This window comes from Cuculus canorus, chromosome 2 (genome assembly GCF_017976375.1).
Source record: "Cuculus canorus isolate bCucCan1 chromosome 2, bCucCan1.pri, whole genome shotgun sequence".
NCBI classification, from domain to species: domain Eukaryota; kingdom Metazoa; phylum Chordata; class Aves; order Cuculiformes; family Cuculidae; genus Cuculus; species Cuculus canorus.
The window spans coordinates 114,303,540-114,418,499 of record NC_071402.1 but is presented as its reverse complement, the minus strand read 5'-3'; the positions used below and the strand labels follow the sequence as shown (position 1 = coordinate 114,418,499).

Genomic DNA, 114,960 nt, shown 5'->3' with positions numbered 1-114,960 from the left:
GAAGAACAGGCCCGCATCCCAAAAAGTGAAGGATAGCCCCAGATCCCTGAGACAACACCAGCATCCCAACCCCTCCAAAACATCTATGAACCCTCCCCTTATCTGGCATCGTTGAGGTGATGAGTAACTGTAGCAAGACTGACTCTGGGGACATCTAGATCAAGAAAGAAGCAGATGGATGATGACATCAGTAAATCATGATTGCTTTGCACGACAGTGGTATGTGCACACTAAGCAGTGATTGGTCAAATCACATTGTACCTGAGCCCTTGAAAGGTATAAGAACCAGGTGTACAACCACATTCAGAGTATCCCAATGTGCAAGGGACACACTGTGCATGAATAAAGACTTACCCTTCTGACTCTATACTTTGCATCCTAGCTTCTCTCCTCTGTTGGTATGGAGGAAAGTTGCAAAACTTTCATGACAAAACCCAGCCGAGAGTGCCCAGAGGTCAGTAGGCTGCAATAGGATCTCTGCCGTGCTCGGGAGAGAGGCCGGTTTATAGGGAACCGTGGTGCCTCTGAGTAAATTGACTGATGCTGCCAATCCTGTGGGCCCGGGCATGTGTCCTGCGTTCCCAGGAGTTATTGTTTTATCCTCCCTTGGGCTGCAGGAGGTTGGGCCAGAGGTTAAGGAATGTGGAAATTCACTCCTTTTAATAACTGCAAATTGAGCTGTGGCAAAAATGTATCAGAAACCAAAAAAATCCTCTCCCCTTTTTGAGCAGTTCCCTTACAGAAAGCACTGCTGAGCAACTACTGAGGCCAGAGCTACAACAGCCTGACTCTTCCAACAAGTTTTGGCCCCCGGTGCATAAAAATCCTGGTACTGTGAAACCCTGAAAAAGGTACCTGTCCTCTGTCAAAGCAACTCCCAAATTGGTTTGGAGCTCCAAGCAGGACCAAATTGCTCATCCCTACAGCAACAGCCTTAGGCTTGAGCTGATAAACTGACAACTTTGGACTCGCAAAAGTTATTCCAGCCATAGCACAGGGTTAGATAAGGGGTTTTATGGTTTCTAGGGAAGTTAGGCGAGTAGGAATCCCAGCACAGGGAGAAGTGCAGCAGTGGAGCTCCCCCAGTCCCCAGGAGTTGGGGAAGGGGAACCCCAGCTTGTGATGCCACTAATCAGGGTCTGCTGAGTTTCTAAGGGATTAATAGTGCCGGATATTTTACACAGTATCAGAAAAACATCCCATCTATCAAGGAATACCATCTACCAAACCTTTATTAGCCATCCTCTGCCATATGAGCGAGGGAAAGAGGGATGTCATAGTCTCCTCAGGCTGAGCCCCACAAACCCTGTTTCACTCTGGGAGAAGCTGGGTGCCCGGGGACTAAACTCACAGAGTTTACACAAACCCCAGCAGTTCAGGAGGGTTTAACTTGCCTCCAAAGGTCCATCACACAAGCCACAGCAAGCCACTGCCTGTGCTGGAGCCATTTTAGCTGGAGCGGAAATGATTTGCATCCCATTTCATGGCCAGGAGAGGCCACGGTGGTGCCCAGCAGCTGCTTTGTGCCAGGCGGGTGTAGGTTCAGGCCACCAGTGAGTGACAGCGAGAGGGACTACCTCTTTTGAGGGACCACCTCTTTTGAGGGACCTGACGGAAACTATTGCATCTGAGCTTAAGCTCAGCTGGTGCAGTAAAAGCCAAACCAAAGTTTCAATATCCAAGGAGCATCCTCAGAAAGGGCTAGTGCAAGAAGGCTGGTTTTGACAATGTCCAGAATCAATGAGCAAAAGATTGCTTGAATCTATATTTGTGTGGCCCGAGAGAATGACAGAAAGAAAACAGAGCAGCAGGCAGGTAGGGATGGGAGTGTGAAACCCACCACTGCTTCACTCGCAGGAGAAATCTGATACTAGCAAAGAGCAATCACAAAGGAAATTATAGATGAGTCTCACACCTTCTTTCTTCCTCCTTGTCAAAGGATGTAAAGTTAATCAAGGGAAGGCGTGCATCTATCCAGCATATTAGAGACTCAGACAGTGTCTGTTGGGGTTTTTTTCTGCTAACACATTGAGATGATGCTCATCAGACGGGTGGGAAACAAACCCTTTAGCAGAACAGAAGTGTTTGGGGAATAGACGTGTATCTAAGGGGCCTATAAGAAAGCTGGTGAGGGACTCTTTATCAGGGAGAGTAGTGATAGGGTGAAGGGTAGCAGTTTTAAGGTGAAAGAAGGGAGATTTAGATTAGATATTAGGAAGAAATCTTTTCCTGTGAGGGTAGTGAGGCACTGGAACAGGTTGCCAGAGAATTCACGGATGCCCCATCCCTGGAGGTGTTCAAGGCCAGGTTAGATGTGGCCTTGGGCAACCTGATCTAGTGGGAGGTGTCCCTGCCCATGGCAGGAAGCTTGGAAGTGGAGGATCTTTAAGGTTCCTTGCAACCCAAACCATTCGATGATTCTATTATTCTATTTTCAGCTTTCAACAAACAAACCAAGGAAGAATCTGTAACTGCCCTCAAATCATGGCTTTTTTCTGACTTTCTTTTTTTTAAGGTTCGTGCATACATTTTCTGCCATTACTTTTTATCTAGAATTTGTAAGTCTTTTTACAGTTGGACACGCTCACTACCTCAGGAGAGGAGGACGGAACAGCCTTCTTGCCAAATGGCCTCTCTGGATGCTGCTGACCTTCACTAGCTATGTAAAGTACATTTCCTTCCTATGCCAAAGGATCAAATCAGCTGTCTGCAGAACAATGCTCACGCAGACAACATGGAAAAGGCTGCCTGAAGCCCTTCAGATAGAGAACCATCGTGCCGGGCTTGGCCTCCTTCCAGGCTCCGTACGCATGAGCAGACACTTTGATGCCGAGCGCCTTAGAAAGGGAATTGCAGCCAAGCAATTCAAAGGCATTTCAGTGTTTAATTCGCAACGCTTTCAGCAAATGTTAGGCAGCAAAATGCCTTTGAAGTTTCATGCTTGGATTTATTCTTTCTGTGAGACTTGGGCTAGGGGTATTCCCAAGCAAGCAGATGATTAACTTGAACTTTCTACCAGACTGGAGATGTAATACTACACTGACTGGCGGATCTTTATGCTGCAATTAGATATGGTGCCACAGTTTTATAGTTCCTGTCAGTTTTACAGCCCATGCCCGTTAAGGAGTGAAGGGATCTGTGGTTGCTGTAATAGCACAGGACCAAAATCTATGTGCCTGCCTGAATTAACTTATTCTAAACTCTGTCCCTTGAAGAAAAAAAAAAACAACATTGCTCATTGAATTTGTTTGTGTTTCTGTGGGCAAGGCTTAGACACTGCATTTACTCATGCAAAATAATGCCTTGTAACCCAGCCCTGCTCCACGTGGCAACTGCAGCTGCCTGTGGGGCAGAGGGAGGCAGCAATTAGGGAAGAAGTAGCCCTGAGCGGTGTTCCCCAGTTTTGGCCCCATCTCGGTGGGACTACCAGGCACATCACCGTGGCCTTGTGCCAGGGTGGCATAGACTTCCAGGGTCAGTGAGGTGCTACAGCTGCCGGCAAGATGGGGCAAAGCGCTGCCTGCCCTGGTAAACAGGGAAGTCGTGAACGAGAGCAGGGAGGGATCATCTGTCTTTAGTTTTTGCTGTGACGTTTGGCTCTGGGCTCACGTTGCAGGGAGCCGGAGAAAATGTGGAGAAAGTCACCCTCCCTCCCCCATCATTATTCTGCCTGGAAGAAAACACCCTCAGATTTTGTGAGACAACAACAGTGTGAGGCTGTATGCGGAAAAAAGTGATTAGGAGGTGTCCAGGTGACACTTTATATCTACACCTCTCTCTAAAAGCAACTGTTGTATACTATTTGCAAGAAAACCTGCACAAGGAACCGGTAGCTGGCAGCACATCAGTTTCTCCGTAGACATTTCTAGGTCTAATCCCTGGTGCCTGTGCCTCCCTGGGGCTGTAGCTGTACCAGACCGGTCATTTACCGCAAGAGCCTGGACTACACACACCACTGAAATGCCTGAGATACGTGCTCTGGTGTCTTTTAGCAATAAAGGCTTCTGTGCTAGAATATAAACGGAGCAAACAATTTATAAAGCAGAAGTATTTCCAGGATGGAGCCTGGCTCGGTTCTTGCAGGAGCAAGCTAGCACAGGTACATTCCCAAAATCTTGACAGTGAATTACATTGGGAAATGATGAACACTCCCTTTGGTTTTGTAATAGAGGTTTTCAATAACTCCTAGATTCATAGGAAGGGACCTTAAGGATCATGAAGTTCCAACCCCCCCTGCCATGGGCAAGGACACCTCCCACTGCATCAGGTTGCTCAAAGCCTCATCCAGCCTGGCCTTAAACATCTCCAGGGATGGGGCAGCCACGACTTCTCTGGGCAATCTGTTCCAGTGCCTCACCATCCTCACAGGAAAAAAAAAATCTTCCTAATATGTAATCTAAATCTCTCCTCTTTCAGCTTAAAATGTGCAGATTCTCTGCACCAGTCGAGTGTTTTATACCACCAGGATAATGCACAGAGCAGCAGGGTAGCAAAGGGAAGGATGGAGGGAGCTGGGAGCAGGAAAGCCTGGCTCAAGCCAGGGACCAGGCTGCTGAAAGGGATGCTGCGGAGGTGAAGAGGACATAGCTCAGCCTCCGCCTTCAGAAAAATCTGCAGGAGCGTGGCAAGGCAGAGTTGGGAGCTGCTGATCCTCCCCACCGCTGCTGCCTCAGGCGCCTCTGCATTCCTCTAGGAGGCCTGCCCTGCTCCTTGCCTTCTCACTCCATGCCTCCATGCTTTAACCCCCAAGTTTCATGGCAGGCTGGGGACTGGGGGCTGCCCACTGCCCTCCTCTACAGCCCAGCTGCCCGCCACGCAGCCTGGATGCCTGTATCCCCTTCTCCCAGGGCCAGGGCAGAAATGGGCCTGGGCTTAGATGTTTTGCTTCTGTTGTGGTTTGATTGCCTGCTACGGGGCATGATCTCTACCATAAATTACACCAAGGGCAATTGAATTGACACTAATGGGACAGAAGTGCCAGGGCAGCACTGGGACAGCTTTCCAAACTGCCTTTCTGGAGTGGTATGGACACTTCACGGAAACACTTTAAGGGACAGTGTTGAGGGCAGAGAGGCCCTGCAGAAGGATTCAGACAAACTGGAGAGCTGGGCAATCACCAACTGCATGAAGATTAATAAGGACAAGTGTTGGATTTTGCACCTGGGACGCGGCAACCCTGGATGTACAGACTGGAGAGCGAGAGGCTGGAGAGCTGCCCTGTGGAAAGGGATCTGGAGTTCTGGTTGATGGCAAGGTGAACATAAGCTAGCAGTGAGTCCTGGCAGCCAAGAGGGCCAACCGTGTCCCGAGTTGGATCAAGCATGGCATTGCCAGCCAGTTGAGGGAAGTGATTGTCCTGCTCTACTTCACACTGGTGCGGCCCCACCTTGGGTACTGTGTGCAGTTGTGGGCACCATAGTATAAAAAGGATGTTAAATTCCTGGAGAGTGTCCAGAGGAGGGCCACAAAGTTGGTGAAGTGTTTAGACGGGAAGCCATATGAGGAGCGGCTGAAATCACCTGGTCTGTTCAACCTGGAGAAGGGGAGACTGAGAACTCATCACTGCCTACAGTTTCTTCACAAGGGGAGGAGGAAGAGCAAGCGCTGATCTCTTCTCTCTGTGACCTATGATAGGACCTGAGGGAATGGCAAGAAGCTGTGCCTGGGAGACTTAGGTTGGACATTAGGGAAAAGTTCTTCACTGAGAGGGTGATGGAGCACTGAAACAGGCTCCCCAGGGAACAGTGATGGCATCAAGCCTGACAGCAAACAAGGAGCATTTGGACAAGGCCCTCAGACGCATGGTGTGATTGTTGGGGTTGTCCTATGCAGGGAGAGGAGTTGGACTTGATGATCCTTGTGGGTCTCTTCCAACTCAGGACATTCTGTGATTCTGTGGTTCTGTGACCTGCACTATCAGTTCAGCGGGGATGCTGTGAGCCCTGCTCTCAGGTGGGTAAACTGAGGCAGGGAAGGGTTATCTGGCAGGGCACACCTTGGGGAAGGGAGAAGAGCCATGGGGAATCACTGAGATCCCAAACAGGAGCCCAGGAAGCAGCAAAAATTAAGAAGGCCGTGAATCCCTGAGCTGCAGTGGTTAGGTCTCCCCAAGGAAAGCCAGAGGCAGGTGCCAAGTGCTTTTCATTTCAACTTCCTCTCTTCAGTATCCCCAGGTGCAGTGGCAGAGACCTTGTTCTCCCTTTGCCCTCAGTCCACTGGGCCAAACGCTTGGTGGCTGCAGAGTTGCAGCTTTGGTGGTTTTCCTAGCTGTGCTCAAAAGAATATGGAAAAGTTTGTTTTCTCCATTTTCTACTAAAAAAGAGACTTTTATCAGGACAAGAACTTGCCTGCAGAATTTTCCAGCTCCGTTTCCCTGCCTCTTTATCAGCACACTAACACAAACAGCACCATGACCTGCTTAACCAACATACGTGGCCTTTAGCAATCCTCGGCTGGAGGCACTCCACGGGTCAGATGACATCCTGCCATCAGGAATCGGCCTCACATAGCTTGGTGGACTTGGAGTGGACTTGCCAGATGCAGTCAGTGCATCCACCCCATTCTTCTGTGCATGTCAGAGGAGCAGCTCTCTGACTAACAGATGTTTTTAAATGCTCTTTCACATGGGAAAATTGTGAAGTATATATTTTTATTGCACCCTTGATATTTTGTCCAGGCACGTGGATCTTCAGGGATGGAGACGTACTTAAGAAAAATATTCTTTTCTAAAAGCTTCTACAATTCTTTTTCACAGCACTTTCTTGTCTTAGCCAGCACTGCAACGCACGCTTGTATTTCTATTTTGCAGCAATTAATAAGATTTGCTAATTACACTGCTGTGTACTTAAAGACAATTGATTTCCTTTTGTAGCAGAAAACAATTTCCCGTTTTGCCAATTCTCTTAATCTTCATCAGAAACGAAGCCAGGCTGCCACTGCCAGCAATACGCTATGCTCCTTTATTAAATCACACTTTTCTGCCCTGTTATGAGCCCTGTGTTTGTTATTCCTGATCAGTGCACTGGATCATCTACAGCTGTTGGGACTGTATGTATTGCACTTCGCATACTGTCAGCACCACGCACAGTTATTGGAAAGCAACTCTCCTTGCTCGGCAGCTCATGAGCCTTTTCTGGCAGCGAGAGGTGCGTGTACTGGGAGAACCTTGGATCTTTGACCCTTGCTTTTGGCACGTTTAAAAAACTACTGGTAGATAAGGAAGTTCAGAGCCTTTGATGTGACTGTGAGCCTTCTCCTTGCAACCAGCCCAGACAGTGTGCTTGTATCTAAGAGAGCGAGCACAAAGACACACATTTCTGTTTATGTTTTCTCAGCCTTTGGGGGTGCTGGTTGATGAGATGCTTGATGTGAGCCGGCAATGTGTGCTCGCAGCCCAGAAACGAACTGTATCCTGGGCTGCATCAAAAGAAGCGTGGCCAGCAGGTCGAGGGAGGTGATTCTGCCCCTCTATTCCTCTCTTGTGAGACTCCACCTGGAGTATTGTGTCCAGTTCTGGAATTCTCAACATAAGAAGGATATGGAACTGTTTGAACGGGTCCAGAGGAGGGCTACAATGATGATCAGAGGGCTGAAGCACCTCCCGTATGAAGACAGGTTGAGAGAGTTGGGGTTGTTCAGCCTCTTTCTGGGGAGACCTTATAGTGACCTTCCAGTACCTGAAGGGGCTACAAGAAAGCTGGGGAGGGACTATTTACAAAGGCTTGTAGTGATAGGATGAAGGGCAATGGGTATAAACTGGAGAGGGGCAGATTTAGACTAGACATGAGGAAGAATTTCTTCACAATGAGAGTTGTGAGGCACTGGCACATATTGCCCAGGGAAGCTGTGGATGCCCCATCCCTGGAGGTGTTCAAGGCCAGGCTGGATGGGGCCTTGGACAGCCTAATCTAGTAAGAGATGTCCCTATCCATCACAGGGAGGTTGGAACTACACGCTGTTTAAGGTCCCTTCCAACCCAAACTATTCTATGATTCTGTGTGAATGTATGTGTTCTGCTTAGAGTTATATTAAAGATAAGGCTTTTCAAATAAAAGAACTTCTTACACCGCAAACACCCTGAGTGACACAAGTACAAGCAGAAAGAACGTGGATCTTCAGCTCATTATACTTAAGCCTTTCCTATTTACACATTCCTTTACTGAGCAGTTTGGCAGCTGTTTTAATTGGTGTGGCACAAGAAGATGAGCATCCAAGGAAATGTCCTGGATGTTCAGTTTCACAAGGTACTTTTTATGAGATTCCTGCAGTCAAAACATCTCACGAGTTTGGGTGATGTTCACTTGACAACAAATACAATTATCTGCTTGACCATGACTGAGCTTTGTCTCTCATGGCCAACGTAAAGGCTTGCAGACAGAACAAGAGCCAACGGGACTTCTTTCCGCAATGTCGCTACATCCAGGCAAAAATATTCCCACTCAAGAGATGCAAACAACTTCTAAATCCAAGAAAACCTATTCAAACTCTTGGACTATACATAAAACTAGAGTTAATTTTATATGGAAGACAAAGATGATTTGCAACTTGCCAGACCTGAACTTATCCAACCCAAGGCTCACTTGAGTGAGAGAAGTGCCGTGAGATACACAGCGCATGTGTGACTCGGAGACTCCTGGGACAGATGGGGTTATGGGGTTACTGAATTGCAGAATGCTTTGTGGTACCGGAAAGTCACTTTATTCAGGAAAGGGAAAAAAAAATTCCACCTTTCCTCCGCATATCAGGCAAGATTTTTTTTTCTTCTGGGCTGGAGATGAGAGCTCTGATCCTGTCCCCTCCCGCGCAGAGATAATGCTCCGTTTCAGCTTTCCTCCTGCTATGGCTGGGACATGCTAGAAACTCTCTGATCTACTGTGATCAGCCTCACGCTTCTTCTTTGAGACATAAACCTCCTTTCCACAAAAAAAAAAAATCTGGTTGTAGTTCCAGCGGCATTTTTTTAAAGTCAAAAGCAGATGGTAACCAGACTGATAGAAATCAGCGGGCTGATAAGTATATTCACCAGCCAGATTCACATTCAGCACTTCTCTTACAGTACAGTACTTTGATACAATATCAGCTCAGATCATAATAGGAGGGGACTGAAGAAATAAAGACACGAGAAAAAAACATCCAGCAAAACCAGTGTGTATATACTCTTTCAAGCTGGTAAATACACATCAAGCCAGTCCCCTCTCTGTAAATTGTAATAAATATTGCAAAAATAGAAAAAAAAAAAACCACTGTGATTTTTCTTTCTGCCCTCATTTATAGCCAAGTTTTTAGGAAAATCCTATATACTGCAAACCTCGCTAGGAAGGAACAACCAGCAAAGTGCTAATTAACATTCTTTCTAGTTCATGTTGACTGTAAAAAGTTTAGAGAATAGTTTTCTGTGAGGCTTTACACTGAAAAAAAGGAGAGACAAAGAAAAGAGATTGTATGACCTGCGCTACCTGTGGAATTTCTCCCTCCAAAGCAGGCATTTACAAAGTCAGATCAGAAAAATCTGTCATTAGCCAGATGTCAGTTCTGCAGCATTACTTTAATCCAGTAAGTCACCTACTCAGTGCACAGATTTGATTTTGTACGAAATCTCCATGTTTGGATTCCAGAGAAGGGTATGGAAAAATACACACTTGTTCAGCAACATCCTCGAATAGTTTTTTTTTCAAAGCATAGGTGGGACAGCTTGGTCAGAGATCTGCTTTAGCTCCTGGCTGAAGCTGTGTTGTTCCTTAATGTCACATACTGCCTTGCTGCAAAGCAGCACTGGCATGTCCATGTCATCTCAGTCACTGGAGAGGACTATGAAACACCCACACCTAAACCCATGTTTTTGTTCATGATGGTGTCTTCCAGCACATTTCAATGCCCTCATAACCCCAGCGTCTGAGATTCTTATGGCTTTGGAAAAGTACTTAGTGACCTTTCAGGACTTTGCCAATTTTTGTTTTTCCAGAATCAATGTTTGAAGGCCAGACTTTTTGGAAATTCAGTTCCATGAACAATTTTACAGTAAAAGGTGTGCCAATAATTATTTACAAGATTTTATATTACTTAAAATAGACATTTGATACAGACTGGATCAATGTCATGACCAGTGTTCTACCATCTTGAGTGACAGGATGCAGGAAATGTCCCTTCCATGTCATGGATCCCTTTCTTGGAGTAGTTTGTCCTGGGTCTGGTCCACTGGGCTTAGCAAATCTCCCACATCATTTTTGGCGTAATATCACTTCATGGCATAAGGACAGTGGCTCCATATCCATTTTAAAGCATGTGATGAATGCAGTGCAATTTGATTGATGGCCCACCATCACCTTTCTGTCTCACTTCTCAAGTATCCCCTCCCAGACTTAAAACTCCCATTCTATGTAGCCACTGAACTCTTCTGTGACAATGCTTTATACCACCTTCAGCCTAAAGGTGCATGTGTACCGCGACACAAGTAATAACTATTAAATAAATGAGAGGCATCCGTGATAAGACATTTTAAAAAGGCTTGGGAACAGGCTATGGCCTGTGTCTCAGTATCCATCCCATCTAGGCACAGACCAAACCTAGGACAAACAGTAGGATAAATGGCAATCATGCTTCAGAGCAGGTCAACCTTATGAGAAGTGTCAGCAGCAGTCAGGACAACTGCACAACTCCAGAGCTGGCACCTCTGCCGTCTCTCAAACTCACCAGGGGATCAGGCTCCGTCAGACTTTCTGCATCATCTCTCTCACTCACTTTTTCACCACCCATTTTGTATCCTCCAGACCACACTGAATTTCAACATACTGTAAACATGCTGCTGTGCCTTCTGACCATGCACTTTTTGTGCAACTGCTGTTCACTGTCTTTTTTTTTTTTAGCTTGTAGAAGTCCATTCCTTATTTTGATTTTTGCCTGAATCACCAAATGACATCCACAATTCACTTCCTCCTGCAAGAGCAAATACCCACCAGTGCTAACAGCAATAAACACTGTGGGCTGCTGCTCAGCCCTGGAGTGACTGCAGCTTTTGTTTAAGGGCACCGTAGGGCTGCTGGGCTCACAGCATCTTTCTTCATCCTTGTAAATTTTAAAAGTTTTTATTTACACCAAACATGTCACCTTTCCCCCAAAGAAAAACTGTTAAAATGGTTCCACAGGGTGTGTTAAAACTGTTACACAGGGAAAAAAAAAGCAGGACTGTGCTGTGCTAGATTTTACTTTAAAGGATCTCTTTCACAGCCCCTTTAGGGGCTTCTGAACAGGAGTTTTATGAATTTATAACAACATATATGTCAGGCAGACACTGGAATTCAAATTATTTTAACTCCAACTAAAGGCCTGTGTTTGAATGTTTGAATGCATTCCTTTGTGGCTGAGATTTTTTGAGCCTTAAAACTGCAGAGACCGTATCTTCACTATAAATATTCCATTTCTTAGTCATTCTTGTGTCCAAGGACCGCCGAAGAGAAAATCTGCATAAGTGTGCTCCAGGAGGAAGCAGAAAACAGAGGAGTTTTATTGCAGAAGTAGGGATGTATGGAGCCAAATCTGCTTGTCGAGCCCGGCATCTCTGTAATGCAGCTAGGGATTTGGTAACAAAAACGCAGAAAACCAAAATTAATACTGGTCTTGCTTAGCTAGTACTCACACTGCAGTGTGATCTATCTTGATCCTAGTTGCTTAGTGTCTGTTGGACTTATTGCTAAGAGGGAGATGGTTGTTGGTTTCCTTGTACACAATCAAAGAGTCCGTATGACTGCTGGGCTGGAAAACTGATACAGACCTCTGTATTTGCCCTCCTGGTTCTTATTGCCAGCTTCTTTACTGTCAGAATGGTTCATAAATGGCTGTCTTATTGGACTACTTAGTTTAATGGCTGCTAAAGAAAAGACATTCTTAGACAATGAACCCTATAATTGTCTCTTTGGAAACGCTTTTTTAAGCATTTGCTAAATACAATAAACATTTCCATGTGGATATAACAGCAACGCAGTGTACAAATAAAATGGTTGAAATGAGGCATGAGAATGACTGTCTTTTATGAAAGTCTGATTGATTTTTTAGAAACAAGACAGCTATTTCCACTGAAAGAACCCCTCAGAAAACAAAGAAAGACTTTCAATTACAGTTTTACAATCTAGACACTACAGAACTAGGAGCAGAGGCAAAAAAAACCTGTCTGCCTTGCATCTCTAGCAGCTGACTCATCCCTTTCTTGAATCCCCCCAAAAGTCTCTGAGATGGCTCATGTTTAAGAAGTAAGCTCTGTTCTGTTCTGTGCAGAAAAACTGCAAGGACTTTGCTGAAGTTGAATCTCTCATGTATGAGCCAAAAAAAATATGCCAGTGAGGAAGGAGGATCCTAGCTAAGGCAGGGTTTGGCTAAATAATCTGACCTTTCTCTTGGCTTGGCTCTGGAAGGTATGTATATATGGAAGGTATGATATGGTAAAATGTATCAAACCGCCCCATTCTAGCTACCTGCTGTGCCCAAGGCCAACGCTAAACAAATACTTTTTAGAATCAACACTCTATAGTAGCATTTTCTCACAACTTAAAATGTTAATGAATGGTAGGATACCCAAACATGAGATATAGGAAACAAAGATTGACTGCAGTGCACTTAACATTTTGTGTAGCACGTAGGGCAGTTGTTTTAGTCCTGGAATCATATTTATGCCTTTGCATTTAGCCAAGCCAACTTTCCAATAGGATATATTCCTGAGGCTGACACTAAAACCTCTGCACTTTATATAACATACATTCTGTTATAATCATTTAATTCTTCTGCGCTTCCTTCTCATCCTCTCCGAGAATACAAACAGCATCTCATCCTGACCTGACAAGAAACTTTAATTCTCTGCATTTCTCCACGCTGAAATGAAGGTTTAACAGCAACATGACTGTAATAGCATTTCTTCTCCACCGTCACATGAGACTGAAATAACCATAACTCATATTTTTTAATTGGTTTCATCTTGAAAGATGCCAGTTCCCTTTTACAGCTCAGCAGAGCCTTTGCTATTCTTGCACTAAGAAGTTGATAAGGGCAGTTCTGGGAGACAGAAAGGCCTTTTTAATGATCCGTCCCTGGAGATGCTTGATTCCAAGTTCACTTTGAAGAACTAATTCATGGACTTCTTCATAATTACGGGCTGCTTGCTGAGGCACAAAAACTTTGCCACAAGCTTTGTTATTGATCTGAAAAAGAGAGACATGAAAACAAGGAAAACCAGAAGTTATTAGACTGATTTGTGCAATTTCAATCCATTTCATTAAACGTGGGGCAAGAATATTGATCAAACTCTCTTTTCTCCAACACGAAACTTTCTAAGTAGAAGATCAAATTCTCCATACCTCCTGTCCCTCTATCATAAAATAAGAAAATGAAACTCTAACTCATGATACTCAAGGAAAATGAAGAAATGGTCATAGGAAGCCTTAGTTTTGAAGACAGTGAGCAGCATGCGACTACGCAATGCAGAGATCTTTTAAGTTTAAAAAAGCAACTGTTAGACAAGCTGAATAATAAGAGTGAACATAATAGTTTGTCAGCTGGGAAATTTGGTTTGTACATACTTCTAGCCTGCAATATGGATTCTTTACAGCTAGGCAATTCCTTACAGAGATTCAAATGGAAGATTTGTTAAAATAAAACTGTTGGTGGCTGAAAAGATATCTGAAAGATTCATCATCACTCCGTTTTAGATTAATACTCTGTAACTCACTGCATGTTGCATTCGTACTAAACACGTGGCTCATTAAGACAACACTGACCACAAAGATGACAACCACTCACGAGGTAACCTTTCCTGTGCGTGGTTGGTTTTCAGGGCAGCTTCCATACTGGTTTTGCATCACCAGGGTAGAATCATGTAAGGTCTTCAGTGGGAATCACCTTAATTTATCAAATGGTCTTATAAATCTTTTCTGTCATTCAGTAAAAGCAAATAACTGACAGAGACTACAAAGCCTTACTGAGTACCTTTGGGAACTGACATAAAATTCATTGTTACAAAAGCCTTCAGAATTACATGGAGTATTTCCAGTGGATTAATGAAAATAATACCAATCCCACACTTTAGGAAATGAAAAAAAAATACTTTTTAAATCCACTTCAATCAAATTATTTGCATAAAAATCTGCTGCAGGTATCGCAGATCTTTGACCTTTAGACATCACTGTAATGAGTTTTCAATCATCTAAAAGGAAAATATGTTGCTTCATACAGCTTAGACAGAAAAATGCACACAGCTTGGTTTTCACCTGGATTTTATTAAGCATACACTTATGCAACATACCACAAATGAGAGAGACCTACTTCACTTACTTAGTTTGTATTTTATTAAAAATAAAAAAAAAAATCTGTGCAAGTCTCAGAGAGAAGAAGTTGGGACAGATTTTTAAGGAGCAAGATCAAGTCTCAAATGCAGCTGAGATAGGAAATTTCTAGGGGGGTTTTGACTAGTGTTGACATCAATTTGCAGTAATAATAATATAAGCAGGCTTTTAAACTATTCCCACAAGCATCCAGAACGTGGCACCATTAAAGGCTGGCTGTGTTAAACTTTGCCTTTAGCACCTTGTACAAAGTAAATCCCTTGAAAAATATAAAAGAGTTAATTCTTAAAGCTTTGGCAAAAAATAAATACCAGCAGTTCTTTTTGACAGGGCACTTCAGAGAAGAAATGCATTCCACAGGAAAACAGTAAAATCCAAACAGATACCGTTTTAGTGAGACTATAAAGCGAGCCTGTGAGTTAGCTGCTAGGACACACTGCCTGCAGTTCAAAACTATGCCTGCTTAGTTAAAATGTCATTCACCGTCCTCCACGATGCAAACTAATATGTCCCAGTGGATGGATGTTGGCAGGGGGAACCTTGCCACAACTAACCTATTTGGTGCTGTTCTCAACAGAAAAGCCAAGCAGTCTAAATCAACTTAGTAAATAAATGACTGCAATGGTTGTGCTTTCCTAGAAAGGTTGAGAAGCCCGGACGACCTAACACCGTGTATCTTGCCACAGCATCTCCCCTGATCTTCCCACACTAAGTCCATAAATCCTATCAAACAACAGAGTGGTTATGATTTCAGCATGGGTTTGCAGCCTGGCTTTCATTATATCGTAGTTATCGTGATGCAAAGTCGAACATATTAAAGATTTAATCACACACTAATGTGTAACAAACATCCTATTCAAATATCCTTTTAGTTGAGGAGTTAGATTCTCAGTAGGACAAATATCTTCTGCTATCCTTTCATCTCTCTCTGTATCTCACTTAAATCAGCATAACCCTTGGCTGTTCCAGGTAAAAGTGCCAGCACAAGAAACGTAGGTGCTGGCAGCCTTCTTTCTCTGAAAAACCATGGCAAACTGCAAGAGGAGAAATAAATGAGGCTTGGGCCCTTACTTCCCCTGGGGAAGAAAGCTGTTGCTTTTACTTTTCTTCTTTTTTTTTTTTTTTTTTTAACTAGACTATTTTGGATTTAGAGGGAACTAGAGAGGTTAAGAAAGATGAAATGAAATCACCAAAGACTGAAAACTAAGCACTTGGAGGGTGTAGAGAGGAATTTTTAGTTCAACTCAAATATTTTTTTACCACTGATGTGCAATCCTTCTGAGAAGTAAAAAGGAGAATAAATACTGGTGCAGTTTTAGGCCTTTCATAGGCCAAAGCAAGAAAAATAACACCAACTTTTTTTTTTTTTTTAAATTTATGAAAACATCAGTTCTAAGGCTGCAGCTGCTTGCACCACCTAGCAAATGTGAGGAATGCAGTTGGAAGCGTGTTTTTAGGATGAAATGCACGCTACACTCAGGTCAGATTTTTCACAGCATTAACAATATATGGCACAATTAAAAATATTCAACTTTGCAATAACATTTAGAATAACAGATGCCATACATATCCAGTGAATTTAAATGTCTTTCTTGCAGGCAATCTGTATGATATTAGCCAAGGAGGCAGCGAGTTAGTTGTTTTTGCAGCTTTGTGTTAAATATGGAAAGACATAACTCCAGTACAGACAGGAAATAATGAACTATTTTGTGTCAAGAGAAATAAAACCATAATGTCTCAGCAGGCAAATCTCTGGCAGCCTGAGGCAGTTTGATGTCTTGAGAAGAATAGTGTTGTGGCCCAAAGACTCAGTGGGACTGTGCGGCCTTGTGAAGAGACACTGCCTCTTTGGAATTAACCAATTCCTCCATATGTCGAGTGTTTCTTGGTTTAATGAGGGCAATTTATTTTTATAGCCATACAAAAACCTACAGTGTCCACAAGACTTTAAAATGTTCACATTTATGAATTCTCCCTGCTCTTTTGTATTTCCCTTTTGCCTTATTCTTACATTTAGAAAGCCAGGCACATCCCCCAGTCATTATTTCTAAGAATTATTCCCAATTTGAAAAAGGAACGTGTCTCTCTGGTCTTCCAGTCACTTGCTCTCTTGTAGCTAAGGAAGGTGTTCATATACATCATATTCTTTCATGAATATCGAAGGGGAACGCAGGGGTTGCTTTTTCTCTGTTACAAGATTTCCACACAAGGCAACGGCTTTGACAGCCAGGGAAGGAAACAAAAATAATTTTCATAATGGTCACTTAATGCAAAATCACTTTTTATTCTTCTGTTTTCATTTTTTAAGAAGGAAATTTTAACATCAGCAGAAAAGTATCAGTGAAGTGTTTAAATGTTTTTCTGTTCAGTTGTACAGTGTTAAAAAACATTGTGTCTAGAGCTTTCCCTGTATTGCTGAGGTTTTTATTTTAAAGATATATTTAATAACGTGTTTGCTTTAACCACAATCACAAAGAAGTTTCTATAATTGCACAATTCCTTATTCATGACTTCCTTATAAACTGAACACTGGAATTTAAGCTGTTTGCTAGCTGTACTTGAAGGTGAAGGTCTATATTAAGCCTGAGCAAAGTGATTATACCCAAGTGAAGATTTCTGTGGGTACATGACCTTTCTACTGCTATAAATAAATACTTATCACTTAAGAAAAAAAAAAACCAAAATGAAAAAAAAACCCACCCAATAAATCCACAATGAATATTAGGCTGTCTGTTATTAACTCCAGCTGGTACTTCAGTCCTTCTCCCCGGTTTAGGAAAATATGCCAATTGAAAACGTCCTCCAAAAAGACATACTCTGTGGCCTCTGCTAAGCATGTATATTAAAGGTTAGAAAACTTAGGCTTTTAGCATTTCTCATTCTGTTCAAGTGGGCTCTGACTGAGATGTGCCAAGATAGGAAATTATTTGCAAAAATACTTGCATTAAGGAAATCTACAGCAACACAAATTCCCCTAAATCCAACCAGTCTCCTCCCTCCTCAAAAAACCCAGGTGAACAAAAAAAATTGAGCTTACTCTTCCTACCCAAAGAAGCTAACATAACAAAATAGGGAACATACAGATAAAACACATTGCTTCTCTACCCCTTACACAAACATGTGCATGCACACACATAGCATGCAGTTTTATATGATCAAGTGGCATTTCTTTGAGAGGCTCCATCTCATTAAGTGTCCAGAAACACAAAAAGTGTTTAAATTGAAACATTTATTTTAAATTAGAATCATAGAATCATTAAGGTTGGAAAAGAGCTCTAAGACCATCCAGTTCAACCATCAGCCCAACACCGCCATGACTACTAACCCACGTCCCAAAGTGCCACATTTACATGCTTTTTGAACACCTCCAGGGAAGGAGACTCCACCACTTCCCTGGGCGGTCTGTTCCAGTGCTTTACCACTCTTTCAGCAAACAGATTTTTTTCTAATATTCAGTCTAAACCTCCCCTGGCACAATCTGAGGCCATTTCCTCTTGTCCTATCGCTTGTTACTCAGGAGACCAGCGCCTACCTGATTACAACCTCTCTTCAGGTAATTTAACATTTAAGTTGAGAATGTCTGTGTGATATATTAAAGGTTATTCTTTGGCAAGCACTGAAAAAGGCAGGAGCCTGCAGATCTAATAGTATGCAACTACATAATTACAGACTACCATAATGCCTGAGCATGAAGCACTCAAACGCAAGTGGACCAGGGGTGAGTTGATGGAAGAGCTGAGACACTACTCATAGATCCCACCCCTGGGCTCAAAGTCCCATAGTCTCTCTATGTCCTGCAGTGGCACTTGCTGCACCTGTGCTCCATGTAATGATAAAAGTTCAACGATGCTGAATATGGACTAATTAATTAGAGATGCAAACTACACTGTGCATGTGCACATATGCATTTTGGAAAATTACAGGTTAATTAAATGGAGTTTTATGTCCACGTTCTACTGAATTGCCAGCTCTTTTCCTATATCACAAAGGTGTTAGAACCCAAAGAGAAATTGGAATGCAGTTCTAATGCTAGGAAAGATACCTGTTTTTCCTCAGACTCATTCCAGCAAATATACTCTGCTGAAATGTGCCAGTAGTTCAGCCTGAGGCAGATGGGAAACATCATTTGGCAAAAATCACAGCAACTTAACCCAGCTTATGATAAGTTGCATTAGGCAACCATAGCACTACAGGTATCACAAGAAATGTCACCTAATTATACATTTTTGTGCAAGGCCAAGATCATAAATGCACTGCCAGGAAAAAATTCTGGAGGGACCTGTATTTTGATCAAAGTTTTGACTGTACTGTCCCTGCTCATGGCTGTTCATTGGTCAAATCTATGCAGTCACTCAAAAAGATTTATATTTAAATGGTCTCCCTTCCAGACTTGCTACATTTTTTCATTTAGGAAACCATTTTAATTACTTGGCACAATCGTAATTGCAGCTTCTATTCTATCTGGCTTTTCACTGAGCCACCTGAGAAGGGAACTGACTTCCACAAGAGCAGAAATTTTATTATCCTCTGAGCTCATAATGCAGTAATTGACCACCACTGAAAATAAATAAAAACACTCTCACCAGAACAGACATCTCCACAACATCTGACGGCTGAAGGTACTCTGTGTCTACTTTGGGCCAGGACTGATGCAGCACATCAACATCCCAGTGATGATGAGTACAAAGTTTATTCTGCATATGTGCCAGACCTGAAAAATCAAACCAGTCAAACATTCAGCTATACTGTAACCAGAGCATTCCTTCTCTGGAATTTGTTTGATAAATAAGATCAGAATAAAGTTGACTTTAAAAGTAAATCCCTTTGGAGGAAATAACATTGTTTAGACTAGAATACAGCACATTATAAACAGAAAGATACACATCTTCGAAGCACTTGTTATATACCATGTGTAGGAATGCTAACATGAACATTGTGGGCACAATTTAGATTTGGACTAGCACTCCAAAACCTTGCGAAAAGCACAGAATATCACTATTTATTATTTTAAATTGTAATACTGCAACACAAATGGACCTCTAATTCTAGAAATCATTCATAATACTGTGGGTTTTTTTCTCAATAACACCACCAGTTTGATAAAAATTTTACTAACAACTCAAAAAGATACACAATTGTGGCTTAGTATTTTACCATCTGTAATACGCTGAGGAGGTTTCTAAATTTGCAACTTGCAAGATTTTCCCATATCCTGTGAAACATTTATTTTTTCATGAATTAAATGAGCTACATAAGAATAACTTGCACAGCTTGCTCTCCCTCTTCTCATATGTACATTCTGATATACTTTATCCCTTGATTTTATTTTTAAAAACTCCTAAAATGGCTATAAATTATGTCCTTTTATTAAATAGGCTTTGGTCTTCCCAAGACAATTCATTCTTGATTTGTTTAAGCAATAGGAGAGTAGGATGCAATTCATTCTGAGGTCGCATTCTTCAACTGAATTTAAAACTTCTCAGTCGGTTTTATGTTGCTGTTTACTCCAGCTGTACGACAAAATAAGAAGACTTCACTTAACAAGAGGCTGTCAAATATGATCAATATTGATGATGGTTGCTCTTGTGATTCTCGCCAAAGCCAAGGGATTTTGAAATTAAAAACATTCTCTGCATATGAATAAGAATACAGATTAAAACTTTTTTAAAGCATATGCTTCATTCAGAACTGCAAAATGCATTTGAAATCTTATCTGGTTTAGGGAAACTCCAGCAACAGCATGAAGAAAAAACATCAGCACAAGATTCAGTGTTGAGATAGAGGCACATGAAGCTGTTCAAAACACAGCACGACGGCAGACATAGGAGGAAATCCAAGTCATGCACAATACACACATATATTCACCTAGCTCTATTGTTTAGACCAATACAGCAAATAATTGCAAACAGAGACATAAAGGGAATGCAACTTCCTCCAGAAAAAACTGCCAGATTTTTGTCAGCACTTTTTCAGACAAAGCACTTTGGTAAAATGACACACAGCCTTGCTATTTGCTGAATGATTCAGAAAGGGGCAGTGAGGTGGACCGATGGGAGCTATTTCTAAAGGCAAGGAAGAACGTGCACATTTCTTAAGAATTACAACTAAGACAATCTTATAGAGTAAATAATTGATTAAAGCACTTTAATGGATCTGCATTTGTGTACTTTTTTTTTCCTCTTGTGACAGTAGCTCAGAAACTTTAAGAGCAAAAGATAGGAACTTGAGCAGAAAAATATCTTCACATTGGTGATTCATTATCACATTGACTTTAAAGCCAACAGCTGCTAAAGTCTTCCCTTTTTGGCTTTTGAACATCCAGATGAGCTCATTTCTTTCCAAATGATCACATGCGTTGTGGCAGAAGCATGTATACTGGCCACTCCTTATTCTCCTGTTGAAGTGGATTCCTTACACAATTTAAAACTCACTTTCTGATAGAAGTCAATAGGTTTTTCTTATGAAAGCAAAACTAGAGTCACTTCTAATCCCTGCAGAGGCTGTCAATCCTAATAAACTTACTAATTAAAAAAAAATTAAAATGTATTCTCAAGCAGATAAAGTGTATCTAAGCACAATGTTGATCCTCTGGTTCATTTTCTTGCTACAAAATAAGCTATGAGCTCATCCATATTGGAAAAAAAAAAAAAGGGCAAAAGTCAACAGAACTAGTTTCAGAAAACAGAATTTGACAGGAAACCAAAATGAAGGTTTTAGTTAATGTTGCCTGTTTGGCTTCCTGCCTTAATTCACGTTTTGTGAGCTGCAGAACACAGAAAATGCAATGATTTGGTTTGCATTTTCAAAATGCAACACACACAAACCCAGAAGCTTCACGACAGCCCACTTTCAGGAACCAGACAAAAGCCTCCTCCAGCCTTCCTACTTGATTCTGAGACATTACACAAAAACACTGTTTGAGAAGTTAAGAATGGACCATTTCACAGTCTTTCATTGTGAAAACATTAAAAATGTGTTTTACTCTCTTATTGTACTGCAAAACACCTAGGAAAGTGCATATTATGAAGCAACATGCATTTTCTTTATTTTTTTTACTTCTTTTGCTTTTATGGCTTTAAATACTCTTGCAGATGTAGGACAGAAAGACAACTGAGTACATCTTTATTTACAGTAAATCATATACGTATACCCATTTCTCAAGACAGATCATGGACAACGTTTCTGCTCAATCTGAAGGCCTGATCCTGCAAGTGGATGTGCTTCAATTTTACCGCCTAGCAAGCGAATACTGAAACAGGATTTCCCTAACCAGTAATTCACAGCACGGGAACACAAGTTAATACACTAAGTTAAATGCATACTGTAAATGAGTGAGTTGAGAGAATCATAGACCCACAGAACGGTTTTGATTAGAAGGGATCTTTACTGGTCGTCTAGTTCAACTCCCCTGCAGTGAGCAGGGACGTCTTCAACTAGATCAGGCTGCTCAGAGCCCTTTCCAACTTGAACTTGACTATTTCCAGCAATGGGTCTCCTACTACCTCTCTGGACAAAGGATGGGACAGGAAAAGCCTAAAAACGTTCCAGCTCAGGGCAATGTTTCATTAGCATTACCTGAGTAGTTCATAAACACAATACTTCCTGTAAGGTTCTATTTGTGGGGAAGAGTAAATTCTCATTTTAAAGAAATTTAAGAAGGAAGATGTGGAAGCAATTGTATATCAGCAAGGTTATTCTAGTCTGACAGAAAAAAAGCTCTAGAGAAATTAGCTCTAAAATTCCACAAAGTGGAAGTGTATCAACAAACTAATAAAGAAAAGTCAGTGGACTAAAAGTTAAGATTTCAAATGAACTCTGATGCAACTCCAATAGAGCAGGAAAACAGTATTACAATCAAAATTACTTATACCATTGATGCTAATCATTACTTAAAATGTCAAGCAAAGTGCAGCTACTTTAATGTAAAATTATATGGGCAAAAGACAAAGATGTGATTATGAGGTAAACTGAGTGAAAGCTGGCATGGGACAAGTGCTGGCACAGAGAGGTTAACAAGGCAGAAAAGGCAAGGAGGACGGAAGTCTTAATGGGCAATAAAAGGAAGTTAATGAAAACATCTGAAGCAATGCCAGTATCAGAGTTAAGGACTAGGGATTTTCGAACAGGAGATATAAGAAGATTAGAGGGAGTAGTATACAGTGACTATAAGAGTATGCTATCCAAATGTTGATAACTTTTGGATTTAGCAAAATCAAAACAACAGAAATCTGTTTTAAGTAAAAATCCACCAGACCAGTAGACAAGCAGATAAAGTTTTTAAAGAGTTCAGAGCAGGAATATGTAACAGTAAGCAGAAATGCATTGGTGGTCAGTACCTCACTGCCTGGGCAGCCCCTTCCAAAGACAGGACTGTTAGCATGTTACTTTGTTCTTGGTATGCTTTTTTACTGTTTAACAAACCTTCCTATTTGACAGATTCAGGCAAGTTGCATATCTGAAATACCTTTCTGCAGGCCAGGAGGAATAAATCTGTCAGTTGGATGTGAAATGGTCTGCAGTCTCAGAGAAATGAAAGCAATACAATAGCAGCTGTTTCCTGCTCTGAGAAAAAACTGTATTATACTACTGGTATAGTAGTATAGGACTGGGTAAAGTTAGGAAAAAGTACATTTACTCAATACAGGACTAGGGGATTGATTTTATATGTTCCCTCCTTACAGATGTGGACCACCAAGGAGGGCTGTGAAAAGCCCACGTTACTAAATGCTAATTCTAGGATATGTTTCCAATTCAGCAACTCTACAGGAATCCTTTTAACCTTCTGAACATGATCTGCCTTCTTCCCTTTGTACGGATTCGCTACCCTTCACTTTGGGTTATTATTGTTGGAGGAAAAAAAAATTTTTAAAAAATTCCAAACTGCGTTTCTTGGATTTGTGACACAGGACTTCTGCATTCAGATTTTCAATTAAAATATCAAACATTGATTAGTTTCTACCTCTAATAAAAATGTAACAACTCACAATAAGCAGTTTCATATCCTTGTCTGGACAGCAAAATACTGTACTACTACAAACAAACTAAAATAAAAAAAGAAAAAGTCTCAAATGGTGTCTGTATATTCCTCAGATACAAGGTTTCAGGAAGGAAAGAGATTTCCTCATCCTGTTAGCGTTCATAAACTGCCAAGAGATCAGCCAGACGAACTCTTCCCACACTGAGGGGCTACAGTCGCTTTTTTATGTGATTAAACGATAAACCAGTGTATTCACTGCACCATTAAGACCATTAGGTCAACACACCAAAATACTGAATACTGTTCCTCCTCTAAGCAGGAGAAAGAACTCCTCCACACATAAAATATCAAAGCAGGGCATTACTATTGTTCAGCTGCTGAAAGGTAAGGAACTTATGAAACACCATTCAAGCAGTTTTTCCCTTCATTCAAACTGGACATCTTTACTGCCAATACACACAATACGTGTGCTCTTCATCTATCTCACAAAAGGATCAAACTCTTCATTCCTTCCTGATGCATGAAAACAAAATGGTCACATATAAACTAAACACCATGGAAGAATAATTCTTCAGCTGCAGAACAACAAAAATTGCTGTATCTTGGACCTACCTAATTTAACTTTAATTATACTTAGAAGTCACATATTGCATCAGAAGCATCTTTGTGTTATCAAACTGAAGTTCTGAGTTTGCAAAGAGTATCAACAAACTAATAAAGAAAACCCAGTGGACTAAAAGCTAAGATTTCAAATGAACTCTGATGCAACTCCTATAGAGCAGGAAAACAGTATTACAATCAAAATTACTTATACCACTGATGCTAGTCATTACTTAAAATGTCAAGCAAAATATCTTTAATTAAAATGATCTCTATAATTTTCCTAATATTTTCATTACTTGGTGTTCACTAAGATGGACTGATTTGCATTTAAATCCAGCCGCAAAGAACTTTTTGCTAACCCAGATAACAGTTACATACGTAATTATATGTTAACCGAGTTTGAATTTTTACAAGCTATTGTATTATGAAACACTAATCTGCATTTTTTTACATTTCATTGTGTCAAATAGCTTTTAGATTGAGATGGAAATATATTAAAATACAAAAAAGGCATTTTCTGCTATTTAAATATAAATGCATTCATAATGCAAGCATTTAAGACAAATTGTTAGATATTTCAGATACACTGTAACATGTTTTGCAGTTAAACATTATTTTTGTTGAGCAAAGGAGAGTATTTTTATGTAATTACTGAATAAAACTAACAGTATTAGATATTTTTTTACATAAGACCACTTCAAGATTTTAATATTTACAGATGCTACTGTCTTTTGCCTAGCTTTTTATTCCAAGAGTAGAAAATGAAAAAAGATGATTGATTTTTTCCAATTTCCAACACTTTTATTTAAACTGGGAAAGAAATACTATTTGCACCAGTTGTCGAAAGTTCTTTTATTACCACCACAAAGCCTCATTCCACGTGCTTACTCCAAAAGCTCTACAGTTCTGTAGTTTAATTGTCTTCAAATCTTTGGCAGAATTAACTTAATACAATATGATACATTAAGTCAGAGTCTTATTTTAGGTTTTATTTCAGATTTAGTTTTAAATTCTATTGTAATTTCTTAAATATTTCTTGATCATAATCAGTGAACAGCAAAGTATGAAAGGAGAGATTACAAACCAACAGTAGAGGTATTATTCATCCTGTGAAGCACAATGGGAACATTCAAAATTAATGAGGATGCTCTTTTCTTCTCTCTATTTTAAGGCTGTAGCAAAGTTAATATTAGGCACATCTGACTATGTAGTAAACTTTCTAGTGAGAAACACTAATAAGAAAGCAATTAATTTTTCTTAAAAAAAAAGCTTAAATACACAAGGAAGAGTAGCGTGTTCAGAGTCAACACAAGTCACTCTCTTCCTATCAGCAATCCTACTCAAATGCCAAATTATCTGTTTGATATTACCTATAGGTAATAGGCCTTCAAATTTCCCATTTTAATTCTCCCCTGTAAAAGAAAAATGCTCCTTGATTTAATCAGTAAATCAAACAAGATGTTAAATCTGTGTACAAGTTATTTTAGAATGAAATGTCAGCATTTAATTATAAATACATTGCACATGTGTTGTTTATTATTGGCATTACAATAGGAGACAGAGGCTTCCATCAAAGTGTGGGAGTCCACTGCTATAGGTGCTATTTATAGAGATAATCATATACAAAGTCCTCTTCCTGACTAGTTTATGAGAAAGGAAGCCGCACCATCCCCACATTTAGATGCAATGTCAAGGTGCAAAAAGAGAGACTTACTCTGAGTGTGTATGGAGAACTAAAGCACAAAACCCCACTAAAGAGAGTATTTAGAAAGCCTGATTTTTACAATCAAATTCTTTAAAATAAGAAAGCATCATCACATATACATAATAAAGTTTAAGAAATTGGTTACTTCAGAAGAACCAGAGTGCAATTCGGAACATGGACTTGTGGAATCTGTTTCTAGAATATAGGATATTTTTCACCAGAAATCCCAATCCAGGACAGATGTTGCTAGATGCTAGATATTGGCTATTTAAAAAAAAAAATATAGTCTTCTTACTACAACACAGTAGTTAAATGTGTATATGTTCTCCTGACAAAACTGTTTTACAACTTTGATGTAATATAATGATGACCATACTAAAAGAGAGAGGTTTTTTTCATGTTCAGTCATCAGATTCTTCAGGTAATAATCACAACACAATGGTTTTTGTATGCTAGTTGCACTGAACTGCAACGCACAGTCTTCGGACCACACAATCGACATTTTATCTTTAAATGCAGAGAGATATAATGCAAGGATAATACACTCCCAATTTTTATTATGCTTCCTTTTCATTCTTACACCAGATCATTCTCATTCTCATTTTCATTCTCATTCTGTGGTGATTTTAGCAGCAAGAAAAGACCTCCCTCTTTAACATTCAACATTAGAGGCCTAAGTTTTACTTTTGGTGAGTCATGTTAATTAAGACATCCTTGTGTGCTTTGTTATATTATCAAACATATTTGATATTTCTGTATTCCCTAAAATTTATTTGAATTTTAAGTTCACAAGGCACTGCATGTATAAGTAATTAGTCTGAACCTCTTCTGCCTCCATCTCAACCAATGTGGAAACCAAAGTCATGGCAATTACTACCATTTAAGTATAAATTTTAATTAGAGGGTACTAAGAATATTGACCAGAAGGAGCTTTCTCCATATGGATCATGTCTGTTGCCACTCTTTATTCTAAACAATTAAGCTTTGATTAAGACATCCTAAAACCACTTGAAATGAAAAAACAGAAAACACCCTACTGTCCCTAATATATCTTGCTGTTTCCAGAGGCTCTGTCCCTATGTTATTGCTGTTAAAAAAAATCACCCTTTCATTGGCAATTAATATTATTACAAGACCATGCAAAGCTCTGAAGTGTAAGCAACTATGTAGCTCTGCCCTGTAAACACTTGAATGCACAGTTTTAGGAGGACTGTTGAAAATAAAACTGTTAAAACAGCATTCAAAAGCTAACATTAGGTCCAAAACCACATAGCAATTTGTGGTCAGCCTTAATGCAGAATATATTCCTATCTTCCCACATACATCTTGGGACTTCTCCCAATAAACCTTAAAAGCAACTGCTGGACTCTGGCATGCACATCCCTTATTTCACAGGCTTCAACTGCAGCCACATCATGCAACTTAACCCACTTGGGATTGAGAACTCCAGGTTTACAACCATTACAGATCTTAAAAAAGATTTCCTGTTTACCATTCCCACTCTCCGAGAGAGGTTAATTTGCAGCATAACGTCCCTCAGGCTCTGGAGAATTCTACAAGCGTATGATTTTTACTGAACACTCCTTTAGCCTTTTTAGTACACAGCCCTCTGACACGGTCATCTCTGTCTGAATTCCCGAAAGCAATTATTTGTAGTCCAAAACTCTGAAACAGTTGTTTGAAAAACAGCTCTTAATACTGCCGTCCATATACAGCCGCAGCTGACATATGAATTCCTCATGCAAGTCCTGTCTTGAATTTTTCTTCCTTCTCCCCTTCCCTGCCTAGTCTCAAGAATGCCACCTTTTCATGCAAGGGGAAAGAAACTAAAAGCTGAAAGATCTGGGAACACCAAAAATTTCAAGTTTGTTTAGGAATTATGACAGAAGATGACAGGATAGATGCAGAATTCAGGGATAAGTGACACTTGTACTACCTTAAAGACATTTTTGCAAACGTTTTTTGCCTTTGTTCATGGAACTTGAATAAAAAAAATATTTCTAGGAGTACCTTTCCACATCTCTGATGCAATGTGTGGAGCCATAGGTGCAACCATTATGCAGAGTGTAGCCAAAGCATCTTCAAATTCGGCACTGTGGAGAATAAGAGGCTGAGAAGCTTGCTAGTAAAAAACACAGAAAGGAAAGAAAAGAAAATCAGTTGTTAATACACATGTTCTGGGATGAGAGGGGAAGTAGTTTAATTAGTAAGATAATGCAGTAATAAAACCTAAAATCAATGTCTACGGTCTACAGGCTAATATGATAATAAGTTAAAACTTACAAAAAGTTCTGGAGATTTAAAGTTGCAACTTTTGGTCACAGAGTGCCCTCCAACACTTGGAAACTAATCCCAAAGAGGCTGATGCAGACCGATGGGGATCTGCCCTGATACAGGAGCCTGAACACAGATCTGTGTGGACTATTCTGGCCCTCAAACACATTTTGTGTGCTGACATTGCTAGAAGTATAATATTAGACAAAATCAGTGCTATCTGATAAGAGGTGAAATACTTGTAAAAAGGAGTCTAACTGTGATGAACACCACGTGGTTTTGTTGAGACAAGCTGAATTTAGCAATGAAGTGAGGTTTTAGAGCTGAAGGAAGCTTTGGGAATGAAAAGTGCAGCACAGCCTTTTAGAGTTTGATGTTCAGATTGCTTTAGTACAGTGTTCAGCTTCTCTAGTACAGAAAATTTTCAATTCCTTGCAAAAGGAGCTAGGCTGACAAAATTTGAATCTTCATTCCTCTAGGTAATGTATCTTAATAAAAAAGGTATAGCACTAAAAGTAACTGGATAAATTTTTTCTTTCTTTGCCTGTCCTGACTCAGAGAGATACATCCTGTGGTTAAGTTCAGATTCTGTGTTTATTTTGTAACTCACTCCCCTAATGAAATATCACAGAAGAATGTTAATACACGTCAGCTTATGAGAATTATTAGGTGGGTGTGATGAACATCCATTCCTGTCTACTAGAAAACTGTCCAAACCCATTCATTTGTTTGGCACAGACCACAAATGTCAGATGGCACCTTCTTATCATTGACACTAACAGCCTCAGTGCAAACTAGATTTGAGTGAGTTTTAGTAACTACTACCTGTTTTCTATGTTTAATCTTCACCCACCTCCCCACTTCCTCTTTTCAAATGGGACTGGAAGAGGAAGTGTCAGCATGCTATACGGAAACTTGTTCTTGAAAGATACTGCACTGACTTCTTTGGTCAAGGAATACGTTAGTGCTCAAACATCTGGCTGTCTGTAGGACACTGATTTTTATTCATATGCTTTTCAGCATTCACTTATCGCCATCCACCAGTCCAAAATGCATATGAATCACTGAGGTGGAGATAAAGAACCCTGTCACCTTCTCAACACCACACAGTATCCCAGATTTAAGTTATCTCAGTACAGACTTGTGCACACCCTACTTAACTTTTTGTTATGTTCCTTAGCTTTGCCAATAATCTCCTTGGGATCCATAAGGTATAAAATAACGGTAATCCAATAAAGAATATTTCAATAAAGAAGTTGAAAAATCCAAACTTTTCTGTGATTTCTGGTCTAGATCAGGTTACCATTATATGCCTGAAGGATTGCTCAACCAGATCTAAGAGTACTAACAAAAATAATGACGTGTCCCTGCCCACGCAGGGGGGTTGGAACTAGATGATCTTTAAGGTCCCTTCCAACCTGAACTATTCTATGATTCTATTATAATAGTTTATTGTGTTTGATCTGTTGTCAATGGCTGATAAACAACATAATCTAAATAAAAAAAATGCTAAAGTTAATTTTACATTTGTTTTAAAAGGAGAGTGTGAAAACTCTATTACTAGCAGACAGTTCAGTGGTGAAAGCTGTCTCTGAAGAATGTAAGAAAATGTGTGATTTTCCTTGCAAAGAATAACTGTTTTCTTTAAGTCAGAATGTTTGGTAATTTGATAATGTATTATTATATTATACATAGCTACCTACGCAACTTGGTTAAAAACAAAAGAAAACAAACAACAGAGCTGAACAAAATGTTTCCTCTTGAAATTATAAGGTGCAGACATAAACACCAGAACCTTTTGGCTCTAATACCATCAAGCTCTTCCCACAAAACTTGTATATTTCAAAGGTAGAGGGATACTAGAATGTGCTCCCTTTGAACAGAATAATCCAATGAGGCTCTTGATTTAGTAGCAATGTTTATGACAGTAAACGATTCATGCAAAGCCGGGTCTATAGCTGAGGCAGCTCCTGCTTTTTATAAAGATGTACTGGAACAGGGTCTGAGAGAAAAAATACCTTCATTAATATTGTGCACTTACATGGAGTACGTTAGTGAGGCTCATCAATCGGGAAATAGCTGCATTGAACAAATGATCCTTTGTGAAGTACTCTGTTACCTTGTATTAGAAGAAAAGGTCTATCAGTAATTACCTAAAATCGTCAAACATGGAATACTGGGTTTTTAAAAGAAAAAGAATAATTGATAATCAATTTCAATTTGTGAAATATGCCCATAGTACCTTACGTGAAAATTATGTGGCTTGCAAACATACCAGATACGCAATCACATGTGTGTATGGGAAAATAATAAACATATAAAAATTCAGTTGCCTAGCTTCCCTTTTATTTCAGGATGCTAGAAGCTTCAATCAATGCCAATAAGAACTGTGTATTAGTAATGACCCTTTATTTCTTTAATAAAATGTCTTCCCTTTGTCTCTACAAAAGACTTTCACACTTGTAAATCCAGTTATGCTGGTGAAAGCTTGTCCATAGATTGCAAGCTTACAATTCTAAAATATGTTAAAATATCTGGAACATCCCTCACCACACAGTTCAAATAAGGGAAGGGTTTTATGCGTAGAAGAATATTTCAAGTTAACTTTGCAGGTATTTATGTCTCCTCCTGAGTCTTGGATAATTGAATCGATGCTAATCAAAGCAGGAGACAACATATAAGAAGAGATGAATGAGTCATTCCAGTAGTTGGTTTTTTTAGGATACACTAAGATATTTTCACCAGTAACTTTTCTTCATTCCATATGAAACAGCAGACATGATAATGAGGTGTGAAGCAAACAGATCAAAAGCTTTTGTTAGAGATAATCTGCATAACTCACCTATAACTTTGCTAACTGTAAATGAAGCTACCCAAAACCCAGACTGCTAACATTTCAAAGCCGTAACATTTCATTCTTTAAGTGAGGCACAGAGCAGAGAAATGTTGCCAATCCAAATGTTACTAATTTGCAAAATATGTTCTGCGCTGTGGAATTTCTAGATTAATAAAATTACTTATACAGAGAATAATTAACTTAAAAATTATGAGCTACTCATCTGGGGAAAAAGCTTTTGGCTCTGTTAGTCAAGCATACAGTTTTAGCATATGCAGCAACTTATTTAGACATTTACAAACTATATAAGAGTTTCTTTTAACCTCAGAAATCACCAGATTCTTCTGCTCCCAGATCTTTCTGGCTTCAGCCTTCTCTTTCTTATTCAGAAGCTCAGGATTGGGCATGGTACCTGACGTTCTTGCTTCAATAAGTTTGGTTACAAGAGTCCAGAGGCGTGTCTGCCATCTCTGAACACCTGGCATAGCATCAGCTGACATTAAGGAAAGATTGCAGAAACAAATTTCAGTTACAAGGAATGAGTCCAAAACATTAAAGAGAAGCAGAAAGGAAACTGAATGCTAGAGTTAAAACCTTTTTTAAGAAACCTTGTCTTTCAAATTAAAAATGTCAATGCAATTAAAAGTGTCTTTACAAATAATGATGAGTTGCCTTAATGGAGAGAAATCAATAAGATAAAACAAAAGTACTTTTCTACAATGACTCTGAAATATAAATATAGCAAGAATATTTCGGGTATCTGTAAAACAACCCAACGGTATGTCAATGTTAGAATGCTCATCTCTTATTTTAATGCTTCAACAAAACAGTTCTACATGCCCTGATTTTTCAAACTCACGGAAGAATAGAAACATACACATACAAACACATTTTTTTTAAATTTGAGAGGTTTCTTCTAAACTTTGATTTTATACTTCTGTTTTTATACTTCTGTTGCTACAGAGCTGCTACTGCACTAATGAGTATAGGCTCTGATGCTTTGTACCATCTTTTGACACAGATTAGTCTGGGATGGGGAGATTAGAAAGCCATTCATCCTGACCTTGCAGGCATCAGTCCTGCTCCAAGCCTGCTCTAAGAATGTATTCTTAGGGACCACGCTACAGACTGGCCTCAAGCTACAGCTGTCCACAGCCACGTTCTCCATGAGCTGTGGTGCAGAGCCACTAGTGGAGCAATGGCTTGGGGTGTGGCACTGATATGGCTTTAGCTCTCTCTTCCAGATGTGCCATGTTTCTACTAGACTGCACAGCGCTACATCACACCGTACTGCAGAGTATCAACATATCCTAAGGCATCACAGCTGGCAACAGCTTCCAATCCTGCTCTGGCAACCACACTTGAAAAGACTGCCAGGGCTACTACTAAACTGGGAGAAGTAAAAGTCATGCGAGTGACTGTAAGACAGGTGAATTATCTGTCCAATTGCACTAGACAAAAGACTTCCTGCACATGTGGGAACAGTGAAATATAATCTGATTGACTATGTCTGCTTGATCCTCATGAACTCTTCTGGGTGAGACTGGGAGAATGATGCTATCCCAAACTTTCCATCTCGTGTTCATATCAGAAGCATGTAGATCATGTATACATGGTAGGCTTGACATTATCCAGACTGTAGTAACGATGTAATATGCTGTTGGGTAAGTTCAAAGACATCTGGTCCTGCATAGTCTGAAAGGCTGCTTGCCCACACCAGGGGAGATGGGGAGAGAATGACATGAGGCCCTGCCTTCATGCCCGTCACTCAAAAGACAAGTAATCAGGTCTGGAGGGCAATCCTCAAAAGGCTATCAAAACACATCCAGTGAAGAGAAGGATCATGGCAGCTGAGAACCAGTATTTAATATTCTCCAAATAAGACAATTTTCTATATTGGGTTTGCATGGCAAGGTTTTGGTAGCAGAGGTTTACAGAGGTGGCTTCTGTGAGAAGCTGCTAGCAGCTTCCCCTGTGTCTAATAGAGCTGATGCCAAGCTGGCTCCAAGACAGGCCTGCCACTGGCCAAGGCTGAGTCCATCAGCAACGGCGGTAGCGCCTCTGGGATAATGTATTTAAGAAGTTGGAGGTGGGGGGAAAGACTGTGCAAGAGAAAACTGCAGCTAGGAGACAGGAGTGAGAATATGTGAAACAACTCTACAGACAAAAAGATCAGTGGAGAAAAAGGAGGAGGAGGTGCTCCAGGTACCAGAGCACAGATTTCTCTGCAGCCTGTAGTGAGCACCATGGTCAGGCAGGCTGTCCCCTGGCAGCCCATGGAGGTGGAGCAGATATCCACGTGCAGCCTGTGAAGGACTCCATGCTGGAGCAGGTGGATATATCCGAAAGAGGATGTGAACCTTGTGGGAAGTCCACGCTGGAGGAAGCTCCTGAGGCGACCTGAGGACTCATGAAAAAAGAAGCCCATGCTGGAGTAGGTTTGCTGCCAGGAATTGTGACCCCAGCGAGTACCTACACTGGAGCAGTCTGCTCCTGAAGGACTGCACACCACAGAAAAGGGCCCACACTGGAGCAGTTCATTAAGAACTGTAGTCCATGGGAAGGACCCATATTGGAGAAATTTGTAGAGGACTGTCTGCTCTGGGAGGGACCCCATGTTGGAGCAGGAGAAAAGTGTGAGGAGGAAGGAGAGGCAGAGACAACGTGTGATGAACTGATCACAACTCCCATCCTCTACAGGGAGGGCTGGGGCAAAGGTGTTTTAAGATTTGTTTTTATTTCGTGTTACCCTACTCTGAGTTTGATTGGTCATAAATTAATTTCCCTGAGTCAAGTCTGTTTTGCCTATGATGGTAATCACTGACTGATCTCCCTGCCTTTATCTCAGCCCATGAGCATTTTGTCCTATTTGATTCCCCTTTTCCAGCTGAAGAATGAGGAGTGATAGAGCAGTTTGGTGGACACTTAGCATCCAGCCAAGGTCACACTCAGCCCAGCTTGCTTGATTTCTTCAATTTAAACATTCACTATTAAGAAATTCAGACAAAGCTTAAAGATTTAAGAGATACTTTTCACCTACTTCCCATTTCCCTCCCTTCCCCGGAAGTATCTTTAGGCTGCTGAAATATCCTTTTGTTTACATTTTTCAATACACTTTTAATATGACATGACTCCAAAATCTTTCTTTGTATTTCTCAAGGGTTAAACAGGTTGGTTGGAATGAATAAATGCATTTTTTGTTAGCATTATACTTGCATGTGCTTACTTTTCTTAAAAAATGTTTAACCACCAAGCTCTAGTATACTTTGCAACTACCATTTTGTACCCACAATTCTCACACTGATTTAATTATTCAATTTTCAAGATGGAAAAATACAGCAAAAAGATCGTGCATCACTGAATTTGCTGCTTCAGAGGGTATTATGCACCTGTGTGCTCTTGGGGATGCAGGAGTTAAAGTTTGGTTCCAAGTGGTTGGTTCTTTTAAGAGACTTTTTCATATCCTTAGGTTTGTACTGGTGTGATTAGATAGTGACAGAAAGCCAACTGAGAAAAGTCATTAAGCTCACTCCTCCAGTACATACAGTAGTGCAATAAAGTATAAATGAACATATACGAATCTAAAGGATTACAAACATCAACTGAAATAATGATTAGTGTAGGTTGAATTAAGTAGAAAGGAGCTGATACAAGAATAAAGAAGTACACCTTTTTAAACGAGGCGTGGAGTGTTTTATTAAAGCCTTATGCAACAGAACAGCTAGATTTAAATGCATGCATAAGACTACATTAAAATGTATGAACCCCAATAGATTAAAGAAATTAAGATCTGTCAGGATGACAACTCGCATGATGGCAGTAAATATGTGTGTAGGAGGGTAAATCTTAACTTATAAACTCATAAAAATGTCATGTGTGTACAAATATTAGTTACTAGGAACTCTGATTATCTTCTAATGAGATTCTTCCAAGAAGTATTTTACAGTCCAGCTTACAAAAGCCATTGCATACATATGGAAAGAATAAAATATTGCAAAGTTTTATCTGCAATCTGATATGATTTTAAAAAGCAGATTATAATGAAGAAAATAATCTTAAAATAATAATTTCCAATTAATCAATTAATCATAGGTAATAACAAAATAAGAGAACGAGGTCTAAGTTTGCAGAAGAAAATACCACTTAAGCAGCACTTTTCATACATGCTATTAACTTATAAGAGGTAAGCTGCTTGAAATAATCTTGCAAGCCTGCCTCTCAGTAACACCTTTGTGACTCCCTCTCTCTTAAAAGAATCAAACAATACAACCTTTTTTATTCAATTGTTCTGAAACTTAGGTATTAAGAACTGTATTAATTTTGTGTTTAAAATACAACACACTAGAAAGAAAACCAAATCAAGCAACAGAAACAATCTGACTTACTTTTAGCATCCCACAAAATATCTTGTTCTGGAGGAGCAGCAAACAGAATGTAAAGACGTAGGGTGTCAATGCCATAATCATTCACTAATTCTTCAGGGTCTATTCCATTGTGCTTAGATTTGCTCATTTTTTCCCAAGTAACCTGAAGCTTCTCACCAGTTTTTAGGTGAACTGGTTCAGTTCCTAAATATTAAGACATGCAAAATATTGAACCAAATTTTTCTCATTTGTAACAGCAATTAATTTTGTTCCCTAGGCACAAGAAGAAACAACTATACCTAGTGAGATTTTTCAGTTTCCAAACAGCTTAAAGAGGAAAAACACCCATTGTAAACAACCTCTTCCCTCCCAAGCTTTTCCTACTTTAATGTTTTAACACAAGTAATATCCCAATGCTTCCATTACATCATGACAGAGTCTCCTACCATTTGAAAGTTGTATCTGGCACTCATCCTATGTGCTACCTCGATAGCCCCCCTAAGATTTAAGCACTGCTATAACCATGACATTTAAAACCTCCCAGATAGGCATACTGGTTCAGTACAATTCTGGTCTGCACTTAGCTTTTACAAACACCAGATTTATAGGTTTCAATTGCAGTATGTTATTCTGACAAGAACATGACTTCTGTTGTATGAATTTAGAGATGGAAAGGGGCATTCACACTGATAAAGGTACAACCAAGTGGAACCATCTGCTACAGAAAAGCCCAGGCTTTTCTGGAAGAAAACAGGATAGCACACAGTGGTAAATGTAAGGGGGGTTGGTTTGTTTTTTTAATGGTTTACTAGGTTCATGCACAGAAGAACAGTGAAAACAAGGTCATGCAGAAGGAGAGCTTAAGGGAGGTAAATATGACCAAAATCACTTTTGCTGCTACAGGTCCCTAGGCCAGGACTTGCCGCTCCAGCTTATGGAGTGAAGACAGAACGTGAGAAACAGCACTTTTTCCTATACATTTACATTCCTAGTATCTACTGAATACACCAACATCTGTGTCAGCTCTGCCACGATGTTTTTGCAGGTCATCTGTTTGCTGGCACTACTAGCTCCACTCAACAAGCTGATGGGCAGTGTTTTAACAAAACTGGTTTCTGATCTTTTGGATCATATGGGAAACAAAATAATACCATAGCACTGTTTCTGTGCTTTGATGCAATTAGAAGTTGCCAGATTAGTAGGGTGCCTGTGCACTCAGCAGCACAAATGAATCCAAAACTCACAGTAGTTGCTCACCAGATTAAATGTTACAAGGATTCATTTTCTCTTCCAAATTTTCCCAGCACTGAGACTTCTACACCAAAGCAGTCTCTGACTTCCTGGATGCACCTGTGGTGATTTTACCATATAGTGTTTCTTACCAGTGAGATCAACCTCCTCTTTCTTCAAACACTGGCCTGTTGTTGTTAGTCTGAATGTCTGATTCTTGATAAGACCTTGAACCAAGAGCTTACGGAAAGGCTCCCTAAGGATGGAAGGAAAACAAACTTGTCTGTTGAAAAGAGCTGTCAAAAGCGTAGTTTATGATAAGCCGCAGGTATTGAGCCAATCAGGACCAATTATTTAATGAAACAATAATTTTAAGTTGACTACACATAAATGGTTGTTTTTTACCTTAGAAAGAGTACTATGTACATTTATTCATGGTGGCTGGCTGGTATGTATTTATTTGTATTCTGCACACATTCTTTCATCCTGATTTAGAACCCAGTTATTCTAATGTTATTTTCCAAACTAGTATATGGATACTATGCAAAAGTTTCCTGGATAGCATACAAAAGTTTCCTGGCCAGCAGTGCAATTTCATTAACTTCAAGCTAGATTTCCATGTATAAAAGCATTCAAAGTACCTGGCCTCCCAGTCTTACAAATATGTAGTTTTAGCCTCTTTCTGAGGAGCACGGTATATTGGACAAATTAAAATCTCACTGCACATTTCTCTCTATAAACAGAGGACATAATTCCTTTAATGTAAGCACTTGCCTGTCTTGTCCCTTTGCAGAACTATCCATCAACACCTAGCAGTAAGAAAAAAGTACACTAGAAAAATGGCAATGCTGGAAAATTCATAGGTAAGTGGATAAATTTTTAGCATCTTGGACTTTACTATTCTAGCAAAACTTACATCAGGACGAGTAAACACCCATCAAATGTGTGTATAATAAAGCAAAAAAGAGCCTTAAAAGCACCAAAGCTAAGGGCAATAGTGCACTCAGCAAGAAATACAAACTGGAGAGGGGCAAATTTAGACTAGACGTTAGAAAGAATTTCTTCACTGAGAGCGGTGAGGCACTGGCACAGGTTGCCCAGGGAAGTTGTGGATGCCCCATCCCTGGAGGTGTTCAAGGCCAGGTTGGATTGGGCCTTGGGCAGCCTGATCTAGTGGGAGGTGTCCCTGCCTATCACAGGGGGTTGGAACTGGATGATCTTTAAGGTCCCTTCCAACCCAAACTATTCTATGATTCTAAACAAAGTAAACACTGCTCTGATTGACACATCATTGTGGCCACCTCCTTTAATGATCTTGCATTTCTAATTCATCGAGTCAGATGTTTGTTGCTGTTTTCACTGAAAAAAAGACAAAAAAATTAATCTCTAGAGATTTTGATCCCCACTCAATAGGTCAGGTTCTAACAGCAACCCCAAGAACAGCTTGGGCTAGGCAAGAGGTATGGAGCCAGAGCCAGAAGTCATACACAGTCTGCAGAGCCTTCTCATGGGATCCCCCAAGATGGGCACGTTGGTGACCATCATTTTGGAGGACATGATAATCAGTGCTGGTTACTACTGACTTGCATCTCTTAATGCTCACATGTGTGCTCAAGAAGCAATCTGAATTCTCCCCATTTCCACTTAACAAAGTCTCACATATGCACCAGAAGCATTACTCCTCTTTACTTACTTTTCAAAAAGCTAGAATAGATCTATTTTAAGAAGAAACAGTAAAATCAGACTTCCACATTTCACTTCATATGTCCAAAAAAAAAGTCATAATCCAAAGCACTACTTACTTTTAAGTCATTAATTTAGTATTATTAGGAAATACAAATTATATTACAATTTATCCTTTGATTTAAAAAACATTAATATATTTAACAATAAAGTATTATTAAACTACATAACAATTATGCATCTTTTATCCATAATAAAGCAGATATCTTAGAAGTACTAGCCTTCAAACCCTTTTGATGACTCTGAAGTAAGGAGATACTTGAAAGAAAAGCCTTAAACGGGGAGAGAGAAAGTGATAGGCTTCATACTTCAACATACTCATGTTTGAACACGAGTTTCCTTCCTTGCATATTTTGCATACCTGTAAATATTGAGCAAGTACTGGCACATAGTGATGTATCACTCAGTTGTCAGGCAGCAATTGCGTTGTCTCTACTGTGCCACCTGGTTTTATCAACAATGTTAAGTAAGAGTAGCAATTCAGGCATCTCTAGAAATATTTTCTAGGCAATATTTCACAGGTTGCCCGAAAAATCCTGTTGTTTAGAAAGAAATCAACAGAGCTTAGGATATAAGAACTGCAGAAAAATTTATGCAGTATGAACAAGAAAAAGTATTTTAAAAGTAGGAGGTAATAATAATCCAAAATCTCAAACAATTATCTCAAATTATCCAAGGGAATAGAAGATGAATAATTGTAAAAAACTCCTTCTAATTCTATCATCAACAAATGGTGGAAAAATGCTTCAGGAGATAACTGTTCAGAATAAGTTTCTTCTACAAACTAAATACATTACACCAAGGAAAACAAAAAGAATTTTCCTCCCCGCCATTCAGTACTTCAGTCTGTTTAAGGTCTCAAGCAGTTATTAAAAGAGCTACACTTGCTGCTATCTAAAATAAAGCTAATGAGATAGCCAAAACATCCAAATCAGATAGGACTCTCCACTGGAAGTGATTTTTCAAGGAACACTTAGTTTTAATGACAAAGAGTGAGTTCAGATCACATGCCAAGTTATTATAAGCTGAATACAGGAATCAGCATTTCCTATTTTTGTTTACGCTGACAGAGGCTACAAAAATGCACACAAAATACATTACCAAGTATGGGGGAAAAAAACCCTCGTGTGTTACTAATAGGAGAAAGCAGGAGAGTGGAGACATGCCCAAAATGAGAAAACCAGACTTCATCTAATAAACACAGGGCTCAGAAATAGATTGAGCCCTGTACTGAATTACTCCCGATGCGCCGTGATTTTGCCAGTGATGTAGTGGCTCCATCTCATGGTCACATGTAAAGTTACACTTTTATTTATATTAATAAAACCACACACCTAAAACCTTCCCCTCTAAGAAAGTGATGTGTTTCTTGGCCACGGAAGGAAACTGCCAAGATACTGCAGCACATTGAGTGTGATTTAAACACTGCAGCACCTATTCATGGCCTGGTGTCGTAAATACCTCCTGAGCCATACCACTGGGAAAAACTGAACTCAGCTATGTTGAGACAGACAGATGCTTCTGGCACAGCAAGTGAAGAGGTGGCTTGAGTTCCTTTGAATGTTCAATCACACCTCAAGTTGTAAGGATGGAACGACATACATCTTTACCTTCCCGTAGTCTGGTTTTGACCACGCTGGAGTATGGGCACTGTGGCCTTCGTTGTGTGCAGCTTTTGATTGTGTTGTACGTCTGACGGGACCCCACATGTGAAGTCTACCTGACACCTCTAAGCAAGATCAGCTGTGCTAGCCACGAAGTGTGTAATCTACCCTTTTCCTTTCAGTAATGTTCATAAACAGGCACATTTCTATGATAGACCAATCTCTCTACGTAGGACCACGATGGATGGAGGAGCAAGTGTGACTAACAGATCAGAAACTCCTGCTCAGTGCCATGTCCTCAGGCTCTTTGCCCTGCTTTGTGCAAAGTGATTAGCGAGACTTTCAATCCAATTACAAATGACCTGTCTGGAAGGACTTAGTTGAGCTTCAACAGCAATAAACAGTGGACTCAGAAGAAGGAATAGCTCTAGCCAGGGAGCTCACTGCATATATTTGCATCCCACACTTAAAGAAAGGCTGAGAGTGCCTGACGCTGTGCCCTAGAGTCAAGACAAACTCTTGCTCAGTGACTGTCAGCTCAATCGTGCAATCTACAACTAGACCTATCTGTAACATGCTGGCAGTCCCGTAGAAGACCAGAAGTGATTGGAGGATGGGGCAGCTAATCATTTTAGGCAGGAAAAAGATCAAATACTATTGAATATTCAGCTTTTACATAGTCAATAGCTGAGTGCTTTTACTTAAAATCAACAGTAGTGATAAAGCTATTTCTGTCACACAAGTATCTTCTTTTATTCTTTAATGCAGCTATATAAAAGTAGTGCCTTCTTGCTCAATAGATTTGCTCTCTATCAGAGTCAAATCTGCTGACTTAATGGCAAGTATAAACGTTTTTATTGTTTTACAGTCCTTCAGAGAGAGCATGTGAGATTAATCAATTACAGACTGATTATAAAGTCTAGGGAAGAGCCAAATTCTGTGTAACTTGTACTTGCAATAAAGCAGTTGAGCAGGTGTAACCAAGTGTGTCAGCACACATGTGCCACAGTGGATGAAGCTGGAACAAATGAGGAGGTTGCTGGTCCCCTCTTGCCTATGTGGCCCCTCTCCCAGCGGGTGTCACAGCTGAGAGGGCTGGCTGACTTGTGAATTAATTCCAGAACTGATGCTGTTTACAGACCAGATTGCTAGAAGAAAATTACATCAATCTGAGCTTCATCTGTTGTCACATGTACCAATACCCAGAGGGTACTATTTATTCTGCTTGTCATTACTGAGGAAATGAACAGGTCTTCCCACTATCTCTAGCCCAACGTGTTAAAATAGATAAAATAGAAAATCATGCCACACCTTCAAGAGATATTTAAACTAAATTGACACTTTTACAATTTTAGATATCTATAAACATTGCATCTTCTATGAAAGCATGTGTGACATCTGTAAGTGAATGGCCTGTAATATTTCTATTGTAATAATGTACATTACATATGAAAAGATTGCTTTGCAAATCTAAACTATGACATTTTAAACTCTTGTTTTCAACCTCATTAATAGCCACTAGTACAGAATTAAATACTATTATGAAGTATTTTCAATGGATTTGAAAGTCAGCGGATGGGAGTCAAGGACTGAAAATTTCCATGAAGAAAACCTATCGAAATGAAAACTACTACAGATTAATAGGAGAATCATAAACTATTGAGTCAGGATACTCAATAACACTGTAAATTCTGGCAGCTCTCATTAACTGAGATGTAGCAGAACTTTACTAATTTCATCAGTGAACAAGATGTGAGCTGTTAGAGAAAGACTGAAAACGCACAAGAGGGCAGTGTTTTTTAACATTTTAATGTTTTCCCACATAGCAGTGGGTTTTGACACCATGACTTTAACCTTCCTAACGATAAGCTTGTTGTTTGTAATCACCCCTTTCAGATCTCTCAGGCTAGTCCTTGAGCAGTCCTAATAGAAGAATGAGCAGAAGTGGCTTTTGACCACTGTTAAAACATATGGAAGACACGGGGCAGTATTCATACAAGAGTTGAGATTTCCACATCAAAACAAAATCCTAATTTGACTTCATGGCTTAAAAGCAAATAAAGCTTTAAGTGCATAAAGCTAAAGCAAGCTAGCAATTAATGTGTATGATGATTTTGTTAAAGTCATCTTGCAGTCTAAACACACCTATAAGCAGTAGAAACAGCTGATCCTAGGGGCAATGTTGTAACATCTTCACATGTGCAACTTCTGAATTGTATACAGCCTCAGAGGAACTTTCCATATTCTTGCAAACTACTTTTACCAAAAGCAACCTTGATTTCCTCTGCTATTGTCACTAGACATACACAGTGTTTCTTCAGTATTTTTTTTCATTGATGTTAAGAGGCTTTTTTTTCTAATTTACTGCACTTATCATATTAATATCTTCATAAATGACATAGACAATGGGATCGAATGTTCCCTCAGCAAGTTTGCACATGACACCAAGCTGAGTGGTGCAGTTCACATGCCTGAGGGATGGGATGCCATCCAGCGGGACCTGTACAAGCTTGAGAAGGTGGCCTGATGAGGTTTAACAAGGCAAAGTGCAAGGTCCTACACCTGGGTTGGGGCAATCCCTGGCATCAAGATAGGCTGAGAGAGGAAGGGATTGAGAGCAGCCCCATGGAGAAGGACTTAGCAGTAGTGGTGGATGAAAACCTGGACATGAGCCAGCCAATGTGCACTTGCAGCCCAGCTCTGGAGCCCTTAGCACAGGAAAGACATGGACTTGTTTGAGCAGATCCAGAGGACAGCCACAAAAATGATCAGAGGGACGGAACACCTCTCCTATGGAGAAAGGTTGAGAGGGTTGGGGTTGTTCAGCCTGGAGAAGAGAAGGCTCCAGGAAGACCTTATTGGGGCCTTTAAATACTTAAATGGCCTGAGGAATACCACTTGCAAACAGCTGCCAGTCAGACTTTGAATGTTGCCTCTTAGAGCCTTTTAGTCCAGACAGTCTTTCCATCCATGCTGTAGTCCACTCATTCAGTCCACATGTCCCTAGTCAGACTATAAGGATGCCATGCAGAACTTGTTAAAACACGGCAGAACATGTTAAAAAAAACATGAAAACATCATGGTAAAAGATAAGCATGGGTCTCTCTTCATCTACACAGGAAAACATCTCACCACAGAAAGAAGGCAGACTAAGCTGTGCATATTTCTCTTGGTAAGTCCATAGAGGCTACTCCCAGTCACCTTGTCTTTCATGTGCCTAAAAAAATACTACCAGGATGATTTGCTTTAAAATAGTCTTGAGGAGCACTATGAGGCTTACTGGCCTGTAAATACTTTGGATCATTCTTCTTGCTCATTCTTGAAGATGAGTTTTGCCTCTGCCTTTCTCCAGTCAACAGGGACATTCCCCAATCACCATAACCTTTCAAAAACAATTGGCAGCAGCCTTACAATGGTAAAGGCTAGTTCCTTCCATACCCATTTGGCCCCATGGACTCGTACATGTCTGGTTTACTTAAGTGATCCTTGACTCAATCCTATTCTACAGTGGGTAGTACCTCTCTCCCTCAAACTCTCCTACTAAGTGCAAACCTTGACAGCAATGGCCAAGGCAAAGATTGTCCTTTGCTATCAGGCTCTTTGATTTTGTATCAGGTCAACACTTTCCTTGATGTTCTTGTCAACATATCTGCAGAAGCCCTTAACATTTTTCACTGGTTTCAATTCTAGATGAGCTATAACCTTTTCTAGTTCTGTTCTGTCTACCCAGTTAATGCTTCCACATTCTTTTAGGAGTAGCTCATCCTTGTTTCTCCTTTCCATGCACTTCTTTTAGTGTTTGAGCTCATTCAGGAGGTCCCTTTTCAGCCAAGCTGGCCACTTTCCATACCTCCTCATTTTCTTGCAAACCAGAGCCAACCACTTACTTCGCAAGCAAATCTCCCCTGCCCCACAGTCTCCATTTACAGTGACGATATTTCAGCCACCATAGTTAATGTTGTTTTGGGAGGTAGAAGAATTTGACTAGAACAGAACATTTTGCTGCTGTGTGTTACAGCTCAGCTGGGTGGCTGATAGATTAGCATTGCCAAGTCTTTTGTAGAACTGATAAGCCTGAAATTCCTTGTAAGGAGAAGCTCTGAAATTCTCTGCTTAAAGGAACAGTGTATATGACAGAAAGCATCTGCTTCAAGACATCCACTCTCTTAGAGAAGGCAACAGGGTGAAACATAGGTACACAAATCATTCACGTCCAAAGTCTCAAATACAGCTTTCACTGCAAACTATTTTGCAGGCCAGAATGAGTGATGAGAATGCATCACCTGTTTTCATCAAATGATTATGACATAACTCAGGGAAACATTCTGCTGGCTCCACTAACTAGTCCATCTTTTTCTGGCACACAGCTACTTACGTTCTAGTTTTGCAGAAAAGAGCTGCATTCAAGGGAGTTCAGTGGTCTCTTTTACATCAAGTCTTTAGAGTGAATACTAGTAAGGAATGAATGTGTATGAGTTGTCAGCTGAGAAACTACCAAGCACTTGCTCTCATGGGATCACTCATTTTGATTCAATCTAGTCAGATATTTCTCCTGATGGAGAAGCATAGGGCAGTATTTTGCTACCGTGATGCTAGTATTTTCCCTGTTGAGGTATTACTGTGATGGCATTTCGAGGTTAAAAAAGGGCAGAATTTCAGTGGAAATGGGGGTGTCAAGCTGGGAACCTCGAACAAAGAACAGCATCAGATGATTCACCTTCCTGCCTCAAACTTTACCTCTAACAAAATCAGAGGATAACGAATTAGGCCATAGTAGCATCAGCAACAAGAAAAGTTAAACATAATCATATAAAAGTCATCAAATGAAAAAGAAATTGACAGCAGACACATAGTTTCTTTGCTTATCAAGAACTGTTTTGCAATGTTCAGCTCCAATGGTGCAGTGAATTAAGAGTGCCTATTTTTCTACATAGGCATGGTTCCACTGAAATTAATGGTATTGCTATGCATGAAGTTATCTAATTTGTAATAACAGCACTACTCAGAATGCCTGAAGTTACTAGTTTATGCAAGTTTTTGCAGGCTGACAATTTACACCAACATTTTATCACTTGCTCTGAGCCAGTTAATACTCATGTAATGAAAACGCTATATAGGTATACATACAGAAAATGCAACCAACTGTGAGAAACCAAGTAGTTAGCGAAGATCGACAAACAAGAAAATTCAGCTTATTCAATGTAATGTTCTATCATCATAACAATGTACACGAACACCCTTGCTACTCAAATGAAATTTGAAAGCTTTTCATAGAAATACATAAGGCTTACTTGTGTTTTGTCATCTTTAGGTCATGGCAAAAATGGCTGAAAAACCTTGCATAAAATAAGTGCATCACTGCATGCTCCTTTCCTCCGATGTACAAATCCACAGGCATCCAATAGTCTGCTAAGTCACTACTAAAGGGCCTGAAAAAACACAATTATAGAAAAAAATACAACGTGGAAAATCAGGAACAGATCTACTATAATAGCTCGTCATACTTGTCTAGATATCACTATTTACTAATAGCTACATATGTGTATATAAAAAAACCCTATAATTTTGTTATCAGATCTCTTTAATTTTTAAGAAGTGATATGCTTTCAAATTATAGACAAAATTGTAATTACCTGAAAAGCAGATCCACAAAAAAAATTATTTTCATACATTTTAGGGAAGCAACTAAGATTTCACATGTTACCTGAGAAAGTGATGAAAATACTTGCTTATTCTTTAAATGATTTTTTCATAGATACCCTGTGGCTTGCTTTTAAATTTCGTAGTATTTATCAAGCTTTACATACAAATATATTACAGTGAAAGACAAAAGATATGCCCCCTCAAAACCAGTCGATTTTTCTTTTAATTGGAGGTTTGCATTGTTGTCATTAGGGGACAATGAAGCAGTTTGCTATAAGGTTGCAAATCATTTGAAGAGTCAGGTTGGTCATTGTATGGGTCATAGTACTCCAACAGATGGATGGTCTATGAATTTACAGTAAACTTGTCATTTAGAGCATATTTACTGTGTCGTTGGAGGTCACCTGCATGGTTTCCTAGCATTGCTTACTGCTTCATTAAATACTGTTATGTCTCCTGTAATGGGCTCCTGCCTTCAAAATACCATTTGTATGTATGCTATTCTTTATGGCGTGCTTTCTGGCACCCTTCTAAGAAATATACTTGTTTTGTCAGCTTGTTTGATTATTCCATCTGTAATTTTTGTAATAGCAATACTTTTTCCTAACAGATGAGCCCAGAAGCAAATAACAGATCTGGGATTCATGTCTTCAGTGGAACAAATCAAAACTGACTTGTTCACAGTGTTCCCAAATAAACAGAGTAATCTTGCCAAATTCCCGACCTGTAAAATATGACTTATGGAAATAAAGGTTTTACGTATACGCAGCTTAGCTAAATAAAATCCCAAATCAATAAATAAATGGAGGTAGTAATCAAGTGCAGTACTCCATAAAAATGTTATTTCAATATGACACAGATTTAGTTACACTAAACCGTTATTTCGACAGCTGAATGTTACATCTGACTCAATTTCTGGTAAAGCACCTCTTGTCCTTGCACAAAAAATATTCTCCATTGTTACTGGAGAGGAAGCAGTCTGCATAACTTAGTAACGTTAATAATAAATTCACAATATCATTAGAAAATAAGTAAAATTAAAGTGAGATAAAGGTGTTCACAGAAGATAATTCTCTACTTTAACTAAAATGGTGCTGTCAATGTATAAAAAGAAAAAAAACCTTGTCCAGCTATCTTAAATCACTTGGTATGTAGTATGTACCCAGACACTTCTCTGGACAACAAATAATCAATCAATCCCCAAATAGTAGTACAATGTCTTATCAATAGCTAAAGAATGTGACTCATTCTTGTCTCCCTCAGATTACATAGTAGAACTGTTCTACTAATTTCCTCTTTGGAAAAACCAGTGCTACCAGCAGCACTACTACAGGCAGACTGTGAGGCAGAAAAACAGGTAAATAACTATATCTGTCTTCCCACGCTCTCCACGCTGTAGCCACTAATACACAGCACATGAAAAATCTCCTTTCGTTAATTATTCATGTAGTCAAAGTGCCAATACAGCAGGAATCTGCTGCAATGCCACTTCACTTTAGTTCTGTGCACAAAGAAGCAGTAAGAGTTACTGGAATTCAAATGGAGAGAAATGAAGATGCCATTCTTGGCAGCTGGATGTTACATGAGTCTATTCCTCTTCCTACTGGTGTGTCTGTCCACACACAGTGGGGTTAGGGTAAGGCTGGCATCCTTGGTGGCATCCTACACTAAGGACCATCTTCAGCTCCTCAGCTGATCATTTCCTCTGTGCCCTGCCCCATAACACCCTTCCACACAAACTTCTGCTCCTTGTCCTGTAGCTCCTGTGCTTACACAGTTGTGTCTTCACATCTGGCTCTTGCAGATCTTCTGGCACAGGAGCAACCAAATACCACATTTTTAGAGCAATTGCTGGTCCACCTTCTGCTGTGCCCAGGCCACAGCATGGGCACACAATCAGAGGTGTTTACGCCACCCTCCGCAAAGGCAGTTACAAGCTAGAAGCACCAGAGAATTTGGTCTTTTTCCTCTTTCTTCATTGCCTTCTGCTCCATGAAGTGGGCTCACCCACCCAATGGCCCTGTGCCTGTAGTGCTCACCTGTCTGTGTTGTGAGGGTCCGTGTACCTCAGGTAGTACCAAGCAGAATCAACAAACGTATCCATGGTATCGACTTCCCGCTGTGCTGGTGCCTTACACCTGAGCAAGAGAGATGGACAAGAGCTATTTTTAGGTAAGTGGCAAGCTTAGAAGAAAACAACCATGCACAGAGTGGCCATGAAGATATTTAGATTGAAAATTGAACAGGTCTGAACAGTCCTAAGAGTGACATGTCCAGAAAAAAGTCCAACACTAGTAGCAAGGCCCATTGTCCCTTCCAAACCAAACCAAACCAAACCAAACCAAACCAAACCAAACCAAAAAGAAGCCTGAACAGCTATGACACTAAGCAACAGCAGAAGACAGCACTGCACCGGACAGGCCTTTCCATTGTATGTTTCTGGAATCTTTTAGAATTGCCATTTTAAAAGAAAAAAATGCTAAGAAAATCTTAAGCACAGAAAAGTATATTTTGCCATAATGTTAAAGGGTACTGTATATATATGTGTGTGTGTGTATGTGTGTATACCCCCCATTAGGCACCAGATGACAAGTCATTTTATAAACATTAAGCAGAAAGACCATGTGCTTGTCTTTTTCATTGTCAGTACAAAAACGTTGTTGTAGATCCAATTTACTATCTCTAGAAAAAAATGAACTTAGTCGAATTTCAACTTTCACTGAGATGTAGCAAATCTCTTCTAGAACTTGTTGCACAATTTTAATTTGTGACTATAGCAAATCAATTTTTGCTGGAGTTATAATATATTGGCAGCCCTGAGAAACACTTTAAAAATAAAGTTTAGAAGCTTAGGTTGCTTTCTGGTAGTTTCTTCCTGAATATAAATTATTTGTTTGTGGCAGCCAACAATCACATTAAATAAACTTTTACTTGTTACAAAAAAACCTCTTTAAAACTTCTGAAGTTAAAACAATGGGATTATTCCAATACAAATAAAACTTTGCAACCTGTGACAAACTTGCACATAAATACCCTTGCCTATATGTATAAATGCATGCAATTTATAAATCATAGAATCATAGAATCATAGAATCATAGAATCATAAAATAGTTTGGGTTGGAAGGGACCTTAAAGACCACCTAGTTCCAACCTCCTGCCGTGGGCATACATGAAGGTATTTATATGCGCAATAAAAATGTAATAAATGGGCACTGGCTATTTGATATTTTCCAAACACATATTTAGTCTGTGATCAGGCTTGACTACTGAGCTGTAACATATACCTGTCTGTCTGATAGATACTTCAGCTTGGCTTGCTGAGGCAAGTTTAGGAGACTATCACCAATTAACATTTTCTTTTTCTCTGTCTCTGCCCCAGGTCATTTTCTACCAGTAAGTTTTTCTTTCAATGGGAATAATGTACTTCTAAGTGCTTTTTAATAGAGAATAACCAGTTTATTAAATTGTATATATAAGCAGAGTCTTGGTCAACATAAAATAATACTGTATTATACTGAAAGAGAATGGCTTTTTAGTCAAAAGCAATACTACTTTACAGTCATCGAACCACAATTATATCTGCTTCATGCTCCTGTGGTTGCCTGTACTCTAAATGGACACGGCTCACTAAGACAAAGACAGCATGGGCATTTTTCAAAATTTATACAACAGACACAATACTGTAATGTCATTATATGATCTTCAGACAACTAACACAATTACCTGGACCTGAATAACAATTAATAACTTGGGCATCTCCTCCCACTTATAATTGCTTACATTACTGTCACTCAAATACTCACTGACTTTTGTATCTTTCCATTTTGCTTTCCTTATTAAGTCTAGATATTAAATATGACTAATGAAAAAAATATTACTGGAAAGAAAGACTAAACAAAGGGATGAAGTAATTTCTCAGAGCAAGGAAAACCAAGGAGGACTGCACACGCAAAGGCAATAAATCGAAGGATTTGAAATTGTAGCAGATAAATGGATGAGCAATACTGAAGACAGCTGTTAAACAGGTAAGAATAAAGGAGACAAAGTTGGGAATTAAAAAAAAAGCTAATTTCAGCAAACTACCACTATGAAACTAATCCTGCATGTCTCTATTTCTGACTAAACAAATGCCCTTGATTAACTTCTAAGTAGGGCAGCCACAATAGTTATCCAGAAACCATAACATTTTTCTATACATCTGAAGTACCTTGTACCCTGGTAAACAATGAAACCATATTTGAATTAAGGTCATGTTATCAACAAAGGTCAAAATATATGTCCCTAGAGAATCATGGAACTGCTGTGTGTAAACTACCTGATTAGAAATGAAAACCACACTGATATTCTACCTTGCAAATGTTAAAGTACAGGGAGATGTTATGAAACTGCTGCTGCATTATCAACATGAGCCCTAATGCTATTTTTACGTCTGATTCCTCTGCCTGGCAGGCTGATAATGTCCTTCCCATTTGGTCAGGCTGTTAGTAGCAGCATTGCGTTGCACTGCACTGCTGTTAAAAAACTTCTCTGGGATAGCTCATGTTCTTACCTGCTCTTCTGCAGAACCTGTATGCAAACTCCAGTGTACAGATTATCCAAGCAGCCCCCAAAATTAGACAACTGATTTTTATGCCTTATCTCTCACTACTTAATTAAGGCAGTTATATTTCTTAAACAGCTGGGCTACAATCAATAAAGATTACAACACTGACAAGATGCATATACTTACTATCTCCTTCAATGCTGTGATCTCTAATAGACAGTGAATGTGATTCTTCATGATAAAGAATTATATAGCTGAGAAAACACTCTATTGTTGGACTATCACTAAGAAAATCAACATGATTAGTTTCCTTAACAAAGGAGATAATCCAATAATTATTATAAGCACTGTATGAACTCTGCTGGTGAGAGATAAGAAAATTCTTGTAGTAAATGAAGTGAGAAATACTGTTAAGAAAAGGAGGACAGGGAAAAAATCGTTCTCTTCTCCCTTTTTTCTTTCCTTGAAACCGGTGAGCTTTGCTTCAGCTTGTTATTGAAGGAATAGCAGCGGGTGTCTGTGTTGAAAAAAGGAGTTTTACAGAGCATACAGGGGGAAAAACCCATATGCTGGGTCAGACTAAACATCATTCTGGAGCAGTACCTTGTCTCAAGGTGGTCAGTTGTCAACATTTACAGAAAGAGCACAAGAAACAGGCAGGTACAAAGCAATCTCTCCCGGTCTGCAGCGAATGCCACATTGGCTTACCTCGGACAGGAACAGTTCACCCATTCTGGAGAAGTTTCTAAAGGTGAGGCTCCCTTTCCTGTGAATGTGGTTACACTCGGCAACACCACAGGTAAGTCTTCATAAGGCACAGGGACAGTGCCGCAAGCCTGGCAGTGAATGATAGGAATAGGTGTACCCCAGTACCGCTGTCGAGATATTAACCAGTCTCTTAATTTATCACTTGTTAGGTCTCCACCTATTCCTTTCTTTTTGGCCTGCTGGGTAATAGCTTTTAAAGCCTCCTTCCGAGTCATGCCTGTGATCTGATTAAAAAACAGAGAAGCAGCAGAAGAAAGAAAAATGTATATTCGCTGACAGTGAAAATGCAAGAACAGACAAAAAAGTTACAAACGCAACTTCTGAGAGTCAAAGTTTGTAAGTCTCATGTTGATATTTCCCTTCCTGTGCATAACATCCTTCTATCCAAGAGATCATTCACATACCAGTTGCTTAATTCATTTAAAGGCTCTTATTCAAAGGGTAATGTTCTCGATGGCCTGAATAGAAGGCCGAGAGAAAGCCCTTCAACCTTGACTGGCAGATATTTGGATTTACTGCTGATATTTTAATCAACTGCTGTGTACTGAAACTTTGAGAGTATCATCAACACAAGGCAGAGACTGAGGAAATGTGGATAGTAAAACAGCTTTCTTTCTCCTGCATTAATTTGGGGGTTTTCCAGTCTTGTTTTCACAGACATCTTAACCACTTAGACCCTACCTGTCAAGTAACAGAATATAAGCTTTGTGTCTGCTATCAAATGTATTTTTTCAAGAGCTATAACACCATATATACTTTATTTAAAGATAAGATTTCTGTGTCACTTCAGGCAGATATGTTACCATAAAGGCCTACACCACACTTCAGTGGGTATGTGGAAAAAAGATTAATATGTTAATATTTAGCTTAAAAATTTATTGAGATGATGAAATAAGAATCAGCTTTCAACATGGGTTTCATTATTCAGTTCCCATTATAAAACTCAGACCAATACTGTTCTTTCCTTTAATGTTAAAAAGGAAAAAACCCATTTTATTGCTACAGAAGAGCAAACATACTTTATCATTCTAGTTATTCCTAGAAATTCTGTAGCATAAGCCTGGCTTGATTCTTAAAAAAGAATCCCTTTAATCACACAAAGTATTTGGCACTCTTGAGAAAACAGATTTAGTTTGCATTATTATCGTAAGTTGGAAAGAACTCTATACTTGTATACTGACCTCTCCAGAATTAATGATTTTCTCCAAACCATTTGGCAATGTCTCAATAACTTCAGTGAAAGAAATGCCCAGATTCTTTGCTACTGCAGCATCTTCTGCACTTGTACTAGGTATTCCTAGGGGGGAAAAATGAATCAGCCCTAGGATTGACTAACACGGATATCAATCATCACTTTCAGGATAAAACATTTTATTTCTATGACACTCTTGTTATAACAACTTATGCTTGCCCAAAGGAGTTTAAAAATTTAAGAACGATAAAAATATTTTCATGTTCTTTTAGCAGTGAAATTCAAGCAGCAATAATTACAAGTACATTTGCTCAGTTCCTCTGTAATCCAAATGCTTTTCAATGTCCTACCTCAAAAAAGGCTGAAAATAAGATGGTTCAGAAAAAAGTCTAAAAATAAATCTATAAAATTTGGATAAATAAAACTAAATTATATTATTAAATTATATTATCTAAATATAAATTATATTTAAATTATATAATTATATTATATTATCTAAATATAATATACTTTAATAATACAAATTTAAGTTATATTTGCTACAAAGAGAAATGACTACTAAATAGTTGAAATTGTCCTCTCATTTCAACACTAAATTTAATCTCTTTCTAATTTTATAGTTTATTAAAATGTACCACAACACAGCAGTTTCTAACATTACTGTCCCTTTAACTTATCATGAAAGACACAATACGTTTATAAACCCATGAAAAGAAGTAAAAAACCCATCAATTTTCTACCTAGAACATAGCTACAGAGAGCACCTCCTCCTGCTGTTCAAGTCAATCATAGAACTTACAGTATTCAAGGCCCCTGAAGCTATCTTTCCTTTTGGATCTTATTATTTGGGTCATGCATCTTGTACTCAAGTTGTTCTTCTAAGCCACATAGATCTCTTTGTTATAATAGTAAATTACCAGCACCATAAAATGATGCACTATCTTTAAATATTTCTTATTCATAGAGATATATGATGACATCTTCCCTCTGATTTTGCTGCATGTGTTTTAAAAGATACTTTGTTCTGCCTTGGACTACCTTTCAGGGTGAGCTAAGACATCTCTTAAGCTTGTTATAGAGACGTATTCTGAAATAAGATTGAGATACTAACAGATTTATTATTTCCACAGGGAGATACATCTCTCTGCGTATTTTTCCTTTCAGTGATACTTTATTTAATATTTTGACCAATCTTGCACAATTGCTGTCACCTTTAAGAGGCAAAGAAACTTAATTCAACAAGATAATGCTAACATCAGGCTGCTGAAATCTACAAGGAAACACACTCAAAATATTGCTAAGCGCATCAGAATTATTAACATACAAATGACTTCATTCCAAGCCAATTTTACAACCATCTTTGCTCAAGCAATGAAATGCGTCCTATGGCAAATACATTAACTCCGTCAATACATGGAAGTTTGGAAGCAGATAACTAAAGGAAACCAAGCAAAATTCCCCTGTGACAAATAACTTCTTAACTAGCAAAATAAGGAATTGCTATTTTATCTTTCCAGCAGATGTACGCTCTTGCCATTTCAAGGCCCTATTGTAGAACAATGTATGTATCTTAATTTGTCAGAGAGCCCTGCAGCCTGCAACAGGTGGTTTCACAATATGCTCTGCGAATGGAAAAAAGTGGGCTCCGCTTTTTGGTCTTCCTTCTTTTGAAAAGATGATCCTATTCACGCACATTCACAAAGCTCAACAGCTGGCATCCAGAACTTCCTGGGAAGAGCCGGGCTGTTTCCAACAGACATAAGGCTAAGGTACGTGCCAGCGACCAAGCTGCAAGCTTTTAATGAAAAATAAGATTAGGTATCTCTATTATTTGGCTTCTCTTATGTGAGGGAAGGTTCCGGCTCTTAAAAACAGACTAATTCCTAAAGAGTAAGACGCAGGCATGTTATAAATAAGGTACGCTGCCCAAGTGGGTAATTTCCGTCAACCTTGTGACAGTCATTCAAGACATTTTTGCACAGACAGTGGTTTGATTCAGTCCAGTTGTTGTGTGTGAACAGCCAACGCTGGCAGCGGTGTATAGGAGAACAGTAGTTGCTCCAGGGCAGGAAGGAAGTATCAACAACAGGGAGGCAACAAAAGGGACTTATGGGATAAGGTTGTAGTGGAAAGAAGGAAGAACTATTTCCTGTTAGGACTGGCACAGAACATTGCCCACTCAATGCAGCTGAGATGAGACACTGCAAAACACCACAGTAAACAAAAAGCCTGGTGGGTGCTATTGATGAAGATACATTTTGCAGATTAAAATGGACACAATTTTAAAAGGTTTGTACAATTTCTGGTTTTACTTAGAAGGACAGTCACATCATCTCACCATACATACTTTGCCTAAGTTGAGAGGCTAGGCTGCCTATGCAGGAAATGAGTAAAGGCTGCTTCACAGGATGACTTTGAGAAGCCCACTCCAGGCGACTAAGGGTGTCCTCTAGCAACGCCCCTCTCCCTCGTTTATGGGTGCTCAGTCCTAAGTTAGGTGCCTAAATTACCAGAATGCTACCTTTAGAGGTAAAGTGTCCAAGGTAACCGTCCAAGACTACCTGTACAGAATTATTACCTTTTCTGAGTTATTTTACTGATCTCAAGACAAATATTATCAGATAAAAGTCAAACTTGGAAGTTTCGTACATTTACTGCCTAAAATATTTCTCAATAATGTAAACACATAATTTATGTAAACACAAGACAAAAAACAAGCTAAAAGTTTGTGTTGATTGCTAAATATTTAAGTCAAACGATGGTACAGTTCTGTTTTGATTAAGAATGATGAGAGACGGTGAAATACACATACACCGTAGGTAACCGATCCCCTTAAGATATGCCAATCCACAAATTTAGCCCATTAAATGAATTAGTTTTATAATATTTTCATTAAGATTTATCATTCTGCAAATCTGTCCCCCAGACGGATTCCACATAGATACTTTTCCCTTCCTTCTTTGCTTATGAAGAACAGCAATGAAGAACAAGATTCTAAAGTCCAGAAGAGAGCCACCATGTTGAAAGATCCGCCGCAACAATACACAGCAATTGAAAACTATACTATTTCACTTACACATTAAATGTTACATACCTATTTTAGTATCTATAAAATTCTCAAAACTGGCTTTTGCTGAGACGACTACAGGAATCTCCTGATTGGTAAGCAAACTCACAGCTGTCACTGAAGTAAGTGAGTCTGAAAACAAATGTAATGATCACAGTAAGTAAAATATGACAGAAAATAAGCTAAGAACATTACTTACTATAAAAAGTCAGTGAAACTGGCATGAAATTTAAATTAGAATTTTGTTTAAATAAGAAATGAAATGAAAAGCCTAATTATATTTCTAAAAAGTTCAGACATACTAAAATCTTCTGTAAATCTGACTGATAAATTTTCATGATTAGAAAACATACTTATAGCAAACACCTGAATAAAACCAGAGTATTTAAACTATAAAAAAAAAGTGAGTCCTTCACTACTACTTGTGTGCTGCAGAGTTGTATGAATTAGCTCCAGGAAGCCCTGAATTATATACTAGCAGACATTACAAAATTAAGCAAAAATTCCAGTTATTCAGATGAAACTGAAGGGGAGCATATATAATATGCTTATGATTTGCTTTCTTACAGAAGAACGACAAAGCATGAGAAATATTGAGCAGTGTAAAAACAGAAACCTAAAAACCAATTGATTTCCAAACAGAATATTTATATCAGAGATGAGAACCCCTATGTTCACAGCAAAGGGGAGAGAGAAGAGAATCAAGGTTGATAAACTAAAACTGATTTACAATGTGTAGTTTTGGTGGCTCAGCATGAAGAAAATCAAACCTGAATACTCCAGGTTTTGAGGATCTAAACCCCACATCTCAATGTGGACCTGTTTCTGGCTTTTTCAGTACCTTTAAGTTGGTTATAATTAATTAATTAATTAAAATAATTTTAATACAGACTGCTAAGAGCTTCCTGTCACCCATCTTATCTCAGTCTTGCATTGCCATGCATAAAGTCTTCTTGAAATGAAGTAGCAGCATCTTAGAGAATACGGCTACTATGTCTCATCAGTCTTGATAATACAAACAATAAATTTATTTATTTATGATCACTACTTTTCCAAATTTCAGCTCTCCGAGATAGCCATGTTCTAGATATAATTTCTAATGTTCAAACCACCTCACAAAGTTTTCCTCTTCTGTTTAAAAAATGTACAAAAGGAATAATCTCACTCTTTTAAAGCAACTAAGCAAAAAGACTGATGAGCAGGATGCTGAGCGGGTAGGAGAGTCTGCTTTTAAAAATAACTTCTCTCCCACCCAGCAATAACTTTGACTTTATGCTGGAATCCAAACTAATAACTCCAGCTTATGAAGGCACTCTTTCTTTTCCTCATTTGCTCATATCATTATTCTAATAACTGTAAAGGGGTAATATTACAGTTATAAATGTAAAAGAACGTATGCATAGCATTATAATGAGATAATGAACAATGTACGGGTAAAATCTTTATCTCAGCTACCTCACAATGATAAAACTAGGAGACTTACAATATTCTAACTCAACATAAATTCTGCTAGGCTAAAAAAAATAAGCGTGTTTAAAACTGGTTGCTCATCTCTATTTACATAATATTATTTACATAATAATAGCCTAAAAAACAGAGCTGTACTCCAAGACTAAAGGTATTAGAACCTTAAGTTACTTCACCATCTAACATCTTTTTTCTCTCTCTCCTATGAAACATAAAAAATACACTCTGAATTATTTAGATATGAACACAGTGAATAAAGGGAGTTACAAGACTAAATTTACTGAAAAGAAAATGATAAAAATTTTCATGTTACTGGTGTATCTTTTTTAAAAGTATTGTTTAATAGGAAAAAGTGGTCTATCCAAGGCCAACAAAAAATTCTTTTTATTTAAATCCCATTTTTGGCCCTTTACATGTACCACGACTGAAATGAAAATTGGAAAGTCCATGTAGAAATTATTTTATGTTCCCTTCTTTGAAAAATACCAGTCTGTGCCTTTCAAGTGCTCAAGAAATAGCATGAAATACCAGCCAGTTTCAACTGAAGAATGCACAGAACTATATTCAGAAATAGCAGGATTACACAACAATAGTAGGGAATTATGTCTACTTTAAAGCCTCTTTCTCAAAGTCTTCTGGCAGTCATTATTCCAGACAAGAGTTTCTTAATTTAGCCCAATCAAAAGGTGAAGCCTATTGTTAATAGGCACACACACAAAAAAGCCTTTCAAGTATCTGCACATAAAAAAAAAAATCTAAAAAAATACATTGTAGTTCTTATTAAAAACATGTTTTGCACTTGTGTGGTTTGGCTCAAAATATAAAATACAACAAAGATACAGGCATGTACATAGATGTGCGTTTCTGGGGTTAGTGCTTTGATTTGGCTGAATTATAAGAGCTGCAGATTCCTTTGTTCCTCAATAAAAATGCTCCAGGCTTCGCTCAGCTCTGAGACAAAGGCTCTACATATGCAACACACTCAGGCTCCACTTTTTTCTGTCAGCAAGTGAACTTACATTAAGGTTAGAGAAATGAAACGCTCAAAAATAAAGTAGGTTGTGTTCAACCATTACAATTTCCCACGAGATTACTGCTTCACTGCTGTTGACATCAGATATTGTATAGACAATGAAGCCACGCGTTTACCAGTGAGGAAGAAGTAAATATTGAACAGCACCATGAAGTGCAAACAAAAAATGTTCAGCATACTTTGTATTTAGTCCTAAAATTCACAGGTTTTCCAAACAACAAAAAAAATGTATGCCAGGGATGATAAATAAAGGCAGAATGATGGTAGGAGCATTCAGGAAACCAATTTACACCAATTAAATAATTACCTCTCTTTTGTATCCTCTATCCAAGTCAAGACCTGCGACAGGGCTACTCTGAATTTACTCCATTAGGATCTTGTACTAACTAAAGCTCTACACAACAGAGTACTGTCTTACAATCTATCGGTGATCCACTTTGCTATGTACTAGTGATCTCTCTCCCTCTTTCTATTCCCTACAGCAGGAAGAGATTATCATTGGTGCAAGAGCTGGTTCTGCTGTGTTTGTGCTAATAACAAATTACTGTATAGCCGTGAGAATTTCCAATGGGCTGACACAGTCAGAGTTGGACTATTCACTTCTGGTACATGAGGAAAGAAAAATCTATTCCATTACTTTTATATACTATGAAGTTTTACAGCCATTGTGAAAAGAAGAATTCTAAGGTACCTGCTGTTACTGTATTTGAAGTCAGGACAGTGATGTGATTCTGTGTGACATACGCAAAGAATAAAAAGACCCTTTGCCTTCTGAAAGGAACAGCTCATCCTCAGCTTGACACTCATTCTCTGAAGATAGCTCTCTACAATTTTCACTCTTCTACAACAAAATGCAGTATGAGAAAAATATCACCTTTTCCTGGGATGAACTCTCTCTGAAAGACTTCCTTGAGACTGCTATTCCCATGCAGCAATCTGTGAGTTGGTAAAATATATAAATGGGAAGCTCCATAAACGGCTTCAGGCGTATAGGTGTAAGCTGCTAGCTTCTCTTCTGTTATGTTACCACTAACCTGAAAAAGAGCAGAAAATATCGCTAATGAATTTCTTTTTTTCTCCATTGGAAATGCAGTGGTTTTAGATTCCCCTTTGGTTTTATGCAACTAAGGCATATACGTTGCCCTTACAATTCTGAATATCAAAGCCAGATGCATTCCCACTATGAGGAGTTTGCAGAATCAAATCTTGACAAAATTTACTTTTAAGACCTCGAGAAATTTGCTATACAATCTTGCCTTACTTTATCCAAAAATTTATAAAAATACTGATATTCTAAAATCATATGTAATATTATGCTGTGCTACTCATCCAAATTAAATCCCTGGTTATGTAACCCGGAATCCTTCTATTCCCTTTTAATATCCGTGCTGTTTCCAAGAAACAGAAATCAGATATTACCTCTGAAATCTAAAGAGAATTTAAGATTTTCTCAGCTCCTAGGCTCTCCACCACACTCCTCTGATTAAGTCAATGCTGCAACTTATGTACAGGAAGAAAATAATAAAAGATGGCACGACATTAAAACAATTGGACATAAGATGAGAGCAATAAACCCAGAAGACTGCTTAAGAATTGTTACACAGCACTATCAACAGACTTTACATTTTTGGGTCATTTAACTGTGGAGTGTATGGGGGTCTTAGAATGAGATTTTTCTACAATAGGTATTGATATACATTTTCAGAAACAATTGACAAAAACACCTTAAACACAAAAATACACCTTCTAGCAGTGTACAGTTCAGAGGTATTAAGAAAGTTTAAGCTACCTCAAACTGAGGTTCCCCAAAAATCTGTATTTCAAAATAAGAAGTCACTTTTAAAATCTTAGACCAAAGTAAAAGAGCAAAATAAAGCTTTGAAGCCCAAGGACTGAAATTCCATCAGGGTCTCTGAAAATCTCTTTTCTAACTATGAGATTCAAAAAGCCTTTTGTGTCTTCTCAGAAGGACTTCAGAATTTACCATTTTTGTCTAGATAATTGTAATTCTCCTAAGGTTTATCTTTCCTTCCTCTCCTTTCTTCCTATGTAGACATCTCTGTAGCTTCATCACTAACTAACCGTCTGTGTTTCATTATTTTAGTTACTGCATGTAATAAAAGAAATAATGGACAAATGTCAATAAAGTGGATTGCCTGAGATCCGTTTGGGTCTGACAGAGAAGGTGCTGCGGAGAGTGCAGCTAAAGCCCTGCTAGATCCCAGCTGACTTGTGCAGTCCCACTTGACAGTGCTTTTGGTTGTGCTTCCCTAAAAGTCCTGGCTTTCAGGGATGCTTATTAGCTGGCATGTATTTTCGCACAAATACATACAGCCAATTTGCATCCGATGTTGCTCTTGAACACACAAACCCTCTCCTAAGGAGGACAGCAGGGAGTATGTCTTCAATCCAGAAGTGGTGTTCTTCACTATCTGTGCTGGTCTGGGCATGAACATACAATAATCTTTTAGCAGGTTTCAGGCTTTTTTAGATACAAAAATCTGTTCCCATCATGCATTTCCGGGGCTGCGGCTAGCCCAATCAAGATAGTAGCATTGAAATTTCTGACTTACCTTTAGAAGGAAGTCAAGAGAGCATCCAACACAGTCACCTATCCAATTTGCTTGCATTTCCTTTATACCGTACCACTCAGAGAGATTGGACAAAGCATCAAACATAGCCTGATGCAATAAAAGAAAGAATCAAAACATTCAGCTTTTATAAGCATACAAATTAAGACTACGGATTTAATTATAACTAACAGCAAAATGATAAGGTGCTGGTAAAAACACAGGGAGGTGTTTTTATACTGCTGCTGCTGTCCCAAATTCATCTCTTTGAGAACAGAATTAATGCAGCACAAGCCAGAGGTAAGACGTCTCCAACAGAGATCCTACTGTTATTAAGAGGCCTTCCTTTTGAATGGAGTGAACTTTAAACACAAAAGAAAATCCTGATAAGAAAACAAACAGAAAATATTCCCAATGGGTGTAAATAGTGGAAAATGTAAATGATCTAATGGGCTGAACAAGACTACTGACACATAAGAGATGTGCTTGCAGGTACGAAGCCTGCACTTAGATTCGTTGTTCTAGGCAATAGCATGGAGATGGCAGCCAGACAAGACACTCATATGTCCTAGAATTTTCAAGCTCTGACTTAAAGTGGCAAAACAGTTTCCAGCTGCCTATCTATTTTTCATGTTTCATACTCATAATTTAGCAAGAACAATAGCCTGTAAAATTCAGTGGGATCATTAGGTGATATCATCCTGTTAAAAAACCCAACAACAACAACAACAACAACAATAATAATAATAATAATAATAATAATAAGCTATTCAATAATAGTATAACATATTATGCAGTAAAGAAGAAATTAAGTGTTGGCTCCTTTGTTAGCCATAATGTCCAACAATCAGCCTGTAACTTCTATGTATATTTATACTACGGAAGAGACATATCCATATATTTATGAGCTTTCTGAAGCGTAGCATGGAAGCTACCATTTGAACAGTGTGTTTTTAATAAAAGAAATCTATTAAAAAGTAAAGGAGAAGACATACAAAGGGCCTTATAACTCAAAGCTCATCTCATTTTTCACTTCATACTTTCAAATTTGTATTAAGAATAGTCCATGACTGTCCAAATTCTTTACTTTGGCAGAAGCACAGCCAGAGGCATGAGTCACTTAGACAGATGGTGGACATGCTGAACAATTACATTCAAAATGTAAGAATAAGGTAACGTGTTGAATAATTTTCCCTTCAACTGTGATTCCCAACATCAAATGTGCAAGCTCTTCATTATGTCATTAACTGCTAACAACCCACAAGGATGGGCAGTAGCTATTATGTGCTGATCAAATTAAATAGTGGATCATTACATAGTAATCAGTGAATACACAACTCATTTTTTTTTCAACTCTTATGTTTTAACTACATTCTTCAATATTTTCAAAGTGAGATGCATAAAAGACATTATAAGGATTACTTTCTAGTTACTGCTCTGTTGTATATCTATAATTCAAAATACAACAAAGGGCATGTCCTTCATAAATCATAAAATTACACAATCACTTGGAATTATTATTGCTTTCTATATCCTTAAGAATCAAATCCATTTTCTGATGATTTATAAATAAAAGAATGGTAAGGTTTTGGAAAGTTTTGAATCATACTGTAACTTTAAATCAGTTGTAGCTCACAACTGCAAGTATACCATATCACGGAGAATTCCAAATTTTCATTATTCTCATTAATTTTAGTGTTCCAGAGACGACTAAGCTTTATCTTCCATGAGAAATCCATGTACTTATATACCTACTAAAAAATAATAAATAACTGGAGATACATAGATAGATGTAAAGATATATGTATACAGCACTTTGGAAACATTCTTTGTAAGAATTTTATGCGTTTCAGAAAGAGTGAAATTGTGCCAATACATACAGAAGTTGCTGGACACATTAGCACATTTTTATAAATTCTTGTGCTTGGATATCCACCCTAATCTACATCACATTTTGCTGGCAGAAACAGCTAAATGTGCATATGATCTACTGAAACTGTACAGTCTGTAATTGCTTGCCAGCAAAACTTTCTAAATGTTTTTCACTGCAGGATTCTTTCACAGCAAGATCCAGTGTGATAATGATTTTGATTCTAATTAGGTGGCCTTTTCACGAGCTATAGGCTACAGTCTGACTTAGCCACATTCTTCTCTCGATAATGCAATTTCTTCATGCAGCTAAATACAGTAAGAACCAATAAGCTTCACCTGAACAAAGATAAAACTTATTCTGCATGATGACACAGCCTAGGTTTGCAAAGACAAACCTTTATATGCACATGAACAGCAGTATAGTGCGATAAAAAAAACAGACAATCAAACAACAAAAAACCTCTTAAAAAATTCAATATGGAATTACGGTTCTTTGTACTCAAGACACTACTTTGGTTTCTTATCAAGGCTACAAATAGCAGGTGGATTAGAAAATTAAAAATATGTAAACCAAACACTTTATATAGCGTTACAGAGGCAAAAAATATATTGTATGTATACTGCTAGCATGTTAGTAAGTGCTTCTATATGATAAATCAATCTAGGACAGTCATTAAGAGGAATGCAGAAAAGCACATTAATTCTTGCACTCACTAGTGTATTGTACATTCAAAATTCATCCATGCAAATAAAAAATTGCTTAACGGAAATCCTTTTAAAAAACCTTTAGTTTTCAAATCCAATTACACTATACTCTGCAAAACCATAAATCTATAGATACATGCTAAAACTATTATTAATTTTAAAAAGTTACATATAGCCTGTTTAGGTATAAGAAACTCTTGAACTGAATCTGACCAGCATTAGCATGGATATTCCTGAATATAATAAGTCAATCTTTAAAGGGTTAAATATTAACTCCATGAATTTTGCTTCCACATTCTTTTCTAAAATCAGTGCCACGTCTGGTAAAACACCTTATGAATCATTCAAGTAGTTCCATGAATTTGGCTCCAATTATTATTTTGCAAGTACTGACATGATTCCTTAAACAAAAATTCTGGTCCTTAAGTGCACATATGTAATTCCTAGTCATCTGTGCCACCAGTGTGTTAACTAGGTAACCCAGAAAAGGCAATCAACAAGAAGATTCCCAGCTCACAGGCAAATAAACAAAAGTAAAACCATGCTGGATTCTGCAAGGGACAAAGAACAACAGCAGCATTACAATCCAGTAAGCAGAGAGTGATAAACCTTATCAAATAAATTCCATTTTGAAATTTCTACGGATGACTTAATAGTGACAAACTTGGAAACGTTAGGGAGCAGTCTTCCTACTTTCATTTTTCCTGGCTTGGGAAGAGATGATAAAATTTAAAACGCAAACATCTAATTAAATAAGAAATTATTTCCATCTTAATTAAACACAAGTCAAGGTAAAGCATAAATATATTTTGGCAGTCTTTCAGATCTAAAGATAGACAGAGTCATGAAAAAGCTAAAGAAATCAAAGCTACATTCAGGGATAAGAATGACTTTAAAGCTCTCACATCTCTAGGAAAGTTTGACTTAAGTGCTGCAGAGGTTAAACATTCAGGATAAACTGATTTCTACAGTACTGCTTTACTCTTTCAGAACACCTAGAAAATTCTGGCATAGCTAGAAGATGAAAGTTAACCAGTTCAGAAACCATGTCTGAAACTAGAAATAATGCACCTAAAAGTGGAAAACTGATCTCATATATCCAGCTGTTTATTCTTTCAAAAATTCGGATAGAAACAGAACTTCAGTTTTGCAATCTTCAGACAGAAAAAAGTACATAAAATAAAAAAAAAAAGAAGTGCTTTATAATTTCCTAAGCGTACCTCAACTCCAAAAGTCTCTCACTGCTTGTGGTTAAAAAAAAGGGAGAATTCTGCTGAGCAGCAAAAAAATCAGTCTCTGACTTGGGGAATTGAAATTTTTAGTGTGATCAATGCCTGCCACTAATATCATACTTAGTGAGAAGATTTCAACTCCTCCATGACAGTAAATGAAATAAAGTGAAAAATCTAAATGTAAGCTATAAAGCCAAAAGTTTACTCTTTTTTCAATGAAGACACTTCAATAAAATTTTACAATCTTGCAACATAACAACAGGACAAAAATAAAATAACCCCTAAAGATTACATAAAATCATTCAACACAACTTAATATATTAATTAAGATACATAAAACTAAAGTTAAGCTGCCCACTGTTTTATTTTGCACATCGCTGCACGGTTCCAACTGTGATTATGAAGTACAGCTTCTGCTAGTATTTAATCTCTTCTTGTTTCATTTTGTTTTTTGTTTTTTCACTTCCAGTCATTTCTGCTTGTACTATCACAGGTCACTTTTAACTCCTATTTCCCACATGTGAAGTATATTGAAAACATACATTAAAAAGGAGCAACAACACAGATCGTGTGTGTGCTTAAAGTTCTTCCTTGTAAACATCTGAACCGTCAGTTTTCCCCTTTCTTTATCATGTAATTTATGGTTGACAAACATCTCTGGTTTGCTTATGAAGAACTGAAGCAAAGAAACTATTCCTCAAAAGGAAAAATAAAGCCAGCGTTGGTCTCCAGATTTGCTCTCCAGAGATGCCCTCTCTGTAGCAATTATCAAAGAGAAGATATTCCCTTTCCAAGATAATGAAATCCGTCTTTGGCCTAAATGAGTAATTCATTCCATAAATATAAAAGCCTGTTAAAACATTTGTTATAATTTTTAGTAGCACTGAGCATTCATTGCTTTGGTTAATCTTATACGAACAGGAATTTAAACTTCTATTGCTGTAGCATCAAATGTGTTCAGCTGTGTTTAAACTAAGGTGAAAAGATCAGCCTGGTCTGGATATCCACAAACAATTTTCTGCCTTGCCAAGCTGACAGAACAGGTGTCATTTTTTTTTGTTTTTTAATTAATGAATTGCTAAGCAAGCTGTGGAGACAGTGCTCTTGGTCCTGGTCCAGGAGAGAGCTCCCAGCCTAACTCAAGGGGAAAAGTTTCAAAGCAAGGTTTCTCAGGCCCGTTCTGTTGGAACAAGACATCTATGAGCTAGAACTCAAGTGTGGGAAGAGAAAAAATCAGATGTAAAGCATGAAACAGAAAGAGCCAGCACTTCTATTTTCCTCAATGATGAGGCACTACCTCATACTATGAAATCCAAAGTACTGTCAAGATCTTAACATCCTAAAATGAAGTACTTCAGCTTCATTACATTTCACTACCGTTCTGCTTAATATCTCAGAAATAAAATAGAACATAGAAACAAGCAAAACATGATTACATAAAACAATTCCAATTCTATCCAGACCAGACAAAGAGGCTGTCAGATACAGTGCAAACCCAGAGAAAAGCTGGAGAAGAACTTGTAGATCTTTTGCTGTTTTCCCTTCACAGTTGGCACCATGCTAAACATCTACATTCCCGCACTCCACAGAATGTGAGAAGGATTTGTCTCTGAATGTCTGAACAAAACAAAACAAAAAAACTATAAAAGAAAAAGAATACTACTTATCTGTATGACAACTGTAAATTAGAGTGGCACAATTTTGTAGGCTCTGTCACCTTTGCTAGTATTTAAATTAAACATACATATACTATCTTATTGTTGTGAAAAACGGGAGATGATTTAAGGTAAAATTTGAAGCTTCAGAGTTGCTTCTATTTTTTATTTTGTTAAAAAAAAAGACAATTTTCTGGTTATTTGGGCGATTTTTGAAAAGCAAAATATGAAAAAATACTGTATAAAATTAATTTAGGAAGAAAAGGTACTATGCAAAGACAAACCTTACAGATTCAGGACTCAGTTGACTGCAGAAAAGACCATATAGCAATTCACAGGTACACACAGAAAATACTAACATTTACAGATAGATTTTTCCAATGAATCTGCCTACAGATTCAGCTCGGTACCCATAGCAACTAAATGTTTTAGCTTAAACATCTTAAATGCACAGACAACAATTTGAATAACAATGCCATCAGTTAAGGCATTATACTTTTATCACAGAAATCTGTCAAAAGAAAAATGACAATTAAAATGTTCTTTAAGAATCCATAAAAGCTTTCAGACCATTTCGTATGTGCTTCACGTTTTAAAAAATAAGTCATGATTACTTTATTAATTTACATAACCAAAATGCTTTCTCCTAAGCATTTAAAGCATGGTCAATATTTTTGACCTTCAAAAAAATTTCATTGCCAATGATAAATTGCCCAGTGAGCAAACACTGCTTTGTTTGTTGCATTTTTTATTTCAAGAAAGACTATGAGCTGGTGCAGTAACAATAAGGAAATCGGAGCTAATACACATAAGATGATTCCTCTGGACACAACAGAAATCTAAACAACAGCGTGTGTAGGAATGAAACAGACTCCAGCAAAACATGAGATGATTTCACCACCCATCATTGATTATGTAAATCCTTGTTGCTATTTGACTAAGAATTTAAGCATTACAAATGAAGATTATCCTTAGTAGTATTTATTTTAATTTAAGGTTGTGAGATACAGGCAAAATCCTATAATGATAAATGGGTGAAAGAGAGGAACACAGATGACTAGAAAAATCATCAATATGCAATAAAATTTAGGTTGAATAATTACAACAAAATAATTTGTGGATGTTCCAAGTAGAGAATAAGTTGTATGCATTCATATTCACCCATTATTGCTAGCTGGTAATTTGCATGAAGAATTAGGGAATAGCAGATTCATTAAATTTATTTTAAATGGAACTTTGTCTATGAAACACGGTTATGAAATAAAGACTTCCATTTTCCTCTAAGCCACACAGAAAAAAAAAGTTACTAGAAATAAAGTCTTTTTTCAACATGCTTTCCTACTATCTCAACTTAAATAAAATTCAGGAATAACTTCTTGGATGAACAGCGAACATATTTGCAGACAGCCTTGTTGCAGAAAAATGGCAAAGAAGGTGGAGTTTTCTGACATTTGGTCTCCGACTTCTACAAGGTTTTCAGAAGAAATAATAGTTACCATGAAGGTGCAAGCAAAAGGCAACCAGAATTAAATGGTTTTCTCCATGAGATACCAAAACCAGATTAAGGCCTCACTGGAGAAAATTAGTGGGAGAAGTAGAACATACTTAAGGAATACTGATCATCTAAGTCTAAAAACAGCCATGGTAGGGAAAAAAAATCAAATCTCCCCCAAAAGATGCAAGGATTAAATCACTATCAGATAAGCGCTTACTGCCTCCCATTTTTAAATTTCAAAATAGGAAGCAGTGAAACTTCAGTGGATAATAGAAATCTAGCCATATAACTCACTGAAAGCCTGATCCACTTAGCTCTCTATCTTTTCCCAAACATCTTGCATAAGGAATGAATAAATCTGCTCTGTGCCCATGAACTTGTCCAAGCTAAGAAGACAAAGGAAATCAACGGCCAGGTGAGTTCTGACATGAATTCTGGTCTCAAAAGCCTAAACCCAACTCTATGCTGACAGAAAACACAGGTCTTTGGATCAGAGTGATTCTGACCACACTGATCTGGCACCAACTTGCCTTAACCTTCTGAATACCTTCAAAAGAAGCAATATTGGACAAAAGATGTTCAACAGGCAATTGACTCAGAAACGGAGAATAAAGACTTCAGGGTCAGACAAGTTCTGGAAGGGTGGACTTCTGTTTTTATTGGGGTTTTTTAAATGAAAAGGAAAAAAAAGATGACAATGGATTTGAAACCCCTAGTCTCATTAATCTTTATAATGCCCTCTCAGACTTCCCATTTACAGGAGTCTGTCCTACGGAGCACTGTTAAGCAACCTTCACCGTCTAAGCCCAGCTTATATAAATATGCTTCTTATTACCACAGTACCCTGAGCCTTCAAGTGCCTGAAAATAACTGCAGAGAAGGCACTATACACATCTTCATGGTGAGTCCCAAACAACCAAAGAAAAGGGGAAGTGAGATCCATAAAGAACCTGGTATTATTCTAGAGATGTATGTTCATTGTCAACGTGTCAGCTAAGGATAAACCCCCTAATTGTTGTACTCATTTATCACTAGGAGCCCAAATACCTGAAATCTCTGAACAGCAAAGACTTTCAAGAAAAGGAAGTTGTAGTGGTAGTGATTCTGGTCCATAATGTAAGAAAGGAAAATCTCTTTATGGAAATAAGGGTTAAGAGACATGAAATAATCCCCTCTGCTGAAGTGAAGGTATTATCACCACTAATGTTATAATCCTAAAATCATATTAGTGATTAAAGATCTTTAGCTTCTTAAAGTTAAAGAGATGTCTCTATCCTCCACACCTGTCCTGTTAGACTAACTCTGTAAAATCTGGAGCCTCTTGGCAAGGGCTTTTGAAAAGAGGTGGGGAAGTAGGCTTGAGGAACAGGCTAGGAAGAGGGATAGCTGTAACCATTATGTTCAAACACTATTTAGGACAATATGGATTCAGTACAACTGTCAACAGCCTGAATCCAAAGAAAAAAGATACAAAAAAATCAGATTTAGAAGGAATGACTTTTCACTACTTGAGAAGTACTGGGATGACTGAACAAATGTGTGCAAAGCTGCGTTTTGAGGATAATTAGTCAAGATATTCAGAAAGAGGAGCCAAAATGTAGCATTTAAGATCTGCAATTTGGCTTCTCTCAAAATGATGTTGTGAAGCTTCCTGGTTATGTCAGTGTGGGTGCAGAATCTCTAAGGGACTGAAGTACTTGACCAGTATTAGCTCAGAGGCAGTCTCTCTCCGATGGACAATCTTCAACTGCAGCTTGCTGTTCATGGGTCATTCAGAACTGTATGGACAAAACAGTCTTCAGAAAATAAGACAGAACATGCTATGTAATCTAGCCTCTCGCAACTTGAAAGAAAAATAGAATTTACTAATCTTAATCTTCTAAAGCATCTAATATCACATACTGGACTAGAATAGCAGAGCCTGGTAATCTGCTATCTTATTTCAAGGTTTGGGGGGACAAAAAATATAATTCCCCTCCCCAACCAAGTGCTTAAAACTCTTGCCAAAAGAAGCAGAGTGAGACTGTTCAAAATATGCCAGAACCACAGCAGCAAAAACCGGAGTCAGTGGAGGGTGAGTAAAAAGGAAAATCCAAACCACCTGCTGATATTTGGTAGCATCTGTCACAGTACAAGAAGTGGGAGCACATGAAGGCAATGCTCGCCAAAGCACTTGAGCTTGGAGCAATGTGGCGTCATTCATCAGCTATCATACACCTCACAGAATATCAGTCATACACAGAACAAAATTTTGGGAAACAGAGATATCTGTACCCAACTGTCCTCTGTAGTAATGCTTAAAGGTTTTGTAGAGGTTGATGTAAATGTTTATGCCCAAATGAAAAGTAGAAGCCATTGTCTTTCATGATGCCACTAAGATGCTCAAGAACAAGGGGTTGTTTGCACTTTTGCCCTTCATGTAGGCAGGGCATATGGTAGTCTCCTGAGGTAACCTCTACGGGAAGAAGATGAGAGGTTGCTGTGGAGGCACAAGTTCTTCTTGTTATCAGCTGAGCCTACTTACTGGAGAATGACATGTGGGAGACATGATCATCCTAAGAGCTGATGCTTTTCCTGTAATGACAAAAGACGAATCCTCCTTCCTTGAATAGAGTGGATATTGAGCAAGAGGTAATAACCCTGTAAACCAAGGGTGTTTTCAAGGATACTGAAAAGCTCCTCAGTCTTGTCTTTTGGTCTTTATGAGTACAGCCCAGAAATACCAGCCATTTTCCCTACAGCCTCTATAAAGACAACAGACAAAAGATGCACCAGTAAAGGTAGGAACTCTAATAAAGCTCCAGCCTCAAACTGAGGGAAACAGTGAGTTGAAGCAGACCCTGAAATACCACAAAGGTGATCATGAGATCTTGTGGCAAGAGCACCAAGGAAACGCTCAGAACATTGTGTTCATTTTGTGATTGTTCAGACATACTCCATTTTTCCTTCAGCTACAGCAAATGTTCTTGTCTTACTGCCAGAACAGACAGCACATTCACAGAAAACACACATGTCAAGTACCTTCTCTATGTGTGAGAGATTAAAGTATCAGATAGGATATAGATATTTTTTCTCTTTATTATGAATGGACCTAGAGACAGATCTGGATTTCTTATCCTTGGATGATGGTGGAAATTCAGTCTCTTGAATATGAGCCTCAAAAAAAAGTCAAAGATGAGTTTTTAATATTTTCTTAGGGATAATTTTCTCAATCTGTACTTGAAGTCTTAATACATAGAACACTTGGATGGAACAAAAACTTCACCCAGATAAAACAGCAAGTTACATTCATCCCAGAGAGAACAAAGCCAAAAAATTTTGCTTAAGAATTTCCTAGGTGTGGAAACTGTGCTATCCCATCACAATCAAAATTTGAGCTCCTAAAAAAAAGGAGATGTTTAAATGACTTGAAAACCTTTTCAAAATTACAAATAATCAAATAGAGTACGAAGTAAAGTATAACAGAAGGTTCAGACGATCTTCAACATAAAGAACCCTGGTTCAGACACATGGAAATGAATGCTAGCAAGAGGCTTATACCATTCCCGTAAGTCCAACAGGCTGATTAGGTGAACAAGTTTCTAGTTCAAAACATTGCATGGTTGTGCATTCAAAATATGCAGAAAAGCAGTTACTGGTAAACATGGGATGACAATGTGTGAATGCACAATTCATTCATTCGCCTCTATTCTATGCTTTTTTTTTTCTTCAAATCTTAATCCCACACCAATTACTTCAAAATCTTAAAGATGCGAATGGAAAGACTTTAGGAATAATAATTTTTATATACATACACAAGGATAGATCACATATATTACCATAGAATTATATACTACACAAACGGGCATATATAAAAGAACACATTCAACTTGATTAATATTTCATTTAAAAGAGGTGATGAAAACTCACCTCTTTAAAGTACAACCATAATTTCCAAAAAATATATTCTCATACCTTTGCATACGCAGTAGTTTTGATAAACCACTGTTTGAGGTATTTCTGTTCCACTTTTGCTCCTGAACGCCATGAGCAACCATTGTCATCCACCTGTTCATTAGCTAGAACAGTCTGATCCACTGGATCCCAATTAACCAAGGCCTAAAAAGTGGCAGGAAGAAAAAAGTATTTTCAGTAGCTATTTCAAAGCCAGCATCTTACTTTTCAGATACTAGAAGAATTACCTAGAAACATTCCTTGGGCTGCGGAGTTTTCCATGTTTCTATAACATCTATTTGAATCAGTGGCAGTGACTCAACTGAAGATGTTTTGAACATCCATCTTCTCAGAACTCAGAAACCCTAAGAATGGAATTGCCATTATGTGCCTTGACTGGTCGTGCTAGTGGGATAGGCTGACACCTAGATGTTAAATAGGTAAGTGTTTCAATTGACTGTGCTGCAAACTACACAGTCTGATGTTTAAAAGCTGTCCACCACTAATCCAAAAGCACTGAGTCAGACTTAGAGGGGTGAATAACCAAGGATCTCCATACTGAGAGGACAGAATCACAAAGCATTATTGCAGTCAACTATATTTTAAGTGAAAGAGCTGATATTTCCTGTACATAACTTCAATCGACTGTTTGAATTGCTTTTGGAATCGTCTTACTTTATAAATACAAAAACATTAAAGAAAATTTAAAGCAATACAAATGTTGGTGTTCAACTCTACAAACCTTGCTAGCTGAAACATAAGACATAACACACTGCAGAGGGAGCGAAAACTCCCTTGAGCATTGAACAATTTAGCTAATAAATTATCATAAAGGATCCAAGAATGCAACAGAATCCTAATGGTCATAACAGAAGTGGGATTGCATATCAGACATTAATTTGAAAAAATATTACCAGAAAGAATAAAAAACCACACAAAACCCAAAGAGATAAAGAAGAGTAATTCATGTAAGTGTTACTTAGTATTTGAACTAAATCAAAGTTAAATCAGCCTGACTGCAAGACAGTAGGTTCAGCACCATAACATTCTAATATGTTACACATTATTTGAAAATTTCAAATGCGTTATTTGGGTATGGAGAGAATTTAGTATCTCGATCTAAAAACTAATCGCTGTCCTCACTGTACGTTTTATCTATCACTGATCACCTTCAGAGATGCCGTTGTTTCCAAACAACTGATACTACTTAGTTTTAAATATGTTACATATTCTTAGAAATAGCAAATTTAACAACTATTTTACAAATGTTATAGTGAGGACAGCAGGAAGACAGATGCATGGATCCTCTTCCTTAAGATTATACCATTGCTGGTTTTATTATCAGTGCATATATGTCTATGTGCGCACATGTGCGCACGAAGTCTGATCAACTAAAATGATTTATACAAAATCAATTACAATGAAGTGAATAAAAGCCATTCTTTGATGAAAACAAACTCACTTTCAAATGAAGCTTGTGTGAATTCAGTAAGTCACCAGAATTCAGACTTTTTACAGTATTTCATCTGTTACCAAGAAATAATACCACACAGTCCTTATAAAAGGCTTCTAAAACTTAATTGGGAAATGAAAAGCAATCAATATATTCCACTACTACAGATCTACTTTCTAGACTTTCCGTACACAGAAATTCTTCCATAATGATGCAACATAATGAAGTTGGCTCTAAACTAATATATTTTAATTCATAAGTTCTGAAAAAAACCCATACCACTATGATAAAATAACAGCTAAAGAGAGATAAATAATAAAATATTAAGAAGTAATAAAACGCCAGTTGCATAAAGCAGTTATTAACATATGCTTGTTTTAAATTGGCTATGACTCAAAGTTGAGAAAAAATACTGTTTCTGTTTTGGTGATATTGGGTCAAATTTATGATGAAAATTGTAGAAGGTAACTGAATTAATTTATGTGAGTATAATTATTTAGCATAATATATCCTCATGATTAATAACAGGAAGATTTATCTAAATAAATCAGGCAAAATAAAGCAAATACGCATTTAAAAAATTTGCAGCTGAAAGGCCTTGTTTGTGAGTTGCATTTTGATCTTTCCATCTCCCACAGCCTTCTGACTAATATCCAGAGCCGTTAAATCCTCTGTTCCTACTTGTACCTCACACAGGCAACTTCTTGACAATGACAGCCTCTGAAAGCTGCTAATGTTATCTACATAAAGAAAGCACGGTGCAAAAGTGTACAGAGAACACAAATTATTTAGATCTTCTCACTACACCAATGTAGACTATATGCTTTTAACATAGGATTCATCATATCTAACTTCAAGTATCTAAAGCATAGGTATCCATCTCTAGGTTTGGCGCCTATGGTTCCACTTCAGTCTTCAGATACCTAAACAAAATTATAATTCATAGAGTCTAGGCAGAAATTAATCTCAACTGCAATTAGACACCCACATCTGGCCAGGTTGATAACCTCTATAATACGTTGACTAGATTAGTATTGCAGGAAGAAGAGAGAGAGGATTTTGCTACAGTAGATAAAGACGTCTTTTAGGGATGCTGCAGCACCCAGCAGACATTGTTAATTCTCACTGATTCCAGCTCTCAGACATACCAAGCCTCTGTGTCCCTACGAGGATAATTTCTGACCAGACACAAATACTCCTGTAACAGACCATTAACTAGACTACCACTCCACATGTATTATTTTTATCACCACAGTAAACCTATGAATTATCTCCTTGTAACCACAATGAAATTGTAAGGCAGAAGACCAAGCTGTGGAGAAGTACTGCCTAACACACATTGCAGGTAGGCTGAAGACATGGGATAAATGCATGCTTTAAGTATATGTGACTTAAGGGATCCAGGGTTATAGGTTCTCTCCGCCATCTGTTTCCTGCCAAAAAGCAACTGGTTTATATCCACCAGAGATTTTATTCCCTACAAGCAGACAGATGTTGATTTAAGTCCTCAAATTGAACCTTGACTCTTAAGAGGGAAGCAGATCAAATCACTGGTACCCAAACACCTCCAGGATCCCACAGTACTGGGAGCCTGCATGCAAACTTTATTTTGTGTATCGGCACTGCTTCTAACAAAGCAGCAAGCCTTCAGCTGGGATCACTTGTCAAGGAAACAAATTTACAGATTGTTCGTTATGACAAAGCTAGGGTTTTCATTTTTTTATTGCAAACAAAGAAAATAATTACAGAAAATACAACATCCCTGCTCCCAAACTCTGTGAGGATATATCAAATATTGAATCTATTTACTGGTTGTCATTTAAGATCTCTGAATATATCTTGCCAATAGAAACAGAAGAAGTAGTTCAGTAACACCCCACTATTCCAACTGCTACCTTTTGCTATCTACCTCCTTCTCTGGGTTCAGAGAATAATTAAACTACGCCCCTAATTATATCCTACTGGTTTCTACAGAATACAAATGAAATGCTAAAGCATATTAGAGAAATCTTTTTTTCCATTTTAAGTTAGAAATATTCACTAAATTGCAGCTTTGCTTAGGTGCAACTGTTCACGTATTTTGGAACTGCGCTGCCTTGGATATACAGAGAATTCTTTGGAAAGCCCATTTAACTTCTTTGTTTTACCTCCTCCTTAAGAAGTTAACAGAACTCTTCCATTTTCACATAGCCTGATAGATATTATTTACAAAATACTAAAGGATCAACATTTTTTTAATGTATTCTAAGAAAAACAGCTGTGATAGTCTTACAGCATCTAATAGATCTGTAATATTTTGGAGATTACAAATGGGGTCTAGGAATTGGACAGTTAGGCACATGACCTCCAACTATCCTACCCAATCCTATCAGTTCTGAGACAGCATAACAGTAACATAATAGTCTTCCTGCTAAACAGACTCCTTATGAGAACACTATCTCATATGTTTCAATGAAAGGAAAGTTAAGACCTAGAAAATTCTATATTAAACCCATGAATTAAATTAATATAACTATATTCTGATCCTGCACTCCAATGTAAATCACTGACAATAAAAATTTCCGATTTGACTTGCTACACAACCATTCATGTTAGTTAACTACATTTAGAACTTACCTATATATACTTGCTACACAACCATTCATGTTAGTTAATTACATTTAGAACTTACCTATATATAAAATTCAGTCATATAAAAAAAATACTTTGAAGTGATTTAAAACCAATAGAGCACAATAATAAGTATCCACTTAATGAATGTGAATGGACAATCCAGAAATGTGCCACTGACATGACTGACTTGAATTAGTGCACCTGCAAAGTATTAGAGGTCGAAGTTTGTACCTACCTCTTTCTGATACACTAGTCCAGCTTCAAAAAGCTTAAGAAAGAAATATTGTGTCCATTTGTAGTACTCTGGTAAGCAAGTGGTTATTTCCTGCAGAAATGAAATAAAATAAAAATTCCTGAAGCTGATTTTACTATTTTCTTATGTTTTTTAACTTAGAAAATTAACTCAGGGGTGTATAATATATGTCACAGAGAAAACATAAATGCAATTTTGGGTACTGTTTATAATGAGTTATATTCACATGTACACAAGCCTAGAGAACATGGGCTTTGTGTGGGTCTGATGTGCAAAGAAAAGTTCCCCTCTTAATGTGGGATGTAAGAATCCTGTGAAATCAATGTTGATAAAGGTAAGAACAGAAAGTGAATGGAAATTGCTGTAGCTGCTTGACCAGGGAAACAGCAAAAGCAGAAGAAAGTAGAACTGTATCTTAGCTGCGTTGCTTTTTCCTCTGTTGCTCAGCAATGAAAAGCAGGAACAGTCTGTCACAAACTGTTCAGAGGCAGCTGAGAGCTGGCTGCAGAGAAGCCATCAAACCGGAGGAGCCTGCAACCGAAGCAGGAGATACAGAAGGACAGCAGAACAGCACTGAGGAACTGAGGCTGTGGACAGATAGAGCACGTAGGGCAGATAGGAAGGAATACAGGGTAAGACTCTAAACTTCAAGATGAAAGACTTGCATAGGATATGTCACAATCAAAGGTCAAATAAGCGAATATTTTAAAAGGTCAGCTCCAGGAAGGAGAATGCTCTGGGTTAATATGTGGAGAAGAAGACAGAGTCATGCAAGAAGTCACAAATGCGAGAGACAGTTAAGAGTGAAATAGAGACAGATAAAAATAAAAAAGGCAACATAAGAAAAAGGAATGTGAGTAAAGAGAATAGAAGGTAACAACACAAAGGGTAGCTTTCTAAAAACTTGTAAACATTTTATAACTTTTTAGTGAATTCTAAAAAACATCCTAATTATCACCTGCTTAAAAAGTTCTATATTTTAAATGTTTCTTCTTAAAAAATCAAACCCCTGCATTTCAAATAAACATCTCAATATGCAAACATGACTACAGGATTACATCATTATAGATTCTCAATTTTCTCTCCATAAACACAGTGCTTTATGGGCACGATGGATACACATAGAGTTTCACCCACATATTTTAAAGTTTGGTCAAAGTGAAAACAACTGTGGAACTTAGTCTTTAAGTTCCAATTACAAATATGGAATGATAAACAAATCACACCTCCCTCCTAGACAGCTTTCTTCTTTAACTTGGGCTTGTTTAAAGAAACATTTCTATAAACTTTCTGTTTGACCACATTTGTACTTACTGAAGTGGAAAATGACTCCTACACTGAACTTTAAATCAACAAGACCTTCTCTTGGTTTTGGAGTTCCAAAGTTGACAGCAAGCCACTGATAAAATTTATTCTGTTTGCATGTAGTTATCAACTACCTGAAATAGTTCCAAATGAGAAATGTCTCACCCAGGCTTTCTCATCACCTAAGCTTCCCACTACACACAACATCAGTAGTATCAGCTGCTATTCAAATGACATCTGAAACACGCTAGCATACAAATTTTATTCTATTTCTACAACTTTTAGTGCTGGAATGTTGCTTTGAACAATTAACATGACCTTTGAATAGCTGTGCCTCAAAAGTGTGTGTAAGAGGCTTTCAAGACCAGAGACATTTAATGGCAAGTGTTCAGCACAGCATGTGAAAACTTAGTTGCTTGATTAAATCCCTACACTCTGCACTGAAAAAAACACTTGACAAAAGTCTGATTTCCATCTCTCCAACGAAACAACATCCATTTAATGATGTGGGGTTTTTTTCCCTATTTCTCCACATAGTGGAGTTCTCCTGCCAATGTGATGCTGCTACAGGCAACAGAGCTTCATCACTGTTATATCAGAAACACAAAAGAACCGAGACAATCCCTTTTGGTATAATTTAAGATTGAGCCAGCAAAAGGCAAACAGGGAAGACAACTGAAGTGAGACGTCAAATAAAAGTAGTAAAATGGACTGAGATTTGTCCTTGTGGTCCTTAACAGCAGATGTGTGTTAATTAAAACAAAAAGAGATGACATTTCTCAATCTAAAGAAGCATGTTTAGATTGAGCTACAAGCTACACAAGTTTGAGCTACAGGATACAAGGGAACTCCTGGAAACAGAATCCCAGGTAGGTGCTCTCTCGCAACCTTTAAATTGACACATTTAGGAAGAAATGCAGCAGACTGCATCACTGAAGAAAATTTGCTGTGTGGTCACTAAGCTGCAAAAAGATCACTCAAGCTCATCATTTAACTTTATAACCTTGAAGTTTCGAAGTAACATTTGAAGTTGAGTGAGAAAGACAAATTACATCACTACCAAGTGAAATGAGCTCCTGATGACAAGCCAGCAACCTTTTGTCTTAAAATTAAAATGAGTTTTGGTTTTTTCCCTACCATTTAGCACACTAAGACTTAAGGTGAAAAATAACTTTCCATATATGTCAGTTACTGATCTTGATTAAATAAATAATGTAAGGTAAAAAGTTTCCATTAGGCTGCTATCATGTTTAGATTAAGGCGAATGTTAACATTCCTACTTATACTTTATGAGTAAAGCAAAGGTTTGCAGTGCATTAACAGAACTGACTGAACTCAGAAATACAGCAAATGGTTTATAAAAGAGTTTGCAAAATAGCATGTTGGAACCCTTCCACCCTGCCAAAAACCATCACTTTATCGCTTCTCATTTGTGAACTGAGCACTAGCATAACAGCACACATGTAGAACTCCACATCATAAAGCAGTTCAGTGAGTATACATAAGCAAGATATTAGCGTATTTTTTCCAAAGATAAAATGTATGCTAAAAATAAGAATCTATTTTATAAATATGAAATATGCTGCTCAGCTGTCCACTGCATATGCCCTTCAGTGCTCCGTGACAGACTTAGTGATAACCCTCCCCCCAGCATGTCAGTACAAAATGGGAGGGAAAGCATCTTCCTCTTCCTCCCAACCATTTTCCTTTTCTCAGCTTGCTAGGCAAAGAGTATCTGATCCAGTCACCAAAACACAACTTTACTACTGGTTACTGTCACTCCTCCTTATTCCTGCAGGAATGACACTCATTCATCAAAACAATTCATTAAACCAGGTAAAAAAATCCACCTTTAAAAGTGGCCTGGCCAAGGTATGGAAGTGAAAGACCCCTAACTTTACCAAAAGCTACCTTGCTTAATCCCTTTATCACAGCACAGCAATGTGTTCCTAACAGATAGCATGATGGAGGGGTTAATATCTTATTTATGTTTGCAAGTAAATATTCAGAGACTAAATAGTGGTATTACAATTTAGATTTGACAGCAGTGCCACTTGGGAAGCAACCGGTTCATGTTAAGGTTAAGGAGCTGTTCATTATTAAAAAGTCTGAGAAAAAAATCCAGCTACCAAAAATATGGGAAAACCAACAGTAAAGAATCCTGGATGAACAAAAAAACCCTTAAAGTGGATGGAAGTTTTTGGTCATTATTAAAAAAAAAGTAATTTTCAGGTGCCTTTTTTTATAAATCATCATTTGTTCTAAATCTATTCCATGCTTACCACTTTCTATTATGTAGCTCTGAACCTAGAAGTGTTTTTTATTTATTTGTTTTTTTAAGAAGGTTACATCTTCAAGCTACTTTCATGGCTACTGTTTTTAAATAAAAGTAACATTTATAGGCTGTGCAAAAGTGTTTATTTGTTGTATGATCCACCAGGCTTTGTGAATAACTTATAACTAGAATACAGAGAAGTTATTTCCTAGTTTACGACTAATAATTTTATTTCTAGCATAGTCTTACGCTATCCTGAAGATAACCATGTTGTGCTTGATACCTGTTAAAAAGGTGATGAGGAGAAAAAGTTGGTATGGATTGTTTTCAAAACCTATTTGGGAAGATAAACTACTCTATAATCTATCATTTGCCTATTTTGGTATTAAAGGGCATGCATCACCTCATATGGAAGCATAATGATTTGATTTTCAGTGGTTTAGAGCTAGATCAAACTACGTTTCTAAATTCATTTGAATATCTGTATTTCATAGGCCCTCAGTTTTATGCTTTATTAGTTACAAATACAAATGTCATGCAGTGCCTACATTTTAGAGCATGAATACCTTTCCTGCAAAAAAAAAAAGTAGACTTGTATCAATGGTTTCCTTTTTTATTTAATTACAAGTAGGGTGACTGATTACCAGTGAAATGTGGATTAAGAGGAAATTTAATAGGTAGTGCTCTGTCTACTGTTACAGTGTAATGCATGCTCAGGCAGTGCAAGAGAATGACAACTTCAAAACTAAATAGAAAAATATCTTCACAAAGATAAACTACCAAAGATTTAATCTTTTTTTAATGTACAGAGCAGAAGGAGAACATTTCTCTTATGCAAAAAATTATGTCACTTGGCACGCCTGAATTGAAAAGACTAAAAAATGTTGGCAGTACGAGCTACCCTCTAGAGGAAAGTTACAGCTGATAATACAGTGGTGAACTGATGGCTCACTGGGAACGCGCATTCAGTCTGATGCATTCCTGAGCAAAAGAAAGGAAAAATGTTACACGTTGTCCACCCCTTGCTGCTCATGGTATGGATCTTTGAAAATATTATTGGCTAATTCCCCTGAAAATCATGTTTAAAAGAAGAGGCAGGCAGTTTACTATGCTGTCTAGGATGGTATTTTGGAGAAATTTGACCACCAGGAATGCCCAAATTAGTGTTATCTTAAAAACAAAACATAACCACAATGTTGGGTTTGCATTCCAGGTGTTTAAAACGTTTTTTTCAGAGACTTTCTATTCATCCTCAAACTACACATTTTTAACTCCAGACCTGACAAACATAAATGTTCAAAACAGAAATGTTCTCTTTCTTATTTATTAATTTAAAAAAATCTCTCCCCAAATCCACAACGCTTTTCAAAATCATTTAAAAATATAACATCCTTTACTTGGGGCTCTTAAAATACCTACATGTTTCAGGGAAAAAATATCAGACCACTATTAGTATTCAAAACTACTTTAAGGCAATGTACTTACAGAGCTAATTTTATGCATCTAATTACCATTTTAGTTTGCTTACATTTTTTATTTAGGAGAATAATTTTCAAGTGTCTTTGTAAACTGGCTTTCTGAAATAATCTAATTAACTTTTATTAATGCCTGATTTGTGCTGCTTTATTGGTTAAGGAATTTCACTAACTGCTACAACATAAAAATACTTTTGCATTTATGTAAGACAGACAGAATAATGAAAAAACTCCAGATAAATAAAAGGAAACTTCTAGTATTCCGGGTGCACTAGGGTTTACTCATAATAATTTTATCAAGCAATAAAACTACAACTAGTCTTCATATTCCTGCATAGGACTTTCTTAAACACCAGACATGACTTTATAAGCAGCAGGCTCTTCAGCGCAGCTATATGCATGAGGTATTAAAAATGTACTTTTTATTACTTTCATACTTTTTCTTCCCCTTCACATTTGTAAAACGGTAAAATTTATTAAGTTTCCTTCACATCATCTAGGCATATACTCTAAGCTGGCCACAAAGGACAGAGACAGTTAACATAAAAGGTTCACGCTTCCAAAAGGCAATTCACCTCACACTACGATAGGGATTTAAGGCAGGGGAATGAGTTCTCTCCAGTGTATATTTCCTAGGTACTATTCTGTAGCACAATGAAGCCAGACATTCAATCTACATCAACGAAATTAAATTAAAACCAAACTGTGGTGTTGTACAGTATTCTTAGTTAATTAGACTAACCCATATAAAAAGTGTTTTTCTTGTATTTTTCATAGTCACAAACAGTAGTGGGTTTATTTGCATTGTCACAGTATTCTGTAAGACACTGATTTAGTGCCATACAAGTACCGAATAATAAAAAAAAATATATATTTCTTACCTCAAAGAGCTCACATTTAAGATAAGTACCTGCACAGCTCAGTGCATTGCTGTGCAAAGATGTTTGAGCTAGCCCAGAAGCAGCGGGGCTGAGGCAGTAAAATGCTCTGCCCAGCCTAATTAGCCTTGCAGAGAGCCAGGCTTTATCACTCTGCCACACCTTAGCCGTTCTGCTTCCAAAGGTAGTTCTTTCACAGCTACCTCAAACACTTGTGCACTTGGAGATCACGTAATCAAGCTATACGTCAGGCATCACACAGTTTTTGCAGTGAATAAACACATGTATTTCTAATGGTTACTATTCAGGTCACTCTTACTCCAGTTAATAAGGCAGGCTTTTTAGGCAAAATAAAACTTATCTAATAAGCTAAGGAGTGAAAACTCCCAAATCCATTGTGTTTCAAGAAAACTTTTCAGCTGTTTTAAAACCTTACCTTTCAAAACCACAAGCAATGTGTCACTAGAGAATTCTAAATTCTTTTAATTGCACAAGCGTTCAAATTAACTTGTCCAGCATCAAAGCCCTTTCCACAAGTATTCAGACGCTTCTGAAAGTTCATTAACCAAAACACAATTTACTAGGAAAGTGAAAGTAAGCCTCCAAGAACATGCACAGAGATAAGAAATTGCTTTCCTCTGTACTTCCTGCCACGGTTTTCAGTACTGCCAGTTCTTCTCTTCTGCAGAAGGGAAGGGTTAAACAAATTCCATACACAGACATGCATTTTCACAATTTTCTTGAAAGGCACTCTGCAACGTTCAACTCTGGTACGATCTATAATACAGCCTACACATATGTTTTCACTGTTTTTAAGTACTGCTGTATCACACACACAAAATCTCTGAGATACTAACAGTTTTAAATATAAGAAAACAACTGTCAGGAATGTGTGCAGTATGACTTCCAAAACAAACTTCTTATTTTCAGAGCAAATTTCTGACTATCAAGGAAATGAAAATCCTACTAAAATGGCTTGTACTGAAAATCTTGCAATATATGACGAAACATGGGCATACAAATAAACAAAATCACCTTCAAGATAAAAGAAAACAGATGGTAGGTCTCAGATTGCCAGAAAACTAATCTTTTTCCTTTTCAGGTCTACAATATTGCTATAAAAGTCCAAGATCAGCATCTCCATCACTCTATTCAGAATCATATTAAGATGATAAGCAGTGGTTATTGCTGAGAATACAAAGGTAGTGACTGACTTTGATTCACTGGTAAATGCAATAACTTCACAATTGCTTCAAAAATTAATTTCTTTTTTATCTTGAAAATGACATTTGCTTATGTCTGATCATGTTGCTAAGGTTTTTAAGGTGAACACCTGATTCTTCAACATTAGTGTTTTAACTAAAATTTCTGTTTTCCAAAATGGTTATGATATGAAACACCTACAAAAGCGCAGACTAATGCTTCAAATGTAGAATGACATAACCGAACCACCATTTAAAGCTACTAGCTTTAAACTCTTGAGTATATTATAAAAACGTACACACTGAAAAAAGCACTCCTCAAAACATATATACCTTAACAGAAAGGCATGCTGCTTCATAAATATATATTTAGATTACCGCCTAACTTCTAACGCAGAAAAGTACTACTTTGATTATCAGATGATGTCAGTATGTCAAAAGTAAAAGAAGTTTGATAAGAAGCTTGAGAGCAGCTCAATTTCCCACTTCTATCAAGTGTAATTTTACAGTTTAACAGCTTAAACTGGTCACTTCTATATTGCCATAAATAATATGGTCAAATTCCATGTTTTTCAATGTTCCATCATACAACAAACCAGCAACCCTTAGAAAAAGAAAATCTTACCCTTTCCCATGTAAAAGACAGACCTAGTGCATCAAACTGTTCCCTCATGTGCTGAATATTACTGCAAAATAAAAAGTAAAAAAATTTAATAACTTAAAAATATTTCTATCATAACATCATATTTAAAATCAGATGTTTATAAAGTTCTGAGAAATTAAAAGCACTAGCTTATCTCTGAACACTATTATCTTACTAACAATGAAGCTCAAGGAAGAGTCAGAATATTAATTTTAAGTAGTTCTTTTCAAAGTCCCAAGTGTATTCTGGTTCCATTTTAACAGCTGTGTGTACAAAACAATGATTTTTCTTCTCTTGATTTAAGCATAACTGAAAAGCAAATATGGCACTGCAGTTTGAGGGAAATGTTCCTGATGCATCATTTCTCATTATTTTTAATTCTCTTTCTCTGCAGTTGAGACAAAGGGCACGCTGAAATCTTCACAATGCACAAGGATGTACTTCCACTATCAGCTTAATCCTGGCATGTTCTGGCAGTGCTATCCTGGCTGTATTTTGCTTTGGCTCTGGTGATCCTGTGGCTATAGGATGAGTTGAATCACCATACTCATTCAGCGAAAGACATGCCCTACAAAATGTTCTCCACGCCCTATCCACCAGTGTTTGTGCTTCCCTCTGATCAACAGGCTGATCACACCAATACTGTGCCTGCAAAAACAGCTGGGCCAAAACAAAGTAGGTGGTGGGAACATGTATCTTGAGAGGTGACAAGGAACCCCCAAACTGCTGATGGCAGCACAGCCATGGATAAACTTAAGGCAACTGTGAAACTGTAGGGCTACACTTTGCCCCCAAATGATTATATTTGGAATGTGAAATGAGATGCACCAGAATACGCAGTGAGGCTTTAGTTTGAAAACATACTAAAACCAGCTTACTAAAATACAACTACACAATATCAGCTAGTGACACAGTGTGAATCCATTCACATACTTCAAAATTGCTTAAAATTTCTTATAGACTTCTAACTTCCTACTGAAATGCATCATGTCAGATACAGGATCGTCTATCCTTCCACATTGGCTAATTTGACAGTCATGAAATCAAGCATTTAATACTGATCCAGAACAAACTTGCACTGCTGAATAACTGAGTAACACGAGTATTCTGTATTAACAGTTTCAGTTACACAAGAACAGGCCGGCAGGCAGGGTCATAGCAGTATGGCTATACCAGGAAATCCTCTTACGGACTCACAGTCTCCACTGGGAGAAAACATACTTTCAGTAGTACTGCTTATATTAAATTCCCACTCAAAATGAACTGTATGAATAAAAAAAATAAAATATTCAAACTTCAGTGCATTTTCAGAAAGCTTCTGCCACTATACTAACTCTTACTAACAAACCTTTCTGTGTATTTCATATAAGTAACTGTTTTAAATTTGGTTTATGTTCTTATCCCTAACTTTGAGAACTTAAGAAGTAACAGTCAATTGGAGCTCTTTTAAAACCACCTCTTCAGAAAACTATGATGCTCTGAAATTTGGTTGTTCATTCCTAAACCAATTCAGTTGAAATGCTTACAGTGTGCCCCCTTTTACATGGGTGGCTGGCTCTGCTCCAGGGACGACTAAAATATAACAGATTGCTATCACACCATCAAAGCTTCTCATTCAGTTCCCGCCGCAGGCATAAGGAACATTCAAGAGAGGGACAGTGATGAAAACAGGAGACAGATTTTAAACTGCCTCCCTTAATATAATAAAAATAATAGGTAAATAATTTTCCTTTTTGGTTGTTATAATCACTCTCTGTGATGTGCTAATTTGTCTCAGCTTGTTGTTATAATTTTATTATGTAACCCTTAAAACCAAGCAATCACTCTTTTCAGTAGAAAGGAAATTTCCAAAGCAAAATTTTCTTCCAGTATACAACATCTTGTACTTGTAACTACTAGCTGAACTGCTTTAAGTGTATGGAACAACATGCACCTATTTACAAGAACAGAGAAAAAAAGAAAGGCACAAAAAGTAGCAGAAGAAAATCAGTCCAGGCTGTGCCCTTCCACACACTTTTTGATATGACAAATGAGACAGGCTGAGCTGATAGGGCACTTTGTTTTACAGCCTCTCTTCCCCACACACTCTGCTTTTCTGTTCAGCCAATTCAACTCAGATGGCAGAACAGCTTTCTTCTGAGTCAGATGTCCTACCAAGTGCCACAGCTAGTATAACAGGTGAGGATGGACCACTTAATAGAGAGGAGAGGAAAACACTGACCCTTTTGTACTAACAAGTACTTAATGTAGGTCTCGTTGTCTCAAAATTACAACCTCTGCTTCTTTGTGCCTCATTTCTCACGTAGCTAAGGATCACAGTAATCCTCTATCTGGTGCAGGTTCCATCAAGATAAACGAGTTAAAAATGAGGCACTCAGATAAAATAGATATGTAGGTCTGTTTTACAGTTGAGCTTCAGTAGATTAACTGAAGGAAGACAAAAATCATCAATTTACTGACCATGCTACAGTATAACTGATAGCCCACAACACAGTGATGTTTCAGACTCTCAGAAGAACAAAACCAGGGTTTGGTGTGTCAATGGTAACTTGTTCTTATGCATATTCCCATCTAACTCATACACATAGGAAATTTTTAAAAATGAGCACAAATAATTCAGAATTTGTGCGCAATGCATTCATGCATTCTCCCTAAATTAAATCAGTTACCATCATATTTTAGCCGGAAAAGTTTCAAGTATCTTAATATGGGACCAGAAGCATGAAAAAAACTTAAACAGCATTATCAAAGAAGGAAATGAATCAAGGTCCAAAAAGATACCACAGCTAGATTACTGCACCTGGAGCACAACAAACAGCTTCACTTAAAAAGACTGGGTTTGTGAGTCATTTACAGAAAATGGTTACTTTTATATCTTTCTACTGTCTTTAAAGAATATTAGGGGAACACAACACCCTGCTCTGTGGTCTGAAGCTCAACATTTTCACAGAAATCAGCGGTATTAATAGCTGCTTATCACCTTTCAAGACCCAGTCTCAAATGAAAAATCTTCTTTCTCTTTTGCACGGTACTGAAAACTGCTACTACACCTAACCATGTAGCTTATAATTTTCAAAAGTGTATTCTATGCTAAGATTTAACTCACCATAATGAAATCCCGATCTATGTCTTATTCACTGATTTAGGTGTTTGATAAACGTCACTTTTAATATTCTACCTTTTTACAAGTTAAAAGTAATTCAGATGAAAACTTGAAAATCATCCTGATACATTTGTTTCTCAAAACTGAATCATCTGCACAGTTCCATAAAATACTGGCAAACAACCCTGGTTCTTTCTGTACCATCTCTTCTACGCTGTTTTTGCTCTGTTTCGTTGGTTTATGGTGGCCACAGTACAGATATTCATAGCAGAAATGTATTACTTAAATTCATTAAAAACTACCTTTGTGTCCAGCTTGCAGGGTGAAGCCCATGTTCAACAGCAGCATTTTCTGCTGGCAAACCAAATGCGTCCCATCCCATTGGATTTATCACCTATAAGCAAAAAGGAAAAACACAATCTTACATAACTTTCTGGATTGGCATCAAGAACGTACACAGTCCTCTAAATAACAAACAATATTTTTCATCCAAAAAACGATTGATGTTTTGCATTTGCTTTGTCTGAATTGAACTTCTTCAAAACATGCCCACCTCAACTAGGTCTGAAGCACACTTGCTATCTAACAATGTGATGAAAGAGAGAGCTTAAAGTATCATGTAATAAATCCTCACAAGTATTTCAATAACAGGTTAACAATGCCAAAAATTAATCCTTTGTAAATTTGTGTGGTTGTCAAAATCAGCATTGATGATAATGCTGAACAGAATCAAATATTCATCCCAAAGAAGAAGAAGGAAGCAAAACTAATTGAACCAATCGTTTTATAATTGTACCTGATGTGCAGCCTACTTATTTTTCTTTTTGTTGAAGCAAAAAAAAGAAATACGATAACCTTAAATCCAACAGATAAATGAAGAAGGAGGGGAAATCTGTTTTTGTCAAATTTTACTAGAATATCTTTTGTAAACATAGCCTGCAGAGTGACAAATTGCATTTCATGACTACAAATAAATAAAGATGGGAAAAAATATAATAGATAATAAAATACAATAGATAATTTCTGTTGAAACAGATATATATCCTTTGTATTAAGATACAAATTATCTAGAAAAATAATTTAGCAATGCAGTATGTATTTGAAAAACCTGTTTAAGAAGCAGGGAAAGAAAGGCCAGTAGTTAGGATGCTGTCATTGAACACACTTATAGATTAGTTATCTGACAAAACCAATCCCATTTCTTAGACCTACAAATGCGCTATAAATTCAATAACTATGATTAAAGTTACACAAATATAAAAATAGCAAAATATCATTGGGTAACTTTTTACAGGTTCTAAGACAGCAAGATTTTTTACCCTTAAAAATATAAAGAACTTGTTCTTCAGTGGCATGTAAGCAAACATGCAGTAAGAAAGCAAGCCCAGCAATATCAATCTTACAAGCTATCTCCATGAAAAAAAAACTGTTTCATTTCTGAAACACAAGCTACTTTTGTCACTGGTATGAATTATTTTTCTTCTTCTTTGCCACAACCTTCCAATCCTCTGACTTCAATGGATTCTTTCATAAAAAATATTTTATAGACATGTTTATAAAGGTGCCCTGGGCACCAACTCAGCGTAAAAGCAACAGAATTTGACAGAGATAACTCCTCAGCATTCTTGTTTTCAATACTGAGCCAAAACTAAACCTGCTGTATATCATTACTCTGCCGGTGCAGCAGTGAAACCATAGGTATTAACCTGTGACCAGCTGTGATTCAAGTCAGCACAGCAAGACTCCATGCACAACACAGTTTTTATGTATAAATCTAATAGAAATCAGAATTCTATGGTGTGTTACAAATTCTCCCTATAATCAGATGGATTATTGTTCCTCATATCACAGTGCCAGAAAATATTAGAGTCAGATTTCCTAACTCCCCACTTCCTCACATCATAAGCATTATATGGAAAATCTCAATTGAAGCCTAAACCACTTGTCAATGCCTGGTTGAAGCACACATCTCCCCTACCCTTCTCCTCTCCCCCACCAGAAAGGTAAACTTTATATAAACTACAAATCTCAACAGGATTTATTAAGGACACACTAAAATATTAGTTTTTGCAGCTCAGGTTTTTTTGACCACTACTATTTCTGCCTCTGGACAGAAATTATAAAATAAATCAGATTTTTTTTTTTCATGTACAATACATATTTTCTTTTATTTAAAATCCATTTGCTTAGACGAATGCCCTACATTTGCATCCCTACAAATATCCTTTTACTACAAGCTGATGCACGTTAAGTGAGATTAAAAAGATGACTCTTGATTAATTTTTGTAAAATTTGGCTTCTGAAGATCTCCTGGATATAAATGCAGCCAAAAGGAAGGCACAATCTCATTCCTCATGCTCAAGAGAAAAGTGGTGAGGGAAGAACAGATTCACTACCAGCTACAGGGTCCCCAAAAGAGCTGACTGATATGCCAGACGGCAAATGTGCAGACATTTTATCACTGTGCCATCAGCACTAGCAGGAGTTATCTGCTCACAGAGATCTTTCCAATTCTATCATGTATATTAAAAATATCATACAATGTATTCACTTATCACATTCAAAAGACAGTTCAATTTAACAACCAACAGCATCCCGCAAGTTAAGGGGATGAAGAAAATACGCTAATTCAAGCTTCAATCAGAAACCTGAATTTAAAGAGACATTAAAAATATCCTCAAATTAATTTCCAGGATAGATCTATTTATGTAGTTGCTATAGAGATGAATGTAACATGCACAGTGGTTTAGAAAATTATTTCAAGTTTATTGTCTCTTTTACTTCTCTACCGTGAATGGATTTGAAAGGTTTGTGAAATGGATTTGTCTAAACAATAGGTCAGCTGCTTCTGGCTGGAATGTGTGTTTCGTATCTACAGTTAAAATACCACGGTCTCTAGGAAGCACTTGGCATTGCATCTTAAATCTAACATAAAACACAAGGCTGAGATTAACTACAGAGTTCTGAAAAGCATCAAAAATCTCAAGAGAGATGGAAGGGGAGAAGAAAATACACTACTAACATGTCAGAAGTTGGCACAAAAAATAAAGGAACACTTCAAATGTTCACAACAAAGACAAAATAGGAAGAAAGCAATTTTGAAGACCAAAGGGTACTCCTTGCATCTCCTTGATGGGTTAGTCAGAGGCTCTAACTAGCAGAAAACGTGACTGCTCCCTCCAGCATGATAGGTGAGCAGAAAAAAGAGGCAACTGCTTTTTTGAATGCTGACTTGATGGCTTCTGACAGCAGTCTCTAAATCATATGCAACTAAGGGATCCATTCTGCTCACTACAGTGACCATTCTTCCAAGTATCATTTCTCTGTACAGACCGTATTTTGTCTAAGCCACAAGAAGAAAGAAAACAAAAATGGACATATCCTGTAGAGGCAGCAGACCTGCATACATTTGAGGATGTCTATACCTGGTAAAAGAAGGCAGGCCATATTTTCAGTAATTTTAAGGCAGCATAAGCCAGTATTATCACCAAGGGCAGCTGTGTGTTCCTGGTCTTCACAATGAAGCAGACAGGTGAAATTCTTCCTGGTTAAAACAGCCAGGTTAGTCTTGAACACAGAGGGCTTAAGATCATGCAAAGTTCAGATGACCTGGCAGGAAAACTATGAAAGACTGACATTTTCTACCACTCAACATACTACATTTTGCACAGGAAGATGAAGTTGCAAGGAAGTGATTTACTAGTATGTGGGGAACAAAGTGCTTTGCAACTGCCACACTGAGCAGTCTTTTCAGAAGCAGATTGTTAAAAGAGAAAACAGTTGTACCTTGAAACATTTTCGATTCCAAAGACTCTGAGGTAACATTAGCCTGAAGCACTGCTGTAAGAATCATTTCAAAGCATGGTCAAAAAACTGTCATTAATGATGGCCAGAGCTCTTAACATGACTGTGGGATGAAGCACAAGAACATGAGGTAACTCCATTAATTCATTTCATTTCAGATCTTCCTTTCAGAGGATTTTCATCTATTCACTGCCATAACAATCAGCTCATCACACTGACATTAGTAGGCGAGAGCAGCAGGTACTATATAACACAAAGCTGACAATGATCTCATAAGAGAAAGTTCTCTGCCTCTGTCAACATAACTAGGACAGATGATTCAGTGACTTTTCCTTAATATTTGTCAGGAAATAAAGAACTTGTTTGCTCTCTTGATGTGCTCAGTATGTTTCAAAACTATGACGAGGGAGACAACATATCTTTCTTACATCTGGATCGATGCATTCTAAATTTTAATAAAGACGGCAGAATCAGTGTCAAAAATGCCTGTAAATATATTTATTTCAGTGAATGTGGGATAAGAGAAGAGAATCAAAAATGAAAATGTAGAGGTCTGCTGACAGTGATTTGAATCAATACAGCAAAGTCTACATTCCTGTCTCTAGTTATAGCCCCATGTCACGTTCCACGTGCACTAACCAAAAAGGGCTGACAAATAAGTGATCTGTGGTCATGAGTTCCAGCTGACAGAAAACACCTCTGGCTCCAGTAGCAACTTTCTCCACCCAAATGCAGCCTAGACAGTCTTTTAAGGGCACTGGGTAATAAACACTGTTAGGCACCTAACAGCTAAAAATTACCACCAACCACCAAACACAAAAAACCCAAGCAGACAAGGCACACCTAGAAATAGACTAAAAAAATGAAATTGTGACTAGGCATACATTCTAGCAAGGACAATTTCAATGATTCTCTGAAACAGAATGCTACATATTTGCATTCAGATAAGGCACTTTCAAATTAAAAAATAATCAACTCACAAGGATTTCTATCAAAACCTAGCTCATAAAATCTCTCTCATTTATTTCTTGTTCTCACAAGATATAAAATACAAGAAATTATTCTGCATCCATGTACTACTACAAAAATTTAGAGAATAAAGGTATCACTCGCCTCCTTAATCTCACACATTCTTGTATAACATAATTGCATTTAAAAAAAATCTCATTTTCTCCCATTTTCTTTTAAAATAAAGCAGAGTGAGCTAATGAACACTTCCAGTACTTGCTAGTGGAAAGCTAATTTTAAATAAGATTTAATTCACACAGGACACTCTTAATACTTTCCACTTGGTTTACACCACAGAAAATAACCTAGCAAAAGGACACAACAGCCTAACAGAAAAAAAATGGTGAAGAACACAGCTAATGATAATGAAAAAATGGAACTGTATTGAAATAATTCATCTCACTGATGCACTCATTATAAAGTTGCCTTAAACTTGCCTGTCTTTCTTCAATACCATTCACTTTCACAATTTCAGGATTATTAAGATTCAGTGCTGAAAGGGAAGACGAATGAAAATACATCTGATTAAAAAAAAAAAAGGCGCCCTGGATAAAATGAAAATGCTCTTCAAGTAACTTTGGGATACTGTGTAAACTTCACTGACAATATTCCAATCCCTCCTATCAGAAGCAGTAAAAATTAAGAAATCTGATGCTAGTGTACAGAAATCTCACCCTAAATTGTCCAAAGATCGTTCTTATTTCTGCACAACTTGCATATGACAACCTTGCTGTGCTATCAATTACTATTAAAAATTTTATAAAAAAGATATCACAGGAACTGCTGAACTGAATTACTCTCTGCTTACAGATTGCTAAGGGAATTATTTGCAGTCCTCTGAGAGGAACAAATTATCCACTTTAGAATTTATCAAAGACATGATAATGAAAGGATGATAAAGTAGTGGTAAATACACTGTCCCCAAACAGCAGCAGACTGGAAATCTGCCATGGTGAAAATCACCATGAATATGTCTATAGTTTGTACATAGCACTGTCAAATAATAAATAGGAAATCTCTAACTTATTAAAAAAATTGTACACTAGCATTCACAACATGCATGTAAATTTACGGAGAAAACACAACCAGAAACTTCACAGTATAGTTCTGCATTCGTTTACTAATAGATACCAAATTGTAATTTCAAATATAGACATTACTTTTTCATAGCATTTTTAAAGAACTATGAGAGTAATAAGGTCTGTGACTAGAACTCTCCACTCGCAAAAATAGTTCTAATCGCACTTCAAGAAAATGTTATCTTTAACACATTTTTGAAAGAGACTAGCTCACTGCATTCCTGCGAAGCAATCTCTGTGGTTTACAGTTCCCACACAAAGACTTCAAACTTCATCTTCAGTAATTAGAATGTAAACAACTTATCCTACAACAGATGTACTCTACAAATCATTTACCCAGCAACTTAATCCAAGTGCATGACAAGAGTTTGTTTCCCATGCACTGCCTACAGGTACTAGAGGAGTTTTGGAAGAAGACAAGGCTTCACTGGTCAGATCTCCAGGTAAAAACAAACAGGACTTCATCACCCACTGGCAGAGTATGCTGACCCTGTATTAATACAAGTCTGCTGATTACCTCTGTACTGCAATACAAACACTCATGTACCTCCTACTGAAAACTCCAGCAAATTTTCAGCTTTCAAGTTTCAGAGTTTATTGCTCATCAGCAAATTGAAAAAGTAACTGTTTATTGCAATGTTAGACTTGCATTAAACCCCACCCCTGCACATCATTTAATAAATGACCAGACAGTCACATATTTCAGACAAGTATGCTGCTCATTAGGTAATCAGTTTGATTGCCCATTTTCAGTGTCATTAGTCACCAATATAATCTACAGCTTTATGCTGAAACAGTAGTTCTCCCAAAAATAAGGGGGGGGGGGGAGGAGGAAGCAACAAATACTTATTTTCCCACTTAAAATACTGGTGAAGTACAGGTTTTTGTAGATTTCAGTGTGTATTACCTCTCTAGAGTATTTTTAAAATTCAGATCCTACCCAGTTCGAAAAAATGGAACACTAATGTTCCATTTTAGAAAAACAAAAAACTAGCATCCAAATGATTTAACACTTCTCCAATTAAGATTTCAAACTACCTCCAATATGAAGAAATTACATTAATGCATATCAAAGAATGAGTCCAATTTACTGAAGAATATCCAGTTCCTTTGTAAAGGCATTCAAGCTTATCCTTACTTACTTATTATAACAAATAAGACAATTCTTGCTTGTTCAGATTAAATCAATATGAAACTAATTTACTATTCTCTCATGAAGGCATTCTCTAAGAAAAATATCTCCACCTTATTCAACATACATTATTCTCTTACTCAATCATATATATTAGTCAGCTACATACACACCATATAGATTTTCCCTCACTGTTTATTACACAACAAATACACATTCTAATCAGAAGTTTTTCCTGGGAACCATGAGTCTGAATGGTTTTGCCTGTATTTTCATAACAGCCCATCATTCCTTGTTGTCTGACAAACACTTTCAACCTATCTGTATTGCTTCTAGCACATTTTTATGACTTGCTAACCAAGGCCAGTTCTACATCTAAATGCAGAGATAAAGTTACTAATCTTATTTTCAATGATTCTTCCTCTTCGTTAGTTTGGAAACAATGAAAGCAATTACTCCTCAAAAATCTTATCCTAAATTTGCTTTGAATACCCAAAATGCATTCACTTCTGCTCAGAATTTTGACGTGCACAAAATTAGCACTACCAGAACTTTCAAACATGCAATATTAAAGCTATATTTCCAGAAAGAAAAAAAAAATCAATAGAAGAACTTCAAAAATTATGCATACTCATATTTTTGTTTCTAAAGCATTCTTTATCTTTTTATGTACTGGAAAATTCCAGTAATTCCCTGAATACAGGGAAAAATATTTTTATTGGGTATATCAAATTTTATGTATGATAAGACATAAACATGTCACAGCCTATAAACTTCAAAATAAAGAAACATTTAACAGATTAGACAACTGTGACAATGGCCACAAAAAAACATCAAAAGGCTGATAAATTAATTGCAAGGAGAAAATCAATCACAAGGACTTTAATTCTAAGTGATGGAGAAATTAGCATGGCTAATAAATAAAAGGCTTTTTAATGTAAATGTAAGTTCCAGCAAGTTAATGCACATCACTAACACAATGTCTTTCTGACATACTCAGAACACCATTTAAGAGATCTTTAATGTGTCTTAATCGTACATGAAGGTTCAATTCTTTGGCTGCCCACCTTTAGTCATAAATAGATGTTCAACATGGTTAACACAACAGAAGACAGAGGTATTTATAGAAATTCAGCATGTTCTACAGGCACTCTAATACACTTCAAAGTAATCTTACATGAAACGAAAAAACAAGCTCAAATGTAAGATTTCAAAACTTTAAAAGATTTCCAAAACTTCTCTGGAAAAAAACAGGCAATGATGGAAATAAAAACTTGTTCTCATAGTGGTTCTTGAATGTCATATTATCTTGTCATTTTCTCCAAAGGTTCCTACTAAAGGTACTTACTTCCCTTGTATTCAAAAGCTGCCATGTACAGCACCCTACTGGATGTAGACACTTATTCTCACTTTATTTTAGCTAGTAGAAGAGGGAGAATGTTTTCTTCTCTCTGAACAGAAAATTAATGGATATCTCCACTGTTATTGATGAGAGATGAGCTATGTCCTGAAACAACATCTCCAGTGGTCTTAACATCAAGCAAGAATCAGAATTCCCTTCAAGAGCCCAGTTGGCTCTATTTTTTTAATGAGATCTAAATTCTGGTCATTCAGATGAGTTAGGAAGATTAACAGACATAGTTTTTTTTTTCTCACTGGAAGTCTAAGGAAGTTATTTCTTTTCTCCTGTGAATTTAAAAACATGAGAATGCATTTCTGTAAAGAAATAGCATGTATTCAGTGCACAATGTGTTCATCACTGGCATAAAATATATAGTATTTGAAAAGGCAGCACACTGAATAATTCAGTGACAATACCTTTAAGAGTCTCATGGATGGTGATAAATCCAGGAAACACTACACTTCTGCAGCACTTGTAGAAAGGAAATCGCACTTAGTACCACAACCAGCAATAACATTTATTTCTCCATGTAATCTTCTTTGTACCCTTTTGAGGGTCTGATTCCTATATTCTTGAACTGCACCTTCTCTCATATATTAGAGAGAATTCCTTTCCGAGTCTCATCCTAGATTCTTGCTCATAGCTAATTCTCTGCTTTGCTTCCTGCCCTAAAATGGGAGCATGCTCTTTCCATATTCCTCCTTCCCACTGTTTTCCAGAGTCTTAACATTTCCTCCCTACCAAATATGTTCTTCCCCCTTAATACAGTTGGCACTCAGGCCACAGCTCTCCCACATCTTCCTCACGTCCCTTGAATTTTACCTGACGGTCTTCACTGCAGAACACCAACTCAACTATAGGGATTATTTCTCAGCTACACCTGTAGACTATAGGGATTAAGGTGTCAGCTACACCTTCTACCTACCGGAGAGAGAGAAGGGAGTGAGGGAGAAATGATGGTAGGAATGGGACAGACTGGGAAACAAAGGAAGGCAGAAGTGAAAGTGATTTTTCCTTGCAAATGTCGCAAATAGTTCGTCTTAGCCTACTTTGTAGACCTGCACCCTCAGAAGACAGCATTTTGTATGTATGAGCAAGGCTGCAATGTGCAAGTCAAAGGGTCAGCCAGTACAGAACAGAAACTTGGTGATGTTACGTGTGACGTGACCCCGTTCATCTGAGTTACAGCAGTCATAAGAACTGCTTTCCCTTACACCTGGCACAGAGGAGCAGGATGTCCCCTCCAAGTCTGACAGTGGATATCAAGCTTTTTCCAGGAGCAGAAGTGAAAGCAGTTGATCTCTTTGGTGTCTCAGTTTCGTCTTGCCAGCTGCACTTTTTTCTCCCCCATGGTCCCACCTAAATGGCAGTAGGGTCTTCAGTCTCCTCTCACAGAAATGGTGTGGCCCACACGTCTCACCGACACTGCTGTACATCGATAGATTTGGGTAGCTGCTAGAGCATCAGCTGTATCATTTCAGATAGCTTCAAATAATTTGTTATCAACTATTACTTCTAAACGCCATCTGTTTTTAAAAAAGTCTCACATTCCAATATTCAAATCTCCACAGGACATTATCTACACATTTGTATTGTATACCAACTAAGCCCTCACCTTCAAGGATCTTGGAAAATACCTATTTCCTGAGCAACTGTGATATTAAAACATCAAATAAACACCCAGTCCTACTGCCGATCTTTTCTTACCTGCATCCCTCTCATTTTCTGGAACCGAGCTACGACATCACTGATGGTGTAGACACGCACATGGCCCATGTGGAGCTTCCCAGAAGGATATGGGAACATAGAAAGCACATAAAATTTTGGTCTTGATTTCTAGAAAGAGATTTTTAGAAAGTCATAACTACATGAGTTAGCATTTCACTTGAATAAATACATGCACACATTATAAATGGCATAGTGCCATGAAAAGACACAAGGTTCTGCTGGAACTGATCCAAGTGAGTATTGACAAAGTTCTCAGGATCAAATTATTTGCGGTTGTAAATAGAGATGTTTTACTCAACTTTGCTGCTAGCTCATCAATTTATATTAGTATTTATATGACACTTGAAAATTGTTTTTAATCAATTTTTACTCAATAAATTTATAATAACATAATGGCAGCTTAACAAATCACCATTCCCTACCATAGCATCTGTCACTGATTATCTATGTGCTCCTGAACTGTCCCACAAAAAAACGAAAACATGACAGATTAAATAAGTATTTTACTCGACATTCACAACACTCATGGAGCTCACTCAAGGCCAGTTGCTTTTTGTCAGCTGGACTGCAGTAACTCACTGAGTGACTGACTCAATCATTTGCAATTGCAAGAACATCCACTGAAGTGAAACTGTTCATTTCCACTATGCATGCTCAGATCCAAGGACATCTTACAAGCATTAACTTGCACAGGGAAAAGAAAGTAACAAATCATTTAGTTAGGTTTGAGTGAATTGAAAAAATTTACAAAGAAATCAAGCATTATCCCTCTTGCATAAATAATTATTAATACATCTTGACTACCATCGAATTTATGATTGATACAGGCTCGATAAGTTCCTAAAGTATTTTTATTATGTTAATAATAGAAAAAAACCCTACAGGTAGCTTTTACTATTCTGAACCAAACTCTATTCATATTTATTAAATATTACATCTTTATTGCTTTTGTCCAACAAAAATCTGAAATGCTTCACTGCAGCACTATACACTATTTGCTTCTTAATGTGAATGTTATTGAATTTACTTCAACCGTAAGGATAAAACAAAAATATAATTAAAACAATGATTTAGAACTTAGCATGTGTGATACATATGATACCTATGTACACATATAGTGTCAGCTATTAAAGACACAAGTCTGCATGAACGTTTAGCCTGCTACATGTACGCATTCACAGTATTTTCACCCCACTTTTCTTCATCAGAAAAAGCAAGCCCCTCTTCTCTCTCCAACATTTTGATGGAATAATTTTTTTGCTGGAGAGGGGGCACATCTTAGGAAAGAAGAACAAACAAACATGAAGGAGCACAAAAATGTTTTTAGACCTACATGACTGAACATAATTGTGAAGGCAAAAAGAGTCACGAGACTGAGATTACAATTGTTTTCAACATCCTTTATTGCATGGGAAAACTTCTTTTTTTCCTGTGAGTTGCTCATTATTTCTAAAGATACTGTAAACCAGAAAACATTCTTTAAAACTCATCTTCCCTTAATACAGATTTTAATGAATCACAATGTGCAGTGTAATAGATGTGTCATAACCATTTGGAATCAGGTCTCTAGAAAATTAATTGCTTACAGAAGTTACGAATGTAGAAAATGTTTCTTTTAATACTTTAAATAATTAATTCCTAAATGTGGTATAAAATACAAAGGATTGACTACTTAAACGCTTCCTAAATTTACAAGTTCATACCTTGCTGCCCCTGTTTTTCCTCATGGGTTTTTTATTATTTTTCAATCTATGCCATCGACTGTTTTTAATAATCTACTCTCATATAAAAGTATTTTCCCCTGAAATGTAATATATATCTTATCATTATAAGCAAACTGTAATAAGTAATTTTCAATTCATTTCATTCTGAGAAAACAAAACATATCAAAAATATAATTTCCAAACTTCTCAGTAATGCTTACATGAGTTTCTGATATTTTGCAGAACTCATCCTTTATTCTTGGAAGCCACCACTTTTCAACTCTTTTTCTTGTCTCCAACCCATAGTTTTTTTCCCACTTCCCTGTCTCACTGTAAATAGTCCTGACACAAGCAGGAACCAGTCTCCTCTGCCATTTAATTAATCTCAGGAAGCCATTTAGTTGTCTCTTCAAACATGAGGAACAAGTGCCAACTCTCTGATAAACCAACTGCATTCTTAAGGCCATGATATCTGAAAAAGACAAAAATATGTACTTCAGTCTGCAATATATAACAAAAATTCAGTGGTTATTATGGTTATACAGAAATATGGTAGCTCTGAAACATATTTTAGCTTGATTTAGATTACTTGGCTGCTTTTCATAGTGCTTCCATTTTACTACCACGTGTTTGAACCATAAAAGCATTTATTTTTTTAGCTAGGAGAACTGCGGCCCTTGCATAAAACAAAACCATTCATTAGATTTCTTCTCTCGTAAGATAAAATCCTTGTATTTGGTCTCCCATAAAAGTAGGATCAGACAACTGAAGGTTCAAGAAACCCGTACAAAAGAAGATGGCTATCAGGGCGTTAGTAAAATTTAGAATGAAAATAGGGAGAAGAGAATGTTGGATGAAATTACCCTGTAGAACTACTGAATTTGTAATCACTGAAAGGAAATGTGGGAGGATGACTATAATTAGTAGATTTCAACTAGATATTCTAAATTCAGTATTTTGCTAAGGGCTTCCTCGTCAGCACAGTTTTCTGTGAGAACTACATGAAAAACTTACACTGTTCAGACAAGATATAATTTAACAACTCAAGCAAGTAAAGCAATTCAGTACTCTTTCAAGTAAAAATCCTTTTAAAATAACTCTTCATTTGCTTTAGAGTGAGTCTTCTCAAATAAAACTACTCAGATGTCAGAAAGATCAAACAGACAGCAAGTTCAGGATCAGTTTAAACAGGCTATTTATCTGTTTTACTTCCTACAGGAGGAAATATGGCATTAAAGAAAACCTTAGGCTGAGAAGATTTCTTCCCCATCTCCACTCCTAATCTCTTTTTTAAAAAATTTGGTTTCATATCCATATTTCCCATCCTTGATGGTTGCTTTATTTTTTTTTTGAATTCTGATCTATACATTTGACTATTACAACAAACTGTTTCTCTCAGTTCATAATTTTTCTTGCAGGATTGTATCAGTACAATCTCTGTGTAGAGATACTCTGTATAAGAAACAATTTTATTTAGTTATTTCCCATACGATAGCAACATCATCAGTGGAAATAACTGCTAAAGCCATGTCCACGGCACAGCCAGAGTGGGAGTTGCACATCCTTAACATTCACTATGTATGCATACACACTGCCTGTATCATTACATTTCTAAAGAATTGCAACTTTTCTCTGTTAATTATCAAATAGGCTCTTTCAAACATATTTCATTTACATGAGTCAAGCCAGTGCCTTGAACTTTTTGTTGCTAATATCTAAAATCTCTCACAGTTGTAACAATAACAAATCCAGGACTGAACTCAGGATTCCCAATGCAAGCGGACGCGAGTTATTCACAAGACGCCTGATTTCTCCCCCTCCATAACCTTACACTTCTTCATTCAGTACTTTGTTGTTTTGCTCACTTTTATGAATTACTTCCTTTACATTTATTTCAATTATTTCAATTTATTTTACAACAGAAGGGAGCACTTCCCTTTCTTACAGCAGGCCACCTTCAGCATTGCGGATTTACTATTTATGCATTTTAATACATGAATGTTACATACACAGGTATCCTTTGCTGAAGACAAGAGAAAGGCATAAAGCTAGACGCCCACACTTACACACAGCTCAAAAGAAGCCTGCCTGCCAATGCCATCCCTGCCAGGGAACATTTGGGTGACCTCAGGCCCTACAGGTCATGCAAGCAGGGGTAAATGGATGTGAGTGGTAAAGGGGCTGTAGCTGGGATCACACAGTAGTCCTAGAGCAAAGCTCATTTAAACACATGGACTTTGAACACGAAAGAAAGATGTGTGGTTTCTTTCCTGCTCCCAGACGTCACCAGCAAGTCACACGCTGGGCAACGCAAGGACACGCAGCACGTGCAGGAGATGCAGCCCAAAGTGGTTTTGCCTTTCCAGGCTTATATGTATGGCACTAGGACAAGGAGGGTGCCCCTCTCTGCTCCAGTCATGGTCATTCCAGCCCAGAGCAGTGTAGGTCTTCAGAGGAGCACCTTACAACCCCAGACTGTCCAACTGTGTCAGATGGGCCAAGAAGAGGGGAAAGAGATCAGACTGACAGAGGAACTGCAACTGAGACTTTGCTTTGGAAAGATGCAGACAAAGGAAAGGAGATCTTTACTAAATATAGGTACTGAAAATTGCCTGGCAAGGGCCAGCATGTTTCACTCACCGTAACAGTAAGGCAGACAATGAAATCCCTTTCTTTTCACAGAATCACTAGGTGGGAAAAAGCCTTTGAGATCATCAAGTCCACCTGTACCTGTCCACTACTAAACCACAGCCCCAAGCACCTTATGGACCCGTCTTTTCAATACTTCTAGGGATGGTGACTCAACCACTTCCCTGGGCAGCCTGTTCTGATACCAAAAATGCCAGCAAATAACTCTTTAGGACTCATTCTGGTTTTGTAGAAAGCAAGCACCCTTAATCAGGCCTAGGCAACACGACGGAGCAATCTCCACCCATAGTGTGCAGCGAGACAAAAGCTGGGACAGAATGGATTTCCCACTCACAGGCACTTGTATAAACTTTCCCAGAAATCTTATGCATGTTCTATTACTTTCAAAGGACTAATTTTAATATTATTATGAACTTCACAACAGCCAAAACTCCTGCTAATTGAGAGCTTTAGAACGAGCTCTGTCTACCCTTGTATTTGAGATAGGGAAAGGCTCCAAAAAGAGATGGTTACAGAATACAAGACATCTGTTCAGCATAGATCATACTGCACACAAGACTTAATCCTCTCCAAATAATGAACGGTGTCTGGAAAAAAAAGCCACCATTTGAAAGCAAACACGCTGTCAGAGGGACATTTTGTCTAACTTTCAAAAAATACAATTACTTAGATGAAGTAACCGTATGCCTTAGCTTAAATAAAACATATGCCACTTTTTGTAATAGTCGCTACTTCTATCAGTTCCACGGCCTGGTAATCCTTTCAGTGAAGAAATTTCCCGGCGGCTCAAATTTGAATTAAAGAAAAGTAAGCAAAAATGTTCCTGTAATACAAAAACTATTTGCTGTTACAAAAAGTGGAATATTTTTATTTAAGCTAGAGTTTTGTCTAAGCAGTAGCGTTTTTTGAAAGTCAGATAGAATGTCCCTCTGACAGCAAGTTTTCTTTCTCTCACAGTATATTTTCTTTCAGACATTTTTTTCCAGACATTGTTCATTCTTCGGAGATAATACAAGTCTGGTGTGCAGTGCGATCTGTGCTGAGCAGATATATCTTCTGTAACCACCTCTGTTTGGAGTTTTCTCATCTCAAACGCAAGGGCATACAGAGCTGGATCCAAAGCTCCAAATTAGCGAGAGTTCTGACTGTTGTGAAGTTCATAATAACATTAAAGTCAGTCCTTAGAAAGTAACACAATATGCGTAAGATTTCTCGGACAATTTATGCACGTGCATGTGAGTGGGAAATCCATTCTGTCCCAGCTCTCGTCTCGCTGCACACGATGGATGGAGATCGCGCTGCCCAGCCCTGATAAAGATTGTTTGCTTTCTAAAACGAGTCTTGGAGAGTTTATTCCCCGGCATTTTCGGCGTCCCCCGCAGCTGATGAGCCCGCGCGCCGGAAAGGGAGCAGGAGGCTCCCTCAGTGCCAAGGGGCGACCGGCGGAGCAGCCACGGGCCCCGGGGGATCTGCGGGCGGCGGGGCGGGAGGCAGGAGCGGCGATGGGGGCGACAGGAGAGGGGTCCGGGCACCGTTACCTGCGCGCCTCTCGCTCGCCCTCAGCTTCCCCTCCTCTTCCTGGGAGCCGCCATCTTGGTCTCATGGGGTTCCGCCGTACGTCGCGCGCGCCGCATACGCACGGCGTCGCGTGAGTGCGTGCGTGCCGGGGGAGGAGGGGGGCGCGAGTGGGGGCGGGGGGAGAGGTGTGCCGTGCTGGGCCGTACCGTGCCATGCTGAACTGAGCCGTGCCGTGCTGTACTGAGCCAAGCCGAGCTGTGCCGAGCCATGCCGAGCCGTACCATGCCATGCCGAGCCGTGTCGTGCCGAACCAGGCCGTGCCGTGCCGAGCCGAGCCATGCCGTGCCATGCAGTGCTGAGCCGAGCCGTACCGTGCCAAGCCGAGCCGAGCCATGCAGTGCCGAGCCGAGCTGTGCCATGCCATGCTGAACTGAGCCGTGCCGAGCCGAGCCGTGATGTGCCGTGCAGTGCTGAGCCGAGCCGAGCCGAGCCGAGCCGAGCCATGCAGTGCCGAGCTACGCTGTGCCGTGCAGTGCCAAGCTGAGCCAAGCTGAGCTGTGCCGTGCCGAGCCGTACCGTGCCATGCTGCACTGAGCCGTGCCGTGCCGTGCCGAGTGGAGCCGAGCTGTACCGTGCCAAGCCGAGCTGAGCAGTTCTGAGCCCAACCGAGCCATGCCAAGCCGAGCCGTGCCGAGAAGAGTCATATCGTGCCGAGCGGAGCTGAGCCAAGCCGTGCAATGTCGTGCCAAGACCAACCATGCCATGCCATACCAATCCCAGCTGTGCCATCCCAAGACAAGCCTGGATGTGCCATGCCGTGCCAACCTGTACCATATTATATTGTACCAAACCCAGCTGTGCCAACCTGTGCCATGCCATGACGTGCCAAGGCAGCCATGCCATGCTGAGCCGAGCGGTGCCATGCTGTGCCTAGCCCAGCCATGCCATGCTGAATCAGGCTGTGCTGTGCTGTGCCAAGTCCAGCCGTGCCATGCTGAGATGAGCCATGCCATGCTGTGCCAAGCCCAGCTGTGCCGTGTGGAGCCAAGCCGTGTCATGGCAAGCCGAGCCATGCCATGCCGTGCCAAGCCCTGCTGTGCCAAGTCCAGTTGTTCCATGCCAAGCTGAGCCCAGCCGTGCCATGCTGAGCCAAGCCATGCATGATTAGCTGAGCCGTACCATGCTGTGCCAAGCCCAGCTGTGCCATGCCAAGCTGAGCCGTGCCATGCTGTGCCCAGTCCAGCCATGCCATGGTGAGCCGAGCCGTGCTGTGCTATACTGTGCCAAGCTTAGACATGCCATCCTGTGCCAAGCCCAGCTGTGCCAAGCCCAGCCGTGCCAAGCCCAGCCGTGCCATGCCGTGCCAACCTGTGCCATGCCATGCCATGCCAAGCCCAGCTGTGCCATGCTGAGCTATGCCATGCCGAGAAGCCCAGATGTGCCAAGCCCAGTCATGACATGCCGAGAGGAGCTGTGCCACGCTGTGCCAAGCCCAGCCATGCCAACCTGTGTCATGCCATGGCGTGCCAAGCCCAGCCATGCCATGCCGAGCTGAGCCGTGCCATGCTGAGCTGAGCTGTGCCATGCTGTGCCAAGCCCAACCGTGGGATGCCAAGCTGAGCCGTGCCATGTCTTGCCAAGCCCAGCTGTACCATGCTGAGCCAACCTGTGCCAACCTGTGCCATGCCATGCCATGCCATGCCAAGCCCAGGGGTGCCCAGCTGAGCTGAGCCATGACATGCTGTGCCAAGCCCAGTCATGCCATGGTGAGCCAAGCTGTGCCGTTCTATACTGTGCCAAGCCCAGCTGTGCCAAGCTGAGCCATGCCATGCCATTCCAAGCCCAGCAGTGCCATGTTGTGCCAAGCCCAGCCATGCCATGCCATGCCATGCCATGCCAAGCCCAGCTGTGCCATGCTGCACCATGCCAAGCCAAGCCATCCCATGCTGAGCCGAGTTGTGCCATGCCATGCTGAGCTGAGCTGTGCCATGCTATGCCAAGCTCAGCCATGCCGTGCTGAACCAGACCGCGCTGTGCTGTGCCAAGTCCAGCCGTGCCATGGTGAGCTGAGCCATGCCAAGCTGAGCCGTGCCAAGCCCAGCTGTGCCATGCTGAGCCAAGCTGTGCCATGCTGTGCCGAGCCCAGCTGTGCCATGCTGAGCTGAGACATGCCATGCTGTGCCAAGTCCAACCGTGCCATGCTAAGCGAAGACATGCTGAGCTGTGGCAACCCCAGCTGTGCCATGCTGAGCCCGACGGTGCCATGGTGAGCCGAGCCGTGCCATGCTGTGCCAAGCCCAGCTGTGCCGTGCTGAGCCGTGCCACGCTGTGCCAAGCCCAGCCATGCTGCGCCAAGCCATGCCATGGCGTGCCAAGCCCAGCTGTGCCATGCTGAGCTGAGACGTGTCATGCTGTGCCAAGTCCAGCCGTGCCATGCTAAGCCAAGACATGCTGAGCTGTGGCAACCCCAGCTGTGCCATGCTGAGCCCGACGGTGCCATGGTGAGCCGAGCCGTGCCATGCTGTGCCAAGCCCAGCTGTGCCGTGCTGAGCCGTGCCACGCTGTGCCAAGCCCAGCCATGCTGCGCCAAGCCATGCCATGGCGTGCCAAGCCCAGCTGTGCCATGCTGAGCTGAGACGTGTCATGCTGTGCCAAGTCCAGCCGTGCCATGCTAAGCCAAGACATGCTGAGCTGTGCCAAGCCCAGCTGTGCCATGGTTAGATGAGCTGTGCCATGCCGTCCCAAGCCCTGCTGTGCCTAGCCCAGCCGTGCCATGCCGAGCTGAGCCATGCCATGCTATGCCAAGCCCAGCCATGCCATGGTGGGCTGAGCTGCGCTGTGCTATACTGTGCCAAGCCCAGCTGTGCCATGCCATTCCTAGTCCAGCTGTGACAAGCTGAGCCGTGCCACGCCTTCTCAAACCCAGCTGTGCCATGGCGTGCCAAGCCCGGCTGTGCCATGCTGAGCCGTGCTGTGCTGTGCCAAGTTGTGCCATGCCATGCTGTGCCAAGTCCAGCCATGCCATGGTGAGCCAAACCATGCCATGCTGTGCTGAGCCGTGCTGTGCTGTGCCTTGCCAAGCCCAACTGTGCCATGCTGAGCCCAGCCATGCCGAGCCCAGCCCAAGTACTGGGGACTTTGGTGCCTGGCTTGCTAGGACAAAATGGTCCAAGAGCTAAAGCACTGGTAGGAATGAGACATGTTTCCAGGCCCTGAGGCTCACAGCGTGCAGAATGGGAGGGCAGCATGGCCATGCGAAAGGGCAGCATTCCCGACAGCCAGCTTGGAGCGATTGATGGCCACTTTAGAGGGAATCCCCATGGAACCCCCATTGGAAACTTGCCCTGCAAAATCTGGGGTAAAAGTTGAATTTCAGCAGTGATAACTGCTACCCACTGCTCTCCGCACATCCAGCAATTCTGTCTTTTCATCACAAAAGGCCATCCAAAGAGGTGGCCAGGCACAACCTACCCTGGGTAATCCCGGTCACCTCCTCTTTCCAATACCCAGATGTTGGATCTGAGTGGACGTTCTCTAAGGCACAGCTTTTAGTTCCCCTGCTCATCCACTGGCCATTTCTTAAAAGGTCCTGCAGTGTGTGAGAGGTGCCAGTTGTCAGGGACATCCCACAGACTCCATTACCTTTGAAAGATGATGGAGAGTGGCCTCACCGTGATGTTGTCCTGCACTCTCAGCTGCCTGGGATGCTTCTCCTCCCATCCTGTAGACCAGTGAGGATTGTGTTTGCTCAAGTGACCCCTGACTTGATCCCCATCCACTGCTAGTTGTTCTCCACATTCCTGCCTCGAGACGCAGAGGCTTGGGAGACCTTCCTGGGGAAGACAGAGAACAATAGGAGACTGCGAATCTCACCTCTATTGCTTATTAATTTCAGCAGTGATTACCCATTATCTTTGTTTCTTCTTTTACTTAACCCGGAGGATGCCAGCAACAGTTTTAATTAATGGCTTTAGGTACAGCTATGCATTTTAGAGAACCGAACAGCATATCACCTCAGACAAAGTACGGACACTGTGTTTACACATTCCAAGGGCCTAGTGAGATTGCTGTCCTTGCCTTGGGAATGGTGGCCTGATAGCTCTGAAGTCCTCAGCCCTTTTGCAAATGTTTCAGTAGGTGTTTGATGAGGAGGACAGACGGCAAAAGTAGGATGATCACCCCAGTAGCACTTCTAAGGATCAGAACGATCTTGTGTGGGGCATTGTGAGGACAAATTTGTCTCTGTATCTTTGTATTTCAATATTTAACATGCAAACCTAGGGAGTCAACAGTAAATAAAAAGATCAAATTAACTGGGATTGAATCTAAGTTCCATAGTGTTTGAATACAGAATCATTGAAAGTCCTGAGTTGGAAGGGACCCACAAGGGTCACCGAGTCCAACTCCTCTCCCTGCATAGGAAAACCCCAACATTCACACTGTGTCTCTGAGGGCATTGTCCAAATGCTTCTTGAATATTGTCAGGCTTGGCACTCTGCTTTCCTCTGGAGCCTGATCCAGTGCTCCACCACCATCTGGGTGAAGAACCTTTTCCTAATGTCCAAACTAAGCCTCCCCTGGCACATCTCCCTGCAATTCCATCGTGTCCTGTCTTTGGTCACCAGAGAGAAGAGATCACCGCCTGATCCTCCTTCCTCCCTTGTGAGGAATCTGTAGACCGCAATGAGGTCTCCCCTCAGTCTCTTCTTCTGCAGGCTGAACAGACCAGTTAATTTTGCTTGCCTCCACAGCATATACAGATAATCTGTAAGGTGATCATATGATTTAGGTCTAAATCTCAAGTAGCATTTTGTCTTCAATAATTTTATGCCCCTTCTTTAATTTTTAAATTTTATTTATTTAAAGGCAGATTCTGAAATAAAGCCAATAGTTGTTTCGTGGTGTCATTTTGACCAATGAGAAAAAAGCAGAAGTCAATAAAAACAATCTACAGCAGCGTAATTAATTCTACCTCTGGCTGGAAAACATCATCTTACCCAGTTGTCAACACTGTGCAGTTCAGAGTTGGTTTTAAGTGCTGAAAATACCTTGTAGTAGCCTCCAAGGAGTTGTTGTTTGGGTTTTGTTTGTTCTTTTTTTCTCCCATGGATTGTGTCCTTTTCCTGGTGGCAACTGTCAATTGTTTTCATTTTTAAAGCTTTTTATTCACCATTGTGTTTTCTGCAGTTTAAACCAACACATTCTGTTTATGCAATGCAAATGCCTACAGTAAGGTGAGACTTTTTGTAGTCTAGATATAGGGGCTTCTTATATGACTAAAACTAAGCACTTAGTGAGTAGAAGTTTTCTGCTTCATTGTGCGTATCTGTCAAGTGTGTTTAAATTATGACCTTTTAACAGCAAAAAAAGAATTGAGAGCAGCTCTGATTCTTACCCTGCTTATAAAATAGTACAATTTCACCTCAACGGTGCATAATTTTGTTTTGCTTTCCTGTTGATCTCCTTTTCAGCCAGTGGTGGTGATTTTGGTCTAAGAGACTTTCCCATTCCAAATTTCTCTCTGAATTTGCTGCTGTATGAGTTCCTGGGCTGGGGGAGGATGGGGCATTTTGCAGTGTGGAGGAACAGGCAGTGAAGTCCTTGACTGAGACCCTGCCCAAGGATAAATGAGAGCTTGTGACTAGCCGAGATGTGTTTTCATGTCGAAGGATAATTTCCCTCACACTGTTGTCCCAAAAATAGAGTTCTTCTCTTGGTATGCATAAATCTAATCAACATACAGAGTCAAGATATTTGTATTTGTTTCAGTTCTGCAGAATCAGGTGCCAAGCATTCAACACAGCCAGCACACCCTGTCAGTCTGATTATAGAGTATTTCCAGACATTCAAACAAAGAACTAAGATATAATCACTTTTCTTATTGGTTCATTGTAATTTTATAGTAAAAGATCCTTATGTGCAGGCCTACATTCTACTTAAATATTCAATAAGCAGGAGGTGTCTTATTTACATCTAGTATCTTCTCTAGGTGTGATTTTTAGTTTCCAATGTCCTGTGGTTAGTTATGGATACAGCCACGGATGCGGATACGTTAGATATGGATTCTTGACTTCATTCCAATCTTATTGTTTTAAGTTAACATAAGATTAACTACCTCCCCCATTAAAAAGTTACAAACCATCCCTGCTATGAACAGATCCTCAAGCACCTGCACAGTGTTATAAACACTCTTTTCAAAAATTTACCAAGTTCCCGCCACCCTGTTACTGCCTGTGCTTTTGGCCTAGATTTTTATCTTGTTACTGTTTGTAACTGGGTCTGGATTCCTTCATCAACACCAGCCCTGATCCCTGACCCCTAGAGATTCATGCGGGACTATTTGAGCGCTTGTGTCCCTACTACCTCCCTACCCTATGGAGGGGTGACTGCCTGGTAGAGACAGATGAGCGAGCAGTGTATCCAGCCTCTGCCTACCCTATTAAGATGAACCCTCGCTGAATTTAATTTTCACCCATATGGTGGGCTGTGAGCTATGGCAGCTCACAACTGTGATTCATGATCCCAGTCGTATACAGTTCAGGCACCTGAGAGGTTCCCACTTCCAAAGAGAAGAGACCTCATATGGAAGACCTCGCTGTCCTTCTTTGCAAAGCGCAGCCTGATCTCATGGGACGTGTCCCTGCCGATGGCAGGGAGGTTGGAACTAGATGATCTTTGAGGTCCCTTCCAACCCAAACTATTCTATGATTCTATGAAAACCTCTTTAAACCTCTTTACTTTGCATGTGTAGTGCCTTTCACCTTGACTGGGGGTAACACAGTAGAGCTCAGAGTGAGTGGAACAAAATAATCAGAGAGTTATTTCATGTTATCTTAAAAAATATTTGAAAGTCCAATCACTTTCAGATTTAGAATTATGATTTATAAATATCATTTAAAACTCTGGGTAGCTGAAGTAACTAACATTAAACACATTGACCTATATTTCTCAAGGCCTGCCATCAAGATTATAGCTGACTGAGTAGTCAGACCTTTGTCTTATCTTTTTAATCCATTCATTTCACTAAAATATGGCGCTCTCATCCTGACAATCTACTTATGTATTTCATTTGCTTGAAGCTGAGGATAATCTCTTTAGATTAATATTAAATTTATCACAATCTTATATGCCTCCAAAGAAGTTAGGTGGGTGCTGTTCACAAATACAGACTCACCATACTTTGGAAACAGGTCTCGCCCATGTGAAGCTCCCAGTGCTTCGTTGTTCACCAAATTATGCAACAATTCAAACTGGTCTTGGGTCAAACTCAAACATAGTTTTTGATACTGCTAAAATAGGTACTTCCAGAGGGGTTTATACATGCCTTGTGCCAAGTTTTGCCTATAGGTGCCACTTGGCACCCACAATTTCCAAAAAATAAACTGGAGAAAAAAAAAACAATGAAGACTATTGCTTTCTATTATTCATTATTTTCTTCTGGGAGGACTTTCAGGTATGATTCTGATTAGCTTCTAAACACATAGCTAATCAAGAAAAAAAAAGCCAAGCACATTCAACACAGGTTTGAATGTGTGTTACTTCAGGACATGTAGAAGATGATTTCTGCTAAGATGCTACTGGAGACTTACTCCAAGACTCTACTGAACTCTTCATTTGTGTCACTTCCCCATTTTATGAAATCTCTTTCTGCTGACTGGATTCTGATAGCAAAGAAGGCAGCCAATATGAGATGAAGAAAAACAAGGTGCAAGATTATCTGTAAACAGAAATTAACAGTAGATAAAAAAAACCTGAGACCAACCAGAAGTGGACACAGAAAGAAGGAAGAGCTAATGTATTTTGAGTAGTGTGATAATCTATGAAGATAAAAAACTTGCAGATGTACAGTTTGGCATTTGGGCTTGTTCATTGGTGTGTGCATGCTCAGAATAGTAGTGAGTCCTCTACCTATTCAACACTAATTATTTGGTACCACCATTTTAAAAATACCCAGATCCTATGTCAGCACTAAGTCCTAGAAATGGCAATGGATTATTATCCCATGGTCCGATGCTGCAGATAGCCGGACCTCTTCCCAGTCTCTGTTCTCCGTTGCCTCCTGGGTTCATGCCGACGAACCGGCCTCTGTTTGGCTACTGCTCCTACTCCAAGCTCCTCCTCTGAGTGCCCTAACTTCTCACCTTCTCTGGGCTGCTTTCTCTTGGAGTGCTCTCTCTTACTCCAAGCTCCTCCTTTGAGTGGTCTTCCTAACTGTTCTGTCATGCCAGTCTTTATACACCCTTATCACCTTGTTAGCAGCTACCCTGGTAACTGGCCACTTACTAACTCAGCTGGCCCTAATTATCTCTTATCATAGAATCATAGAATCACTAGGTTGGAAAGGACCCACTGGATCATGAGTCCAACCATTCCTAACACTCCCTAAACCATGCCCCTCAGCACCTCATCCACCCATCCCTTAAACACCTCCAGGGAAGGTGACTCAACCATCTCCCTGGGCAGCCTCTGCCAGTGCCCAATGACCCTTTCCATGAAATTTTTTTTCCTGATGTCCAGCCTGAACCTCCCCTGGCAGAGCTTGAGGCCATTCCCCCTTGTCCTGTCCCCTGTCACTTGGGAGAAGAGGCCAGCTCCTTCCTCTCCACAACCTCCTTTAAGGTTGTTGTAGAGAGCAATAAGGTCTCCCCTCAGCCTCCTCAAGGCTAAACAACCCCAGCTCTCTCAGCCGCTCCTTGTAAGACATGTTCTCCAGCCCCCTCACCAGCTTCGTTGCTCTTCTCTGGACACACTCCAGAGCCTCAACATCCTTCTTGTGCTGAGGCCTACAGTCCAAAAAGCACAATGAAAGGCACACCAAAGCTTTCTGCTTGACTTTTTCTGTGGTCATTCAAGTCTGCTCACCTCTCTGAGGTAATGTTCCTCATCCAGCAATGGCAGGTCAGATTTTCCTGTCTGCATTTTCAGAAAGGTTGGCAAAGTTGTGAAAGGAAGGCGATTCACCTTCTGTATGTAAAACAAACAGGAAAATAATAGGAGAAAATCACCAGGGGCAATTATGTGCTTTTTAAATGAGAGGGAGCTTGGGACAGTGCTGAAAAATACAGGGAGCTTACAGAGAATTGCTCTTTTTCTTTAATTTCTGAGTGAGTTGAATAAATGAAGCAGTAGAGTTTATATTAAGTGCCTTGCTACGTTTGAGAGCACCCAGATGTGCCAGGGAATCAAGACAAAATATCAGTCTATGAACCTCAGAAATGGTAACAGTACATATACAAGAGATCCTCAGACTTTTCCAAACAACGGAGCTATCCCACACTCCCATGATCCCCACCTTTCCCACCGTGGGTGTTGCTTGCTAACCTGGGCTGTTTGCTCAGCCTCCTTTCATTATGGGAAATTAATGATGTAATAACATTTGTATTTGTCTTAATAATAACCTTGGTAATAAACTATTTTTCACGAGGGTGATATTCCCCTGTTTTGTCTTCTAGAATTTATACAAACTTGTTTGTTAGCATTTCTGTTAATCAACACAAAGCCTGGAGATTATTAAGTACTTAGGTAATTCATTAGTTCCTGTATGGAAAATGTGCAGAAGTGCCCAGTTGTCTGCCATTTAAATAGACATGCTTCCCAGATTTCCGTGCAAGTATAATTTTGTCTTTGCTGATAGTTACCAGAATTGATGGTTGTGTTTCCTGGCATTGCTCTTTTGCTCCTACATCAACAACATGACTAGTATTTTTCCAGCCTTCTACAAAAACAGAATTAAAAACAGCATTTGGAGTACAAAATAATTTTTATTGCCTGCATACTTCAAATCCCAGCCCCATTTTATGTAGTTAAAGAGTTTTCTTGTTTTTTTTTCCATTAAACTCCTTGAGAGCGGGTTTAATTTCTGAGTTTCATTTTGCCTTTATTTACATATACATCTATTTAGTGGTTTTGCTCTAAAACGTAAGGGCAGATAAAAGATGCAAGTGATTGGATTGCAGGGATGTGAATAATAGCACTTCAGAATATAAATCTCTAAGAAATTAATAGACAAAATTTAAAAAAAAATCACCTCTCAAAGCCACGTCCACCTATACCTCAAAGGGAAGGAATATGAGTGACCCCATGAAGATCAATACAAGCTTCATTTTTGCAATAGATTTTATTTTAGAAGCACTCAAATATTGTGATAATGGAAGAATAATCTCTTAAAACAGATAGAAGAGATAAAGTTATGCTTTTGGGATAGAAAGGAATGGATTTAGGCAACACTGGTCACATTATTAGAGGTGGAGCTTAACTTATAACAGGTCTTACATGATATGGTTGCTGCCTGCTCCAGCTGGTTCTTGTCATTCAAACCAACACAGGCTCATCTTTATTTGGTTTTGCAAGATGAAGAAGAACTTACACAATACATCAATGGAAAAAAAATCAGCTAAATAAGAAGTTCATTTAATAAGAACCTTCTCTGCTCCCATCCAGGGGTCTGTGCTCAGTGACCAGGATGGCCCCGTCTGGTTACAAAGTCCATGAATCTGTCCCACACTCATTAAAACACTGAATGATATTGAAGGATTTTGAAGAGTTGCAAGAATCCAACAGTGGAATTGTTCTTACCAGTATTGCTTTAGCAGGTTAATGTTTCAGCAGGCTGATGTTGGCCTCTGAGCCTGGAGCTGGGACATGGGACTGGATCCATGTTGAGTCATAACTGAGACTTATTCTGAGGGGATTTTGTGCAGGACCTGTTTAGTTTTGGGTGTTTGCAGAGGGGTATATTTAGTCCAAAAATACACATCCTTGATGTCTCATGCAAAAGTATCAGTTAACAGGCAGTTAAAAGGCAGTTAACACCTTCTTACTGATTCAGACTAAAGTTTGTGGGTAGGTATGTGCATGTAGATGGGGAGAAGTTATCAAAATCAATGTGCTTTTTTTTTTTGTTTTTCATCAAGAGTCCAGTTTTCAAGCAAAGTAATCTGTGCTGTGTTTTCATCTTTACTGTCTTCTAATTCATCAGCACAATTTTGATGTTGTTTGGAGCTAGTTATACACAGCGGTGAGCAAAATTACCCCTTTGCAGCATTCAGACCTCTACATTTCTTGCTTTTAATCAGGAAAAAAAAGCTGTTTGTAAGATTGCTTAACATTTTGAATTTGCAGTCATAGAGCTAAGAGCCTCACAAGCTGGTGGACTCTGGTTATGGCGATAGTGTATTGTCATTAAGTTATCCGCAACTCGTATGCAGCTGGGAAGATTAGATCTCCTTGTTATAGATAGGAATGCAAATTTTGGAAACCTAGGTTTTCTTTCCCACTTTTTTCGAAGTCTGTCATTTGAGATGGTGGGTCAGTTGTGAGGCAAGAGACAGGCAATTCCAGCTGCCTGAAGCTGTTAGAGAAGGCTGACACACTAATACAGTATGTACCCTCTATATATATGTAGGGGAGAAGGTCATCCATTTGGACAACCATCTTATAGCATGGCATTGCGCCCCTCTTCCCCATCATCTTTCGTAGTACATTTGTGTATTACAAACATGTATGCTACCATGTCAGACAGAAAAGAATAACAAGACAGCCACTCATTAATTAAACCCTTGTCATGTGATGATGTTTCTTTCATTAAGAACCAAACCCTCATATTTAAAATAGGTGGTGAATGGACATTTTCCATTCACTGTGACTATTAAACCAGGTATTTACTCTGACAGCTAAGCTTTGTCATTGCAATTATCCAACAATTAGACTGCACTTAAACTTTGTAATGATATCTGACAATAGGAAACAGTTTTGAGTGCTGGGTAAAATCATCCTGCACACTGAGTTTGTCTCCTTGGTTGTCAGCTGGCTGTCAGCTGGCTCCAGAGGAAGAACAGATATAGAAAAGGAGGAAAATATCTGCAAATCTTAAAATTAACAAGCGTTAATTGAAATTAATGAGCATTAATTGATCTTTATTGTATGGAAAAGTTAAAATGCTAATATTTACTAAAAAGCTTGGTGCAGCTTTGAAGCTGTTATACACACATATTTACATGTATGTGTATATGTTTCCTGCATATATATATATACAAACACATAGCACACATATGCATATACACATACCTATATGCATGTTTTCTATCTTTATACATATAAAAATGACCGAGGTGGAAGCAAATCTGATCTACCTATTGTTTTTTTCTGTATTTATAAACACAGGATAATTACCAAAGGAGAAAGAATGATTAAATTATTCTTTCTAGCTAAACAGAAAACAAGATGAAAGGAACCTGAGTTTACCAGGGGAACACGGTGTCAGAACAATCTGATAGCTTTCCTTAAATGAGATAATGGATTTTTCAGGACAGAAAATGTGGTAAATTTCATTTGGACCTTAGCAAAACACTTGATATACTCCTACATGGAAAAATATTAATGAAGCAAAAGAAGATGGAGGTTAACAGAGGACATAAAAGGTGGGGAAGAACTGATTGATGGAAAAGAAAGAAAAAAGAAGAGTAAAGCAGCAAGTTACTGTGATTTTCTCAAGGCCCAATTTTATAAGGAAGAGGAGGGATGATTCAGGTGGGGAGACCTCTGTCTGTCATAGATGATCACAGGGTGACTATGAATCAACTATGAAGCCATGAAGAATGTGTACATGCTCATGGCATACAACACACAAGATTCTTCCAGAAGAAAGAGAAAGTTTCATTGTGGAAGGCATGGGTGAATGCATATTTACAACACAACTGTTATAATCTTTCTGTAACAAAGATGAATTTGCAACCCATGCAGAAGCACCACAAAGTATGTCATATGAGAGATGACATAAAGTACTGCTTAGTCTGAAAAATGAAGGGTATGATAGGATACTGATTTCTTTCTAAGAATATATCGCTTCACCTAATACCAGTAGCAGAGAAGGGCTATGTAAGAAAAAGAATAAAAACATCCC

The 114,960-nt window shown here is 38.8% G+C and overlaps 1 protein-coding gene across 1 annotated transcript; it reads right to left on the bottom strand.

Annotated features, from left to right (window-relative positions):
• Window positions 1-12,020: 12,020 nt before the first annotated feature.
• On the bottom strand, window positions 12,021-102,202 carry LARS2 (leucyl-tRNA synthetase 2, mitochondrial). The gene is made up of 21 exons (XM_054058252.1): window positions 102,080-102,202; window positions 98,114-98,364; window positions 96,169-96,297; window positions 86,339-86,430; window positions 82,916-82,976; window positions 75,138-75,227; window positions 70,858-71,001; window positions 59,948-60,055; window positions 58,249-58,408; window positions 54,902-55,006; window positions 51,797-51,912; window positions 50,556-50,839; window positions 47,343-47,441; window positions 44,952-45,089; window positions 36,466-36,569; window positions 35,105-35,287; window positions 31,043-31,212; window positions 29,925-30,002; window positions 27,620-27,731; window positions 18,908-19,035; window positions 12,021-13,184 (listed from the first exon to the last, which is right to left on the bottom strand). Exons 2-21 carry the CDS (start codon window positions 98,357-98,359, stop codon window positions 13,005-13,007), a joined length of 2,727 nt encoding a protein of 908 aa, XP_053914227.1. The 5' UTR covers window positions 98,360-98,364; window positions 102,080-102,202; the 3' UTR covers window positions 12,021-13,004.
• Between the last annotated feature and the right edge of the window lie 12,758 nt (window positions 102,203-114,960).

Bases quoted from the DNA above. Each gene is read 5' to 3' on its own strand.
- LARS2 (XM_054058252.1), bottom strand. From the start codon at position 98,359: ATGGCCTTAAGAATGCAGTTGGTTTATCAGAGAGTTGGCACTTGTTCC. The intron at 58,409-59,947 runs GTAAGTCAGAAA...GCTCTTTTTCAG, and splicing joins CTCTTGACTTCCTTCTAAAG to GTTAGTGGTAACATAACAGA. The intron at 47,442-50,555 runs GTAAGCCAATGT...TCTCTTGCTCAG, and splicing joins GTGAACTGTTCCTGTCCGAG to GTGTAAGGCACCAGCACAGC.